The 144,179-nt window shown below is 37.6% G+C and overlaps 1 long non-coding RNA gene across 4 annotated transcripts; it reads left to right on the top strand.

The window, feature by feature from the left end:
• The first annotated feature begins 17,753 nt into the window (after positions 1–17,753).
• On the top strand, positions 17,754–119,080 carry LOC121823967 (uncharacterized). 4 transcript variants are annotated; one of them, XR_006065644.2, is made up of 4 exons: positions 17,754–18,081; positions 85,288–85,389; positions 106,079–106,145; positions 112,256–119,080. It is a non-coding gene; the product is annotated as an uncharacterized LOC121823967 (long non-coding RNA). The 4 variants fall into 4 exon arrangements; XR_006065647.2 differs by having other exon boundaries at positions 112,269–119,080; XR_013046216.1 differs by lacking the exons at positions 106,079–106,145; positions 112,256–119,080 and adding exons at positions 88,538–88,636; positions 92,618–92,874.
• Positions 119,081–144,179: the final 25,099 nt, after the last annotated feature.

Consider the following 144,179-nt stretch of genomic DNA (forward strand, 5'->3'; position numbering starts at 1 on the left):
CTCCTGTTTAATATTGTGTTGGAAGTACAAGGGGAAAGAAAAAGAAGGAAATTAAAGGGATATGAATAGGAAATAAAAGTTAAATTATCCATGTTTACACATGAAATGTAAGACATATGTAAGAGATCCCCAAATTTGCACCAAAAACTTCTAGAAACAATCATCAATTTCAGCAAAGTGGCATGGTTAAAAAAATCAGCTCAAAAAATCTTTAGCCTTTCTATAAACAAACAACACACACTCTGAGAAAGTGTTCTACAGTAGCTCAAAGGGAAATAAAATAAAATGGAACATGCATAAGCAAGGAGGTAAAAAATCTTTACAATGAAAAGTTCAATCCCTAAAGAAAAAGATTGAAATAAGCATTTAAAAAAACAGAAAGGCATCCTATGTTTGTGGATCAGTATAATTAAATTGTGAAAACTGCCATCCTACCAAAAACAATTTATGGATTCCATACACCACATTCTTCACACAAATAGAAAGTAAAATCCTGAAATTTATATGGCTCCAGAAAAAGACCTCAGACATTCAAAGCAATCCTGAGCAAAATGAATAATACTGAAGGGATTGACCATATTTCAAGTTATATTGTTGAGCTATGGCAGTAAAAACATTGTAGTAGCACAAACCAAAACCAAACAAAAAACATGCAGACTAATTGAATAACATAGGTATACCACAGGTGAGTGCATGTAACTTTAGAACTCTAATATTTGAAGAAGAGCCAAAAACATACATTGGAAAGAAGACAGCACCTTTAACAAATAGTACTGAGAAAACTGTGTCCACATGCAGAATAAAACTGGACCTGTATTAGTCATTCTACACAGATTTCAAATGGATCAAAGACCTGATTTTAGCCCCAAAATGCTAAAACTGCTAGACGAAAATATAGACAGTACTCTACAATACATGGGTATATGAAAAATCTTTCCATTTTCATAGTAATTAAGACCAACAACTGCCATGTGGGACCTCATAAAACTAAAGAACTTCTCTGCAGCTATGAAAATAGTCAAGTGTAAATGAATGGGAGAGGATCTTTGCCAGTGATGCATCAAACAAAGGATTAATATTCAGTATATAAAAAGAACTCAAAAGGCAAAGATTCAAGAAAAATAAAAGAAGTCCCAATTGTAAAATGGGCTAGGGATCAGAACAAAGAGTTCCCATCAGCAGAATTTAAAATGACTTAACAAAATGCATGAAACAGTTTTTATCTCCTTATCAATTATGGGAAATGCAGAGTGAAACCACTTTGAGATTTCATCTCACTCCAGTCAGCATGGCTAACAAAAACAACTGACAGGAGAGGCTGTTGGTGGGGATGCTGACCTGTGCAGCTGAAAAGAAAACAAACAAAAACAAAACAAAATAAAAACTAAAAATAAACCTGCCATATGATTCAGCTCTACCACTTCTTGGCATATGCCCAAAGACTTGACATCCTAGTTTACAAAGACTTGCTGAGCAACGATTGTCGCCACCCTATTCACAATAGCCAGGGGATGGAAATTACATGGCCTTCAACAAATGACTGAAAATGTGGTACATATACACAAGGGGATACTTTTCTGCAGTAAAGAAAATTTGCAGGTAAATGGATGAACCGACCACAGGTCATGAGTGAGGTAACTTGGTTCCAGAAAGACAAATGCTGCACTGTCTTATCTGAGAGAGATTTGGCACTAAACCTTCAGACTGATTAGATAGAGTAACTGCATAAACCAGGGAAGTGTAACAGGACCATTGTCGAGCAGGGGTACTTGAGAGAGGAATGACAGTATGTAGGCTATAATGATGGGGAAATTGAAAGTCAGGGAGAGGGCTCCCTCTGAGAAAAAGGACTGATATCAATATAGAAAGAAAACTAGAGAGAAGACAAAAATAACACCAAAGTCATGTGATAAAACCTCAGGTGTCATTTTATTTTTTTATACACCTCAATTATATGCAATACACATTAGTGCACACACACACACACACACACACACACACACACATATTAAACACATCCTGCTTTGATAAGATTCTTCACAAGAACAGTAAACTAACAAAAGCACCTTTAGCATGTATGGGAAACCTCTTTCTGAGTGCTTTTTCAGAATAGTCATGGTGACAAGGGCAATTGCTGTTATCCTTGGATGCCTTTCAGAGGTTAAAGGTAATATCCTATTGCTGAAGACACCACATACCTTGTACAGAGGACTTGAATTATTTGAACTGTAGGCAACCTACAATCTCCTTCCTGTGGTCTAGCCTTCATAGTATCAGAAAGGACTATGCAAACTGCCTAGGGAGGGAAACAGTTAATTGTCCCTCGCCTATGAAACTGTGAACTGCGACAATGTCCAATATGGCAGGGATTCATAAGGGTGCAATAAGTGGCATTCAGTGTTGGTGGTCACCACAGCTGTCTCGTTAGACTTAAGGCCCACTCAGCCCCAGGGGAATAGTGCCTGGGACTAGAAAAGTAGTCAACTCCCTAGGGCTAGTGAGGTCATAGATTTTAGAAGAGAATGTATTACCACCAGTTTGCTAGACAAGCCTAATTCCTAACTGCATTCTGCATCTTACCTTTGTAGCCATAAATAAGTATCCCTGTCATCCCTATCAATAAGCTGCTCTTTACAACATAAGAAATTTACTGAAAACCATATTTGGACACAGTGTAGGTAGGGATCAACAGATCAGGGGAAGCACAGTCCCAAGGGATACATTGACTTCACAGCTACTATGCCTATACCTTAGGGAACATTGCAGAAGAGGAGGTGGGAAGCTTTAACACCAGGAAATCTGCTGTGAGACTGTCTCTCCTAGGACAGGCTTGTAACTGGAGTTTTCTCCACTCCCACCCAGGCCTGCAGCTACTCAGACCCAAGTAAACACACAGATGCATATATTATTTAAACTGTTTGGCCTAATGGCTCAGGCTTCTTGCTATCTAGTTCTTATATCTTAAATTAACCCATTTCCATTCATCTATAAGTTGCCACATGGCTTGTGGTTTACCATTACTTTACACCTTACTTCTCATGGCAGCGGCTGCTGGCAATGTCTCCTGACTCAGCCTTCCTGTTCCCAGAAATTTCCTCTCTGCTTGTCCCACCTGTACTATATTTCCTGCCTGGCTACTGGAAAATCAGCATTTTATTTATCAAACAAATAAGAGCAATACATTCACAGCATCCCCAGCACTTCCCCCTTTTCTTTTTTTTTTCAAAAGCAAAGGTTTTAACTTTAACACAGTAAAATTACATATAACAAAACAATTATCAGGCGAGAATCACAGTTACAATATCTAGTATATTTATAATATATAGTCCATTTGTATTTGGCAAAATTAAAGAAAATATCCTATCTATCTTATATTTGTGAGTCTAAGGTTTCATATCTAGCTCATGTTTTTATCATAACTAAGGAAATTATAACTATCTAGTCTTAAAATACATCAAAGTCCTCAGAGGATATAATATTACCTGAGAAATTGGAGAAGGATGAAAGCAACTTTCAGAAGTCTTGTGAGAGTAGACAGAGACAGCCGGCAGCCCGGACAGTCATCCAAAGTTTCTCTGTAAAGTTGGGGCATCTGTATTTTTTAATTATCCATTACAATCTAAATGAGTTACATAAACATAATGCCTCAAACAAGAGTGAAAATATATATACAGTATAACAAAATCAACTCTAAATTTGTATCAATAAACTAAAATCCATAGCAATGTAAAACATTTCTAAAAAAGTTGTTGCTCTTTAAAAGTAGGTTCACTAATCTACCCTTTCATCCTATCATATCTATATCCCCCTTTTCTTGTTTAGAAAGAGATTATATTTATAGTTAACCTGCTTGAAATCAAAATATTGTTTTTTCTCTGTCCCGCACCAGAGGGCTCTTCTGATATAGGACAGAAGAATCTCTCAACCTTTTCCTTTAGCAAATATGCTTGGTTTTAGAGAAGGAGTGAGCCAATTCCATCTCCACAGCCACCTTGGTATATTTAGGAATTTGGGCGTAGCTTCTCATACTACTTCCTGCTGGATGAGTGCACTGTATTCTTATGGGGACATAAAGAAAATTTTAGGATTATGGAGTAGTCTATGAGGCTGTATTGTCTGAGCCAGTTGCCTTGAAACCATTCTGGATGTTGGATCATCTGGGCCATGTTGTCATTGGAGACCTTTCAGGGGGTCTTGGCTGATAAAATCTGATGTATCTTAATCTGGAACAAATCCATAGCCTCTGGCTTTCTGTGGAAACAAAAGCAGAGTCTCCTTTCCAAAGCAACATATCCTTATATCCAAATTTTGAAGTCAAAATACCTTTAAAATATACATATTGGTTGAACTGAGCACCCTTTACAATCAAATGTCTTTCTGCAGTTAAAAATATCAAAGGCGCCAGGCGGTGGTGGCACAGGCCTTTAATCCCAGCACTCAGGAGGCAGAGCCAGGCAGATCTTTGTGAGTTCAAAGCCAGCCTGGGCTACAGAGTGAGATCCAGGAAAGGCGCAAAGCTACACAGAGAAACCCTGTCTCGAAAATCAAAAACAAAACAAAACAAAACAAAAAAAATGAAAGACAACACAATCCAGATTTTCTGTATAATATCCATTTTTACATGGCTTATTTTTTATATTGTTTTTACTTTTTCTTTAAAGACTTTATAAATTTTTACACACACTGTAAACTATTCTATCTGAATCTGTCTTATTGTGAACCTATTGCTTTAAAACTGCAGCATGACTAAGGCAGCTTTGGCTGCTGGCTCTGCCCAATTCAGCTTTTCAACATGGTGGTGGTATATTTAACACCAGCTCTGGATCTGGAAGCCATGTGTACATCAACTCTCAGAAGCAGTGGGTCTATGCTTCTATCAAAGCTGTGTGTAGCCCAGAAACTCTTTTTTTCTGAACTATCAAAGGCTAAATCCACCATACAGCATAATGTGCAGCTTGCAGATGCCCCGTTCCTGCTGCAGGTCAAGCTCGCATGCCGCGAACCCACCGTACAGTAGCTGAAGCATGCAGGCTGCTGTTAACTTGACAGAGACAACTAGGAAGCTGCTTTTAGCTCCGTTTTAGAACCTTTTTTTAAATGCTTTTTTAGGTTTTAGGTGGAAAATGTTGCCCCACATTTTGGAGTCATTTGTAGACCAATTTCTAAACAGTCTTCTTAAATAAGAAACACAGAGCCAAATACCGAGGTAAATAGCCAAAGAGATCAGAGAGTCATGACTACCTTATCTTACCACCTGGCCACCTTCACTTCTCCAGAGAGAGTTTCTTCCTGCCTGACTTGTGGTTTTTTTTTTTGGTTTTCGAGACAGGGCTTCTCTGTGTAGCTTTGTGCCTTTCCTGGAACTCACTTGGTAGCCCAGGCTGGCCTCAAACCCAGAGATCCGCCTGCCTCTGCCTCCCGAGTGCTGGGATTAAAGGCGTGTGCCACCACCGCCCGGCCTGACTTGTGTTTTTATTGACTTTCTGTTCTGCCTTCTAATTGACTCTAAACCCACTACAGGACTTCCTTGTCACTGTCTGTCTATACCGACCTCCAGGTTCTGTGGTTGGTACTAGGATTAAAGGCTCCTCTCACCACTCTTGGTTGTGTCCTTGAGCACATAGAGACTCTGCCTGCCATGTGATCAGATTAAGGGCATGGGCTACTACCACCTGACTGCTGTTCCTGGCTTGCTATGACCTCTGATCTTCAGGCAGATGTTATTTGCTAACATACAAATAAAATCACATTTCAGCACAAATAAAATATCACCATACAGCCTGCATAAAGAAGACCCAAACAATGACAATGTCAGCAGACATGCTAACATGGAAAAGGGAAAATTTCACATGGCTCCAACACTAGACAAATAATACCAGGCTACTAATAACTGCTACAAGAAAGAGAATTAGCGTTTCCAGCAAGGGGCCCTCTAATTAGTTATCCAATATGAAATGGTCAGACTTGAAACCATATAAAGACAAACAACAAAAACGAGAATCAAAGGGTTTATTTACGTGTGTGTGTGTGTGTGTACTACAATACTTAATAATAAAAAAAAGTCTATCAATCTGAACAGGAGTTAGTCTACATGGAAAAGGATAGAGGAAGAGTACTTGGGAGGCATTGGGGAGAAAAAAGGGAAGGAGGAAGTGTTGCAATTATTTTTAATTTTAGTGTATTAAAATAATAACAATAAAAATGAAAATAAAATCATAAAAAATTTTAAACTGCACTGCAATGTTTGATCCAATCTAGGAAATCTAGAAAATAGCAAGTAACACACACTAGCTCACTACCATATTGTACTTTGCACAGTGATAACAAAGTCTGCTATCATTTGTTGTTTCTGACAGATAAAGTACAATTATTCCTAACTTCAAATATTTTATTATACATCTGGTATGCTTTAAATATTTTAATATACAGCAAGTATTTTAATATATACCATGTTTATATATAATTCTCTTTCTCTTTAGACAAAAAAATGAAATAACATTTTATAATGCAAACTACACCATACCATTTGTTCATTGTTTCTGTTTCCTTTTGTTTTGTTTTTTGCAGAAGAGGTTATTGAGTTGAACTGCATGAATATGCTGGGATTGGCAGTAACTAAAGCAGAACCTGTGGCCTCATGACAGTTTTAAAATGTACACAAATGCACAGTAGCTGGTTGAATCTGTGACCTTACATGAATAGTTAGCATATTTTGTATTAGCCATTACTGACAAGTCATGAAAGACAGTCGCTTGAGCAGGTGACTTGCTCTGTCATTCCCATTGGAATGTAGGGGATTGGAGCCAGAAAGGTTACTTATGGCGCTTGTGCCTGAAACTGTAGTGATGATAGGATGTCCCTTCCTCCCATTATGTTATAAAGCCCTTTACTGACTGACTGGTCAGCTGACTTGAACACAGCTTCCTGCTAGTTGCCTTTTCAATGTTCTCTCGTGATTTTTGAGTTTCTGTACATCTTTTATTTAACTATTCCATTTCTCTTCCCAGCTACACAATATCCCAAAAGGTCTTAAAAATGGAGAATCTGAATACTTATGGAGAGTATTTTTTCTTATATATAATTTAAAAGCAGCAAAAGGTTCTTTGTGGCTTCCCAGAATGACCCGAAATTCAGACAGTATAACAACCTGATCTCCTCCCCCCAAACCCCGCCTGCTTCTGAAAGCATGCTGCACAACTCTGAACAAAGTTACCAATTGGAGATTAACCCACAAGAGGGAATTCATTCCCTTTCCAAGCCTACTTCAAGCCATTAAGATGGAGCAGTAAATGAGAGTGGACACCCTTATGTTAGCCCTGATCAGGGTGGTGTACTCATTGATAGGATGAAGATGCCTTATTTCCACATGGATTTCTGCATCTCCCAGCACAATAGTAAGTTAACTTGTTGGCACAATGTCTCCAGCTTTCAATGTTTGAAGGGATAGTTTTATGCTCCTTTCAATAATTTGAGATTACCAAGCAACTCTAGGATAGTTAGATTTAGTTTTACTTTATTTTTTAAAGATTAGCAAAAAGTATAGGTATAAAGATAGATATGTACCCATGAATGTTCATATGCTTATACACTGTCTTATACATAAGTTCACAAATGTAGACTTTTAAATAAAAGCTTAGTTGAGCACATGCTGGTGTAAGCTATCTTTTTTTTTTAAAATTTAAATTGTTTTCTTAGAGGTTACCATACGAAAAACCTAAAATGATTATAATTATATTATCAAAACATAGAGAAGTGCTCTATCTGTTTGAAAGTCCACATTAGCTTGTTTGATTTGGTATAACTTTACTATCTGAGTACTAATCATGATAAGTATCAATGAATACATTGTGAACATATGCAGTAAACCTCTTTTATATGGTAATTTAAACAGAAGGCTTACCAACATTTTGAAATGGAATAAAATCCACAGTACTTGTGTTTAAATATATGACTACAATTAAGGAAACTTTTTAAAAGTCATAAAATAGTCAATCAATTTACTCATAAATATCTGAAGAGAGTATTGTCACGTCTTCTTAGAAGTTAGGTAAAGAGGACATGATGAGGCTGTTATGTGATCAAAGGTGAGTTAAAGTTATTTGTTTTATTTAGATCACTATCAGGCCAGACAGCATCAGTTGTGCAGAATTTGTCATGAGAGAAAGTAAAACCTCAGCCAAAATGTTTTAGCAGAGTGGAGACTGGGAGTTACTAGGCCATTAGTAATACATTGACTATGTGTCTTAGTTATGGTTTCTTAGTTATGGCAATTCTTATAATGGAAGACACTTCATTGAGGCTAGCTTACTATACAGAAGTTTAGTCTGTTATCATCGTGGAGGGAAGCATGGCAGTGTGCAGGCAGGCATGGTGCTGGAGAAGGAGCTAAGAGTTCTAGATCTTGATCTTCAGACAACAGGAAGCAGTCTGTGTTCACACTAGGCATAGGTTAAGCATAAGGAAACTCAAAGTCCACTCCACAGTGACATAATTCCTCTAATAAGGCCACACCTACTCCATCAGAGTCACACTTCCTAATAGTACCACTCCATTTGGAGGTCATTTTCTTTCAAACCACCATACTGTGTATATAAACATATATGAGGAGAAGGTAGAATAAAAAGCATATTGTAGAGGGTAGATAATCATTTATGGGTTGCATTATATATTATATGCCCTTTGTGCATATTTATTCATTTATTTGTTTATTGTGCATATAGTTTATGTATGTGTGTGGTTACACATGCGTTATAGAACACATGTGGACATAAGATTACAGCCTGTGGGAGTCAGTTTTCTTCTTCCCTGGGACTAGATGGGTCTCAGGAATGGAGCACAGCTCATCAAACTTGGAAGTATGTATTTTTACCTACTGAGTAATCTCAACAACCCTATATTATTGACTTTTAGGGACTTCAAAAGAGGGGCTAAGTTATCAGAGGTATAAGTTATAGAGTTTGTGTTGATTGTGGTGAGCAGTGTTAAAAGCTAAAAAGTGAGAAGATGAGTAAAAATGCCCCTTTGTTCAAGGTCAATGCATCCGCACTAAGATGATGCCTCATTGTCCCCCATCCTCAGTCATCTGTGTTCATCCCCCCAAGGAATGAAGGCATTCTTTGTTACCAAGTCAGCATTTGCTTCCAGGTACCATTGTAGTGTGTCTGTGTCCTGGGACCTTGCAAGCATGAGTTTACTACTCTTTTTTCAAAGCCTTGATCAGTTTCCAGAAGGTCATCAAGAATCCCTTCTGCTGGCTATGACCTGTCTGTGTTTGGTACTAAAAGATGGTAGTTATTAACCCTTCATGGATTGACCACCTAGTAGTTCAGTCACTGATTACAAATTTAGCATCATAATTTAAATGGATGAGTTTGAATGAATGACATGTGAGTGATAGGGAGAGGCAGTTTTCAATGGAATGATATATGAAAAAGATTCCTACTATGCAGTGGGAAACATAAGCCTGCAAATGTAATTCAAATTAGGATTGGGGCAATGTCCTGACAGAGTCAAAGCTGTGACAGAAGGCTGTGTAGTAGAGAAAAAGAGTATAAACAAAAACTTTGGTAGAATGTAATAGTTTATTATCCAGGATATTCAATAATCATGATCATATCTATAATTTATTCAAAATTTCATGTTTAAGCTTCTTAAATCTTAACTTATATTTCCTCCAGGAACCATGTTTAAGCAGATATGATGAAGCACAAATAAAGCATTGCTCCATGAGGAGTCTCTTCCTAAACTTTGTATCTCATTCAAAAGCTGTTTAATCAGCCTTGAAATGCTCATATCTGTGGTCACTTGTGAGATAGACTTCAGCAAATTTTGCACAGTTAATCCATCTCTTGGTTTATTTTACATTAGTCCACATTAGGAGTTAGAAAAATCATTTCTGGTTACAACAGCATTCAGAATCTTCAAATCTGTCCTAGCAAAATCATCTTAGAAGTTACTAGGCCTTGGTATTATTGCAACAAAATGTAGATTCAGAAACTGTTTCAAGTATGATTTGGATTGTTTTCAAAAGTGTTGTTACTGTGCTATGGAGATACATCATAATTTCTGTGTTAAATTTAAGAGGTTTGTAGGACAGGCAAATGAAAATGGGTATCTCCTATAAGTGGTTTTCCTCAGGTGTTCTTACCACTAAAATCAGATTTTGTGAAGTCAGGAAGAAAGTACTATTTGTTAGTCATTTAAAGACAAAGCAGAGCTGGCTTCCATTTCAACAGAAAATTCAAGGTCCTCTGAAATAGTTACTATGTGGAAACCCTACTTGCTATCTCTAAAATTTTCAGAAGTCATATTTCTGCATTGGAAAATATTACATAGTATGTTTAAGGAGTGTTTAAACATGAGTACTACTGGGGTTGGATAGATGGTTCAGTAGGTAAAAGCACTTTCTGTTCAAGCATGTGACCTGAGTTCAAATTCCCAAGACCCATGTAAAAAGCTACACCCTTTATACCCTTTTGGGCTGGACTGCTTTCTTTTGGAGGGATGGAGGATCATGGGCTTGCTGACCAACAGCCTAGCTTCCGGCTTATTGGGAGACCTTGTCTCATAGGAATAAGATTGGAAATGATAGAGCAGAGCATCAGATGACCTCTTCCAGGACTCAGTGCACATGCATCTCTGTACAAACATAACATCTTTGTGTATGATAATTCATTATAACCTAACTCTTTATTTCAATGTGGTCATTAAGTAGGTACAGATTTGAAGTGTATGTTAACTGGTGGTTATCAACCTTCAATCTGTCAACATTTGCTGGCTGTAAATGGAGGTGGAGTTTCTCTGTCCCAACCTCCTGGTCCTAAATAATCACACAAAAGCTTTTGTTAATTATAAATGTTTGGCCATTGGCTCAATTTTATTACTATCTAGGTCTTGCATTTAAATTAACCCATATTCCTTATATATGCTTTGCTATATGTGGTTTTTGGCTTGTTGCCTCATTTTCTACACGTCTTACATCCTTGGCTGCTGGTTAGCATTGGCCCCAACTCGGACCTTCTTCTCATTGTATCTCCATTTGGCTTTCCTGCCCATCTTTATTCTGCCTGAATATAGGTCAAGACAACTTTATTATCAACCAATGAGAGAAACACATATTCATAACATACAGAAGGACATCCCATAGTATTTCCCCCTTTCTGTCTCATCAAAGGTTTTAACTTTAACATAGTAAAATTATATAAAACAAAAACAGTGATCAAGTAAGAATCAGTTACAATATCCAGTCTATATGTATTTAGCAAAATTAAAGAAAATGTTCTATCATCTGTCATATCTTTATAAGTCTAAAGTTTCACTCCTAATTTACCTTTTATCATGACTAACAAAAACTATAATTATAACTATCTAGTCTTCAACTCCATCAAAAACTCCAGAAAGTTATAATATTACCTGAGTAAACAAGAAGTGCTTTTCAAGAAACTTCCAAAACACGAGACATGACAGACATCTGGCTTCCTGGAAAATCATCCAAAGTTCTTCTGTAACATTGAGGCATCCATCTTCAGCCTACAAGCCTAAAGTATCTAGCAGACTTTTAAGTGAAGCAGGATATTTGAACGACTGTCCTGCCTTGTATTGGCAAAGTTCATCAGTTGTTTTCCTCTCTGTCCTGCAGAATGTCTGGCAGTTTGTTGTTTGTTTTTTGGTGAAGCAGGAACCATGAAGTGCCATCCCTCCTTGTGTTGGCAAAGTTCAGCAGTCACATTCCTATGGGTCCCGTATGTACAGTTTATACAACATACTGTCAAGCAATACAGGCAAAAGCAGTTTCTTGCCCAAATGGCTAGCCTTGCCACATTAAAAGCAAATCGTTTACTCAGATTTTGTATTGCCAGCATTCCCTCTGTTTGTGTCTTCTTCAATTTTTCTATTTCCCTTTTCAGGTCTTGGACTGTTTCCTTGATTTGTTTCATTGCTTTTTCATGATTTTCTTTCAGTGCTTTATTGTTTTCTTCCAGAACTTTATTGTTTTCTTCTACTTTATTTGTCCTTTCCTCTAGTTTTTTTATAGCATTCTTCCCATTTTTTTTGTCTTTTCCTCTATATAAGCCTCTACCTTCTTCATGATGTTATTCATAAGGCTGTTTTCTTCTGCTTCTTTCAATTTTTGATGTTCAGGTCTAGATGTTGGAGGAGGGCTAGGTTCTGGTGTTGCTGTATTGCTCTTCATTTTGTTGTATGTACTTCTGCCTTAATGTCTGCCCATCTCCTTGTGGTTCGTTCTTGGTCTTATCAGCACACTTGGTTCAGACAGAGCTGACAGATTCAGAAAATCTCTCTCTCTTGTCCTGATGGGATCTCTCTTGTCCAAATGGGAACTCCGGGGCAGGATGGGAGCTCTTGTCCAGAAGGGAAGTCGGGGGCAGGATGGAAGCTGGGGGCTGGTCTCTAAGTCTAGGGAAGTGGCTTGGGTCTAGGGCAGATGGGCATGAGGGCAGGGCGTGGAGATTGCAGGGTCTGCCAGGGGTCTTGGAGAAGGGAAGCCTTCCCGGTAGGGCTAGAAGGGAACCTGCCTGGTGGCCAGAACCTGGGGCCACGTTGGGCAGGTCTTCCCTGGAGTGGCTGGTGCCCAGGGATGGGGTCTAGGCTGAGTCCAGACACTCATCTCTTGTCCAGAAGGGAAGTCTGGGGCAGGATGGGAGCTGGGGGCCGGTCTCTAAGTCTCAGGAAGTGGCTGGGGTCTCAGGCAGATGGGTGTGGGGGCAGGGTGTGGAGATTGCAGGGCCTGCTAGGGGTCTTGGAGAAGGGAAGCCTTCCTGGTGGGGCTAGAAGGGGACCTGCCCGGTGGCCAGAACCTGGGGCCAAGTTGAGCAGGTCTTCCCCGGAGTGGCTGGTGCCCAGGGATGGGGTCTAGGCTGAGCCCGGGCATGCACCTCTGGTCCAGAAGGGAAGCCTGGGGCAGGATCCCCATAATTCTTATCTATGTTTAGCCAAGTGGTTTGGTACCTTTTCTCAGTATGACATTCTCTTCTTGCTTCCTCTGTGTCTGGCTGTTGATTCCTGACTCCACCCTTCTCCTACCCAGCCTTATTCTTCCTGGCTATCAGTCAAAATAACTTTATTATCAACCAATGAGAGAAACACACTCACAGTATACAGAAGGACATCCCACAGCAGCTGGTACTACAAATTGAAATCATTTTCAAGGCTTTTAAACTTAACGTATTTGCTCCTGTAGCGATCTGGACTGTAGCACTAGGACTGTAGTGACTTACAAGCATCTGCTAGGAGTAGAAGAGGCAGTTTTACCACTTGGTTCTAAATAAAACCATGTGGCTTTGTGGATTCATGACAGTGTTTGAGAAGTAACAACACAGAAGAGTTACTCCTGTCGTTGAAAAATACGGAAGAATATAAATACCCTCGCACCAAACACCTTGTGCTCTTTCACTAATTAATGACATGAATATTTACTGGTTCTCAGAATTCCAAGTCACAACTGGTGCAAGTACACAAGCAAGAGCATCGGCATCAGTGAGCAAAGGGGCAGTAAAATTCTCAGTAAATGTCACTTAAGTGATGTGTTTGAATAACAGTATAAACATAGAAACATGAAATGGATTAGGGAAAGGGCATTTTCTTGGAGAACAATTGCACACACAAACTTCTGGAGATATAAATGACCCAGTTTTACATAAAAATCATTGTTAGTTCTATGTACAGATTTTGTGTATAGAAAATCAGGTTTTGAGTTTATTATTAACTCAATAGATCATCACTAGCAGTGACAATCAACAAAGAAAGAAGCACATACATGCACACATATATATGTATGTACAGACACAAACACATATGAACAATGCATAAGCACACATACACACATGCACACACATGCACATGTACAAACACAAAGGAAATACAACTTTTTACTTTTTTTCATGTTCCTTATTAGTAAATAACATCCATGCTCACATTGTGATTATCTTAGGAAGCCAAATTTACATGTTCTCTGATCAATAGGCCTTTGTGTGAAGGTTTCTCAGGAGGGACTTAATGAAAATGGAAAGATGGTTATGAGTGATGGATAGAAACACAGGCTAGAAAGAAAGATCTAATGTTGAACAAAAGTATATAATGATGTACTTGTGCATTATCAGTCCATGCAGTGTAATTATCAATTTTTTCACAAATTGTGTACCTCTAGATCAGTTCTACTCTCAGCCTTGGTCAGAGAAGCTACTTTTGTGTATATGCAGGAGTTGAAGCATACTCATAACTGGTAAAGTGCTGAGGATTAGTGATGATTAGTTGTCAGTCCCAATGGATCATATATATCAACCCCCACAAAACTGAGGGAACATTGTAGAAGAGGGTATGGGAAGAATGTAAGAGCTGAGGATGAGCAGGAGAGTCTGTGCATTACATCATCATTGCACTAGTGAACTCACAGCAGCTATGATGCATTCCACAAGACCTGCGCACAATTAATCCATCAATAATTTCAGCATTGATGGGGGAAGCGTTCATGAGGCTCCATTCCTGGCTGAGGAGCTATTTGCATTTGAGGGTACTACTGAAGGGAGAGCCATTTTTATTTGAGGGTATGGCCACTGGAACATTCCCTGAGCACATGCTGGTGGCATGCACTGGAGTCAGTGTGATATAAAAAATTAAGATGGGAGGAGAAGGTAGTTTTTTTGGGAGGGAGGGTGATTTACCCAGGGTGAGTGGAAGGAGCTAGTTTAGAGTGAGTGTGATCAAGTTATATTATATACGTCTAGGAAGCTGCCAAAGAGTAAATAAATTCATTTTTAAGAAGTAGATTCCCATGTGCCCAGTTTCTATTTCCTGTATAGAGCGGTGGTGCTAAGTACTTCACTTCCTAACTAACTGCTATCTGTATGTTGGGAGTGTAAATATTAATGCTGATTTCACAACATCTGGTTGGTAAATGCATGGTTGGATATATATGTAAATAATGAGTTATGAAATGAAGCTAGTTTAAGATTAGCATGTTGTCTATGAATATAAAATGTGATGCAATTAATAATAATTAATCTACCTGGTTATTTTAGAGAAGGAAATAACTCAATTTGTTTGCATAATCAATATAGCAAACTAAGGTGTATCCAGTGATACATATCTGCAGATACAGTTTGATGACTTGTACCCCACTTAACATATGCTCTGGGTACAATAATTCAGCAAGCATTTTAGCCACAGGAGATGACTCAGTGTAGTAAATGGGCTTTGGAGTGAGGAGTGAAACAATATGTTATAACATTGTACATGCAATGAAATTTTGGCTAGTAGAAGTTACGTAATCAGAAATACCATCCAGGGCTGCAAAAGAAAAGCTCAGGTAGTAAACTGTTTCTTTTAATTTCTTTTTCATCTTTTTTTGTTTATTTATTCTTTTCTTATACAATACATTCCCAAACTCAGTTTCCCCTCCCTCCACTCCTCCCAGCATCCCCTTTCCCTCTCTCTCAGGGTCACTGCTTCTCTATTACCCTTCAGAAAGAGCATGCCTCCAAGGGATATCAACCAAGCACACCATAACAAGACATAAGATTAAGCACAAACCCTCATGTTAAGGCTGAATGAGACAACCCAGCAGGAGGGAAGGGTGCCAAGAGCAGGCAAAAGAGTCAGAGACACCCCCACTTCCACTGTTAGGAGCCCCACAAGAATGCCAGGCTACACACCACAGGGTATATGCAGAGCACCTAGGTCAGACCCATACAGAGTCTATGTTTGTTGTTTCAGTCTCTCTGACCCCTATGAGCCCTGCCGAGTTGATTCTGTGGGCCATGTTCTCTTGGTCACGTCAACACATCTGGCTCCTATAATCCTTCCCCATCTTCTACCTGGTTCCCCTGGGTCTGTCTAGTGCTCGGCCGTGGGTCTCTGCTTCTGCTCCCCTCAGCTGCTAAAGAAAGCCTCTCTGATGAAGACAGGGCTGGGCAGTGATCTATGAGTACAGCAGAACATCATTAGAAATCATTTCATTGACATTGGGGGGCAGGCAGTTGTGCTTGGTTTGGAGAAGAGAGATGGCTTATCCATTAAGGATAGGCTCACAACCAAAAATATAAGTGTGTTTTTTTTTCAACCATGATTACCTGAATTTAATCCACCCCCTGAGCTATCCAAAAAAAAAAAAAAAAAAAAAAAAAAAGTCCTAGTGAAGCATGCTTGTAATCACAGAATCACAGTGCCAAAGAGGAGCATCCCCGGGCTGTCTGCCCAGCCAGTCTAGCCTCATCGTGGTGTCCCAGGCCAGTGGGAGACAACTGTGTCTCAAAAAACAAGATAGAGACCGTGTCTGAGGAATGACACCTGCACATCCACACGCATATGTGAACCCATAAACACATGTAAATATATACACAAATATATACATATAATTCAATTTCTCGGTCATCCCATATATATTCAATGACTTCACATTTGTAAGTAAATCTCTTTCTGCTCTGGACATTTCACTGTAGACATTTCCTCCTCTTAGTCAGGCAGCACAGTGCAGCTCTGCTGTACAGAGTCTCTGTCCCTGCCTGAGCCCCTCCTAAGTTTCTCTTGTAGAAATTGATTATAAGAATATTTCTTACATTCTAAGAGACTCAACATTTGCTGGACCTCACAGCAAGGTTAATAATACACCTCGACGCCACTTAAATCTCAAGAGTGTTATCCTATTGTATGCTCAGCCTATTTGTTTAACCTGCCTTTGAAAGAATAATGCAATAGCCAACCTCATTTACCTTGGATTTCTCATGTTATACAACCTAAGCTGATATTGTTGTAATCTTAAATTATCTACTCTTCTATGACCTGACCCAAGAGAAATGCATGTTTGTTTATATGTGTAATGCTAATTATTTTATTTAAACTGCAAATATGAATTAAAAACAGTGTTATAAAGCAAAGATATGCTAAAGATATCGGATACAACATTGATAGAGTTTGATAAGTCTGTTTGCAGTGATGTTTGCAATGCTGTTTGTTGTCTGGATCATTTAGGGTCAGTTGGAGTCAATGACTTTATCACTTGTGAAACTCTATTAAAGACTCCTGTAAATCATCCCTCACTCCTTCCCCAGGTGATAAAAGAGAGCAAAGCCTTTTGTTAGGGACAGACACAGAAAGACAGCAACAGACAGATTTTCAAGACAGCCTTCAGGCTTGTACTGATTTAGACTCATACCAGAAAGACGGGGCTGACTGCAAACACAGGGAGAGCAAAGCAGAGACTCCAGATCTGTGCCAGCTCTTGGTCAGGTGACACCAAGCTTTGGTTTTTGTGCTTAATGCAACACGGACACATTGTTGATGACTCTGATTTTTTATTAATGCTTTTATACCATGGTCTGGAATATGTGAGGCCTTGTGAATAATTTACAATACATTAAATCTACATAGTTGGTGTGTGTGTGTGTGTGTGTGTGTGTGTGTGTGTGTGTGTGTGTGTGTGTACTTGTCCTCAGGGGCTAAGAAATTGGATCCTCCTAGAGCTGGAGTTACAGTGGTTGTAACCCACCCAATATTGATACTGGGAACCAAAATCTGGTCCTCTGCAACAGAGCATTAACCACTGAGCTATCTCTCCTGTGACTCTGCCCCATCCCCCCTTAACATGGGTTCTGAGGCTTGAACCTAGTCCTTTGTGTGTGTGAGGCAAGCACTTTACGAACTGTGCTATCTCCTCAGTTCTGTTTATTTACCCTTTGAAATGGGGTTTTGTGTAACCCAGGCTGTTCTTTAACTTGCTATGTAGCCCACAATGACTTTTGAACTTCTGATACTCTTGTGTCTGCTTTTCCGGAGCTGGGATTGCAGTGTGTGCCACCGTGCTTAATTATCAAGTGCTGGGTCGTGAACCCGGGACCTCAAGCGTGACAGAGAAGCACCCTACACCTGAGCTGCATCCCCAGCCCTGTGCTAACATTGTCAATTGCATAGTTCAGCGGCAGCATATGACACTGTGTGGCTATCACTGCCATCATCTCCTGAATGCTTCATCTTCCAAACTGAAAGTCTACATGGATTGAGCACTCGGCCCGTGTTCCTCGCCAGGTGGTTCGCATCCTACTGTCTCTGTGAACTAGACTACCGCAGGTACCTCATATCAGTTGTTTTGGCAAGTTGTTCCCGAGTGATGAATTTTTTTCTTTCCTGTCCTTGGGCTGTTCCTCAGTCTCTGCCCCTGTCCTTTGAATCACACAGGCTCTGTGTTCAAAGTCTGTAAAGAAGCTCACACTTTCTCTTTGCTTTTCTAGGTTAACTATACCCTGCAACTATCGATCAATTTAGGCAGAAGGATGTTTGGTTCAAGGTGTGACTGGCTGAGAACTAAAAATACTCTACAGAGAGCCTACTCACTACCTCTGTCATGTTCCTATTTATTCACCTTAACAGGAATATCTGTCTGTCTCTGAGACTTAAAAGGGAAGTAGACCCGTAACCTCTCCAGCACACAGAGACACATACCAAATGTCCTAGATTATCCTTCTCTACAAAATTGAAAGAAAAAAATAACCAAAACTGAAACTTAGGCCAGTACTCTCAAATTTCTCATTCTCATTTCAGAAATGTATGAGATGGTGCATAAAAGATTCAGAGTTTGGGAAATGGAAGGACCTGAAGTGACAGAGTGCGTCCTGCTTGCACAAGGCTGATCAGTTGTAAGATCTGCTTACAGAAGCCATTTGCTAGCATTATTGCTAAACCAGCTTCCAAATAATCCACATTTGGCATAAGCTTGAGTACAAACTAAGAGAGATGACAAATATCAAGTCACATGTACAGTTATAGAGTTCACAAAAAGATCTTCGTTATTTGTGTGTCTCTACATGCTGTGAGTATAGTAGTCCTGAGGAGAGATAGGTAAAGAGGAAGAAAATAGGGAGTGAGCAAGACAGGGAGAAGACAGGGAGGCATTGGAGCGATGTGGATGGTGACATGTGTAGTACGGGCTTGTCTATACCAGGCTGCATGTGGACTCCATTTCTCCCCTCTGCATACTGTTATAAACACTACTGTCACATGTTTTAAAAAAGGATTATAAAATCTAAAATTATTATTACTGTTATGTGTTATTTCACAGAGTGCTAAAACAGAGGGCACCAAAGCCTCTCTTAATTCCAAATGTATATGCCCTACTACACTCCTCTAATCTCCTAGTGTTGTTCCTGGTTCCACAGGAACCTAGAAAACTTGAACAGCCATTGAATGAAGGGTATTTCTACTCAATAATGAAATGGTTTCCTAGTCTAGCTGTTGAGTTGTTCCCCTATGAAGCTGGCTTTGGATAAAGACAGGGGAAAATGAAATTATGCATGCATCAACAATCTATTTTAGAAGTGGAAAATGGATGTTAATAAAATTTTGATGATAAACTAGGTATACATTGGAATATCAAATTCTATAGATTGAGTTATAGAACTAAGACTAAATATATCTAGAAGGTACCCTATAATCATCAATCATATTACAATCAATTGTACTCAGTGTAAGAAATATAAAATATAACACCAGCAGCCTTGTGTTTCTTCTGTGTCTCCATCTAGTGTACTGAATATTTGAGCATCATTCTTGCTGATCTTTATTCATGTGGACATCACTAATATCATTATCCTAAGATATTTCCACTTTTTCCTGTAGGTGATAATAATAAGGCTCATGAGAAATTAAACACAGATAATTAGCAAATATGTTATATTCATGAATTAAAATAATTTTGATGTACTCTAGCTTGATTTATCTCTTCAGAATTACATTTTTAACTTGTATAATTCAAAAACATCAATTATACCAAAGACAATAAGATCTTAAATGCATTCTAGTCAAAATTGTGTTTCTTCTTTCAAATAACTCATTTGTAGTGACTCAGAAGTATGTTATAGAATTAATGGTGCACAATTTACATATGTATTTGTTAAACAAATTTGTGTAGTAGAAATGCTACCTTGTAATGGGAGTATGAAAAGTAAACTCATAGTTGTCTTCCAAATGAAACCTCCTTGGGGTTGCATTTCAAAGGGCTTTATTTGTTTTAATTGTTGCTCATTAAGGTATGCTTAATCTACAAGAAACTGAATTAATTTAAAGTCATTTTGCCTGTATGTGGATGTGTGGCATGCCATCATCTGTGTGTATGTGTTCACAGATGTATAAGTAGACATGTGTGGAAGACAGAGAGGTTGATACTGGGTGTCCTCTTCCATAACTTCTCACCTTGTATATTGAGACAAGTTCTCCAGCTGAACCTGGTGCTTCCTGTTTTGGTTAGTCTGGCAGGCCAATGTGCTTGAGAATTCCCTGTGCCTGTTCGCTACGTGTTGGGATTATATGTTTATTATCACACTTTCTCAGTTTTCAAGTGGATTCTGGGGATCTCAACTCTATCTTCACACTTGCAAAGCAAACATTTATACTCTCCTCCCCAGTCTTCTATACATATTTAATTTCTATCATCTGATGACTTGAGATAAGTGTTTGAACCCACAGACCCATTAGTTCAGTCTATGCCATAAAAATCCATCATTTCTCTAATTTTTCTTTTGTTCTCTTGTAAAATGTTATTCGTCATTAATATTTTGTGATGTAAGTATTCAGAATAAAATTAACATAAGATATGTATCCTAGCAACCCTTTAAATACACAGTACAGCACACTTACCTGTAAGTACCAGTGTGCACAGTGGATCTCTGGGATTTACTTGTCTTGCATACCTGAAACTTTCCACCATTTGACTTAAACCTCTCCACTCGCCATACTAAGCTCCCACAAGCCAGCCTTCTGTTTTAGTCTTATGGCTTGACTATTTTATATCTTTGTGGTGTCATCTAGTACTTCTATATCTGACTTACTTCAGTTAGCACAATGTCCTCCGGATATATACATGTTGCTGCAGATAACAAGATGTCCTTCTTCACAAGGCTGTAGATAATCCTACTGCATGTGTGTAGCAACTCTTCATTTCTGTTTATTCACTGATAGACATTTGAGCTGGTTCCATATCTCTGCACCTGTGTACAATGTTGCAGTGTACCCTGAAGTGTGGATATCTTCAAATCTTGACTTCAATTCCTTCAGATACATATCCAGCAGTGGAACTTCTTGGTTTTATGATAATTATACTTTTAATTTTTGGAGCTCCCCAATACTGTTCTTGTCTGAATGGCAGTATTACTTTAAGTTTTAATCAAGTGATTCTAAGGATTTCCTTCTTCCCATCATACATATTTATAGATTTCCTCATGTTAACAGGTGTGAGATAATTACTCATTTAAAGTTACAATATCTTCCCCATACCTAAAGCAGAAACCCACCTACATTGTGTTTTCCTCTGTGTCATTTGTGTTATATATTGTTTATATTATTATTTATTTGTCTATTCATTTTTATGTGCATTTATGAGAAAATGAGGCTATATAATTCACATATTTCCAAAGAGAAGCTATCCCAGAAGAGTTAGTTTCCATCAAAATAAAGAATAAAAGACAAGGAGGAACATTGGCATAGTAGTAGATTCAAATACATGTAGATATGAAATTCTGGGAATAGTCATTCTTAAAGGATACCCCAAATAGCTATCTAGTGTAATGGAGTCCACTTGAACCTTATAACTTTGAATAGAAAGTATAATCATTTTAGATTTTGCTCATGTTTTTTTTTTTTCCTTTTCAGTAAGAAATAAAAATTACTGGGCCGGGAGTTGGTGGCGCACGCCTTTAATCCCAGCACTCAGGAGGCAGAGGCAGGCGGATCTCTGTGAGTTCGAGGCCAGCCTGGGCTACCAAGTGAGTTCCAGGAAAGGCACAAAGCTACACAGAAAAACCCTGTCTCAAAAAACCAAAAAAAAAAAAAATTACCAAGCCAATTTTTGTGTATATATTATGCAAAATATATACATATATACAAAATATGTACATATATTGAAAATTCCATCCATGTATAACGTGTGTCCTAGCCATGTCCACTCTGTGCTCTCTCCTTCCAACCCTTGCCCTAGCACACTACCATCATGGCTCTCTTCCAATCTCATGTCTGCCTTTTTCATTTAATTATTATATTTTACAAACTCACTGTATGCAGTTAGTTCTGTCAATATGTCCATAAGATCATTACATTAGTTTGATGTCATTTCATCGTCTATCCCATCATTCACTAATGTGTATTAATTGCATGTAGCTAAATTAAAACCAACTGTTTTGCACTCCTGTATATGTTTACTATCTGTATTACCACAATACGTCACACCCAATAGAAACCTCTGCATCATTCATATACTATACAGGTCTCCAACAAGGTCACTGTTAAATTTATAGTCCCTAATCTGTCACTAAAATGAGAGCTCTGTCTTCATACCACTGTTCTTTGTAGTAGCTCAAGTCTTGAACCAAACAGTATTTGCCACTTAACTTGATGGACTTCATTTTCTCTTTGACATCTTACAAATATTGTGTCCATGATGTCAGAAATATCTTAATCTATAGTCATTTCAGCATAATTAATGTCATTGGGACTGGAGAGGAGAGAGCACAAATATCATGTCATTTGTTTTAATGTTGGAAGGCAACCTTTAAAAATTAGTTCAAGATTTTCTCTTCAGTGACAGAGAAACACAAGAATCATGCCATTGACTTTGATAGGAGTATGGAAGATAATTCAGTTGACAATGGTGGCTTTTCACCATATCTTTGGACACTGGTGTAAATACAAGGAGTGTTGGGGCCCAGTGTTGAGATCCAGCCCCGACCTATCGAATGGTCCCTTGAAGCAAGGAGTGAGCAATTGAGAAATGCTAGATAGAAAATATAGAAGTAGACAAAGAAAAAGAGAGAGACACAGGATATCTTTGGAGGGCCCTGGGTCAATACCCAGCAGCCTCAAGTTTATTTCTAATGGGCTTTTTATATACTAGCAAAGGGATAGGCAAAAAACCTCCCCCATTCTTTTTTGAATATTTTATTATTAAGAGATTTTCTATTCATTTTACATACCAACCACAAACTCCTCCCCCAACCCACCCACCCCCCATTCCCACCTCCTCCAGGGCAAGATCTCCCATAGGGAGTCAGCAGAGCCTCATACATTCAGTTGAGGCAAGTCCAAGCCCCTCCTCCCTGCACCAAGGCTGCGCAAAGTGTCCCACCATAGGCACCAGCTCCAAAAACCTGGCTCATGCACCAGGGGCAGGTCTTGATCCCACTGCCTGGGGACCCCCTAAACAGTTCAAGCTAAATAACTGTCTCACCTATCCAGAGGGCCTAGACCAGTACCAGGGGGGCTCCTCAGCTATTAAGACCTCCCCCTTTCAAGATCAAAGCATAACTTACAACCAAAGGTAGACCCTTCAAAACACCTGGTAATCATGCCCCATGACAAAGCGTCTTGTGATTAGGCCTTGAAGTATAAAACACCTGGTATTCATGCTTTTGCACCCTATTATGCAGCCTTGGAGAGCAACATAATCTCTGACTCTCTGACCTTGAGTAAAACCACAAGTTGGAATCTTTGTGGGCTCCCACAAAGGGGGAGTGTAGATGTAACCAATCGTATTATTAAAATAAGAAACACAGAGCCAAGGTAAAAGAGAAAAGCCGAGAGGTCAGAGCTCAGAGATAAAATCTTACCTCCTGCAGTGCTCCTAGCTTCCCCGAGAGAGGGAGGTACTTCCTGTGTCCCTGTTTAAATAATCTTTCTGTTCTGCCTTCTCATTGGTTGTAAACCCAACCACATGACTGCCTCATCACTGCCTGTAAGTACCGCCCTCCAGGTCTTAAAGGCGTATGTCTCCAATACTGGCTGTATCCCTGAACACACAGAAATCTACCTAGCTCTTCTAACCACCACGCTCTTACTATGGCTCTAATAGCTCTGACCCCAGGGCAACTTTATTTATTAACATAAAATTAAAATAACATTTCAGTACAAATAAAATATCACCACATTTCCCCTTTTCTATTTTAATAAAAAGAAAAAAGGCAAAAGGTTATAACTAACAAAAGAAAAACTATATACAAAAGTACAATAACTATATACAATATATACAAGTAACAAATACCTAAACGATGTCTAGTCCATTTGTATTTGACAAATCAGAGAAAATAATTCCCTTATCTATCCTATTTTAGTAAGTCCAAAATGTATCTAATTCACTTTCTATCCTAATTAATCTTCAACTATAACTAACTAATCTTCAACTCCCTCAGAGACCCAAGAAGGAAATAATATTAGCTAACAAAAATAAAAACAGGAAGTGCACAAAAGCAACTTCCAAAAATTTTGTGAGTTGACAGAAACAGCCAGCTGCCTGGACAGTCACCTGAAGTTTCTCCACAGTGTTGGGGCATCATCTTCAGCCTATAGGCTTATGGTATCTGACAGACTCATTTGTGAAGTAGATTGTACACAAGGTCAACAGTTCAACCTCCATTTGGGTGAGAGCAGTCCATGTACCAGAAACACCTGAATTCCACTAGTGTCATGTCATGATTCAGGATTTTAAATTCTGGAAATTGTTGATGGTTTTTGAATTCAGCTGTCCATTCTTCTTGGCTGTGTATATATGGCTTCATCTAAGCATGCCCTTCTCCACATCCCTCTATTAAATGCCAGTCTACTATTGAGAGGCGTGAGCTTTCAGTTGCTGTTCCATTGCACAACAGAAGCCATCGGCCCACTGCCTGTTCAGCTGCCTTCAAAGAAAAGGGCACTGTACCTTTTCCAGATTGTGAAGGCCACTTCAGGGATGGTGCCATATTGTCCTGGCCTCAGAAGATGCCTTTTGATAAAGCCATAACCACACTTGTTTTGGCAGGAATTGGTAGTCCTTTGTTTCGTGTTCTGTCTGTCCATTTTTTCTGTTGATTTGAGGATACTTTGTTGTCCAGTGGCTAACTTTTGCCACAATGAAAATTAACTCCATATGCAGTTTCTTCAATGCCCATATTTTCTCTGAAGTAAATTGGTAATGCCAGGAGCCGACATGTCTCAAAAAAGAAAAATTTCTAAGTTATTAAAACATTTTAAATGCCATATTCTGTAGATCTCTGAAGGGTTTGAAGATGACCTGTCTAAAATACATCTGCTCAATTTTTAAAACATATCTAATATGACTACAATTTCTATTGTAATGTCTAACTACTAACTTTCATTTCTTTATATCCTAATAGTTGGTAATAATGTAAAGTATTTAAAACTAGTAATTGTCTTTTTCTTTTCTTTCTTTCTTTTTTTTTTTTTAAACAAGAACCTTAAATCTAATCTCCTTTGCTATGCTTTTTTCCTAACTCTTGACAACTTGTAACCTACCCCCCTAAATAATGAAAATTATCCCAGACCCAAAACCCATTAAAAGAACCAAAAAACCACCTGCCCCACACCACTTCTTTGGCAATGTGGGTGTCATATTCTTAAAATTGCTTCCTGCTGGGTATGGGCGAAGTTATCTTTATCCTGAAAGAAAAATTTAGGTTAATTGTCAAATTCTAGGAAAGGTAACTATATCCTTCATTATTATCCAGTCTGTGTAGAAAGCCAAAGTTCAGGGTTTATCTCAAGTCCTTATTCAAGTAGTCTTTGAGACTGGATCATCTCAGCTAGTCATCTCAAAATTGCTCTGAGCACCTTGTAGTTCAAAGCTGATCTGTAGATGATGTTTGTCAGTTCAGTGATATTATTATTGTCCACGTGGAATTGTTGTTGTTGTTGTTGTTGTGGGGCCCCATCTTCTTTCCGGAGACTTCAGTTGATGTTAGGCCTGGCCGTGATTTCCTGCAGAAAACTGATAAGAGACTCGAACACAAAGACATATATATGCAGCTAACTGAAGCCTTTTTTCTAGAATTAGTTAGTACTCTATATGACCATTCATATCTTAACAAAGTTTAAAATGTATATATATATTAATCTTGTAAATTTTGATATAAAATTTATACTTTAAGAAAAGTTTAAAGAATCAGAATAGAATCAAAGAGTTGAGATTAGTAATAGAATAGTCCCTTAATTAATTTGGCTTTTGTCCTGTCCCATAGCAGAAAATGGCTCTTTCTGGCATGATACAGGGAGTTTGCATTTTCCTTTTAACAACATGCTTGAGTTTGAAGAAGGAGAGAGCCATTCTCCAACTCCAAAGTCAGCTTTAAATTTTAATTGAACTGGGACTATTAGAAAACCAATAGTGTTAAATCTTTAGAGAAAAGCAGAAACAAACATTTAAGAAGACATAAAATTTTTTAGATAATATATACCCATATGCCATATACTCCCATATACTCTGTTTCCTGGGATAGATGATTTGTCCCTTTTCTTCAGTTGTCTCATTTGTCTTGTGTCCTTCAGATTCCTTAACCTTCATTCTCCTAAAAGACAAAAACAAAAACCTTCCCCCAAGACTAATTTTGGGGATGTTCCTTTTTGGCAAGTTATTATCTGATTAAATGAAAAGACATGTGTTACAGGTACAAGTTAGTTTAAATTGGATGTTCATGCTGGTTGATGAACTATCACCTCCTCTAATTAAGAGGTTTCTCTTGTTCAAATCGAACCTTTATCAATTTTGATGGTACCCACAGCTTATCTTCTCCTGTAGAAACAAAAGCAAAACCTCGTCCCCAACGTAATACATACCCTGGCTTCCATTCTGAGGTCAGCACATCCTTAAAGTATATAGGTTGATTTAATTCTGTAGTTTTTTCTATTACCCAATGTCTCTCTGCAGCTGTTGTTCCTTTCTCATTGGCATTCAGAAAATTCAAAGTTAATAGAGCATTATGCAGTCTATTTCTGGGGGTTTTTGTTACTCCTTTCTGTTTATTTAGCATATCCTTTAGAGTTCTGTTTGACCTTTCTATAACTGCTTGACCTGTAGGATTATGTGGTATACCTGTAATATGCTTTATATTGTAATAAGCAAAAAACTGTTTCATTTTAACAGAGACATATGATGGAGCATTGTCAGTTTTGATTTGTGCAGGTATACCCATGATGGCCATAACTTCTAGCAAATGAGTGATTACAGAATCAGCTTTTTCAGAACTCAGAGCAGTTGCCCATTGAAATCCTGAATAAGTATCGATAGTGTGGTGTACATATTTCAGTTTTCCAAATTCTGCAAAGTGAAACACATCCATCTGCCAGATTTCATTTCTCTGAGTACCCTTTGGGTTACATCCTGCTGGTAATGGCGTTTGATTATAGAAGGAACAAGTAGGACATTTCTTTACTATTTCTTTGGCTTGTTGCCAGGTTATGGAAAAATCCTTTTTTAAACCTTTACTATTGACATGATGTTTTTTATGAAATTCTGAGGCCTCCAGCACATTTCCTACCAATAATTTATCAATCTCATCATTGCCTTGTGCTAAAGGGCCTGGCAAACCAGTATGAGATCGGATGTGAGTTATATATAAAGGATGACTCCTTTTCCTGATTGTATCTTGTAATTGAATAAATAGTGAAGTTAATTCTGAAGCATCAGGGATAAATTCTGCAGTCTCAATATGTAATACCACTCTTTCAGCATACTGAGAGTCAGTTACTATGTTGAGAGGTTCTGAAAAATCCATTAATACCAACAGAATAGCATACAATTCTGATTTTTGCACTGAATTATAAGGACTTTGTACCACTTTACTTAAATTTTCTGATTTGTAACCTGCCTTTCCTTGTTTATTGGCATCTGTATAAAATGTACGAACTCCAGATATGGGTTTTTGCCGTACAATTCGAGGCAAGATCCAATCAGCTCTCTTTATAAAATCAATTCTGTTGCTTTTGGGATATTTGCTGTTAATTTCTCCCAAAAAATTACTGCAAGCTCTTTGCCAAGGTTCACTTTCTGTCCATAATTTTTCAATGTCCTCCTTAGTTAAAGGTACGACAATTTCTGCTGGGTCTATTCCTGCTAATTGACGAAGTCTCAATTTTCCTTTCCAAATCAAGTCAGAGATTTTTTCCCCGTAAGTTTTTAATTTTTTATTTGGTTTATTTGGTAAAAATATCCATTCCAATATAATATCTTCCCTCTGCATTAATATTCCAGTAGGGGAATGCCTAGAAGGTAAAATAACCAAAATGCAATCCAGCTTTGGATCAATACGATCCACGTGCCCTTCATGTACTTTCTTTTCTACCAAGGCCAATTCTTTCTCAGCTTCAGGTGATAATTCTCTTGGACTATTTAAGTCCTTGTCACCTTCTAAGGTTTTGAACAAATTAGTCAGTTCATCATTTTTTACCCCAACAATAGTTCGTAGATGAGAAATATCTCCAAATAATCTTTGAAAGTCATTAAGAGTCTGTAGTCTATCTCTCCTAATTTGCACCTTTTGGGGTCTAATTTTTTGTAGCTCTATTTTATATCCTAAATAATTAATAGAATCTCCTCTTTGTATTTTTTCAGGAGCAATTTGTAATCCCCAGCAAGGCAAAATTTTCTTTACTTCTTCAAACATTCTTTCTAAAGTATCTGCATTTGAGTCAGCTAGTAAAATATCATCCATATAATGATAAATTATAGATTTAGGAAATTTTTTACGTATCACTTCCAATGGCTGTTGTACAAAATATTGGCACAGAGTTGGGCTATTTAACATTCCCTGTGGGAGGACCCTCCATTGAAATCTTTTAACCGGTTGAGAATTATTATAAGTAGGCACTGTGAAAGCAAATCTTTCTCTGTCTTTTTCTTGTAAGGGTATTGAAAAGAAACAGTCTTTTAAATCAATAACTATGAGAGGCCATCCTTTTGGTAACAGAGTAGGCAAAGGAATTCCAGATTGTAGAGTGCCCATTGGCTGAATTACTTTGTTAATTGCTCTAAGGTCTGTTACCATTCTCCATTTACCAGATTTCTTTTTAATAACAAATACAGGAGAATTCCAAGGGCTGGTTGACTGTTCAATATGCTGAGCATTTAGCTGTTCTTCTACCAGCTCTTCTAAAGCCTGGAGTTTTTCTGTTGTTAAAGGCCATTGCTGAACCCATACAGGCTTGTCTGTTAACCATTTTAAAGGTAGAGCTGTTGGTATTTTTGGAGGATTATCAGTTGTTGTGCCCTGTTCCTGTATAATATGGATGGCTGGTGACCACTCAAAATAATGCCTTCTAATATTTCTCTCAGAAACATGTGCTAGTTTATGATTTGTTTCTGAGATTGGAGGGATTTTAATCTGAGTATTCCATTGTTGCAACAAGTCTCGACCCCACAGGTTCATAGCTATGTTAGCGACATATGGTTTTAATTTTCCTCTCTGTCCTTCTGGACCTATACATTCCAGCCATCTTGCACTCTGTTTCACTCCAGATAATGTCCCAATTCCTAACAGTTGAACGTTTACCTCCTGAAGAGTCCAAGCTGGATGCCAAAATTCTGGTGCAATTATGGTAATGTCCGCACCTGTGTCTACCAGACCAGACAACAAAACACCATTTATTTTTATCGTTAATTTTGGTCTCTGTTCATTAATAGAAGTTTGCCAAAAAATTTTCTTTATGTTTTCTCCTGAATTTTCTATTCTCTCTGTTTCATCATCCTGACCAGCATGATTTATTCCAATAGTCATTTGGTTATTTAATCGCTCAGAGCAGGGATTTCCTCTACAGCTGCAGGAAAGGTTTGAACTGGTTTTGCTATGGGGGCCTGCATGAGGCCCCTCCGGGAGTTTCCCGAAAACTGAGGCAAAGGATTACCCTGTCTGTCCTTTGTTGATCTACATTCGTTGGTCCAGTGTTTTCCCTTACCACACCTTCTGCATACTCCAGAAGGAAGGGGCCTTCTGTTGCCATTGTTCCTTGAAGAAACATTGCTTCTAGGAATGACCTGTTTACAGTCCCTTTTAAAATGTCCTTGCTGTCCACACCCAAAACATCTAACACTCCTCAAACCTTTTGAAATTACTTCTCCTACCCACGTATCATGCTCATCAACCTCAACATTAATTGTTTCTCTAATCCAATCTTCCAAAGGTGCAGATCTTGCCCTTAACGGCCTGATTATTCTTTTGCATGCTGCATTCGCATTCTCAAATGCCAAAGCTTCAATTATTGCCTTACTAGCTTCTGATCCTGAGACCATTCTGTTTACTGCTGAAGCCAGTCTTTCTAAAAAATCTGTGAAAGATTCTTTTGGGCCTTGCATAACCTTTGTGAATGACTCTGGTTTTTTTCCTGGTTCATCAACTCTGTCCCATGCATTCAAGGCTGCCATTCGACATAAAATTACGGTTTGAACATCATATAAACATTGTGTTTGTATTGAAGCATATTGGCCTTCTCCAATAAGCTGATCCTGACAAACTTGTATTCCTTTATCCCTCCATTGTGTTTCTATGTTTCTAGCTTCCTCCTTAAGCCACGTTAGAAATTGAATTCTCTGGCTGGGTTCCAGAACAGCTTGTGCAAGGTCCCGCCAGTCCTGTGGTATAATCCTATTATATGTTGACCAAGAGTTTAACATTTGCTTTACATATGGGGAATGCATGCCATAAGATACTATTGCCTCCTTAAACCTTTTAAAATCCATCAGTTCAATTGGAGCCCAGATATTTTGTGTAGCCATTTGATCAGGCATCTGCTGTACGGTTACAGGATAAATTAAGGATGACTGTGTGAAAACAGGCTTTCTTTCTGTAACCTTATGATCCAAACTTGAACAAACTTCACTGTTAAAATTAACAGGTTTTTCTAAAGCTGTTATCCTGGCACTTAAATCGACTATCTTTTTAAATAGTAAAATGAGAATAAGCATGGTGATTAACTGCATAATTCCCATAATACTAATCTTTTCATATAGTTGTTCCATTGTCAGACTGCCTAAAATTTCAAACAAAACCCAATTTTCTTCCAATGTACACAGGAAACCCATTTTTTTTTAAATGTGGAAAAAAATTTGTCTTTTAAATAGTTTCCTTTATGACTTACCAAATCTGCGTAGAACAGTAGAAATCCGAGCGAATTTCAAAACAGCCACCTAGAGTCCTAGGTGTGAATCCAGAGAGAGAGAGAGAGAGAGAGAGAGAGAGAGAGAGAGAGAGAGAGAGAGAGAGAGAGACAGAAACAGAGAGACAGAGAGAAAGCAAGAGAGAAAGCGAAAGCGAAAGCGAAAGTGAAAGTGAAAGCGAAGGGGTAGCCGGCTAAAGCTTAAAGCCAGCCACTTGTTCCCTCTGAGCCGAGTCAAGGCTTGGCTTTACAGGCAGGGGCCCTGTTTAGCAGGGCAGGCCTGAGCTGTTTGTAGCACTGGCTTTAAGCAAGCAGCTCACAGTCCAGCCTGAGCCCAAGCAGACCTGGGCTGGGGCTAGGGAGCCGGCTGCTCCGGCTAAGGAGCCAGCCCCAAGCAGTTTTTAATGGATTCTTGTCACGTTGGGCGCCAGATGTAGATGTAACCAATCGTATTATTAAATAAGAAACACAGAGCCAAGGTAAAAGAGAAAAGCCGAGAGGTCAGAGCTCAGAGATAAAATCTTACCTCCTGCAGTGCTCCTAGCTTCCCCGAGAGAGGGAGGTACTTCCTGTGTCCCTGTTTAAATAATCTTTCTGTTCTGCCTTCTCATTGGTTGTAAACCCAACCACATGACTGCCTCATCACTGCCTGTAAGTACCGCCCTCCAGGTCTTAAAGGCGTATGTCTCCAATACTGGCTGTATCCCTGAACACACAGAAATCTACCTAGCTCTTCTAACCACCACGCTCTTACTATGGCTCTAATAGCTCTGACCCCAGGGCAACTTTATTTATTAACATAAAATTAAAATAACATTTCAGTACAAATAAAATATCACCACAGGGGAGTATAGTCAAGCCTAGAGATATAAATACCATTTGCATAAAAATTGCATATGTGAACTTGATGAGAATGTTTGCAAAAGATGAACAAGTAGACTTTAGTATGCACTTGCATCAGGCTTTGCTTTCCCTCAAATTTAGACATCACTTCTATCACTTATCTTTCAGTATGATCTTACTGTATAGAGAAGACTCCAACGGTATATTACAATACACAACTGCTCTCTGGTACATTAAGACACAACTATTCCCAAGCTTAATGGAAAAACACATATAATGTTTTCTCTAGAGCAGTATTTTAGTATTTGTTTTTATGTATCTTTTCCCAAGTAGAGAAGTTGACAATTTTTCAACTTTTCTCAGTATATTGTTTGCACTTATGGTGAGTCTGCTTACCAAATGATGATGTAAGACCTGTTGAAATAGTCCTCACTCATTAATAGATTAATCACATAAGTAAAACTGTTGATGTTAAACTGTTTTGATGTACCATGTTATCATGGTATACAGACACAGAAAAATATGGTTTAATTTAATATAGATTTTATTATATGAGATTTTATTCATGTTTTAAAATGTTTATTGGAGTGTTATCTCAATTGACTTTGGAAATTTTAATATTAAATATTATTGATTTTAATATTAAAACTATAATATTAAAATTATTTAATCACTCTTCTCTGATTTTTTTTACCTTATTAAAGGATAAGTGTAAATATTACCCCTCTAGAAATTTGAGTAAGCATACTTGTAAAACCATCAGATGATCTGGTTCTCATTACTAATTTTTCACAGATATTCTACTTAAAATTTTGTTCACAAGATTCTTAAAATGTTGTTTTATTATATTTTTGAATTTATTAAAATACTTTTATTAATTTGTATTCTATTTAGAGTCATTCCCCTATTAGTTCTATATTGACTTCTGTGTAATCTGTCTCTTTAGCTTTGTTGTATATTATTGCCTCTCATCATTTTCTTTATTGTTTGATATTTCTTTTATCTAGTTTATCAATTATGTGTTAATATGTTTGCTACTTACCTGGGACTTCTAGGATACTGACTGATATGTGATAAGTGCTCACTGAATGTTAGGTAAGACAGTTATTAGTGTTCTTTCATTCTGTATCCAACTTTTGAACAACCAACATGAAATTTGGTAGGCATAATTCATGACCAGGAACAGAGAAAACATGACAAATTTATATGCTGTGCATCTAACAATGATAACCCAATGTTCTAACCTCTATAGGTTTGGTGTTAACTATGGACATCAGTTTCAGTCATTGTTTTTTCTTGTAAGCAATGTTGAATCATTACTTTATTAAGTCTAATGAAGACAAAAATTTGAACTAAAACAATTTGACTCAATATTCAAAAGATCTGAGAAGAGATTTGCTCTTTCTACCTCATTACACAGGCAGAATTTTTATCTGTTTTCTCCATTAAAATAATCCAAGTGCTTGGAAGTTCACTTGGCACAAGGATTTTGAAAAGATGTTTGTGGAGCAAACACAAATCTCTATGCTATGCATTCATGGTAATTACCTCCAAATCTATAACAACTTTTGACATTAATTTGAGTATTTCATATTTAGCTATTTTTTCCTGAATTGAACAGTATTATTGATGGCGTAGAAGCACATTAATATCAACTTGCTTTATTTTAACAACCACTCAGCTCTGTGGAACATGCTCCTATAATTTATTCTCCAAAGCTTACCACTTCTTCAGCATTTGACTACTTACAAAGGACATGTGTATTTTTTTATGTTACATTTTCCTAATATATTCAATGTTATGTAAAAACTTAAATATATGTAATAATATCTGTATCAATTACCCTAGATGTTAGCAATTCTAGACACAAGGATGTAAGCATTTTACAGGGTTATATGCATTGTGATGTTTATTTTTCTAACAGCCAGGTGTCAGGCATGCATCTTTCCCTCTTATACTGTGATGGTTAAAAACACACCCACACCTGGGCTTACTGCCTTGCTCCAGACTTTAGTTTCTGAGGTGGTGCTTATGATCATGATGTTCAATCTCAGTCTCAGTTTTCTTATTTCAAAGTGAAGATGATAATGGTGTTCTACTGAGTGCTATGAGAAGTGATATATGAATCCATATACATTACAGAAAGTGTTAAGAACATGGTATGGTATTGTATGGCAAGGCTGAGTTTACTTAGTGAAGGTAAATTTAAATCCATGAGGTAATAACAATCACCATCCATTTTCCATCTTACTATGTACTTCCTGATAATCAGGCCCTTGGGGGTTTGCTATATTGATGGAACATCATTAGTTTCTCTTATGCTCCATTCTACCTTGTTGCCTGGCTGTTTAATTTGATTTGATTAAGTATTCAAATGATCCAAGAAGAGTCTCTGTTCTTTCCACCTCATCACACAGGCAGTATCTTTATCTATTTTGTTCATTAAAATAATCCAAGTAATTGGAAGTTTGCCTGGTATGAGGATTTTAAGCAAATGTTTGTTAAGTAAACATGAATTTACATATTAAGCATCGTCCTCTAATTCCAAAGATACTATTTTAGTCTAATAAAAAGCAAGGAAGTAAATGACCATTTATAAAACAAACTCATCTATTCTAGACTGATTCCCGACATCGTGGAGCTTGCATGCAAACCTGCTCTTTCAGATACAAATTCTGGCTCTAAACCAGTCCACTCTTGGCATCAGTATCTTCCAACCCCTAGGGGTACCTCCGTCTCAGCTGCTGCTCTTGTTTATTTCTCCCTTTCTGTTTATTTTAATTACCTTGGCTGCTCCTGCATTTGCCAGAAGAAGAGTATGAGAGACAATGCAAAGAACATTATGCAACACATGAGGTCAAAAAACGACTTGGTGCATGAAGATCATTTAAAAAAATCAACCTGAAAAGCTGGGTTTGTGCTCTGAATCAAAGAGGTTAAAACTCTAAATATTTTAAATGGCCTTTAGCTTTCAATGAAATTATTATCTTTCAAAGTTAGGAGGCAATGGGCATTCTCCAAAGACAAACGATGTAGAAGAATGTACTGAAGGCAAGAAGACATGCTTCTTAAAAGCCAAAGTTTTTATTTTAATCAAAACAATACATGCACAAGAAGAATGTATGGAAAACTACAGACTATGCTTTAATCAAATGAATACTTACAAAGACAATGGTCTTCTTACCCAGTTCTCTTTATTTCATTTTCCTTGAGAGGTTGAACCTTTTTGTTATTCTGTTTCTAAATTCTTTTGGTTGTTATTGCATAAACACATAATGATACATATACTCATCAATTATTTTAGCATGGCAATTCTTAACGAATCTGTTGCTGATCAGCTGTGAAAGATGAACATTTATCTCCTTTGACCTTTCCACTTCCTTCTATTTTTTGGTCATTTATATTGATTTACTCTTTTGTTTTCATTTTATTGAAAATATGATTTTCTAATAAAATATATTCTGGTTATGGTTTTTCCTTCCTCTAGTAATTCCAGTTCCTCCCACCTCCCCTCCCATCTGGATTTACTTCCTTTCTCTCATTAGAAAACAAATAGGCTTCTAAGGGATAATAGTTCAATGTAATAAGATGATTCAAAAATTAACCCATTGAAATTAGACAAAACCAACAGAAGGAAAGGGCCAAAGAGAAGGCACAAGAAACAGAGACTCACTTACTCACACACTCAGGAGTCCATAAACACACTAAGCTGAAATTTATAATGTGTACACAGAGGACCGGCTGCAGACCCTCTGTGGGCCCTGTACTTGCTGCTTCAGTCTCTGAGTTCATATGAGCTTTGCTCTGGTTGATTTGAAGGACTATATATATATATATATATATATATATATATATATATATATATATATATACTTGTAGATTTATTTATTTATTTATTAAGAAATTTTCTACTCACTCCTCATGCTATCCACAGACCTCCCTTCCTTTCTCCCACTCCCCAGCCTTCTTTCCCAAGCCACCCTGCATCCCCACATCCCCCAAATCGAGGTCTCCCATGGGGATTCAGCAGAGCCCAGAACACTGAGCCTAGGCAGGTCCAAGTCCCTTCCCACTGCACCTAGGCTGTGCAAGGTGTTGCACCACAGGCACTGGATTCCCAGAAGCCTGCCCATGCACCAGGGACAATCCCGATCCCCCTGCCTGGGTGCCCCCCAAACAGTTCAAGCCAAACAACCTTCTTCCGTGTCCAGAGGGTCTAGTCCAGTCCCACAGGGGCTCCACATCCACCAGTCCACAGCTCATGGGCTTCCACAAGTGTGGCCGGTCATCTCTGCATGTCCTCCCATAATGATCTCGACATCCTTCACCTGCAGTATCTCTCCTCTCTCTCATCAATTGGATTCCTGGAGCTCAGCCTGGTGCCTGGCCATGGATCTCTGTATCTGCCTCCATCAGTCACTGGACAAAGGCTCTATGATGACAGCTAAGTTATTTGCTAGGCTGGTCACCAGAGTAGACCAGTCCAGGCACCCTCTGGACCACTGCCAGCAGACCAAGGTGAGGTCAGCCTTGTGGATTCCTGAGAGCCTCCCCAGCACTCTGCCTCTTCCTATTCCATGATGTCCTTTCCTCATCTATCATGGTATCTTCCTCGCTGCCCTCCCACTCTGTCCCTGTTCCAGCTTGACCCTCCCATTTCCCTAGGTTCTCATCCCCCACTCCTCGCTCTCTGCCACCCGCCCACACCTAGTCCACTCATGTGGATCTCATCCACTTCTCCTTCACAGGGTCATCCATGTGTCCCTCCTAGGGTCTTTTCCTGTTAGCTAGCCTCTCTGGAGTTGTGGGTTGCAGTCTGGCCATCCCTTCCCTCACATCTAGTATCCACTTATGAGTGAGTACACACTATGTTTGTCCTTCTGAGTCTGGGTTACCTCACTCAAGATGATATTTTCTAGATCCATCCATTTGCCTGCAAATTTCATGATATCATTGTTTTTACTGCTGAGTAGTACTCCATTGCGTATATGTGCCACATTTTCTTTATCTGTTCTTCAGTTGAGGGGCATTTAGGTTGTTTCCAGGTTCTTGGTATTACGAATAATGCTGCTATGAACATTGAGCATGTGACCTTATTTTCTTGATGTCCCTCCATCCCCTCTGGCTCTAACGTTCTTTCTGCCCCCCTTCCTGCAGGGTTCTCCTGAATGCTGAGGGGTAGGGAATAGAGGAACACAACCTATTTAAAGCTATATGTTCTGTTCTCTGCTTAATGTCTGTCTGTGGCTCTCTGTTCTCATCTGCTTCAGGAGAAAGCTTCTCTGATGATGGCTGAGCAAGGCACTGCTACATCAGTATAGAAATGTCATTAAGAGTCATTTTATTGCACTTTTATTGTTAGTTTGTTTTAGAACCATAGTATTTGTTAAATTGTTTACCTTTTAATTTAAGCTTTTACTTAATCCTGTTTTAACTTGTGGGGTCACATTAATAATCTCTTGAATTCTCACTGCATACAATAAAGGTGTTTTTCCTTCTACTTCCTCACATCTTTGCTCTCCCTGTCTCCTTCTCCCTTCTCCTCTCCTCTTCCTTCCCTTTTCCTTTCTACTGTTCACCTTTAGCCGTTTGTAGAGGGTCTGTGCACATTTTTAAGGTAGAGGAGGTTTAAATTCCAAATATTTTGGTCTTCACTTCACCTTTACATACATGTCAAATGTTTTAAGATGGTCTACAATAGCTGAGAACACTTTTCCAGTTGGACTGTCATATGGTGGCAGTTTTCAGGCATACTTCTCTCCCTCTCACACTGACACAGGCCTGAGGTGAGTTCTGAGATCCTGCTATGCAAAGAAGCAACCATTATTACTGCTGATTCTTCAGAATAGGGTACACACAGTGCCATCTCCACTCTGATCTATGAACTCCAAGTTTTCATATAACAGTTCTTGCACAAACAAGCTAATTTATCTCTCTTCTTTGTAGGGTATTACTAATTTTATCTGTTATTATTTGTCTATTTACACTTATAATTCCTTAGTATGATATTGGAGGCTGTACTTCTGAACTACAGTGAATGAAGAAATTCCTATTCTTTACTCCTCCACTGACATTCTGTGATGTTTCTAAAACATCCAGTCCCCACTTTTCTGTTGCTTCATTTGCTTAACAATAGCCTAAGCTTTCTGAAGGGAGTGTGAGGACACCCCTCTTCTTTTTTTTACAAAACTAGCTACCTAATTTATGTTAATTAAGTTTACATTTATTTGTAGTTCATTCTCTCTCTGTCTCTTAGTTTTAGCTGTTTCTTTCTGTATTTCCTCCCTCAGCCTTCTCCTCCCTCCATGTAATCATCCACTGCCTCTTGTTCTTATAATCCTTCCTCCTCTTCCCAGATGATTCCTAAGCCTGAGGAGGGGGATGAAATGCAACATGAATTTCCTTTGGGGCCTGGGAACTCAGGAGCCTCTTATTTGGTACATTTTGACCAGTTGTGTTAATCGCCATCTGCTATTAAAAAATTCTTGATTATGGTTGAGTGATGCATTAATCTATGTGTATTATATGCTTTGAAGACATCTAATAATTTAATTTAGAACATTTAATAATGTCAGCTTAGCAGAATAATATTAGCAGGTTCTCTCCTATGGCCTGTGTCCTACCTACTTGTGGATTCTTGGCCCTATTAATAATGCAGTCGTGGGGCCCATCTTATGGAACAGGATTTGTATCTAGTAAGAATGTGGTTGGTTATTCCCATACTGGTTGTGCCACACTATTGCATTAGTGGGCTGTGTTCTGCCAGGCTGGTCTTGTTGTACCTCCAAGGTTCACAACTGGATAAAACTAACAATTATCTTTCTCCCTTAATAATTTGTTATAACACCTTACAGCATTATGCAAGCTAGCCAGTGAAAATGAAGCTTCCATGTCAACACTAGCTTACTGTCTTTTTATTCTGTGACTAAAGTATGTGGTGTCTTCAGCAATAGATTCTTATTACCAAAGTTCTAGAGGATAAAGAGGAAGAATTGCAAAGATCCATGATGTTGGATGTTGGGGAGGGGTGTGTTTTATGCAACCCTCCTACCAACACCTCCAAAAGAACTAAGAGATTATTGCCACTGGGCTTTTCATGTGACAGGGAATAATGTCTTAGAGAAACATGTCACCCTCTCTGTTACACACACACACACATACACACACACACACACACACACATACACACACACATACACATACACCACACACACATACACACATACACACACACATACACACACACCACACACACATACACACACACCACATACACATACACACACACCACACACACACACACATACACACACACACATACACACACACACACACACACACACACACACACACACACACACGGAAGTTTCTATGGTAACAGGTTTCCATTGTGGATTTTTCAAAGGTTTTTGGTGATAATTATCCATTATTCCTCACCCCCTTCTTTTTTTATCAGTTGAGTTTTTCTCTCTTCTCTCGAAACCCTTCCTGTGGGTCTTTAGTGTTTTCCTAATGTCTGTTGGTATATCAGTGTAAACACAGGTATCTAAAGGAGCACCCACTATGAAAGAGAGAATGCAACATTTATCTTTCTCAGAATAACTATTTCCACCTCTATCAATTTTTCTGCAAATTGTATAATTCCATTTATCTTCACAGCTGAATGATATTTCGTCATGCACATCTACCAGAGTTTATTATTCCTACATCAGCTGGTGGACATCTTGGCTGCTTCCATTTCCTGACTATTGTTAACAGAGCAGCAACAAACATGAATGAACATGTATCTCTAGTAGGATATAGTTTGGGGGATATATGCCCAAGAGAAGTGATAGGGAGAGACAATACAGAACAATTAGAACAAAGGGAATGGGGGATGGGGAATGGTCTTTATTAAAACATATTATATGCACATAAGAAATTCTCAAACAGTAAAATGTACATTTAATGCATATAAATTAGGTTATTTATGTAGTGAACACTAGATAATTGTTAACTCCCTTTGCCTTGGATTTTATCTACTTGATTTGTCTTGTGGCTAGCCTGGGTGATACTGAGTGAATCATGGATGGCATCCCACCGGTGTAAGGATTAGGTACCTTTCATTGAGGCGATCTTGATTGTCCTTATTTTGTTTATTATTATTTGCATTTATTCTCTGAGTTTGTTGTTGGAAATTAAGTGGACTTACACCCAGGCACTCTAAATGTCATAAGTTATGAAATACTTGAATTATGCATGGATAGAGACAAATGAAACCTGCTCTCTCATTTCAATGTGCTGGTGGCTTCTGGCTCCGCAGCTGATGTCTGACTAGCAGAGTTCGGGAACTGAAGATGCCATCAGAAGTTAAAGTACTCGTGCTAATGCAGCAAACTGTGTAATCCTCCACTTCATTAAGCATCTATTAAAACATCTGATCTCCTGTGAAGCTTTTCCTTAGGGGTGATTTATGCTTCAATTTCTGATAGAGCCCATGAGCTCTCTTTTTTTTTTTTGGTATGTGTCATAGCTGGCTAGCTCCCAAGTCAGGTTTCTTACATACAGGGCAACTCTAGCAAACAAATAAAGGATCTTCTACTGATCACCCAGTGCTTCAAAGGACATATGAAAGGTGGAATACGTTTAGCTTATTCTACATCATTTTCTTTTTAAAGATATAAATATTTAAAACCATGGTATTTTATTTGCTCATCCTCTGTGTCTAAAAGCACACATTTAAATTTTGGATGACCTTGTAAATTTCACACATGCCAGTATCATGTCTGGTTTTTTTTAGTGCTTTTATCAAGTATACAGTGAGGATGGAATCCATGTTCATAATTGCAAAACACTCAGTATATTTGTCATACTGAAATAATTATAATATTCTTATTACACTCAATAGTTAGGCTTGATAAGCATCTAAATCATAGAGTATTATAATCCTCTATTGTTATTACTGAGATCAATTTAAAGAAAGTCATCCATTGATTTGCTTCAAACTCTGCTTTTAGTGCCTCCAACTAGTCTTTGGAAATGTAAAAGTAATTAGCAAAACCACTAAACTTAAGGAAATATAGTGCAAAAAAGAAAGAATAGAACTTAAAACTGTATACCATAAAATAATTGAGAGATCAGTGTTAAAATATGTAAAGAGATGTTGTGTTTTTAATTGTCATTTCAGTATTACTGAATAATATTCAATATTATTCTGTCTTAGTTGAGTCATTACAATCCAACTGACATTCTCAAATGTCACTTAGGTATGCTAGTCACTTATTGATTTAGTGAATTACTTTTATAGTACTGAGTGTAGAACTTTGCCCTTAGGGGCACAGTGTAGTCTAGGGCCCTGGTATATGCTACATCCCTAGCTCATTTTGAAGTTTTTATTTTGAGACAGGGTCTTTCTAAAGTTTCTACTCTGACCTTCACAGGATAGGCCAGGATAACCTTGAATTCACAAGTTATCACAAGCTCACATTGTAACCCATGCTGACCTTGAATTTGCTATTTAGTCATGTCAGCTTTATGAATAGCTGAGAATACAGGGCCTGTGTCACTATGCCTGGTTCTTTAATTTTATTGTGATAATTTTTACAGTTTTCTTTCTTCAACTTGTACAGTATTTCTTCACTGACTGTTGACTAAGGTAGAGTTAATGTACAAAAATTTACCTTTGAGATGTTAAAACTGGTTCTTATTTCTGTCCTCTATTCTCTTCATGTGTAATCTATACCTCTAGATTCCTATTTTTTATTTCTATATTTTTTGAGTCATGGTGTTTGTATAAACTTATGTGTGATAATTTATTTATGGGTACAGTGTTTAATAATGATCTTATAGCACTTCTATCTCGTATAACAATCTTTTCTCTGTCTCCAGACCTTTCATTCAATTTCAGCAGCTTGACAGCTATTCAAAGATCATTGTAGACAATGGTTGTTACTACACTGTGCAATGAGAAGCTAGAAGTTGTTTCTCTTATGATGAGTTTTATTCTTTGGAATTTCTTTAGACAGGTGATGCTTTGCCCAAGAACACATATTCACTGACACTTCAGAGATTATCAACATTGCTTGTTAATGCTTCTCGCCAAATAGGTTCAGATTCATGCCTCTTTAGTAATATCTTATTTTTCTCCTGTATTACCACATTATGGTATGTATTACCCCGATCATTTCTTTTTTGAGACTCTGTCTTCCAAACCCACATGAATCCTGTGAGGAGAAATGGTTTTCTGTCTTGGTCAGCATTGTATTTTTATTTCTTGCAAAGTGTATGTCACATAACTGGCCTTATAACTAAGAGCATAATATCTACTATACACAAAAGCATTGCTAAATAACTGGTATGCATTTGAGTCTTTTAATATTCAGAGAATACACTCTCATCCATAGTGTGGATAATGATATGATATTTTCTACGTTTAATAATTAGTTCAGAATCCCAAGACTTGCAGTATCATAGTCAGACCTGAAGGCTTCTTATATTGGAATGAAATCAACAAAGGTATATGTTAAAAATACAGTAAAAATGAGAGTACTGTGTTCAACTTTGCTTTGTACCATTTAGCTTATGAAGTGTCATAGGTTCTTGTCATACTTCTTCCGGCTGTTTCTAGACCAGGCAATTTATAAGGCAGCAAATATTAATGATGATTTTTAATATTAAACAGATACTGATACAAATATAACTAAAGTTAAAAGTTAAAATATTTCTCTGAGGTAGAATAACTTTGCGCAGCTTTCAGCTATATATGTTTTTATTAATAGCAAATGGAAATCATTGTCTTTTGAACTAATCTTTCTGAGTCCATAGCCCCAAAGGGGTGAAGATTGATAGGTATAGAGATTGACTAACTAAGCTTGCTTTAAATGCTTTAAACTTACTTTAAAAGAAGAACATTACCTCATGTTGTATCATTGTTGCTCTGCTAAGCAGGGTATCATCCTGTCAACCACCAGGTTTCTCTATTTAATTATAAGTTCCTCTCTTTGTAAGGATATATAATATTAGGTGAATACTGCTCACTGTGTATGGCTGGTCAGCTGCAGCCATTTGGAACATTGAGAAATAACTCTTCCATAGAGTCTATAGGTGGAGATAACACGATATGTTTCTATTTTACCTCTGTCTATTTCTTTTCCTTTTGACCACATTTTACCTGACTTACATTTGGTCACTTTACATTTTCTCCCATGTTAGTTTTATTCCTTTTTAAATTTTTTTTTTTTTTTTTTTTTTTTTTTTTTTGGTTTTTTGAGACAGGGTTTCTCTGTGTAGCTTTGCGCCTTTCCTGGGACTCACTTGGTAGTCCAGGCTGGCCTCGAACTCACAGAGATCCACCTGGCTCTGCCTCCTGAGTGCTGGGATTAAAGGCGAGCACCACCACCGCCCGGCTTAAAATTTTTTAATTGGAAATATTCTTCTTTCATGCAGTATATCCTGACCACAGTTTCCCTTCCCTCCATTTCTCCCAGCTGCTCCCACGTTCCCTCTCCCCTGATGCATTCCTCTTCCTCTTCAGAAAAGTGCGAGCCTCCAAGGGTGACAGCCAAACAGGAAAAAAAAAAAAAAAAAAAAAAAAAAAAAAAAAAAAAAAAAAAAAAAAAAAAAAAAAAAAAAACAAGATGTAATAAAACAAGGCCAAAGCGCTCATTTCAAGGCAGTACAGTAGGAGGAAAAGAGTTTCAATGTCAGGCAAAGGGGTCAGAGATACACACGCTCCTACTGCCAGACGTCCCACAAAAATACCAAGCTAACTGCAGAGGACCTGGTGCAGACCCGTGTGGCCCTGTGCTGGCTACTTCAGTCTCTGTAAACCGTATGAGCCCTGCTTGGTTGTGTGGGCCATGTTTTCCTGGTATCCTCCATGCCCTTTGACTCCTGCACTCCTTCCTGACCACCTTCCACAGGGTTTCCGGATCTCCTTGACGACTCCCACAAGGTATGTGCCACCATCGCCCCAGCATATCTTGTAGGTAGGACACATTGTAGTTCAAGAGGTTTGTGGCTGGTAACTGTGTTGGTGTCTGGGTTTCTCTTTCTGTGTCATACAGAGTACCTTTTCCAAAGAGACTAGGTTATAGGGGTGAAGGCTGCATATAGGCTCCAGCTTACCCTCTCTGGGTTCAAGGAGTTGTATGGATGCTGTCCTCCACAATGGGGTCCAGCTGTGAGTTTTCAGGGAGCTACCTTCTGTCCTAGCGTCAGTGTGGGCTGTTTAGGGATCTTCAGAGAACCCCCTTGGCCAACAGTTCAACTTAGTACAACCCAGTCTCACCACTAGATGCTTTGCCTGGCTACAAAAGATGGCCAATTCAGACTGCATGTCCTCCATTACTAGGAGTCCTCACTAGAGTCTCCCTCATGGACTCCAGGAGGTTTCCACCACACTAGGCTTCCACACTGCCCCTCCCTGTGCTCCCCAATTCCAGCTGCCTCTCCCACTACCCTTGCCCCCACCCCACATTTGATTCCTCAAGCTCCTTTCACACCTTCCTAAGTTCACCAGTAAAATCGATTCTATTTTCCCTTCCCAGGGAGATGCATATGTCCCACCTAGAGCCCTCCTCTTTACTCAATCTCTCTGCATCTGTGGCTTGTAGCTTGATTATCATTTACTTAACAGCTAATTTCCATTTATAAGTGATAAAATTTGTATTTCTGGGTCTCAATTATCTCACTCAGGGTATTTTCCTAGTTGCATCCATTTGCCTAAAAATTTCTTGATGTCATTCTTTTTTAGTAGCCAAGTAATACTCCACTGTGTGAATATACTACATTTTCTTTGTCCATTCTTCAGTTGAGGGACATCTATATTGTTTCCAGTTTCTGGCTATTATAAATAAAGCTGCAATGAATGCAGTTGAGTAAGTGTCCTTGTGGTAGGATGGAACATCCTTTGGGTACATGCCCGAGGGTGATATACCTAAGTCCTGAGATAGACTGAGTCTCAGTTTTCTGACGAACTACCATATTGATTTCCATAGTGACTTTACAAGTTTGCACTCCCACCAGCAATGGAAGAATGTTCCCCTTAATCCACATCCTCACCAACAAGAGCTGTCACTTGTGTTAGAATGGCTAAGATCAATAATATATATGTTATATCCTTTTAAACATCCTGCTAAGAGAATATGAGGATAGTAACATAAGCAAAGCTTTTTATTAGGTTCAAGTTACACAAAGTTATATAGAGCAGAGCTGTTTACATGCTTTCTTCAGACGTTTATCTCTTATCTTTTCTGTGTCCCACAATGAATGACAATGACCTCAAAGTCATGGAGAAAACATGGAAATGGCACATTCATTGTAATTTCTAGTGTCTTTACATGATTGCTTTTTAGTCTAATCTTTGTGACTATCATAACCTGCTGTATATTTTTACTAAGGGTTTACTCAGACAGATAATGGTCTTTGTTAAAACAGTCAAGGGTATCTGCTACAGTAAGCAGTAAACATCTGCACTCCGAGGCTGTCTGCTTGGCTTTTCTAGTATTAAATACTGACATGATGGTTTGTTTCAGAAAGATTTATTCAGTGTGTTCTCTCCTAGGTGAAGCTAATAAGGAACTGTAAGGGTGAAAAGAAAACCATGAGATTTATGGCAGTATCTATCCTGTTTTGTTGTTTGTTTGTTTTTTTCAAATTAGACACAAACTAGAATAATTTGGGAAGGAAACTTCACCTGAGAAAATGCCTCCATAAGATTTGCCTATTGGCAAGTATGTTGGGCACTTTATTTTAATGATCAATGGTTGATGTTTGCGTATTCCAGCCCACTGTGGATGGTGGTACTCTTGGGTGGATGAGCCTGGGGGGTATAAAAGAGCAACCTGATCAAGCTCTGGGGAGCAATCCAGTATACATTATCTGTTTATGGCCTCTGCTTCAGTTCCTGCCCTGAGTTCCCACCTTGACTTTCTGTCTTGAATCTCTGTCCTGAGTCCCTGCCCTGAGTCCCTGCCCTGAGCTCCTGCCCTGAGTTCCTATCCTGAGTCCCTGCCCTTAGTTCCTATTCTGAGTCCCTGCCCTGAAATCCTATCTTGAGTTCCTGGCTTGATGTCCTGCCCTGAGTTCCTGCTGTGACTTTTCTTCTTGATGAATGACAACTGTTAGCCAAAATAACCCTTTTCTTCAATGAGTTCTTTTGGTCATGGTGTTTCATCACAGTAACAGAAACCTAATTAAAACAATTTTAGAAAAAAGCTCTGTTGGGGGCAGATCCAGCCTGATTCTGCTTCATTTCTGGAAGGATAGTGTCTTGTAGCTCAAACTATTAGTTGGTTCCCATGTATCTTCAAAAGGGACCTAACAGATATTATTTCTGGGTCTCTTAGCATAGAATAAGGGAATTCTACTCTGCCCATAGAAGTAGAGGCACATTTAAGGTATTAAAAGGAAGTGTGGGGCTGGTGAGGAGTGCAGGTAAAAGACAGGAGAAAGTGTAGAGACAAAGAAGGGGCAGGTGACACAGGGCTGAGCACCAAGGCCAGACACACAAGTCAACAAGGGGAGCTTTATAAACTTCTTCATACTTTGTTTCTTAGGAGTACATAGTCAAGCATCAACTGAAGGGCTCAAAAGAACAAGATATTTCACATACAGCAGCTTTCCACACATACAGGCAGTGATTCTAAACTCAATATCAGGCAGGTCTTTGGTCCCTCTAAAAGAGAGAGAAGAACCCTACCTTGCCTTTTCTGGCTTCCTGTTACTGACAGTCTTGTACCCTCTGTGACTTGTCATACCATCATGTGACCATTGTCATGTGGCTGCTATCTCCCTAGGTATCTCTGTCATTGCATATATTTTGTCTTAAGAGGATGTCAACCATGTTTAACTTCTGTGTGCTGTAACCCAGTGTGAATTCATCTTAACTTCATTCCCTGTACAAAGTCATAATTATAAATAGGATCTCATCTACATGCACCTAAGATTAGGATTTCAACAGATCCCTTTAGGTGACACAATTTGCCTTATATTCTGTGTCTAATCAACAGCATACAGAAATGCACAATTAATCAGGAATGTTAATGCATCCCATTGTATCTTCTGAGATTTCAGCTATATAGTGCTGGTTTCCTTGCCAAATGAAATAAAGAATCGAGTGGCTTTTATGTGAAAAATAAAAAGGTTGCCACTTGGCATTTTTGTAATTCTGATATATTTTTTCAAAGAATAGCAGAAAGTATTCAAATTTATAAGAAAAGTAAATATTGTGATAGCATTCAATTATCACAATATTCAGGTCACATAACAAGCAAAACATTGTAAAGAAAAAAAGTAAGCCAAAATAAATTCTTGGCATCATAATTTTCATGCAATGTGATGGTATTTACATATTTTTATTGAGATTTTAAATGATCAACACATTCCTGTTTACTCATCTTTCTACTAATGTATCTGTTCTGATGAACTATTTAAAACTGACTTTAGGTCATTTGTCATTTAACATTTACATAATCAAGTATCACCAAAGAACAGGAACAACTTACAGAATCACCGTAACTTTATCATATCCATGATGCATAATAATAATTAGATAACATATAATTAACACTGAAATTCATCAGTGACTCTAAAATTTTCCTTATATGTTAATTTATAAGCCCAACAGAGCTAGATCTCCTGAATTTTATATGACTGTCATGTCTTCAAATCTCCCAATATCTTGTCCTGGTCTTGCATGAATATCCCAAGGCAATCTTTGACAGAACGTTTTTCTGATTGTTTTCACATGATTGTTAGCTTTACTAAGAGAAACTTTTCTCTGCAAGAGTACAACAGATAGGCATGTTTATTTCCATTATAAAATAAGTTATCCTGGCTTATTCTATTGTGGATGGAACCAAGCATGTCATTTCTCTGCCAATCACCTGATTAATCTATCTAAAGTTAAATTTTTCTCTTCATAACTGTGATTCATGATATCACAAATGTGATATGATACTTGTAGATATAGGGATTACACTGTATGAGTAAGTATGGCATTCAGTGATAATTCTTAGTTGAATTGGGCATTAATTTCAGGGTGCTATAATTTGATTGTGCTACCTCAAGTTCATCTGTGAAAATCCTACTCTTGATGACCAGTGGTTAGATCTTGAGAGTGGGATCATGCTCAGGACCACAGTGAGCCCAAAGAGGTTCACTTACCTATTCTACTTAGTGTCAAAGAGTGAGTACTAGGAAATGGAACCTAACCTCCCACCCAAAGCAAACAAGATACCAAATCTGTGACCAATTTGATCTTAGACTTCTCACCCTTCAGAACAATGGGCTGGCAATGTGGTTCTGTGTTCTCATAATTTTATGAACTGCTGCACATCTGCATATAGGCATTTGGCCTTTTGACTTTCTCCTTTATTCCCTTGATCTCTGACTCTCTTGATCTGTTCATCATATTATTATAGACTCATGACATCTTATAAGTTATCTACTTTTAGAATCCAGCATAAACAAACTACAGCATGAATCCCACTATTGTTTATGGGCAGAATGGGAACTAACATGTTTGCTTGCATTTTTTTAATGGTTGGAAAGTATGCAGGAAACTACTGCTTTGTAATAAGTGAAGATCATGTGAAGTGTACAGAGATAAGAAAGGAAACAGCATGGACTAAGTAAAGTGAGAGCAAACAAGGAAGGGAGATGACTCAGTTACCAGAAAAAGTCACAGCTCCTACCTACCAAACCAAATGGCTTTGAGAGGAAACAGAGGAAAACTCCTATCCCTGGTCATCAAATCTGCCTCTATATTCACAATGCAGATCCACCTGGAAGTTCACCTTCCAAAAGGTCCATAAAAATCAGTTTCAGCCTAATGTTTACCTGTGAATCTCTGCATCAGAAGAGAGGGAGGAGGGATTGTAGGAGCCAGAGGGGTCAGGAGCATCATAAGAAAACCCACAGAATCAACTAACCTGGGCTCAAAGGAACTCACAGAGTCTGAACCAACAACCAGGAAGCCTGCATCGCCTGACCTAAGCCCTCTACAGATGTGTGACAGTTGTGTAGCTTGTTCTTCTTGCTGGACTCCTAGCAGTGGGAGCAGGGAATGACCCTAATGCTTTAGCTGCCTCTCAGGAACCTGTTCTTCATACAGGGTTGCCTCACCCAGTCTTAATACACGGGGAGGTGCTTAGTCTTACCACAACTTGATATGGCGTTCTTTGATGTTACTCATGGGAGGGCTGCCTCTTTATGAACAGAAACAGGAGGAGTGGATATAAGGGATGGTAGCTGAGGGGACTTAGGGGGAGGGAATGGAGAGAAAGAAGTGGAAACTGTGGTCAGGATAAAACAAATAAATAAACAAATTAATTAATTGATTAATTGATAGAAGTCAGGTTGGCGCTTAGACTTGACTGTGCAGAAAACACAGACTGTGGACTGGAACGAGTGAAGAATGACTCTTACCAAAGACAAAGAGTTCCTATAGAAACAACAAAAAGCAACAGAAGACGACAGCCTAAATTAGGAATAATTTTCATACTGAAATTAACATCACCTGATGGTATATTTATAAACTCTACCTTCTGTTTTAACATGAACTGAGACAAGAAAAATACAGTGAAAATACTGGCATATTATGTATGTATATATGTATTATATTCAGGAATACTAGCAAATTTGAGAAATGCCATATAATTTCAAGAATTTATGGAAAATTATGTTTCAAAATTTTGAAAATTGCTTTGGGGATGTGGTTCAGTTGTTAGAATGTTTTCTTGGCATGCAGGAAGCCCTGGAGTGGATCTCTTTAACAGTATATAACAGGCATGGGAGTAGAATCCTGTAGTCCTGGTACTTGGAAGTTTGGGATGGGAGGATCATAAGTTCAAATACTTGGTAAAATCATGAGTTGGAGGCTAGGCTGGGATAATTTCATGAGACCATGTTTCTGAAAAGAAAAAGAGAAAATAAAACTGAAAAAAATTCTTTTTCAATTCCTTAAGTATTGCTTACTACGTACGTACATTCAGTCATCAGTATGTTGTGTAAACTATCTACTGAGACACTGTTGTTATCCCCATTTTGTAGAAGATGCTGAGATGTAATTAAAACAAATTTTATTACTAGTAAACATTAGGGTTTGAGTGAAATACAGATCTGCTTTCTTCAAATAACTAAAGGGGACGAGTTTCTCATGGAGATGTGTAGCATCACTTAAAATCATTGGAGGCGTGTAATGATGGACCCATGGCCAGCTGGACAATGCAGTGTAAATGATCAGTTTTCACCAGCTCTGAGCATTCGTCACCCTGTGAAGCACGACTTCAACTCTTGCTTATTTTCTGTCCTTTGCTCACTAACAGAGATTGTTGAAACTCATATCCTATTATGGAAAAGCTTTGTCCTGGCGCTTTTGTAAATGGATCCTTTGATTGATATAATTAAGAGGAGGGAATGCACATGGGAGACACAGATGATCTACTTCAGCCTGCTACCATCATATGGCAACTTTATTATTATTTTTTTTTTGGTGAGGAAAAATTTAGCAATTATAAAACTTGAATATGCAATTACTAGGTGTCACAGGCCTTGTAGCTGTTCACAGGGCCCTTTTCAAATGTAAATATAGCATGCATGTATCTCCACACAATGGACTTTTCATCTGCCATTGGAAATGAGGAACTGAATAAGCTCTGCTGTGTGCTGAGGAATAAAGAAAGGGGCGCCTGCTCTTTACAATGTGGTGACAGGAAATGTTTCTGTGGAAGGTGAATGACATGATTCCTGCAAAACACCTTTCATGTTTGTGTTTCCCACCTGTCTGCTATCAGAGTGCAAAGCCAACAGAAAATGTCAGCCTCTTGTTCCTATTGAAACCCACCACCTTAGTTCACTGGAGACCTGCTTGATGGAGGGTTTAATGTCTTGTGCTTCCTGTAAGGAATGACAACAGGCTGGAACATTTAGTGTGCACTTCTTGCTCTGCATAAGTAATGAAGATATCATGGTAAAGAGATGAATGGTGTGACCTTTGGGGAGTTCTTTCTTTCAATTCATGACAGTAACTTTAAATTTCTTTTCTGGTTATCATCTATGGCTTGGTTCAATAGGCAGTGAATAAAGGAAAGGAATATACACGAGAATATACTTATCTCCCTGGCAATTGTGGGCACCAGCTTCCTTGCAGACATATTTGAGCAACAGGCCATATGCTTCCCAGGACAGCTATGAATATAGTACAATACAAAATCATAAACTTATTCAAAGCACTATGTTTTCTTGGTGATTTTTTGCTTGTTTTTATACTTTGTGATTCTCAAATATGAACTTTGTAGCTAACAAAGTTGCGTAATGATATTTCACTCATTCAAAAGTTCTGAGAATATTAGGAAACCGACCTTGCAGCTTATCTTCAAGGTTCACCCTTTCATTCACCCACTGAAAGGACGTCCTTTCCACAGGCAGGCCCAGGTATCCAGTCTGGCTTGTCAGCCAACAGAGGACCATAAAAAATATACAAGGGCCATTCTGAGATGAGTGTCTAAGATAAATTATATTTTCTGCTTCTTTCATGGACATCTTGCTAATGTGGGTAACAAGGAAGTACCCAAATGTGTGAGCATGGTCATGCTGAGAAGGCCAGAGTCACCACCTAGGGGAACCCTTAAGAGGTAACATGCTGATGCTCTGGAAGTTCAGACATTTTAGACAAAGCTTAAAAAAGAACACTTGCATAAATTAATATACATACTTGACTGATACAATAAATAAACTTACATAGGCCAGAGAACTCAGGCATTTAACAAATGTTATACTAATTTGGTGGGACAGCAAATATGCATAAATATACATACATGTACAATCCCCCTGCCTCCCCCCATGTACACACACACACACACACACACACACACACACACACACACACACTCATATAGTTGGTGAGGTTAACGTTTAAATCACTACACTAAGAAAAATACTTTACCCTCCATAATGTAGGTGGGCCTCATTCAGTTTGGTCAGGGCCTTAATGAACGCAACAACTAGCCAAACAGTTGACTGCTGGGGTGGGGGTGGGGGTGGGGGACAATTCCACCAGCCATTCCTTCACACGGAAAAGCCCCTGACTGCCAGCCTGCCAGGCTGTGCTGCAGATTTTGCACTTACTAGTCTTGACACCTAATTTTGTCACACATCCTTCCCTTGACACCTGTTATTACCTTACCTCAAACATAACCTGAAGCTGTCTTCCCTGTGAATGCGGAAAAACAAAGACACCACTCACTGCCGTTCCCAGCCTGCTGCTACAATACAATCCCAGGGAGAATAGGCAGCCAGCACTGGTCACACTCATCACAGCAGAAACCCCACAATAGGGAGGAGTGGCTGGGAGGCTGCCCTTTGTACTACCCAGTGGAAGCCTAGCAGGTGGAGGAAACTGAGTCCTTCATCTATTTCCCAGCTTGTGTGTGGAACTGGAGCTGCAGGTTGGAAGAGTCAAGTCGAGAAAATCAGAAAGAGTCGTCCCTGCCGCACACCTGATTGCTAGATCAGAACAGTTTTCTATCACTGACCCTGCTTGCAGCCCCTGCAGCAGAGAGTTCCCCCAGATGGAAGGACAGGTGACACAGTAGCAAGACCTTTATGTGTCACAAAGAGAGAGAACTTCACAGGAGCCTCTCTGGGTCTGTAAGGTGTCCTGTGAGGCCTAACACAGGAAGTGTCTACTAGTTAGTACCCAGCTACCTTTTATGCATGTGTATGCACTTACATCTGTGAGGAAATTTAATTTATAGATGAGGCAAGGTGAGGGATTAACAATACCTTAGCTGGTAATAAAATAGAAAAATTTCAGGAAAATAATGTTATAAAAGTTAAGTTACTATTACTTTTTTTTTTAGTTGAGAGGAAACACTCATGGCAAGCAACATACTTGTCAAATCAAACTCCTATTAGAAATAGATACTGGAAAGTATATTTGACCTAAAAAAAATGCTCCTCATAAAAACATTGTAAAAATATCTCTTTTCCATTAAGCTTAGATGTAGCTATTTCTAAATTGTTTCCAGATATCTTAAAAAATTTTATTGAGAAAAATTAAAGCTTGTGGGGGAAAATGCAATTTCATATACTTAACCATATTTAAATGTACTTAACAATTAATTACAGTTAATTGGTAACACATTGTTGATGGCTGTGTCACTGATACACAATACACTAGCTAAATACAAAAATGAAAAAATAATAAAACTGAATGTCTCACTTATATTAATCCTAATAGAATATATATCCACTTCCACTGCCCCTTGCAGCATAGTATCCTCAAACATACTCATGCCACGAAGTTCAAGAATTTGCAAAATAAGTCTGCCTCTGAAACCCTCCTTAAACATCCCACCCTGCCCATTTCCATCCCCCCCAGACCTTCTGTCTTCCAGGGAACATACAGCCACCACACTTGGTGGGCACTCAGCAGATTACCTGTGTCTTCCCTCCCCTCGCCATTCTCATCTCCTTAAGATACTTCCTGACCTGCCATTACCACCACCCCAGCTGCTCCTCCTGGGACATGTCTCCACTTGTGATGCTGACCCCATGTTCCTCCAAGATCTGCCTCCACTGCTCTCCTTGGAGCCGGAGCCAGAGCCCTATTTAAAACACTTCCCTGGTCAATCCCCTTCCCCTACCTGCTGGCCTACCCATCCCTACTCAGCATATCTGGGATTGCTTGGAATCTGAACCCAAAAATTCAACAAGAAATTCAAATCTGGACAAACTAGAGCCATTCTTAGCTAGGACTTCAAGGGCTATAATAAAATACCAGGAAAAAAATCACTGTGGAGGCAAAAGTGTTTATTTCAACATGTGCATCCTGATAACAGTCCCAAATAAAGAAAAGTCAGAACAAGACCTCAGGGCTAGAACCTGGAGATAGTAACTAATGCAGATACCATGGAGGAATGTTGCTTACTGTCTTGCTCTTTCTAGCTTGCTCAGAATATTTCATATGCCAGCACCACTACCTGCCCAGGGGTGATACCACCCATGGTTAGTTGGGTCCTTAAACATCAGTCATCAAGAAAAAGTATATCAGCTTGACCATAGGCTGATCTGGTAGGGACAATTTTATCATAGGATATTTCCTCCTCTCAAATGACGCTAGCTTGTTCTAAGTTGACATAAAACTGCCTAGCACAAGAGTAGAGTATGAGTACCCAAATCCAGAGAGGCTCCAAGACTGAAAACCACCAATCATTATTGAACTGGTCCACAACTGATAGATTGAAGTAGTAGATATCAATGAACCAAACACAGACCCAACAGAGGCTATCATAGATTTCCACACCAAGAAGCACCACCAACATTGTAACTACAGATGCACAGATGTCATCGCAAGAACACAAGCATGAACAACCATCACCATATGCCCCTTTGAGAAACCAGCACCCTACTGCAATATTCCCTGAGAAAAACAATTTGCTGAAACTTGAGACATGGGACTTCAAAATAGCAATTATGAATATATTCCCAGACCATAAAGAGAATGACTAAATGACTCAATGAAAATCATAAAAACACAGTTGAATAAAAATAGTAAAATCAATGTAATATATGCAAATAGAATTTAATAAAGAAATATAATCACTCAAGAAAAGCCAAGCAGATAAAACTCAAAGTGAAAAGCTCAGGTAGTCAAACAACAAGGTCAGAGGAAAGCCTCACCATCAGAATGAATAAAGTAGAGGAGAGAATTCGGATCTTTAAGACAAAGCAGAAGTAATAGATAACTAATTCAAGGAAAAATTTAAATCCAAAATAACCATGTCACAAAATATCCAGGAAATCTTAAACACTAGGGAAAAACTAAACCTCTATGTAAAAAAGGTATGGAGGAAAGAATAAAAACCCAGGGTTAAGGCAACAGAAAATATTTTAAACAAATCATAGAATAAAATTTTCCACATCTGAAGAAAAAGATACCTATAAAGGTGCAAGAGGCTTGGAGAACACCAAATGCACAAGACCAATAAAGAAACTCCCTGTGACACATAATAATCAAAACACTAAATGTACAGAGAAACCAATGAGTATCAAAAGCTGCCAGGGAATAAGACCAAGTCATGTATAAAGGAAAGTCCATTACAATAAGACCTGGTTTTTCCATGCAGGTTAGGAGAGTCAGGAAAGCCTAGAAAGTTGTTCTCTAAGCTCTGAACAAACACAGATGCTAGACCGGGATACTATATCCAGCAAAACTATCATTCATAATCAAAGGTGAATGCAAAATCATTTCCTGACAAAAATAAGCTAAAGAAATTTAAGTCCACTAGTCTAGCACTACAGTGAACACTGAAAGGAAAACTTTAGTTTGAAAAGATGGTTAAGTACAACCCAGAGGATACAAGAAATAAATAATCCCAGTTGACTAAAAGAGGTCGAAGGAGAAAACAGAATGACAGGAATAGATACTATTCAATAATAGCTTTCGATGTTAATGGTCTCAATTCCAAAATAAGAAGACACAGAGTGACATTGGATCAGAACACCAAATGAATTTTTCTGCTGCCCCTCAGAAATACACCTCACCATCAAGGACAGATATTATCTTAGGGTAAAAGGATGAAAAAAGGTATTTCAAGCAAACAGAACCAAGAAGTAAGCAGGTGCAGCAATTTTAGTAACTGGCAAAATAGATTTTAAACTAAAATTGATAAGAAGAGATAGGGAAGGACAATATATATTCATCAAAGGAAAAACCTAGCAAGAGGATATGGTAAATTTAAAGATTTTTATGCCAAATGAAAGGACATTCAATTTCATAAATGAAACAATGTGACATATAAAATCACATATTGATTTTTAATATGTGCTGGTGAATGACTTCAATAAACCATTCTGACCAAAGTACAGATAATCCAGATGAAACCTAAACAGAAAAGCTATGTAAGTAAAGAGATTCATAAGGCAGAGGGACCTAACAGACATTTACAGAACATTCCCTTCAAACCCTGAAGAATACACTTTTTTCTTTTTTCACAGAAGCTCATGGAAGTTTCTCCAAAATTGACAACATAGTAGGATAAAAAGAAAGTTTTAACAGACAGAAGAAAATTAAAGTAACATCCTACATCCTTTCTGACCACCTTGTCTTAAGCTTGGATACTGATAAAAACTAGAAACAATAGAAAGTAAAAAGAAAAAAAAATCATGGAAGCCAAACAACTCACTACCGAATGAAAACAGTGTCAAGACATAAATCAAAAAGGAAATTAAAAGATTTTTAGAATGGAATAAAATGAAAACACAACATATCAAATCTATGGACCACAACGATGGGTGTACTAAGAGCTTAGTTCATAGCACTAAGTGCCTACATCAAAAATTGGAGAGATTCCATATAAGAACAGCAATAACACATTTGAACGCTTTATTAAAAAGGAAAAAAAGAACATCTAAGAAGAGTAGATGAATGTAAATAATCAAACTCATAACTAAACTTAATGAAATGAAAAAAAGAACAACATGGTGGATGATTTTTTTTAATGTGTTCTTGGATTCAGTTTGCCAGTATTTTATTGAGTATTTTTGCATCAATGTTCATGAGGGAGACGGGTCTGTAATTCTCTTTCTTTATTTCATCTTTTTGTGGTTTGGGCATCAGGGTAACTGTAGCCCCATAGAAAGAGTTTGGTAATGTTCCTTCTGTTTCTCTTGTGTGGAACAATTGGATGAGTACTGGTATTAGCTCTTCTTTGAAATTCTGGTAGAATTCTGCACTGAAATCATCCACCTCTGGGGAGGAGGGATGAGAGGGAGATCTGTGATTGGTATGTAAAATGAATTAAAAATTAAAAAAAATAAAAGAAAATAAGAACAAACAAAAATTGGAAAGAATTAATGAAGAGTTGATTCTTTAGAAGAAATAAAGATTGATAAACCTTCAGTCAAATTAATCAAAAGAAAGAGAGGAAGGAGCAATAATAATAAAATTAAATATGGAAAAAGAAAATTAAAGCAGAGAGTGGAAATTCAAAGAATCATAAGGACATACTTTGTAAAGTAACATTCTACCAATCTGGAAAACCTAAAATAAATGGATGAATTTCTTGATATGTAGGACCTGCCACAGTTAAATCAAACTGAAATTAACAATTAAAGAGATCCATAACAATTAATGAAATAGAAATATTAAAAAACAATGTGCTAATCAATAAAACTTCTGACCAGATGGATTCAGTATAGAATTATTCCAGAATCACAAATAAGATCTACTACCAATACTCCTAAATTTATTCTGCAAAAAGAAACTGAAGGAACATTTCCATTTCTTTTTACAAAGCCCATATTACACTGAGACCAAAATCACACAGACAGAACAGCAACAAAGGAAATTATATGTCAATGTCACTATGAACATGGATGTAAATGTTCTCCAGGAAAATATTTACAAACTGAATACAAGAGCACATCTAGAAGATTATCCACCATGTTCAAGGTGGTAACAAAGTTCCTGGAGGAGAAAGGTAATTATCAATCTTAACCATCTATGAACCCTGCAAATTGTGACAATAACATGCCTGCAGGATATGTCCACACTACAATGGTGGCACTTTTGTTATTGGAGTAACCAACTACTTTTTGTTTGAACTTAAGATCCACTTCATGAGATGAAACCCATACTTGGTATAGTTAATGTTTCTAAACTTGAGAAAAGATAGTTCATGTACAGTAAGGGAAAGCCTGCTATTATTATTATTCTAACAGAACAATTAATAAAATGACTCCTTAGAACATGTTGACATAACCATAGATCAGTGCATATCTTAACCCTCACCAGAGAAGCTTCTCCTTACAGAAGATGATAACACAGAGACCAAGAACTGGAGAATGTGCAGAGGATGAGAGACTTTGGAGTACTTATCCCTCTGCTGAAGCTTTTGGGAACTTCATAGAAGAGGGTTCAGAAAGATAATAAGAGCCAGAAGTGATGAAAAACACCAAGGGAACATCAGTTTCCAGTCACAACAGGGCAGAAGCACAAGTCAAAGAGACAAATTCCCAGCACAAAAGAAGAGAAATTGGCACAAGTTGCACCCCTAGCCAAGTGGCCATTCACAAATGAGAGCTTCTGTTAGAAGGGATATCAGTTTTCTTCACTTGCATGACATGGAGTATATCAAGCCCACTCCAGAACACGCCTCATAATCAGGAGTAGCTGGACAACATAAATCTGACTCTACTTTGTTTTTAAATTTCTTCTTTTGGTTTATGTGTTGTTATGAGAGAGAAATAAGATGAAGTTGCATGGGTAGGGAGATGGGGAGGCTCTGGATCAAATAGGATAGAAATATACTGCATGAAATTCTCAAAGAATAAATGTAAAAAAGAATTTGCATGAATCGGTCGTGAAAATCTGATGCTCATACACTGTTATCAATGACTTCTGAACCACAGACACATCACTAGCTCAGTGTTTTGCAGTTCCTCCATGTGTAACTCATGCAGCAACCAGTTTCTTGGAGCTGGAAGGTTTTCTCCAGTCCCACCCAGCCATGCAGTCCCAGAGTTGCTCATAAAAGAATCACTCAGAAGCTTATGTTAATTATAACTGCTCGGCCATTAGCTCAGGCTTATTACTGACTAGCTCTTACACTTAAATTAACTCATAATTCTTATCTATGTTTAGCCACACGGTACCTTTTCTCAGTTCTTCCTTGTCATTTTGCTTCCTCTGTGTCCGGCTGGCAACTCCTGACTGTAGCAGGAATCTTAAAAGTTCTTATTAATAAAATCAAACCTGAAGCCAGTTATTGGGGTGAAGTGCTGGAAGATCAGAGAGACAGAACAAGCCACAGCTAACCTCACCTGGCCAACTTCTCAGCGGGTTTTGTTTCCTCAGATTGGAAGCTTCTGTGTCCTCATCCCAATGGCTCTCAGCTGAATTGCTGCTCAAAAGCCTGAAGCTTAACCAGCTAAAAGCTTAATCAGTCAAATGCTTCTAGTTTCTAGTCCTCACACCGCCTTATATACCTTCTGCTTTCTACCACCACTCCCTGGGATTAAAGGCTCGCTTTCTGGGATTAAAGGTGTGTGTCACCATGCCTGGCCATTTCCAATGTGGCCTTGAACTCACAGAGATCTAGAGGGATTTCTACCTTTGGCGTGCTAGGGTTAGAGGTGTGAGTGCCACCATTTTCTAGCCTTTGTATCTAGTGGCTGTTCTGTCTCTGACCCCAGATAAATTTATTAGGGTGCACAATATTTTGGGAAACACAATACCACCACACCTGACCCCACTCTTCCTCTTCCCAGCATTCTCCTTGGATTTTTTGTGTGCCTCTAAGCTGCCTTGCCAGAGGCCAGAACAGTCTTATTTATTAGCCAATGGGAGCAACACATATTCACAGCATATAGAAAGGCATCCCACAGCAGCCTGTGGTTCATGTGTAAGGAAATTTCTCAAGAACATGTTTGGTGGCTAGGACTTAGGGAGTTATTATTGCCTTCTGATTCATAGCTGGAGGCCCGTTAGTGACTTCTTTAAACCATCCCAGACAGCAAGTGTAAAAATCCTATCATCAAGCAGTATTCTTTCTCCATACAGAGAAATTGAGTTCAGTGTTGTTACTGAAATTCTTAAGGATTCTATACCAAGCCATTTTATTTTAAGGTAAGATGAATCTGACTGCTTTACAACTCTAGTTCTCTGATATCTGAATTCTAATTTATATCACCTTCTAAACTGGGGAGTGGGTTAATTCAGGAACCCATGAACTTGTTAGCTTGCTGTCCAGTAATATAAACTACCTTCTACAAGGTGGCTGAGGCATGTACCATGTATCCATGACTCCCTGAGTATAATTCAACCAGGAAATTGTTTGCTAGTGGCAGAGAGAGTTAGAAGCTTCCCTCTACTTGCCATCACCAGATTTTTCTGCTGTACTACCACAACACCTCTGAAGTTACAGCCCAGCATTAGGTGTTTCAAAAAGAATTTTAACTCAACGATTATAATATATGGAAAGGGTATTTTGAAAGGTTAGTTGTTTTTACCTTGGATGGCTAACTTCTCCAGCAAGCTTTGGGAGAATGGACAAACACTGCACTTCAGAAATATTCCAGTAAAAAGCATATCATGTTAAACAACAATGTTGTTTACCTTACTTCCAGAAGAAATAAAAACAAACAAGCAAACAAAAATAGGCAAAGGAGTTAGACTTGCTGCACAAAATCCCTTTCATGGATTTTGGTGTGTTTTAGAAAGATTAATGGATATGTTCTTCATCAAAGTCATGTGTATTCCACAATTATTAGGATGCAGATTCCTGTCTAGCATGTCTGTTCTCCTCCTGTGTCTGTCACATCCTGGCATTATAATAACGTCTCTAGACTACATTAGTCCAGCAAGATCTGATTCTTGTGAGTAAGGTTGACCATACACACTTTTCTCTCATGTATTTCCTTCATAATTCTCATTGAAAGGCCAAATAACTTTCTATTTTCTATGTTTCCATTCTTTATTTTCAACAGTGATGTTTTTTTTCTTAAAATCTCATGTTTTCATAGTTATATCCACCATGAGATCTATATATGTGAGAAAGTGTGATATTTCTGATCTGGAATATTTCACTTAATACAATAATTTCTAGCTGTATCTGCACACTTGTGAAAGTCCTGACTTCATTTTTCCTTAAAGCCAAATAAAATTCTGTTATGTGTCATGTATATTTAAGATATTTTCTTTCTCATCTAACAGCTGATGGGCATTGCTGAATGAGAAATGCTTCTATTCATGGAACACTTGCTCTCCAGGTGGTGCTGTCTGGGGACATGGAACACCCTTACTGGAGGAAGAAAGCCCCTGGGGTCAGGGTTTGAAAGTTCATAGCCTGGCCCCACTTTCTGGTTGCTTCTTTGCTTCTTCTTTGCAGGTGAAATGAGATCTCTCAGCTTCCTACTCCTGCCATGGCACCTGCTGCTCACTGCCGTCCCTCCCAACCATGGTGTACTCTCATCCCTCTGGAACTGTAGGTCAAATATTTTCTTCTGTAAGTTGCACTGGCCATGGTGTTGGATCAGAGCAGCAGAAAAGTACCCAAGGCAACAGATAGGCTACTTCCATTTCGGAACAGTTGTGTATAGTGTACCACTAAACACAGGTGTGCAAATATCTGCCTTTTCTGTAAATGCAGAGTCTTCAAGTTATATTCTTAGGGGCAGTGTTGCTGTAGCTGACTGTAATCATGTTTCCATAACATTTTAATAGATTTCTTATTCTTCTTCCAGAGCTTTCATCTAAAAACACTTTCCCGAGGAATATTTATCTTTCAATACTATTTTTGTGACAATGTCTCTGTGTTTGTCTTGCCTTTATTTTTTATTTTCCTCATTTATCTTCTGTATAATTCCGAAAGACGACTTTTACACATCATACAGAATTGGAAAAATTATCCACTTGAAATCAAATGATCAAGAATGAACAGTCCATTCTGAGCCCAGATATGTATAACTTAAGAAAAAGTGATATTTAAAAAAAATACTGTCATTAAAATTCAAGTAACAGAAACTTTAAGCCTAATAAAATGAAATGTGCATCATTGTTATTCATATGTTTTATTAAAAATAAATACTAGTAAAAGCTTTTGAGCCTGACTTCTAGAGAGTCGTTTAATTGAGAAGAGGTAGAAACAATCCTTCTCAGGAGAGTGGAGTATGCATTTAGAGCTGGGAGCCACACAGTGTTGTATAACTGCACACCGAATCACGCACTGACCTTGAGACATGGAAGCTGCTTTGTCCTCCCAGATCCTTTACATGGGGCCTGCTGTTCATTCAACCTCCTCTTCTTCCTTCCTACCATCCTCCTCTCAGCCTCTTTTCCTTAAATGGGGGAAACCACTGTGGCATCAGTCAGTGCACCTGTATGTTGATCCACATTGTAGAACTTCCATATGTGGAATCAATAGTCACAGGCATAGAGAAGCCTGTGAGGAATTCAAGGAGAGATGAATGGCATACTTAAGAAGCTCAGGACATGGCTTTGAGGCTGTTAGGCTTTTCTTCAGGCTGCTTTTGTAAACAGCAGTTTTCGGCTCTTACTCTTTTGTTACCACACAATGGTAACAGGAGAGCGGCTCTGGTATCAGGACGCTCCTGTCACTCCTGTTCTCTGCTCCAGCCTGTATAGACCATTATACACATAGATTATAATAAACCTCCAATTGAATTCTTTGACTAAATGTTTTATTTTCATTTTATTAAAGTATTTCAAGGTAATCTGAAATATATGTTCTAATATATTAGAAATAAAATATTTTAAGATTATATATATACATATATTTATATACATATATACATACATACATATATATACTTGCCAAGTATAAAGAGCAAGTAAAACTGATATTTTGAGTATAAGTCTCACAATTCTCTTATGTATTCATTGATAATAAGTGAAGTACATCAAAAGCGCCAAAGCCAAAAGAAGTGGTCCATCTCATTGGAGCAGGAAGGAATTTGAAAAGTAGAAATGTAAATGGAAACTAATATTTATTACCACTACAGAGAGAGCAAACATTGAATCATTGGGTGTTTAGGAAATATAGAATTAGGTTCCCACAAGCCTCTGGCTACTTTTTCAACACTGAATCAACATGGAACCTTGCTCCCTTGTACGTTTCCTTTTAAAAATACAGCATCTAACGTATGTTATTGATTTATTACCATGGCCCTCTTGGGTAACATTGCTATGTATAACTTGGGTCAAGAGAAGGTTGATAACATGTCAGGAAGCATCCTGGAGCCCTCCAATGCTTTAGAACACTGGACAGGGTTTATTCAGAATGTGTGGGTGTTGTTTTAACTATGAAATCACTTAAACATAGTAAATAAAGGTAGAAATTCACAAGTAGATACCTCACAGGAAGGGCAATTACTATGCTGCATACAGCAAGAGAGCCGAATGGGAAGGCATAGCCTTGGTTCTCTTCAGGTAAAATATACACGTCAGGCCATGGGAGATCTGGAAAGTGGCTTAAAAATCACTTGGGCTTACAACTAAATTTTGTGGAGAAGGAAAATCACAGGTATTGGATCCAGAAATTAAGAACAGCTGTATTGTTGATGAAATTAAAACACAGTTCTCCTATGTGAAACTTTATCTATGATATAAACTACTTCCTGGTTGCTGGAAACTGGATTATGTAGGTGAGACAGCCCATAGAACTACCCAGAAAACATGCTAAAGTTTAGTAGAAATGTGGCAATGGACTTGGAAATATCAGAAAAATTCTAAAGCATTGTGTTATTGTTATTGATACACACCATAGAACCATTATCAGCCATGGATTGTAGAGTACATCAGTCAGATTTCCATGCTAGAACATACTTCTCCAATTAGATTTCCCCACAGAGTCTTCAGTCGCAGGACAAACCCACTGTGTTTTCTCATCTCCCATGCCTCACCTTTTATATTAATCCGTACTGTTGAATTGCATCCAAGTTCCTACTACAAAGACAAACCTTACTGAAAATCATGCAAGCACATGTGTCTAATACACGTTCCTGACTTAAGTGATCACAACACAAGCTTTTAACAGAGTGGAATCTGAGATGGGGATGAGAGAATCTACAGTTGAAACTGCAACTTTACTCATGATTTGGAAGCAAAGTTGGGCCAAATTTAAACGGAATGAAGAAACCCAGAGACTCTCACCCAACATGTGAGGTTTATTATTTACGACACAGTGGTGCTCTTCAAATTGAAGTTGTATAATCGTTCAAAAGGCATCACCTAGCAACATTTTTTTAACTCTTGCTTAGTCATAGGAGTCATCACTCTATTTTCATTAGCATAAATAGTAAGTTTAGATCAGGAAAAAAAATAATTTCAGATTATGTTTTTATTATGGATATAGATCAAAGATCAATGATAAGAAAACAGTTTCACCATCTAAACTCTTTGTAGAAAAATTTCTTCCTTTTTACTATTGATTTATGACTAAATGGTAATAAACTTCGTCCCAGCAGCACAGGCTGTGGCATCCTTACTGACGTGAAGCAGTTTGTTTCCTGTTCTGTAGAAGGTGATTTGCCAACAGAAAAGATGCTGAATAGGCATTGCTGTGTCTTTGTTTCATTTCTCCTACTTATCTTTCAAATCACAAATCCGCAAGCAAGACCACAGTAGTGACTTGAAATGACTCATTTCTTTCTAGTCATGTTGGTTACAGATGTGAAAATGTGTTTGCTAGTTCTTGAAAGTTTTAATGAGCTGTGAATGCTGATCACACACAAGCAATGCAAAATTACTATTCTCTGTTACCTCAGTGAGGATATTCAGTACTTATAAATATAATGTTTGCTCACCAATGAACTCAGAGAGCACGACACAGACAGCAGCGTTTAAGGCCTTGCAATCCTGCTGTAAGACCAGCTGGCAGCCACTTTGCCACAGAAATGAAAACAGAGATATTGCAACCCTTGTACTAAATGGTAGGGTGAGCCTCGGGGAGCAAAGAATTTTTTGTTTGTACAAGAAAATTGCTTGGTAGTGACAGAAATTCATTTCAAACCTTTCAGGAAGTGTTGTCTGATTTCCCCAGAGATCACTCCAGGGTCACTAGAGGAGGGGGAAAACAAACCTGGCCCTCCTATTCTTGCTGGAAGGAAAGAAAATTAATATAGAGGAATTTGAGCTGTATCCATTTCACTCAGGAAAACAAGCACTTACTGGTAGAAGTACATGTTTTGAGATCCTTTCATCTCTACCCACTTCCTTTGACCAGTTCTGTTCCAAATGTTAGCAAATATCAATCCTGGCCTATCATACCAGAAATGTATCTACTTGCTCTTCTTATAACATAAACTTGTATTTGATTCATCAACAACATCAGTATTATTTTACCTAACTACAAGAGTAGCTAGAAACTGAGTAAATGGCCAAACACTTTCTGGTATAATTTTTTGAGCTTTTGATATGAGCTAATAAACAGCTATATATAAATTTTATGGTTGCTTAAAGAAGCTGTGGTATTTAAAATCTGTTACTAAGGGCATTTACAGTTGACCACTGGATGGGTAACATTTCACAGTGGCTATCAAAAAGCATTTAAAAAAAAAACCCTCACAAATAAAGGTTTTAATGCTTTAATCTAGAAATTGTATTGGTAGCTATTAATTCTTAGAATATGTATCATAATAGTGTTTTGTGTATATGGGTGTATTTGTATGTGTATAGGCACACATGTATGTACTTATGCATGTGTGTGCACCTGCTTGTAGAGGGCAGAAGTTGTGGTCTAGTGTTATTTCCACTCTCTGCTTTATATATTAAGGTGGGGTCTTTGAAAATGAACACAGAGCTCACTTATTCGGGTATTCCAGCTACCCATATTGCTCTAATTATTCTGAGTCTCTGCTTTTCACCCTACATTCTTTTCCCAGGGAACACATGAAGTTTTACCATGCCCATTCTGTATTTCCATGGGTGCTGGGGATCCAAACTTCACTGTTCGTGCTTGCATGGAAAGCATTTATTCATTTCATAATTACCATGAAAGCCAGTCCTTGGGGAGGGATTCAGGTCAATTCAAGTTCAGTGGGCTCTGAGCCCCTTGTCTAAAAGGAATGGCATCTTCAATAGGGACTTAGTGTCCTCTAGGGGGCAACCAAGGAAAATACCCTGTGGTATTTTGGGAGTCTCTTTGACAAGTTTGATCAACCTCAGAAGCAGACTTCTCATGCCTGCTGTTGGGGGTTTTGTTAGATGGTTTTTTGGCTCTTGAAGGCATTATTGTCAGTCCTGATGAGGAAAGTAAGTGTAAACTATATCTGCGCATTTACACATAGATGTACTGTATTGTAGTTTTCTTTAGAGAGTTAATAATACAATTTCTTATGATTTTTTCAGACACTATTTTACTATTTTGCTGCTATTCTGTCCTCTCTTCTTCCGTATTTATATCCCTCTCCTTTCCTAATTAGAAAATCCTCTCTGTTTTCTCCCCGTTTCTCCAAACAGATGATTTATACACTTATATTCCATTCTCTATTGATCCTCCATCCCCAACACCAGGAATGGTCTGGTTCCTTTTTTTACTTTCTGATGTTTGCAGTTACTCTAAGATATGTACTCATATCTGAAGATTTGGAGCTAAAAAACTCCTCATGAATGAAAACATGTGATGTTGGTCTTTATGAGTCTGGGGTACCTCACTCAATATGCTCATAATTCCATTCTTTTACATGAGGACTAGCTTTCATGGTAGCAGAAGACACTGCAAAAGATTCCAAAGGAAAGAAGCAACTAATAGTCTTACCCAGCTATGATTACTATAAACAATGACAATGACCAGCATGCCACAATCACCCTAAGAGTACAGTAGTGGCATGTATACCTTGGTAGTAACCAACAACTCTCCAACTGGACTTAAGATCTGCTCAATAGGAGAGATTTCATGTGTAGTACTGGAAACTTAGATATCTACTCAGGGCTAGTGAAGTCATAAGTCTTGGAGAAAAACTCAAAACCACCAACTTTAATAAACTAGTGTAATACATTCTAAATATTTGTCCTTATACCCACAGATAAGTAGAGTCCTTATCCCTTAGGAAGGGAACTTGTATTTTCAACAGATGAAGATAATTCCATAAAATTACAACCAATCAAACTACAGACATTGGGATCCTAGTCTCAGTGGATATATCCACAAACCCTCTCACATTTAAGGTTCTGGGAACATTTTGAAAGAAAGGAAGGAAAGATGGTAAGAGAGCCAGGGGATCAGGGAGTTTGTTATAAGATTGTGTCTGTTAGTACTGCCAAAATCTATATCCAAAATGTTTTACCAACATGATTGCATAAATATAAGGTGAACAAAGATAATAACAATAGGCATGCTAAAGTGGACCAGGAAAGTCCATGAGGCATCAAGCCTACAGAAAAAATTACAGGTACTTAAGGAATGCTGAGAGCTGGAGAAAAATAGACTTTCCCATGGAGAACATATAAAATGCTTATCTGAAACCAAGTGGTCAGTCCTGAAAAATATAGCAAGTAGCATTATATAGACTCAATAGGTTATATTTAAGTATTTGGGAGTATATATTTATATGTATGTATATACACACATGTATATGTAACAATGAAAAAGAGGTGAGAGATTTGAAAAAGAGCAAGAAAAATGTATGTAGGAGGGATTGAAGGGAGAAGAGAAATGATATAATTATGTTATAATCTCAAAAATAAAAGAAAAATTTAAAACATTTAAAACTCAAATTTTCTAAAGAGACTATTAAAATATTAACCCCTTCAAAATGTAAAATAAAAGTAAAATCAGCAGTGGTCCTGGTGTTGCATGCCTGTAAAACTAATTATTGGGGAAACTGGGGCCAGGGGATTTGGACTTCAAGAACTGTCTTGGTTATAAAACAAATTCTGCCCGAGAAACCTTATGAGACACCCCTATCGCTAAATAAAAAGTGGGACGAAGACCCCGTGAATGTAGCTCACTGGTGTGTAGTACTTGTCTAGGACATATGATATTCCAGGTTCAATCCTCAGTATAACAAAAATAAGCAATAAATAAATATTTATATTAAAAGATTAAAATCAAAGAGATACTTGAATGCTTAATAAACTATAACCAGCAAGTAAAGTACAACATTTTAAAAAAGAAATTTTACACATCTATTAACAGTTATGGAGCAGCCCAGTTTCCCTGGTCATCTACCTCCTGTGGCCTATAGACAAGAGCACTACATCCTAACCACTCAGCCCCCATGTCCTCTGTCCACTCATTTCCTGGGGCTGATTAGTATAGAGTTTGTCCTTGAATCCCCTGCTTACATTTCCATAGTTCTTCCAGTTCTGAGCATTGACAAATAAGCAGTCCCTACACCCAAACCCTGGGCTCAAAACCATCTAACTGCAAATGTACAAATTTCAGAGTAAAAAGACACAAACAACACAAAAATCCAAAACAAGTCATTCCTTTCAGAAATTACTAATTCCATAATAATGAATACCAATGAGAATAACTCAACTTTCAGACAAAAACTTTAAAAGAATCATAATAAATCTGGTTAAACAACTCCAACACCAAGAAGATAAATGAAATAAGGAAGTCAATGTAAGTTATAAAAATAGAATTCAATAAAGAGATAGAATAAGTGAAGAAAAGACAATTGTGTTCTTGGATTCAATTTGCAAGTATTTTATTGAGAATTTTTCCTATATGTTCATAAGGGATATTGGCCTACATTTTTTGGGGGGATTGGGTCTTTGTGTGATTTAGATATCAGGGCAACAGTGGCCTCATGAAAAGAATTAGGTTATCTTCCTTCAGTTTTTATTTTGCAGAATAATTTGAGGAGTATTGGAGTTAATTCTTCTTTGAAGGTCTAGTGGTATTCTACACTGACTCCAAATGGTGCTGAGCTAATTTTGGTTGGGAGATTTGTAACTACTGTTTCTATTTCACTGAAATTCTTGAGTTAACTATTTAAATTCCTGATTTGATTTTGATTTTACTTTGAAGGTCATATATATATCAAGAAATGTATCCATTTATTTTATGTTTTCCAGGTTGGTGGAGGTTTTTTTGTTTGTTTGTTTGTTTTTTGTTTTGTTTTTGTTTTTTATTCCAAGACAGAGTTTCTCTGTGTAGCTTTGCGCCTTTCCTGGATCTCAGTCTGAAGACCAGGCTGGCCTCGAACTCACAGAGATCCACCTGCCTCTGCCTCTTAAGTGCTAGGATTAAAGGAATGCACCACCACCGCCTGGTAGATTTCACAGTTTTAACTGTGTCCTTATGAGCCTGGATTTCTTTAGTGTCTGTTGTAGTCCTTTTCATCTCTAATTTCATTAATTTGTATCTTCTCTCTGTGTCTTTATTTTTAGGTAATTTGACTAAGGGTTTGTCAATCTTGTTGAATTTCTCAAAGAGCCAACTTTTTGTTGCCTTGATTCTTTGTATTGTATTTTGATTCTATTTAATTGATTTCAGGCCTTAGTTTGAATTTTTTCTTGCCACCTACCCTTTTGAAGTGTTTCTTCTTCTTCTCCTCCTCCTCTTTCCTTCTCCTCCTCTTCCTCCTCCTCTTTCCTTCTCCTTCTCCTCTTCCTCCTCCCTTCTTCTTCTAGAATTTTATGGCCTGCCCATAAGTTACTAATATTAGTTCTCTCCAGTTTTTTAATGTAAGCACTTAGTGCTGTGAACTTGCCTCTTAGACCCTCTTTTATTTTGTCCCAGAGGTTTCAGTATGTTGGTGTTTTTTTTTAATTTAATTAATTAGCACCATCCACTATGTAAATACACTGAAGAAAAAATATGAGCTACTTATTAGATGAATAAAGAGGCTTTGACAAAATCCAACATCTCTTTATGCTAAAAGTAATTGAAATACTAGAGATACAAGGAACTAGCTCAATGAAATAAAGGAAATTTACAGGAAATTCACAGACAGCATCAAACTTAATGGAGAGTTAACTAAAAGCATTACCACTAAAATCAGGGACGTGAGTCTTTCCATACCTATTCAATATACTTGAAGCCTAGCTAGAGTAATAAGACAACTGAAGGAGATCAAGGGGATACAAATAGAAAAAGGAGAAATCAAAGTAACCTTATTTGAAAACAATATGACAGTATACATAAAGGATTGTAAAGACATCACCAGGAAATTTCTACAGCCTCAAAGGTCCTTCTTGTTAGTTCTCCTTCCTTGTGTCCTCTCCATTACCCTCACTTCCATTCCTCCCTCTTCATCTAATTCTTCCAGTCCAGTCTCTCCATAATATTTGGAAAGATATGCTTACCCATCACTTCTTATACATAACTCCCATGGTTAAATGGATTGTAACACACATATTGAAGACTTGAAAGCTAACATCTAGGAGGAAACACACAATATTATTCTTTTCAGGTGTGAATTACTTCCCTCAGAATGATTTTTTTCCCAGCTCAATCCATTTGCCTCAGCATTTCATAATATGTTTTGTTGAAAACTTTTGGGTAAATGTACCACATTTTCATTATCCATTCATCAATTGATTGATATATAAGTTCTTTCCAATTTCTGGCAATTATAGATATATCAGCAATGGCCATGAATGAGCAAGTATCTCTGTCATAGGATTGAGAATCCCTCAGATATGACCAAGAGTAGTAGAACTGAATCAGTTGGTAGATTAATTTTCAACGTTTTGAGTAATGGCCACTCTAAAGGGTCATGCAGAAAACCTGCTACTGTAGAAGTTTCATATGGGAAAAAATCTAAATGGAATCACCACATAATAGTGGTGATAGTTCCCCAACTAGATATTTTATGCCACTTAATAAAATCTTTAGTGTCAGAAATGGTATGTCTTTTGGCCAAAGGGGATTCCATGGAAACCTCAGCAACTCCAGCTACTGCCATGCCTGTTAGTGGCTCTCCACAAACTGTAAATTGTAAGGCCCTATTGCTGATGACTATACATATGTCATCAAATACAGAGAAGTTGAGCTGGTACCTAACTGGAGACTTCACCCTTACTGACTTGTGTTTGTAGCACCAAAAATGAATACTACCAGGGGAGAAAGATAATCCAGCTACAAACCTGCTACCCACAGTGGTGACCTTCATGCAAAGTATACTGGTGCAATATTGGCACAAATGTGGGGAGTAACCAACCACTCTCTGATTGGACATAAGTCTAACACTATGAGATGGAACACACGGTCAACACTGCTAGATTGTCAAAGGATCGGAGACTGGATAGGCCATGGGACTAGGGAAAACCAAATACAATTGTATGATAAAGGAACATTATAATAAAATGACTGCTAATGACATTTTTGCTATAGCAATAGATCAATTTCTTACTCAGCAATCATCCGATATGCTTCTTTTTGCAGTAGTTATGTTAGTACACAGAGACCCAAATCAGAAAAATATGAAAAGAGTTAGAGATTTTAGATTTTAGAGCTCTTAGATGCTGTCTTCTGAAACTTTAGATTCACAAATATAGGATAGATGATAAAATGTTTTTTTTATTTTGCCAAATGCAATTAGACTAGATATTGTAACTGTAATTCTTGCTTGATAATTGTTATATATAATTTTACTACATTAAAGCTAAAACCATCCTTTTTGATTAGATAGAAAAGGAAAGGTGCTGGGGGATGTCCTTCTGTACTCTATAAATAGCTGTTATTCCCATAAATAAGCTGCTTTGGCCTATGGCAAGGCAGCTTAGAGAGGCAGGTGGGAAATCCAAGGAGAGGGACAAGAAAGTGAAAGGTGGAGTCTGGAGAGATGCCGCCAGCCTGCTGCCCAAGGAGCAACATGCCAGCAAACCAGTATAGCCATGGAAAATGTGGCAAAATATAGATGAATAGAAATGGGTTAATTTAAGATAGAAGAGCTAGCTAGCAAGAGACATACATAGACTGTACAGTTTGTAAGTAATATTAAGCCTCTGAATGATTATTTTTATAAGTGGTTGTGAGTCTGTGGGGCCGGGTGGGACCACAGAAAACTTTCGACTATAGTCTTCCCTCAAAGTTCAGGGATCTATGAGGAAATGGAGGTCAAAAGATTATAAGAGCTAGAGGTGATGGATGACTCTAAAGAGACAGTGTCTCCCAGACACAACAGTACAGATGTACATATTACTTCACAGAGAACATGGCAGCATGCAAAATATCTGCACAGATTAAACCAGACAAGGCTCCAGCAAGAGATGTACAAATGATAGCAACTTCCATGCTTAAAGAGAAAGCCATTTGTAATAGATACCTGCTGCTGGCAAAGGAAAAAAAATGTTTTCTACAGTGGATTCTCACTAAATATATTAACCACATTTTAGGGATGTCCCATGCCCAGGAGTATTCTGTCAGCAAAACAAATTCACTGGTATTATTGCAGACTATTTGTAATGAATTCCTTTTTAGCATGCTTTTTTGTCTTATTGATATTTTGCTTTTATATTTTGTTTCCCATTTTTGTGTTTTTTTTTTCTTTTGTGTGTATGTGTTTCTTGTTAATTTTTGTTGTTGTTTGATTTAAAAGAGAGAATGAGAGAATGGTCTTGGAGTTGGACAATTGGTAAGTATAGGGGAGGAGTTAGTGGAAGGGGATCACGTGATCAGAATATTCCATATGAGAAAGTGTTTTCATTTATTTAAAAGGCATGAAAGGGTTGGAAGAATGTTCTAGAAACCATGGAAGAGCTATAAGAGAAATAGTAGATAGTGAATATGATATATATATATTATAATATTGTATATGTTTGTATAAAATTGACTATAATAAGGAAAAAATAGAAAAAAAGAAAGAAAAAGCCAACTGAAAAGTTGCTAGAAATGGAACACTCAAAAAGTCAATCACGTCAATGAAATATCTCACTAATACAGTAATTTATATAGAAAACAGAGTATTGAAGCCAGAAGAAAATGGAAAAGAATTATATTTCTCAGCAAAAGCCAATAATAAATCCATAAAAGTCCATGAATTAGACATGGGGGTGTTCAGAGACACAATAAAAACACATAAAATTCAGATTATGGCCATAGAGGTACATAAATATCATAATACAAGCTTAGAATATATACTCAGTAAAATCATAAAATTTTCACACCATGAGAAAAATGCTGCCCGTCTATGTTCAGAAAGCCAGGGAAGTGGAAGTGAGAAAAAAATCTCATTTAGGTTTTGTAGCATTGAAACACATTTTATCAGAAATGTAAACTTGAATTTAAAAATTGTTCCAAGGATAAAAATATTAATTCATGACTATAGTAACAAACTTTCATTTTTGTTAGTTTCTGTGTTGTATGTCTCATTTGATAAGGTATAAGCATTAGGCTATTTTAATTTTGAAGTTCAGAAAGGTCATTATTGAAATAATTGAAATAATTCAGTAAGTTCTGATGAACATATTTAAACAGAATGAGACATTAAATTAACATTTTAAATTGTTTAAGTAATATTTGTTCCTATTCTCAGATCATGATTCACAGCTGTTTAAAAAGATCTAGTCATCTAAGTTTAAACTCTTCCCTTAAATTGCTATGTACAACCAGTAATTTGTCATCTTTTAATTTACTTTCTTGAGTCACACTGCCCAGATCCACATGGTTCCTTCAGATAAGTCACTCCAAATAAAATCATCCAAGTATTGGACAACCTTGTTATATACTCAGGAACAATAAAGTGTGTGTTTAATTGGAGTGTATCATGACTTAGATGAGAACACAGAAGGTACAAAAGCAAGTAATTCTTATATAATGAAAACTACTGTTAAATATAGAATGATGGACGAAGGACTAGATACAACTCAGGCTTGCAGCCAGTAATGAATAGATAACTTGTAAAGGGTCACACAGAGATGCCAAAAGAGAGAAATATGCTTTCATATATATATGTTTTATGTGGAAGATAAGCACCATCTCCACAGCAGTTGTGTGTTGTACAGTAGTTAACAAGTCATTAACCCTAGGCAGCCGTGAAACAGCAAGGCCAATGTTCCATGGGATAATCTGCTCAAAGTCATACAAGTTGTCATGTGACACTGTGTGCATGCATCGTTCATCTGGAACCTAATCCAGAAGTAAACATTACAGAAACTTGGGATATTGGATGAAAATCTATAAGAATGTGGCTTTGAACTTAAGTATATCATGAAGGTCAAAATAGAGAGACTTCGAGATTATATATTTTGCTATTTGATTATGACACATTGATCTTAAATTTGTTTTGGATTTAATACAAGCAGTTGTACAATAAGTAAAATTTTTACATATGTTTGCACCGGTTGAATTTTTGGATTGCTAATGAACTTACATATAGCCATGTGTTATAGTCACATAGAAGTTATATGCTTAAGGGATAGAAACAATAGATTAGGCCAGCTAAAATTAAATCTGTGTTAGGTTAGATACATATGCACACATACTACTATAATGAGTCTATGTATTTATAATTTTGGATAATAAAATACAACAAATTTTCTCAAAATTAACTTATGCTTGTTAGATTTCTATTGCTGCGATAAAACATCACAATCAAAAGCAACTTAAGGGGAAATGGGTTTACTTCATCTTACGGTTCCAGACAACAGTCCATCACTGAGGGAAGTCAGGGCAAGAACTCAGGCAGGGGAGGATCCTGGAAGTAGGACTTCAGCAGAAGCCACAGAGGAATGCTGCTGACTAGCTTGAACCTCATGGTTTCCTGCACAAACCAGGCTCCTTCTCCAGGACTGTGACTACCCTCAGTGAGCTGGGCCCTTCTACACCAATCACTTATTAAGAAGGTAATAAGACTTAGCTACACAGACTTAGCTACAGGCCTATTTTAAGGAGACATTTTCTAATTTCATCTCCCCACCTCCATATATGGTATGTGTATACAGCATTATAGCATTGTATATACTAAATTTATATACTAAAAGCAGACACATATATGGTATCTTTCTTACACACACACACACATACACATGCACACACCCATGCACATGACTCTTTAATCCAGCTTCATCTTTGTATACACAAACACCGTAAGTGATATTATCATGGAAAATTATTCATCTATACGTGTAGTTAAAGTACATAGAAAACAGGCAACACTGTGCCAAATTTTTGGCAAAGTCAGTGTTCTGTTCAGTAATCTTCATCCACATGCTGAATTCTGCATGCTGTATCATTAGTATTCTTTTGAACTGACATTTAAAAAGCTAGTAAATAGTATTAATATACAACATAAAACTATATTTTTGATGAACACCAGTGCATCGATGACAACTAAAATTGCGTATCATTTTTTCTTCTGTGTGCTGATTGTTTGCTCAGTGTTGTAGTACACCTAACATACCATGGTTCATGAGAATTGAGATTCATGTTTAACAAATTATCTAAAGCTAAGCACTATGCTTTCTTGAGATCATCTAATCGGTTGTTGAGAATGACCAAATCTTATGAGCAAATACAAAAGCTTAATAAGTGAAAAATAATAATATGCATTTTCTTCTACATTAGTTCTGACACATTTATATGTATGTTATAGAAGATATAGATCTGAAATTAAATACTATTTATCAAGTTGCCAAGAACAGTTACTGTCTACACAGGTGGCTACTCACTCTAATCTAGATCATTCCCTCTGCCCTGTGTACATTCTGTAAACTCACATGCTGGAGTTCAATTTCTTATGTCTTTAAACTGACTACATTCTTTAATGTAAGAATCTAAAACTGACTTGAAATCAAGGCTCCCCACAAATGTTCTTATGAATTATGTTGTAGAGAGTTGTGCTCCATTTAAAACAAGACATGTTAATTGTACCTTCACCTGCAGTTCCTCTTTTGAGTCCTGCTTCATTGAAGGCCTCCAGTCATCAGGAAGAGAAGCAGGGATGAATGTACTGGTTCCTTTGGTAAAAGAGAACTTCATCTCCAGGGAGCCTTCAGGGTCAAAGGTCAAGGGTTATAACTTCAGGTTGTCAAGGTATGGATTAGTGTGTTTGCGGGTAGGCCTTCCATACAGAGAACTACCCACAGGCATGTTTGTACACAGGACTTGAAGATTTGTTGGTTTGGCAGCGTGAATCTCTTTATGCAAGTCCTGACAAGATAAGATCCTTGACTAGCCATGGGTCTTTTCAGTAAGCAAGTTCTCATCCTCATAGAGTTTCTGTTCTTTTGGAGGTTTAAGGGCCTTTATGTGGAAGTGGCTATGCAATATTTTTAGAAGTAAAGAAAAAACCAGTCATTAAGGATAGTATAGTATAAAAAGAAAAAGGAGGAATACTGGGACAGGAAGTTTCAAGCACATAATTGAGTGATAGAGATGGAGAAATCAGGACCAGGAGAAGGCCTAATTAAAATAAATTGTGCATGCAGAAGTTACTTGGGAACATTCAATCTTGCAGTACAATGTAATAGTTTAGTTTCTTGTGATAAATACCGTGACCAAAAGCAACTTGAGGAGGAAAACGTTATTTCACCTTATAGTTTACTGTCCCTCATGAAGGGAAGCCAGAACAGTAGGTGAAGGCAGGAAGCTGGAGGCAGAAAGTAAAGCAGAGACGGGAGAAATAATTATAATGGATTCGTTTTTCAAGGTTTGCTTATCTTGGTTTATTATTCAAATCAGGACCATATGCCTAAGCATGGGACTGCCCAGAATGGACTGGGCTCTTCTACATCAACCATTAATCTAGAAAATGCTGTAAAGACATGCCCATAGGCCAACATAATGGAAGTAATGTTTGAGTTGAGGTTCTCTATTCCTATTGACCCTAATTAGAGTCAAATAGTCAAAAACTAACCAGCACAAATGATGTGTGAAACACAAACACTTTTGTTAAACCATAAATGTTCCTTTCTTATTTTTTCCCAAGTTAATACCAGAATATAAATTACAACTTTAACAAAGTCTCACAGCACTCAAAAACATCCCATAACAAAAAGTTCAGTATCTCTTTAAATATTCAAAGTGTCATGACCATAGGATCCTGTAAAACTTTAAAAAAAAGGAGTTAATTTTTTTTATTTCAAAAGGGAAATACCTTTCACAATTAAGCAAATCCAAGGTTTAGTTCTATAGCTGTAAAATCTCTATCAAGGCCTGCACCCTTTGTTTTTCTCACAACAGACTTATCTTCCAAGCTCCCACAATAGTTCATTAAGCTGTGAGTACTTCCAGACCTTCAAACAATCTTGTCTATCACAGCAATACTCCATAGTCTTGGACCCAACTTTCCTGCTGCTATTATAAAACAGAGACTGAAAACAACTTGGGGAGGAAAGAGTTCATTTTAGCTTACAACCCATTATCCAGGTAAGGTAGGATAGGCAGGAATCTGGAGGCAAGGCCTAAAGCAGAAATCACGGAGGAATGCAGCTTACTAATTTTCCCCCATGGCTTGATTAGCGTGGTTTCAATCCAGGACCATGTACCTAAGTATGGAATTACCAAGAATGAATGAACCCTCCCACATTAATCATTAATAAAAAACATATTCACAGGCCATATTATGAAGACAAACACATATAGAAATGAGTGCTATCCAAGTATATAAATCATCCAAATTAAGAAATTACAAAGCTTTATACAGAATAGACTATAAGTATTAATAAAGACCAAGTAAGGGTAGAACACCAGAAGGAAACTAGACCTTAATACTTGTCATATATCAAGACCAGAAAGATGGCTCAGTGTTTGAGAACACCAGCTGCTTTTTGGAAAGTTTTTGGTACAATTCCCAGCACCCACATAGTAGTTTATAACCATCTATGATTCCAGTTCCAGGGAATCTATTTCTTCACTCCACAGTCACAAGACAACAAAGGATAAACACCACACAAGTCAAACATCTATATATAAAAAAAGGTGGAGTAGATCAAGGTGGAAATAAAATAGAGATTCCATGAAATGCCATAAGCTCTGCCCAAACCCTACCAGACAACAGGTTTGATGGACTTGCTTTGTGTTCAGGTAGCCATGATTCTAAATTCTTCTGTATTTTCTCTCTAAATTTCTCTGATGTGACGCATTATTAAGATTCTGTGACTATGGTGTGCTCTGTTGCTGCACTAAGTCAAATAAACTTAGTTTTGCTTGATTAATGTGTTTTTCAGAAGCCTTGTGGAAGTCAAGGTTTGACAGAAAGCATTCTATCTGAAATTACATTAAGGCATTTTAATAGATGAGCATTATCTGAACCCTGGCTTCTGTGTTTTCAGTGAATATGCAAGAAGGAGATTGGTATGGTAAATATTTCTCTAATTGTGTACAAGATCAGTAACTCCAATCCCTTTTTGTCAAGAAATCAAACACCACATCGGTCACAGCATTGCAGAACAAAGTCAATGGTGCTAGGTCCCCACTGTGAAAATCCATAGGATCTGATGCACGTGCTTTACCAATCGATAGTTCACAGATACAGGATTTCTAACCTCTTTACATATTTCTAGGGAATTGCTTCAATATTTTCAAATAGCATTTTTATAAACTGAAAAGCAAATAAAAATTTAATATGTTACGTATTATAATATATTGCAGCTGAAAATGAGCTGAATTTCAGGCTTCTCAAATGTATATTCTTGAGTGGTCACTAAGATTTAAGGCCCAGGTACGTTTTTGTTCTCAGAGAATGAAATTAGTCTGTACTGACAGAAATAAGAAAACAAGAAATAACACGTTTCTGCCTTTTACACACTTTCTGCTTCACAGTGAAGGAATTCAGAATGGTAATATAACATATGGCACCTCATTATTATTACATCTTTTCCTGGTTTCTTTAAATCCCTTACTTTTTTTCATATATGTTTTATTTTTCTCCTCTCTACTCCTAACAGGAGAAAAACTGTTTGCAGTGTACAAGTATGAGTAGCTTCAGGATTAATCTTTTCATGGGGCATGTATAAGGTTCTTTATTTACTTTATCTCCTATCCATTCATTCAAACACACATCCATGTATCCAAAACCTGCCTACCTATGCATCCAACCACCTATCCATTTATATTTTTGGTTGTGAGCCTAGCCTTTAATGGCTGAGCCGTCTCTCCAGCCCTCACCTATTCATTTATAGATCCATCAATCTCCTCACTATCTATAGACCCCACTGTATCTATCCATGTATCAATCCATCCAACCTACCAATCACCATCTATACATTAAATTCATTTATACATTCACCAAGCATCCATCTCTTCATCCATTCATTTACCAGTCCATCTATCCATCCATCCATCCCTTTGTTCATCCATCCACCCATCCACACACTACTTGCTCCAAATATTTATCCATCCACCCATCTATGCTTTTATCCCATCTTAAATCATCCAGTACATATGCGTCTTTATTAAGCACAAGTTTAAATATTATTAAGATTAGTAAATAGATGCCGGGCGGTGGTGGCGCACGCCTTTAATCCCAGCACTCGGGAGGCAGAGCCAGGCGAATCTCTGTGAGTTCGAGGCCAGCCTGGGCTACCAAGTGAGTTCCAGGAAAGGCGCAAAGCTACACAGAGAAACCCTGTCTCGAAAAACCAAAAAAAAAAAAAAAAAAAAAAAAAAGATTAGTAAATAGATACTTTTCAATATTTGATCTTCCAAGTGACAATAAAAATATTATTTAACCTCAATTAAGAGGAAAAGAGAGAATATACTCCTACCACTAATCCAATTTTTATTATTAAAACCAGACATTTCACTCTAGTAAGCAAATACAGCTGTTTTCCTCTTTCACTGTTTTTGCCACGAGAAATGAAATGGTGATCTGGTCTCTGTGGGTTAATCATGATTGAAAGAAGCTTATGGTTTTAAATCAATTTTAACATTTTCCATACAGATTACATTTCTTAAAGATTGTGCATATTATATTTATCAATATTCCATGTCACACTTCCCAAGTATTGAAATAAGTTTTAAATTTGTACCATCAATATTCAGTGTCCTTTCACCATGCCATAGAATTCTGTATAGGCAAAAGGTTATGAAACTAGATTCTTGGTATTATAGATAGTAGTACAGATATTATGCAATGGCCCAAAAATATTTTTGCACTTCAATCAGTGTGTGAATATAGGCTAAAAATCTTCCTAGATACAAAATCATCCAACAGATTTGTTATGCAATTTTAAAATGATGTATAATTATCAGGAATGTCCCTAAAGTATTTTGAAATTTCCTACTTAGAGCATATGTAAATATATTTTAGAAATGTTTCTAGTCAGGAACACAGCCTATGATTTTAATATGAATTTGAAAATAATGAATGGTATTTTAGTACTTTGAAATGAGAGCCAAAAGGCAACAGTATTTCTCCTAATGTAAAAATTTCCAAATTTAAAAAGAAATTACTTTTGTTAATTTCTGTTTATTCATTTCAGTACTTTTATTTTTATTTTTTCTGAGATCTTTAAAATTAAACTCTACAAACTATTTGTCTCATATTTGTTAACGTTTCATAGGTCCTTTTTATATTTTGTTAATTTTGCAATTTTTCTCTATGAGATTCCCTTGTATGATCTCATCTGTAGCAAAGAAGTGTCTCTGATAAGTGGTGAGGGTGATATTCATCTGTGGGCAGAAGGATACATTTTAGAGTACATCTAAGAATTATGCTTAATTAGAATACATTTAGGGATTATGCTTAAGTAGTCGTAGCATTAGTTTTTCCTATAAGACTATGACCATAGCATCCCTGGGTAGATGGATATGTTTCCAGGAATAGTCATCATTTCCATTCTGTTGAGTGGACCTTAAGTTCAATTACACAACTGTTGTTTACAACTAAGATATGAGTACCAGTGTTGCACCTTTAGGGATTTTTGTCATGCTGGTGTCTGTTGTAGTTCATAGGCATCACAGCTAGTCAAGACTTTTTCTTTCTTTCTTCCCTTGGCAGGTTGCATAGAATCTTCTGTTACCATGAAAGATAGGCTGCAGGAAGAAAGCTCTCAGGTCAGATTCAGGTTGAACACCTTGAGTCCTGTGTCTGAAGAACATGGTGTTTCAGCAACAGGGATTTACCTTGAAATTCTGAGAGGCAGCCAAAGGCAACAACAATAGCCTATATTGTTTTTTGAGTCTCTCTGACTAGCATGACCAACAATTCAAAAGGTTTCCCATGTTTTATCTACAGTTCTTGTGGAAAGTATGAGGGGCTCTCTACAAAGCAGCATAACTTTAAATAAGGTGATTATGTGATTTTAGATAAATAGAAAATAATGTCATTGCTTAAGTCTTTTTCAAATACCTATAGACTTATTCGTCTCTTAACCACTTTTAATTACATTTTATAGCTTGAATCTTCATTCTTCCACAGAAAGCACACACTCTGTGGTCTAGTCCCTATCATTTATTTCATTTACTCACTGCTGCTTTTTTTCAGAGTTGGTAAATTTTTAAGAAGTAGAAAATAATGAAATGTATTTGAGAATCCTTCTCTGTCTTTTTTGTTCTGGACTGCATGAAGCTTTTCTCCACAGTATACTCTAAGCCATGATGTCACCCAAAAGCAACAAACCCCAATTAACCATGAGCTAAAACCTCCAAAATCAACATTTTTTTCTGTATCCATTTGACTTATCCTGGAAATTTCTGTTAACAATAAAAAGCTGACTAGCAAAACAGCACATTTTCTTTTATCAAAGTTATTATTTTCCTATACTGATTATAAGTATCACTCAAACTCTAAAATACCTTAATGTAACAGGTGATTATTTCTAATACTGAGTACTTTGGTCTCTCCACATTTATTCCATTCCCTGGGAGCTCCCTTCTGTATGACTTTGGCCCCTGCATCTTTGAACTTGAGTGGACCTTGTATCCATTGTGTCTATTATACTGTGGCAGATGAGATGCTAAGTGTTAGGTGTGAGTCAGTAGGAAATGTAGGGCTTTTGCCACAGCTTTCTCCTTTTAGCTTGTTTTCCTGAACCTACAAGTCCAGATACCCCAAAATATTAATGGAGAAGAAATATGGGGAGATAAAAAACAAGAGATACTACAAAAGGCCCAGACACTGAATATAAGCAATATAAGTCTTCCATCATGGGAAACCGTCAGGTCACAGGCTGACAGTGCTCCATGCTTCCCACTAAGAGTTGGAGAGAGATCCAGTTATTCCAGAACTATTTGTTGAAAATGCTTTCTATTTTCCATTGTACAGTTTTGGCTTCTTTGTCAAAATTCAGGTGCTCATAGGTGTGCAGATTATTGTTAGGGTCTTTAATTAGATTCCATTGGTCCACATGTCAGTTTTTAGGCCAATATCAAGCTGTTTTTATTACTATAGCTCTATAGTAGAGCTTTAGGTCTGGGATGTTGATGCCTCCAGAAGTTACTTTATTATACAGGATTATTTCAGCTGTTCTGTATTTTTTTGTTTTGCCATATGAAATTGAGTATTATTCTTTCAATGTCTGTGAAGAATTGTGTTGGGATTTGGATGGCAATTGTATCGAATCTGTATATTGCTTTTGGTAAGATTGCCATTTTTACTATGTCAATCCTACCTATCCATGAGCATGGGAGGTCTCTCCATATTCTGACATCTTCTTCAATTTCGTTCTTCAAAGACTTAAAGTTCTTGTCATACAGATCTTTAACTTTCTTAGAGTTACCCCAAGGTCTTTCATATTATTTGTGGCTGTTGTAAAGGGTGATGCTTCTCTGATTTCTTTCGTGGCCCATTTATCATTTGTATATAGAAGAGATGCTGATTATTTTTTTTTTAGTTAATCTTGTATCCCACCATACTACTGTTTATCAGCTGTAGGAGTTCCCTGGTAGAATTTTTAGGATCACTTATGTATATTATCATATCAGTTGCAAATAGTGAAAGTTTGACTTCCTCTTTTCTAACTTGTATCCCCCTTGATCTCCTTTTGTTGTCTTATTGCTCTAGCTAGACCTTCGAGTACTATATTGAATAGCTATGTCGAGAGTGAACAGCCTTGTCTTGTTCTTGATTTTAGTGGAATCGCTTTGAGTTTCTCTCCATTTAATTTGATGTTGGCTGTCAGTTTGCTGTAAATTGCTTTATTATCCATGTAGAAGATTGCAAATGAATTCATATCTATTGCCATGCACAAAATTCAAGTCCAAGTAGATCAAAGACCTCAATATAAATCCAGTCACACTGAACATGATAGAAAAGAAAGTAATAAGTAGCCTTGCACACACTGGCATAGGAGACCACTTCCTAAATATAACACTAGTAGCACAGACACTGAGAGCAACAATTAAGAAATGGGAATTCCTGAAACTGAGAAGCTTCTGTAAGGCAAAGGACATGGTAAATAAGACAAAATGATAGCATGCAGAATGGGAAAAGATCTTCACCAACCCCACATCTGACAGAGGGCTGATCTATAAAATATATAAAGAACTCAAGAAGCTAGACATCAAAATACCAAACAATCAAAAATATAAAAATAAAAATAAAATAAAAAATGGGCTACAGAGCCAAAAAAGTATTCTCAACAGAAGAATCTCAAATGGCCAAAAGACATTTAAGGAATTACTCAACTTCCTTAGTCATCTGGGACATGCAAATCAAAACGACTCTGAGATACCATCTTATACCTGTCAGAATGGCTAAGATTAAAAACACTGATGACAGTTTATGTTGGAGAGGAGGTGGAGCAAGAGAAACACTCATCCACTGTTGGTGGAAGTGCAAACTTGTACAGCCACTTTGGAAATCAGTATGGGTGGTTAATTAGAAAATTGAGAATCAATCTACCTCAAGACCCAATTTTACCACTCTTGGGCATATACCCAAGGAATGCTAAATCATACCACAAGGACACTTGCTCGACTATGTTCATAGCAGCATTATCTATAATAGTCAGAACCTGGAAACAACCTAGATGCCCCTCAACCAAAGAATGGATAAAGAAATGTGGTACATTTACATAATGGAGTACTGCTCAGCAGGAAAAAACAATGACATCATGAAATTTGCAGGCAAATGGATGGAGCTAGAAATATCATCCTGGGTAAGGTAACCCAGACTCCAAAAGACAAACGTGATATGTGCTCACTCATAAGTGGATACTAGATGTAAAGCAAAGGATAACCAGAGTACAACCCACAGCTCCAGAGAACCTAGGTAACAAGGAGGATCCTAAGAGGGACACATGGATTATCCTGGGAAGGGGAAATAGATGAGATCTCCTGAGGAGACTGGGGGTGAGGGTGGAGGAATGATAACAGAGAGGAAAGGATGGGAGATAACAACATAAGGGAATGGGATGGTTGAGCTAGAACAGAGACAGAGTGGGAGAGCAATGAAAGAAATATCTTGATAGAGGGAGATATCATGGGGGTAGGGAGAAACCTGGTGCTAGGGAAGTTCCCAGGAATCTGCAAGGATGACCCCAGTTAAGACTACTAGCAACAGTGGAGAGGGTGCCTGAACTGGCCTACCCAGGTAATCAGATTGGTGATTACTCTGTCATCACAGAGCCTTCATCCAGTAACTGGAAGCAGGTGCAGCGATCCCCAGCCAAGCACCAGGCCAACTGAACTTCAGGAGTCCAGTGGAAGACAGGGAAGGATTCTATGAGCAAGGGGTATCAAGGTCATGATGGGTAAATCTATAGAGACAACCAAACCAAGCTAATGGGGACTCATGAACTTCAAACCAACAGCTGTAGAGCCTGCATGGGACTGGATGAGGCCCTCTGCATAAGTGAGACAGTTGTGTAGCTTTGTCTATTTAAGGGGTCTTTGGTAGTGGGATCAGGATCTATCCCTGGTACATGAGCTGGTTTTTGGAATCCATTGGCTATGGTGGGACACCTTGCACAGCCTTGATGCAAGGGGGAAGGGCTTGGACCTGCCTCAACTGAATGTACCAGGATTTGCTGACTTCCCATGGGAGGCCTTACCTTTTTGGAGGTGGGGATGAGGGAGGGGAAAGGCTGGGGGGTGGAGGAGGAATGAGAGGGGGACCTTGGGTTGGTATGTAAATTGCATAAAAAACTTCTTAATAAGGAAAAAAAAGAGTTGGGGAGAGAAACTGCCTTCTGAGCTCTGTCCTACATACAAGGCTTTTTTCTTAGACATGGAAGTGATATGTTCAGTCGTAACAAATGTGCAATTCTTATTGATCATTCATTGACTCAGCTGTAATTTATAGATCTGTGTTTTATTTCCTTATAGATATCAACTTTTTAAAATCACATTTTAAAGAGGAAATGTAGAAACATTTGATATATTATTTAAAATATCTTTTATGTATGTATATATATATATATATAGTCATTATTTTTTCTTCCACATAAGCTAATTAAATTAATATTCTCTAAGAAAGCCAAAGTTAACAAGAGACTTGAGATAATATTCATGTTAAAGTAACACAGGGGTAATTTTACTATCTATATATTACATCTGAGATCAAGATGTGCTTTAAATATGTTTTCAATTAATTTTAATTGAAATGAAAGGTTTGAAATATTTTTCATGTCAGATATGAAAACACAGATTCAGAACTGAAAATAATAATCCTTAATACATATGGTCATTACTATAGGCCTTTGACTTTTATTCTCCCTTCTTGAGGCAACATATCTTTTCTACTATGGTAAATTCGCGTTTTAAATGATGAATTCACTTCTACAATTACATTTTGCTAATTAATTTTATAATTAATCTGATTATATTCTCTTTTCATTCATAATGTGGGAGATTATTCTTCATAGTCTTGTAGTTATCAAAAGCATAAAAAAACATATCTTTTGTGTTCTCATTATCAATGATGTTGACTTGGTAAAAACAGGTTGTTTTTATCATATCAAAAAAAGCTGTTGATATCACATTTCCATTTCAAAAATGTGTATTTTTTCTAAAACTAGTGTCATTAACAACAATCAATGGTCTCATGAGGGCTGAAATCTGAATATATATGTGTGTGTTTGAAGTATTATCAGAGTGTGCTTGTGAGTGTGCACATGTGTGTGTGTATGAGAGAGAGAGAGAGAGAAAGAGAGAGAGAGAGAGAGAGAGAGAGAGAGAGAAAGAGAGAGAGAGAGAGAGAGAGAGAAAAGTGTCTGCTTTGACTTACATGCTTTTTTCCTCACTGTAGCTATCAAATTTCCTGAGAGAGGAAGGATTGTGAGGATGGATGGCATCACAACACAGTGACTCTCACACCCGTATCCAGCAGTGAACTAATGCTACCTGTGGTGTAAGTATCACACACCTTGTCTTGTTAGATTGCTTGTGCAGTGCTCTTCTTGACCTAAATGCCCTACTTTGGGGATAGTTGTTTGCTGCTTTCATGTTATTCTCTGGTTTATCCTTTAGTTTTGGTGGACTACGAGGAAAGTGGCATAATTTTAGATAATTAAAATATTTCAGTTATATGTAGGTTTATATCCAAATATGCTTGTTACATTTTACATTACACTGGGTGCTTGCAAACTCTTCCACTGAAGGTAACTCTTTAGTGGAAAAGAATAAAATTTTGTGACTTATCTGTAACGTGGTGTCTTAGGTTTTTTATGGCTGTGAAAAGACACCATGACCATGGCAACTCTTATAAAGGAAAAAATTTAACTGAGGTGGCTGGCTTAGAGTTTCAGAGGTTCAGTTCATTATCATCATAACGGGGAGCATGGTGGTGTGCAGGCAGATATGGTGCTGGAGTCATAGCTGAAAATCCTACATCTTGTAGGCAACAGGAAGTCGATTCAGACACTGGAAGGTATCCTGAGCATAGGAAACATCAAAGCCACAGTCACAGTGACACTTCCTCCACGATTATGGGGGGCCAATTACATTTCAAAATAAAACACACACATGGTGTTTTATTTTTAAATATGTGCCACTTCTATTGACTGATTTGTGAAACTCATGTCAGAGTTCAACATAATGTATGCCTTCAAAATATTTAATCAGTGACTTTTTATTTGACATTTAGAAGAATTCTACATTATTTTTAAATTGTTATCTTTTTATTGAAAAGTTCATACATGTTTATATTGAAATATAATAATAAATGCACCCATTTTCCCTTCTAACTCTTCTCAGAGTCATCCCATTATGACTTCCTCCTCAATTCTTGTCTCTTATTTAAAATAATTCTATGAGTGCCATTAGTGCTGACCATTTGTGAATGGATACAGAGCCATCCACTGGATAATGGAATTCTACCAGCAGCTACATCCTCACAAAAGAGGCTATTCATTTTCTGGGATAAAATCCAAGTAATTAAAGTACTTGGATTGTGGATGTTTGTGGTGGCTACATGTTAGTTCAGAACATCTGCAACATTTTGCGCTTACACATGATGATGATGATGTGTTATGTGGAACATGTGCATCTGTGTAAGCACAAGCATGCACGTGGAGGTCAGAGGACAACTTCTGTGTTCTATGTGTACTATGTGTTCTGGGTTTCAAACTCTGATCATCAGGCTTGCACAGCAAACATGTTTACTCACTGTGAGATGGGGAGAAAGATAAATGGAAGAGTCTACTATCCAAAGAGTTATTGCTTTCTGTAATGGGAAGACCCAAGTCATCCTTGGTAATGTGCAAAATAATTTTATTCCCTGGATCATTTTACATGGATTCTTGTAAGGCTCAATTTTGGAGGTTTTCAAAAATATATTCCTGATACTTGTCTTTTGTCATATTTGAAAATATATTTTTGACACTAGGATGGTTTCTATTTTGAACAGTCCAATGTGTAGTCTTTGCAAATTTTCTTTTTTTTTATATGGGAATGTGCATTTTTTTTCTTGTATATTTTTCATGGTGAAGCTAATCATGTCTTTCAGTCTGAATATTATTTGGCCATAAGAATGAAAGCTAGCTCATTTTTCCATTCACCTTCTGGAGGACAGCCTTGACTTAAATTTAGCTCAGTAAGACAATATCATTTTCAAAACACAGTTTTAAAAACATTTTATTATTTACGTACGGGTATATGTCTATGCTCTGTGTGCATATCTGGTGACAGCTGGCACCAGAAGAGAACTTTCCATCCCCAGAACTTGACTGATAGATGGTTGCCAGCTACCACGTGGATACTGAGAATTTAACCCAGATCCTCTGGAAGAGCAAGCAGCCAGTGCTCTTAACCTCTGAGCCATTTCTCTAGCCCTCAAGACAAAATTTAATAATCTTAATATCCATAATCGCTTTACTGCTTCAGCTATAGGTTTTGTATTCAAAACCCAATGAATCCATAATACTAAGATCATATCTCTGTTATGTAATCAGAGAAGTTTTTGTGAGTGCATTTTGTATTTAGACTTTGTAACCCATTCTTGACAATCTTTTTATTTATATATTTAGAGCATACAGCCTTATTTCAACTGTTGACGTATTTGAGTTATTATTAGACATATTATTCCCATTTTCTGCTGTTGATCCAACTATTTTTGTTTGTTTGTTTCCTGAACCTTGGGTTTCTTGAACCTGGGGTTTCTTGAACCTGGAGTTGCTTTGAATATTTTGTAAATTTTCAGTCTCCCACTTAGTGAATCAACTGTCTTCTTTAAATCACTTTTACATTAATCCTCACTGAAGTCACATAATACATCTTGGCCAATCAATACCTCCCTGGTTTCTGCTCATTTCCTGACATCCTCTTACTCCAAGCCATGGTGCTGAAGTGGACAGAATCTTGGGCCTCTCCATTATTCTTACTGTGCTATGGAGGCAGAGTAGAGGTTGACCCTTGTCTGCTTAGTTGGCCTTCCACAGCTGCAACACCATGGTGGAATGAAACATTCCTGAAAAGGGTCTTTTGTAAGAAGGAACACATGTGTCACAGCTTTTTCTGTTGCTTGATATCCCAAGCTGCCTCTTTCACCCTTTGACTCTGTAGGTAGAGACTTATGACTTCTTTTTAAAACAAAACAACACAAAACAAAACAAAAACAAACAACCCCCCCCCCCGGAATTCCTGAATTGCCTGACTCCGGGGGGGGGGGGGGAGGGGGAAGCACTAAAGAGATCACTACTGTTAGGTCTCTGTTCACTCATTAACTAGTTTAGTAGAGAACTGAGTATAGGGAGGAGAGTTCCTTGCTCACAAGTGGGAAGAAAGCTGTGTTATTTAAATAGCGATCCCTTTTTGTGATGATAAGATCTGAGTCAAACTTGTTAACACCCAGGTGTATTTATTATTCCCTGGAGCATCCATGCATGCTGATACTATCAGTAACAACTATTGCCCTTCCTTTTCTTCAATCTCTAACACAATCTCTACTTCATATAAACAGATAGAGCAGTGTTTACAATATGCACAAAGTTAAATTCGGTTGTGATATAGAAATGATATTACCCCTGCCTTAATTATCCCATTTTTGTTTTCTGTTACAGATAATGAATAGTCAAGAGTTTGAGTTAGTTACTATATCTTTTCTATCACTGTGGCCCAAAGATACTTTCCTGAAATACATAACTGTTTTAATTATTAAGGTATGTTGTAAAAAGAAATCCTCTTTTAATTACCATCATACAATTAGGAAAATATGTCCATGTTACAAGGCAATGCAAGTTATTCAATTCTAAGTGTATAATATAAAAGACACATCGCTTAAGCCATATCAAATTTCAGAGATTTTTTAAGAGACAAATCTGAGTGTCTATCCTGATAATGTCTGTCTTTATTAGCCTTGCTGCTGTATCTTGTAAGCCTTAGAAGCCTGGATGAATGTCATGTAAGAAATCTGAGGGTTTGCATGAATGGAGATATCCCCTCTGATAGAATGCCACTGATTTTGGAAACAAACATTAAAAAATGTGTGCTTATCTGTCAGCATTATGCATTTTTGATTGATGACTGTATTAGGATGTCAATGTATATGAAATATCTCTAGATGGGAAGTTGGCATGTGAATTGAAATCAGATTCACAGGTGAGTCTGTAAAGGCAGCAGGACTCTAACACCATATACGCTGTCGTGTCTTTCTACCAATTTTTTCAAAGAGCATTGGCTACTCTACAGTCCTTAGCATGAATCATGAAAACCATATTGATATCCATTTATTATTTTCACCCATGTTAATGCAGAATAGCTTCAGCCTTGAAAATCACCCATGGACTATGTAACCTTTTCTGTTCTTAAAGCATCCTCTCTTCATGTTTCATTTACAATGGTGTTTTCTGTGTGGATAAATGCAGACTTCATTACTCACATTCCCAAAAGTTGGCTGATTGATGCAGAGATCTAGGGAACTATTCAGTACTCATGTTTAACTCATGCTCCATCTGGACAGAGCTTTCCGTTCTCAGTCTCCTAATATTCTTGATACAAACCACTGTGCTTTGAGAAAACAGGCCTTCATCTCACTCTGCAACTTCCCTGGTACCATTTTCTGAGGTAAATGGCCCTTTTCAATTTTATACTTCCCTGCTTCACGTCTCTAATGACTGTATTTGTGCAGGTGTTGAGGAAGGCTGCATTTTGGAGTCTAATTTCTTACCACTTTTCTCAAATGCTGGGTTGGTGACAAGATCATCCAAATGTCCCTCTGACAAGTATGTCATTCATACAAGACTAAAAGTTCACATTGTCTGCAGTACTATTACCCCAGCACATCTTGCAGGCAGGACAAATTGTAGGTTGAAGGTTTTGCAACTGGGTTGATGTCCCAATCCCACCACTGGAAGCCTTTCCTGGTTACCAAAGATTGCAGATTCAGGCTCAGCAATCCCCATTACTAGGATTCTTTGCTAGGGTCACTCTCATAGATTCCAGGGAGTTTCCACTGCACTAGATTTCCATATCACTCCCCAGTATTCCCCAGTTTACAATTGTCTCTCCCATTACTCTCTCCCTCCATCCCTCTTCCCCTGTTCTCACCCCACCCCACCTGATCAGTCGAAGGGTTGTAGGAGCTAGAGAGGTAGAGGATACCACAAAGACACAGCCCTCAGAATCAACCAAGCAAGGCTCATAGAGGCTCATAGAAACTGAAGCAATAATCATAGAGCCTGCATGGGTCTGAGCTAGGTCCTCGTGTGTGTGTGTGTGTGTGTGTGTGTGTGTGTGTGTGTGTGTGTGTGTGTGTGTAGTGTAGCCTGGTGTTCCTGTGAGACTCCCAACTGTGGGAGTGTGTATGTGTGTGTGTGGTATCTCTGACTCTTGCCTGATCTTGGGACCCTTTTTCTCCTACTGGGTCACATCATCCAGCCTTAATGTGAAAGTGTGTTCCTAGTCTTATTATAATTTGTTATACCTGTGTTCAGTTGATATCTCTGAGACGCCTGCTCTTTTCTGAAGGGAAACAGGAGGAATGGCTCGAGGGGAGAAGGGAAGATGAGGGTAGGCTAGGAGGAGTGGAGGGAGGGCAAACTGTGGTAAGGATGTAACGAATGAGAGAAGAATAGATAGATAGATGATAGATAGATAGATAGATAGATAGATAGATAGATAGATAGATAGATAGATAGATTGATTGATAGATAGATGATAGAAGACAGAGATAGATAGATAGATAGATAGATGATAGATAGATAGATAGATAGATAGATAGATAGATAGATAGATAGATAGATGAATAAAAAGAAAGAAAAGTCAGCTCTCAGGGAAACAAAAGTTCACATGGTTCTGCTTCAGTTGGTATCTTCATCATAGTTATTTATTTATATTTTTAATTTTTTAAAATTTTATAATTTAATTTGATTTTATATATCAGATACAGATTCCCTTGTCCATCATAGTCTTATAGCAAGCATTTCTAGTTTCCCAACGTTCCAGTCTCACTGCTTTGTTCACTGTTGCTATATTCTCAGCCTCCATATTTCCCTGCTGTCCCTGCTGAGTGCTTAGGCTAAGTACTTCCCATTGTCACTGCAGTGCTCAGCCCTAGTGTGTCACTCTATCAGTCACAGAGCTCCCCTTCAGCAGCCCCTGCTGTTACTCTGCAGAGGGCTTAGGCTCAGGGTCTCACTCACAGGAGGGCTCAGTCTTGGAGCATTCTTTGTTCTCACTCTGCCAAGTGCTCAGTCTCAGTACTTTCTTGCTCTCTCTCACTCTGCACAGTGTTTAATCTCAGTACTTCCTTTGTCCTCATTCTGTAGGGTGCTCAGTCTCAGTGTTTCCCATGCTGCCTCTCTGCTGAGTGCTCTGTCTCAGTACTTCCTCACCAAGTTCTGCTGTGACCACTCTTCAGTTCTTCAGAATACTGACAATATTTTTATCTTCGTATTTTCCACATTATATTTAATTTCATAAGTTCTAAATTTGTGTGTGATTACGGTATAGAAACAAGAATTTATGTTCCATATTATGTAAGATTAGTTGTTTCCAAGTCTCTATTCCTGGAAACCTTATTTTGTACTCAACTTTCAAACAAAGAGTATATTGAACGTGATTTTCTCTCATTTTATTCTGGCATTAAAAATATCTACTTCTGCCTCATTCTGACCTTTCTTGTTATCTGCTTTCACACATATATAAGCTTTTTTGTGTATATATATCTATGTATGCACCTATCTATCTTTCTGTCTATCATTTATCTTTCTATTGTCTATCATTCATTCTACCATATATTTATCTACTTATATATATTTATCATCAATTTTCTACCATCAATTTATTCTTATCTATACATTCGTCTATCATCTATTGCATTGTATAGATGATACAATACTATCTATTACCTATGTTCCTATTTATATATCTAATTATCAATCAATCATCTGTTCACTTTATATTCTCTCACCTACTCATGACTATTCCACCTACAGTTCTTTTCCAGCCACTATTTTCTGACCATGTCTGTTGATTTTATTCCTTCCATTCTCTTAGCAATCCATTTAGGTGTAATCTTCCAGGTTAAGGACCACACTACAGTCTCCAGCTGTGATGTATTTTAAAACACTTGTGTGCATGCATGCATGCATGCTCTATGGATCCTATGACTATAGGAATTCATATGAAAATACTTTCTATTTTTTGTTTGTTTGTTTGTTTGTTTTGGTTTTTCGAGACCGGGTTTCTCTGTGTAGCTTTGTGCCTTTCCTGGAACTGGCTTTGTAGATCAGGCTGGCCTAGAACTCACAGAGATCCGCCTGATTCTGCCTCCCTAGTGTTGGGATTAAAGGCGTGCACCACCATTGCCCAGCTGAAAATACTTTCATCTTCAGAATCTAACAGGGACTTTAGTTATCTGAATGTGCATTCGTGAAGCATACAAGAAAGCATTTAATTCCCCCAAAATAATACAGTGTAGATCCACATATTGAGCATATTCAATGAACCTGTGAAGGTAAAAATAAATAAAGAAGCAAATAAATAAACACAGATGTGTCATGCTTTGATTATAAAATATCCTTGCAAAGTTCTGGTTCTGAAGGCTTGACTCCCAGCTGACAGTACCATTGTGTCATTACAATATTAACTACATTAACTAACATATTAATTATGTAATAGCATAAGCTTATACTTGATAGGAAATTAAGGTGCAGAAGCAAGAAGAAGTAAGTCACTGGAGACAGGCCTTTAGAAGGCACGCTGGCTCTTTGCTTCCTGGACATCATGAGAGAAGCAACTTTCTTCTACTTGCCCTTCTGCCTTGATGTTTCTCCACTGCCACAGATGGGAAGGTAAATGGAGCCAGCTGACCACGACACTGCAAACTGAAATAAATCTTTCTTCATTTAAATTAGTTCTGTTCAGATAGCTTGTCAGCAACAAAAAATATAGCTAACAGAGGATGCTTTGAAATAGAATAGATTTGGCTGCACAAGCTTACAAATTGCTGGTGTTAGATGTCAGCAGTGTTCTAAGCATATGTTCGTCCTTGATATTTTTGCTGTGACCCAGCTATTTGTATTTTGACAGTTTTATGCCCTGGAAAAGCATGTTTCTGTCTTTCATTCTCAAAATTGGTTATAATTATGTTATCTTGTATATTTACCCATTGGCTCTTGGCTTTTGCTGACTTTTTGTGTGGTTACAGAAAACATTCCTTTCCTAAATATACTCACAGTATTTCATTTATATGTGGGATAATTTTTCCATGTTTTCTCATTCTCCTTTAAGGGCAAAAGGAACAGCAACCATTGTCTGTCACTCTATCTTCAGAACCCAGCTGGTAGTAGTTTATTCTTTAAAGATAAAATCTTTGTGTCTGTATGTGTGATATGTATAAATACATATGTATGATATGTGTACATGTCTGCTTATATGTGTGTGTAAATATGGAAGTGCATGTTCTACAGTGTGCATGTGGAGGTCAGAAGACTTGCGTGACAGTGTGTTTGAGGTGCAATGTCTTTTACTGATTACTGTGTGTATTCCAGGCTAGTTGCTGTGCAAACTTCTGTTAATTCTCTTATCTCTGTCTCCCATCTCACCTCAGGATCCTTTTGCTTAAGGACACACATTACCACATGTGACTTTATGGTGGTGTCTGGAATCCAACTAAGCAATTCCCCTAGCTCTGCAGAACGTTCCTCATGGACAGACATTTGAGTGGGTCAATACAAAGTCTTTTAAGGCACTATGTTGTGGTGACAAAACATGTAATGAGCAACTGGTATGTCCTTATTACTGTACATGTCACCTGTCTATCTATCTATCTATCTATCTATCTATCTATCTATCTATCTATCTATCTATCTATCTATCTATCTATCCATCCTATATCTGTCATCTATCTTTCTACCTATCACATATATATCTATATATCATCTCTCTATTATATATCGTGTATCTATTATCTATCTTTCTATCTTCTGTCTATATTATCTACCTATCGTCTATGTATTTATCTGTGTATCATCTATCAAACCTATATATCTAGCTACAGGATGGCCATAATGGGCTTTGAGACTAGAGCAAAGCTCAGGGTTTTCAGAAGTCAGCACAGCATGAAAACTGAAAGTTTGTAAGTGCATAACGGGAGATTTTTGAGAGTGAGATAAGCAGCTGCTGGAGAAGTGACTGCTGTTGCGATTCAGGCTGCTGTTTGTCACAGGTTGATGAGTAAGGCTGCACAGTTGTAAACATGAAATGACAGGACACATGTCCAGATAGCTAAGAGGAGGAGGATGACTAAATTACGATTACAATTGGTTACATGAACACTGAGGCCAAGCTGAGGTGGAGCACCTGAATGTTCTGCCAGTAAGTCCTTTGGTACACACAGGGAATGATCAGACTCAGGTAAGAGTGTACACTGTTTCTGTGGTCTGCTGTAGCTGGTAAGTTTCAGGGAAGGTTTCTTGATAGTCCCAATTTATGCTAACAAATGGGTAGGGTTGAACGTTTTCTGATAACAGAGATAAGTCATTTAGCAGTTTGTTCTGTACAGAGGGTACAAAACAGATTGTGCCATTCACCTGTCCACCCAGGTGCACAGTCATCTTGATTTCTTAAACTGTAGTCAAAAGCTGACTGTAAAAATGAGTATCTCCTGGCAAGGCACAGCCTGAAAACAATTACTGTTTGTACCACATGGGATAACCAACGTGAGGGCAGAATGAACTCAGAATACGCACATGAAAACATGCTTTATTCTCTTGAAGATAAGCTTTATTTCCCAGGCACCAAATGATCACTGGCAGCAATTGCGATTTTATATCTTTCTCATTTCACAGCTAGTAGTGCATAAAGAAAGCACTGCTTACTAATGAGCAGTTAAGGAACTTTCTGATGACATCTTCCTAAATCTATGATACTGTTTTATTTTTACCCTGATTCAATCAACCGAGATGACTGAGCTCAACTTTGAGACGATGACCATTTCTGTGGTTATGGTGGAAGGGCTTAAGGGATGTGTCTTGATCCAAGTGGTTTCTTTCCTGATTTTAAAGTGTGAGTTAGCAACAAGTTAGTTACCCTCCAAGAGGTGAGTAAGACCCTGGCACATCGAGTGATTCTCTCTGCTTCTGTGAGTCTTCGGAGGGTTCTCATTTAAAAATATCTTTTTTTTTCTTCCTCAGAAGCAATAAGATTCAGCCACAACTTTCATTTAAGATCTTTAAACCCAGTGCCAGAATTTGCAGCAGTTATCAACTTGAAACACAATGGATTCATTGCTTTTCTATGTGCATTTTTCTTAAGCATTGACAAATGTGCACATTCCTTTAAAAAAAACAACTGGAGATATTAGTATATGCTATTGATTGCTTCTAATGCCCCCAAACTAAACTATTCCTACAAAATAGGAGCAAAATCCATGATAAAGTGAGCTATAAGATGTCTGTAACTTTGGGGATGGGCTGGGGAGTGGGGATGGAAAGAGAGAGAAAGAGAGATCAAGATTAACATATGAAAGAAACCAGTTGATAAAGGAACCTGGAAGCCTTCTCTGCCTAGCCAGTGTAACAATCTGGGCATGCAAAGGAAATGCCCAGAGCACACAAATGTGAGGAGAACCAAGTGTTTGATAAATAAGGGTTCATGAGACTTGTGGAACTGGGTATTTGAGCTAAGGCCTTTCCTTAGGATAGTACTTCACTCCTGTTCTTAGGGGTGTCTCTCCTTAGTAAATAGTCTTCACTTGTTGAGGTGAGAACTACACATGTATTATTGATATAATTCTTTATTCTGATACCCGAGAATCTGGAAATGTCAGCAGGTGTTCTCTGAACTCAGATCTGCATCTATACTGTAGCTGCTGCACTTGGTTAATTCATTTTGAGTATAACAAAGAGAAAAAGTCTGGATGACATTATGTGTTGCTTAGCTGATTGGGTAGTGTTGATGACAGATTACCCAGTGTTCTTGGGGACAGCAGTTAGGCAGTAACATGAGGCAGAGGATGATGTAAACTACCATAACATCAAAGGAACATAGCGTTGTTGAATTTCGTCAGTGCTGTGTGCCTGCCTGTGTGGTTAATTTTTCAGTACTGCTACAAAATACTTGACATAAATAAAGTGGAAAATATTATTATGGCTTACAGTCTCAGAGGCTCCCTCATGGCAGAAAGGGCATGGCAGAACAGAGCCACACATGCATGACAGGCGGGAAGCAAGAGAAGAAAACGCTAGTACTCACTGGTTGTCCAGACTTTCTCCTTTCTATTCAGTCTGTGAGTTGCTGTTGGCCCCATTCAGGATAGACCTTCCTCCCTCAGTGAGTTTTCTTTGAGTTGTATTACAGATGGGCCCAGATAGGGGCCTCAACTTAAGCTATTCTAATTCCAGTGAAATCAGCAGTGCAGATTAACCATCACAGTAATTGTTAGTAAAGAGGCTGACGAAAATAAGAGTTAATTTTTACTGAATGTTTAATATAGTGTATTAGTAATGGGGGACTCTATCTTGGAATTATGAGCTAAGTAAACCTTTTATTCTCAAATTACTTTTGTTTGGGCATCTTATCTCAGTGATGGAAATGAAATTGAAACACAATGTAAATAATTTCTAGTTATTTATTGACTATATGTAGAAACTTCTTAGCAACTTATTCTCATATTAATTATAGTTTTACTTTGAAAATTATGAGACATTTTTGTTAATATGACAAATACAATTGTACCATCTATAAAATGGATCAATAACATTATTTAACATCATTTTTTTCTTGAGGATTAAATAAAATTATATATATATATATATATAGACATTAAGAAAAATGTACATGCTCTATTTGCTAAGATACTATTTAAATATTTTTACAAATATGTATAGTAATAATACATATTTTATATGCATATTTCATTGTATCCATAATTACAGTTTAAACTTTTTCACATGGAAATTCTTTTCAGATAATAAGGACAAATCCTAACTTGCTTGAGTGTAGCTACTTATTTGGTTTGTAAATGAACCAATGACCCTATGCAAATATTAAATTCTGATATATGGGAATACTAAACAAACCTCATACCATTTAAGATGCTCGAATCAGTGAGGTCATAGCTAAAATAAAAATGATATATCTTATTATCTGTGCGAATAAACTGTTTTGTGTATATTTATTAAATAATATAAATCCTTTTTCCTGCAAATGGCTTTTAAAGATGTTTCTAACATACTTCCTCATAAATCAAATGCAACTTCATCCATGAATGCCAAGAAATAAATAATGCCAGTGCATTATCTCAGGACACAATGTTTCTGAAGGGTCCTTCAAAGTGATAAATTTGGAAAACATGACTAGTAATTAAGTTAAAATGAGCAAAATGGGGAATTCTCATGTATTTCATAGCACGAATTATTTTGTAAGACCTTGAAGTATTTCTGGTGCTGTCCCCAAAACTTGGAGAGTCACTTCCTGTGATGTGCTTATTGTCTCTGAACTAAGAGTGATTTTTTTTTTTCCTTCTTCCCTTCTGACTTCTCTATCAACACTCATCTTTCCTCATATTAACTGACAGGTCTTAGCATTCTGCTGAAGTGGACCATCTTAACACAAATCATTTCCAATACAATTGGTACTCATAAAAATTTTCTGTGTCCTGTTAAGAGGCAAGCAAGCATCTTAAAAACCATGATATTGCCAGGCGGTGGTGGCGCACTCCTTTAATCCCAGCACTCGCGAGGCAGAGGCAGGTAGATCTCTGTGAGTTCGAGGACAGCCTGGGCTACCAAGTGAGTTCCAGGAAAGACGCAAAGCTACACAGAGAAACCCTGTCTCAAAAAACCAAAAAACCAAAAAAAAAAAAAAAAAACCATGATATTATATGCATACATGTACATATATGTACAATGTACATATGTACAATTACTTTACATACACACACACACATACACACACATATATATTTTCCCTTGTGCTTATGTGTACCACATGTGTACATTTTCCAGGAGAAGCTAGAGGGAATCCAAAATCATGAACTGAAGTTACAAGCAGTTTTGAGTCACCTGGTGTGTATGGTTTTTCAGGAAGATGGGAAGTGATCTACCTCAAGATCCAGCTCTACCAAACTTGGGCATATACTCAAAAAGATGCTTCATCAGACCACAAAGACACTTTCTCAACCATGTTGCTGTTCTAATCATCATATTAAAAAATATGCCTCAACAGAGGAATGAATAAAGCAAATGAGGTACATTTACACAATGGATCATTACTTAGTTGTTAGAAAAATTACATCAAGATATTTTCAGGTAAATGGATAGAACTAGAAAAATATCCCGAGTGAGGTATCCCATACTCAGGAAGACAAATATGGTTTGTACTCACTTATATGGAGATATTAGCTATGATGACTGATAACTAAGCCATAATCCACAGAACCATAGAGGGTGTGTATAGAGTAATGAACTCGAGGGAACAGATAGATCTCATTAAGAAGAGGAAACAGAATACCCAGCTATGGATATATGGAGAAGGGCTGGAATAGAAAGTTCAATGGGGAATGGGGAGAGGAGAAGGGATTATAGGGTGGAATACAGGGAGAGACAGCTAAAGTGAGGAGACATTTGAGGGGTAGTATGGACACCTAATATAGTAGAAACTTTACACATACATGTATATGATGTATACGTATGTGTATCTATGTATGATGATCTAATAGAAATCACCAAATAATGCAGGAGACCAAGTCCCAACTGGACATCTCTTGTCACCAAACAAAGTGTTCAGTCCAGGGATTCGGTTACATTTAATTGAGTTTTTGGCTAAAGATGTCACATGAGAATTCTCAAACAACTCAGACTCTTGCCGAAGCTATAAGTTTCTTTCCACAAATTGACAGTAAGACTTCATTGCTAAAGATAACACCTGTACAACTCATTAAAAATGGAGATGTAAAGTCAGTGCCTACATAAAGCCTTCACACCTATATTCCAGCATGTATGGTACAGGAGAAACTCTCCACAATCTCAAAAGAGAAATATAAATACCAAGTCAGTCAAAAAGCCTTTTTATACAATAATGTACTACCTACAAAATATGCTAGGGTAATGGTGGCTGATGGCTGAGAGCCACTCTTATCTTTGGGTATAAGGATAGGTATTTAAAATGCAGTTAGAAAGAATATTGATGTATACAAATTACTAAACAGTCTTATTAAATGGAAAAAAACAGAGCCAGATGTCAGGGTTAAAACCTGAGAGATTAGAGGAATATGAAAAGCCACAAGTTAACCTTACCTTACCAACCCTCAGCTTCCAAAGAGAGACCTACTTCCTGTATACTCATGCCTATATGCCTTTCTGTTTTGCTATCTTATTTGCTCTCTCTGTACAGCTACATCACTTCCTCTTCCTGCCCAGCTCTGTCATTTCCTGTCTTTCTGTGAAGACCTCCAGACCTTTATGGTTAACTAGGGTTGGAATTTAAGGTGTGTGCCATCACACCTAGCTCTGTTCCCAGTATGGCCTTGAATTCACAGAGATCCAGACAGATCCCTGCCTCCCGAATGATACGATTAAAGGCATGTGCTACTATTGCCTGACTTTTATGTTTAATACAGTGGCTGGCTTTTCCCTCTGATCCTCACATAAACCTTATTGGGTTGCACAAATAAAATATCACCACATATTGATTCAGGATAATGGCAGCAGACCTTGCTCTTTTAGTGCCTAAGACTTCTCCAGCTGTGGGCCATTGGATATGTTACATTAGACACCTGTGGTTACCTCTAAAATGAAATTACCACTATTGCACCATTGTGAATATCTTGCCATCCCAGTCATTGTTGTGTAGGTGGGCTTTATCTCTGGGTAGAACCACTGCTTACTCCCCGTCCTTGGTGGCATGCATAGATAGCCTTCTGATAATTTGAGAGTCATTCCTCTGGGATGATTTTATGTCAATGTCAGCTTAAATCCTGAATGAACCATGTTCAAACTGCTTGGCATGTTTAGGAAATGATGTCTTACCCTCGATCTGCAACGAAACCTAGGGCAATGACAACGCCCAGACTCTTAGGGGAAAAGTTTACATTCTTCTCACTAAAAACTGCAATGGAGGTTTCCCAAACATGCACTGGGAATTTTATTAGATAGTGCATGGATGTCGGGCGGTGGTGGCACACACCTTTAATCACAGCACACGGGAGGCAGAGGCAGGCGGATCTCTGTGAGTTTGAGGCCAGCCTAGAATACAGAGTGAGTTCCAGGAAAAGCGCAAAGCTACACAGAGAAACCCTGTCTCAGAAAAAAAAAAAAAAAGATGGTGCATGGCTAAGTAAAGAAGGGAACATGTGTACACACCCATGCATATGTGCATGCATTTTAGTGTGTGTTTCTAAGTAAGGTCATAAAATAATGTTTATTTATGACTTTTAAAACTATCATTAGATTCATCTTCTCGTTTCCCGTGTACTAGCTTTTCCCACTCTCTAGCTCAAGCCCTACCTTACTTTTTCCCCCCGCTATAATACTTGTCTCCAAATTCACCCTCTATCTTTTACCCCAGTCCTCACGGTCCCTTTCTACTTCCCTGTCTTCCTTGGATACTATTTCAATTTATAAATTCAAACCCGAAGATTCAGAGATACACAAATACAGATCATGTGCCATTTTTTCTTTCTGCATCTGGATTTCCTAACTTATTGTCATGGTTTCCAATTATATATACTTTCCTGATAATTTCACACTTTTCCTTTCTTTAGAACTGAGTAGTATTTTGATGGGTGCATAGACCACATTTTCATTATTCATTTCATGAGTTGGTGGATTTTTTTATAGCTATTGTGAATAAATTGGCAATGAACATGGCTGACCAAGTGTCTCTATGGTGAGATTTTGAGTCAGTGCGTATGCCAAGGAGTGTAATTATTTAGTCACATGGTAGATAGGTTGCTAGTTTTAAAAGAATTCTTCACACTGAATTTCATAGTGGCTGTACCATTTCATAATCTCACTAGCAATGAATAGTTGTTTTCATCTCACAGCCTTGTTATCAACATTTGTTGTTAGATGTTTTCTTGGTCTTGGCCATTCTGGCTGTGGTAAGGGGAAATCTTAAAGTAATTTTATGGTGCACTGCTCTATTGCTAAGGATTTAAGAACAGTTTTGAGAATATATTTGTTAATAACTTTTATTCCTTCTCTTGAGAACTCTCTGTTCAGATACATAATCGGTTTTAACTGGGTCAATTATTTATAGACCCTTCATACTTTGGGTTGTGTATTCCTAATAGTAAGTCTCAATGGAATGTAGATGTGACAGAGACTGTCCTCCACTGTACTGGCTCCCATTTCACTTGATTGAGTTTTCCCTTTACAGTACTGAAGTACTTTAATCTTACTGGGCTCCATTTGCCACTTAATTGTTGCACTTAATACCTGAGCAAATGTAGTCATATCCCAAAAGTCCTTCTCTGGACCCATTTCTTACCATGCTGCATATGTTTTCTTCTAAAATATTCCAACATTCAAATTTCAAATTGAGGTCTCTGATCTGTTTGGAATTGAATTTTGTGTAGAATGTTAGGTGTACTGGGTGGTTCTGTGTGTCAACCTGACACAGCGAGAGTCATCCGAGAGGAAGGAGCCTCAGTTGAGGAAAGGCCTCCATGAGATCCAGCTGTAAAGCAGTATCTCATTTAGTGATCAATGTGGGGAGGGCCCATCCCATTGTGGGAGGCTCATCTCTGAGCTGCTGGTCCTGGCTCTATAAGAAGGTGGGCTGAGCAAGCTATGGGAAACAAACCAGTAATCATCTCCCCTCCATGGCCTCTGCATCAGCTCCTGCCTCCAGGATCCTGCGCTGTTTGAGTTCCTGTCCTGACTTCCTTCAATGATGAACAACAACACTGAAGTGTAAGCCAAATAAACTCTTTTTTTCCTAACTTGCTTTTTGGTCATGGTGTTTTATCACAGCAATATAAACCTTAACTAAGACAATACAGGTCTAATTTGATTCTTCTGCATATGGGCATCCTGTTTTCTCAGCACCGTTTGTTGAAGATGCCATCTTTTTCCAGCGTGCATTTTTGGAATTTTTGTCCAATATCCGATAGCTATAATTGCATACTCTCATGTTTGGGCATTTTATTTTGTTCCATTGATCGGCATGCCTGTTTTTGTGCCAGTACCATGCTGGTTTTACTTCTACAGCCGTGCCATGTAGCTTGAAATCTGGCCTGGTAAAGGTTCTGGCATTATTTTTTTGGATCAGGATTACTTTAATCATTTGGGATCTTCTGTGCTTCTATATTGTTATAGTTACTTTCCTATTGCTGTAATAAAACACCATCATCCAAAGCAACATGGTTTGAAAGGGTTTCTTTCATCTTATAACTCCACGTCACACTCTATCACTGAGGGACATCATGGCAGAAATTCAAACAAGGCAGTAACCTGGAGGCAGGAGCTGAAGGAGGGACCGTAGAAGGGTGCTTCTTCCTGGCTTGTTCCCCATGGCCTGCTTAACCTGCCTTCTTACTACTTTACTATGTTTCAAGTCTACATATATCAATTTTAGGAAATTTTTTATGCTTATAAAAAGTGTTATGGGGGTTTTGATTAGGATTGCTTTGATTCCATAAACTGCCCTTGGTGATATGGACATTTTCACTATATTGATTGTACCTATCCATGAGCACAATTCTATCTACTAGTGTCTTCCTGAGTTGCTTCCTCCAGAGATTTAAAGTTTTCAGCATGAAGATCTTTCACTTCCTTGGTTTGGTTTATACCTAGATATTGGATTGCTTGTTTCAGCTGCTGTGGGGTGCTTCCATGAGTTCTTTATCAGCATTGCTCTTATTATATAGGAAGGCTAATCATTTTTGTGTATTTATTTCGCATGCTGCCACATTGCTGAATATGTTGGTCATTTCTAAAGCCTTTTGATGAAATTTTGGGAACTCTTAAGTATATTATATCATTTGTAAAATCATTTAACTTCTATTTGTATGTCTTTAATTTCCTTCTTTTGTCTTTTTGCTCTTGCTAGTGCTTCAAACATTATATTAAAAAACAGTGAAAATAGCAGACAATCTGTCATGCTCTTTATTTTAATGAAATTACTATGGACCTTTCTCCATTTAGGATGATATTGTCTGTGAGTTTATCATATTATACCCTCCATCATGTTGAAGTATATTCTCTCTAGTCCTGTTCCATCCAGGATTTTTATCATGAAGGCATGTTGAATGTTGTCAATAGTTGTTCCTGTGCTGACTAAGATAGTTTATGTATATTTCCTTGTTCTTGAGAGTTATAATGATAGAACTTATGAGCTTAAAATGGAAATGAAGAGAATGATCTGAGTTTACTCCTATGGAGTGAAATGTTATAGGTTTGGTCACTAATAACAGCAGATCCTGGGAGACCCAGCTTGGGTATGGAAGAGGAAATTGTCATTGTCAGAAGATAGACAACTAGCAATAAGTTGAATGGATGAGTTTGGAATATAGAGGTGATATCTACACTGTTTTTAGGTAGATGATTCTCACACACAGTTTATAGGTCTGTTTGTTCTTATAAGGTGAGAATAGTCCTATCTCTGTAGATTTATTTTTGCTTTATCTGGTAGCTTGAATTCTTAGTTCACTTGTGCTACTAGAACAGCAATGATATGGAAATGAATGGAGAGTGTTCTTCAGCTAGATTTAATCTGCCATAAAGGTGTGGAAAACACAGCAGAACTGCAGATAGAGGGATTCTCCATTTCAGAATAAAAAACAAATTATACACACACACACACACACACACACACACACACACACCACACGTGCATGTTTGGCTTGTTTAGGAAGGCTGGTAGTTCTTAAGCTTCGAAGAAAAATGGTTATTTCCAAAAGTCAGGTGACTGTATAGACCCACAAGGCAGTTCAGGTAAAGATTACATTAGGTTACTTCCCTGACCATTTCATATTTCAATATTTCATATTATTTCTCACACTCTTCAAATGTGGCTCCTTCTACAAATAAGTTCCTCCTCACATTTTGTGTAATGTAGAACCTAATTTGGCAGAAAAATTTATTAAGAAACATTCCTGATAAGGTTTTGTTTGTTTGCATCAAATGGACCTGATGAGGACTGTATCAGAGCACCATGCTCCCGTCTGTACCTGTCGAGGGGTCAGTGTCCGCAAAGGTATAATTCTCCAGGGAACAGTTTCCCACTACATCCCTCCAAAGTTAATGGAACCCACTGAACTATACATTGTGATTTTTTTAAAGAAGAGAAAGATGAAACATTAGGCTTTTCTTTGTAGACTTCAAATCAAGTCACATTAAATTATTAGCTTTATTATTTGCATTAGGTCATTTAAACCAAATTAACTAAACATTTAATAATTCTATATTTTGTATAAATTTTATTTATATGTGTATGTGCAAATCTGTGTGAGTATACGCCAAGGGTGTGTGGCTGTTCATGGAAGCCTGAAGAGGTTGGCAGATCCCATGGTGCTATAGTTACAGGTAGTTCTGAACCATTTGACATGGGTTCTAGTAACCAAACAGGTCCTTTGTAAGAGCAGAACATGTTCTTAACCTCTGAGACATTTTTTCATACCCTAAGTTTTATTTATTATAAGTTTTATGACTAAAAGCATAACTTGGAAACCAATAAAACCAAAGTGTTATAATGTGAATATAGTAAAATAGTTAGGAAATATAACTTCATACACACACACACACACACATACACACATATAATAAGCTTATTTTGAAAACATCTTTTTCTTAATGAAAAGTAGATTTTTTTAAGTACTGTAGACATTTTTTAGTTAAACATGAAGAATCATCCATGGTTACTACTATTCTCATATACTTAATAAGAGGTATTTTTATTTTCAAAAATTAAGGAGAAATAAAGCAACTATATATTAGCTCAGACACATAGTTTACTATGTACTATAAGTTACCCAGACAGTCATAATTTATCTTTATCCATCATGTTTAGAATTTTGATAAATTTACTAATGTGCCTCAATACTAAATTGTCCATTTTACTTTGTATCCCAAATATGGGACTGGTACTATGATAAAACAAAAATAGTTCTTGGATGCTGCAAGCCTCCCTGTTCCTTTGAAACACTGTTGAGTCTTTGGGTTAAACTTGACTGCCTGTTCTAGGTGCTTTCTTCTGGAACTTTAAAGCTCGAAGGGACCTATATTACTTTCTCTCAGACCACCTAGAAATAGATGTTCTTCATACTTCCACACATCCAAAGCTTTGTATGAAATTTCCCACACCCAAAGACAGATTCAAACCATCCAGACTAGACGGAAGTCCATATAATATCATTTCTCAGTTTTCCTCTTGTGAAATATGAGTAACCACTGGCAAAGTGCCAGACTTACTAATTACAGTAACTTGACACAAATGCACTGATTAGAAGAGTTCAGGGAACTTCAGAAATGATGATGGCAGGCTATTCTGAGTACTCCTCTGAGATCAGAGAGCAGTGACTACAGCACCTTGACTCAAGTCGTTTATTCATATAAGTTGCCTAATTCTCTGAGATCCTAGGAATTCTGAAACCAGGATAATACGTTTCATGTTTAGTCTTAGCTCAACTTTCCTTCCGTCAAATTCTGAAGGTGGATTCATATTTTAGGGTCTTGATTACTGGGGCTGGAGTAGCTATGTCTCCCTTTTGGGAAAATGGTTTTACTGAAAGATCTGCCTAGCTTTAACTTTTATTCTTTTATTTCCATTTGCTTTCCGTGCTGCCTTGGCCTTTAGTTGTCTGAGCCCGTCAGAGAAGTTTCTTCAAAGTGTAGTGGATGTGGATGCAGCAATCTCTCTCTCTTCCACCTGTGCAAAGAGCTCTGACTTCTGAAGGTCACCTTCAATTGGCCTCCTGATGGAAGCTTGGTTTGAGGCTTCGTTTTCTTCTCTGCACCACCGGGAGCTGCTTCATTAGTTTCCAGCATCGAGGATAGGTCACTTCTCAGTAGATGGTGATTGCTCCTTATTCCTTTTCTGGAAATGAGTCTTTTGCATGAATCTTCTCATCAGCAATGACTGTTACATGCACATTTGCTTCCTGGTCCTACAGTCCAAGTAACTACGTCCTTTCATTTTTTATCTTATGTATATAGGACTCCAACACAAACTGTCTAAGTCAGGATACTAAGAATTAGACGAGCTCCATAAGGGAACCTTGATGTAAGTACCACAGTTCTTATTAGAAACACATGAAAGGTGTCATACTTTATGTATGGGAGTGTTCCTTTATCTTTTCCTGTCTGCATAACTCTCTGACTTTTATTCTTTCTACTTTTGGACTTGGATAAATGTTGATTCCATTCAGGTGATGGGTCTAGCCTCTGTAAAAGAAGGAAAGTGAGAAGCATGGTTCTTAAATTCAAGAACTTTGAACATTTTCTAATATATGAAGATATAGTTTTGTTTACATTTAAAAGTCCATTCACAATTTATACTATAGGAGAATACTTAGGTAGATAAAATGATTTGAGTTTTGTATAAAATCAACTCTGTGTTTTGTTCTCTGTTCCATAATTACATAGAAATCATGTTAATGAAACATGAAAGACCTAGTTTTACTTTTAATAATTTAGGACTATTAAAATTCATAATGTATTTGTGTGGATGCAGCAAATTGATTTTGTTTGACAAATTATTCAAGATTATAAAACTTAAAAAATATAATTAATCAAATTTTACTTTAACTATCACCTCAAAGGTTTGATAATAAAAATTTTATAACCATAGTCTAAAGAACAAAATGAACTGAATTAAATTATATTGTAGTTTAAAAATTAAAATTAAATTGTAATCTTAAATTTTCTATTCACCTTATAATATAACCTAACATTAAAATGACTAATAAAATATTATATATTGAATAGAATTCAATAAGGGAAAGGTAAGAATATTGCCAATTACAGCTCAGCATGATAGAACCGCATCATTGGACAATCTGTGATTACAGGTAAAGGCATGCATGCATGTTGTTTATAAATTTTAATATTGCTAAAGTAATTTAAAATGAATGATCATAGATGTTGGAGAGAGACTGATCAGTGACTAAGTGTCTGTGCTGCTGCCTCAGAAGATGGTAGTCCAGTTCCCAGCACCAGGGCAGGTGATCACAACAGCCTTTAACTCCAGCTCCAGGTTGTCCAACACCATCTTCTGGGCTCCTGATTACACCCATATGTAGAGAGGGACGGATACATAAATAATAGCTACATTAAACTTTTTTAAAATGCATACTCACAGAAGACTATTTGCTAGACATCTGTTTTTAAGCCTTTTAGCTCTCATCTGTCATTATAAAACAAAGGAAAAATACTTTGTTTAAAGCTTCTAAAACTATAAATGGTTAAAACAACATTAGATTAACATCGTATTATAAATATTGATACAAGAAAATCAATATGACTGATTTTTAAAGAATATTTTAAAAGTAGTAAATTCAGTGAAACTCACATTTATATGCTTTGATGACAGCTAATATTCTCAATAATAGTCAGAGGTAAATTATTTTCTAGTTGAATTATTGTCCTATGTATGTATGTAGCTAAAACATTCTTCCCAAAGTATATTTAGATAAATTAAAAGTACTCTCTACTTGCCTAAGCAATAGTTGTTCCTGATAAGACTGTTGAGCAACTTTTAAAACATTGAGATTGCTGACCACAGTTCCCCTTAGACACAATTCTTAGCCCCTAGTCCAAAGGAAAGATGCTATGAACTCCACCCATGACTGTACCCTATAAGTGTCTTCCTCAAAGTCAGCTAAGGCCACACCCTACAAGTGTTGCCTCAGAACCCCACAGACATGACCTACAAGCATGTGCCATAGAGTCATCCAGAGTCTACAGCTGTGTGTCTCACAACCCACAGCTGTATCTGCAAGAGTGTGCCTGAAAGATAAGCAATTCCTGTTAGTAAATAGTAATTGACTACCTCTTCCTCCTGAGACACTATTTTCAACAATGGGATACATCTATGAAAACAAAGTTGTTTTTCTAAGGAGACAGACATTTATAGTATTTTTAGCTCACCATACAGTAAAACCGTGTGATTGCGTAGACATGCTACTTCAATCAGGTGGGAAAACACAGGTTGCCGTTGTTCCAGAAAACACAATTTAAGAGCAATGTAATGTGACTTTTCTGTTATTGGCAGATAGATTAGTTGTGAGTGTAAGACGTTTGACTTTTTCTTCCTAAAAAGATTGACCTAAAAGCTAGGTCACCTAGCAATGCTTCTGCCATATGCTGGGGTGTGACAGAGTGAGAATGCTTACAGCCCAAATTAAAATGTCTCCTCATAGACTCCCATGTGATTTTGAAATGGAGAAAAAAAATAAAAGACAAGGTCAGAGAAATGTTACTCCTTGAACAAGCTGTCAAGCAGCCTCCAAGGCAAGGTGTCCAGATGACTTCTGTATAAGGAAAGGAACTCACTTAGCTGTCAGGACAGCACTGGAATGTGCTTTCATTAAACATAACCAGGACTGATGAACAACGTCATTCTCTTTCTGCTGGGAGTAAGAATATACTTTTTCCTTGTCAGTTGTGTCCCGTTCTCTCCATAACACCAAATTCATAACATGGAATTCAAGAGTTTACATATTACAATTTTAAAAGTCACATATGATTTAACTGAGTAGCAGAGGCATTATGCTCTCATAATGGCAGATAAATTAGTCCAAGAAGTTCTTGATAAAAAGCACCTTGGAGCCAGTAAGCCGGCCAAGTAGGTAAAGATGCTTGCTTCCAAGCATAAAAAAACTAAATTTGATCCCTTAAACATACATGGCAGAAGCATGGAAATGATTCTTGCAAATTGTCCTCCAAACTCTGCCCCCTAAAATTAAATAAGTAAATGAATAAATGAAATGTAATTAGTTTTTAAAAATAAAGTACCTCAATTTGTAAATATATTTCTTTGCTTGTATAAATGCCTGCTACAAGGCCACAGTTTGAGAAGAGAAGTGTTAATATAATCCTTTTTTCTCACTAGTTTTAAAGATTGTGGACAGAGAGTTTGAGTATTTGCCTCAAACATAAAATTTAATTTGTTTGGTGTTTTGTTTTACTCGTTTGTTTTGAAAAAAAGTCTTGCTACATAATCCAGGACAGCCTTGAACTCAGAATCCAAAATCTTCCTGCCTCAGCTTCCCGAGTGCTATGATTAAAGGCATAAACTATATACTCAGCATGCAATTAATGCCCTTAAGAAGTGATGGTTTAAAATTTCCCAAGTAAATAATCTTTTTACAGCAATCAAGGGAGATTGTGACATAAGTAAGTTACATAACTACACGGTTTGCAGACAGTGCACACCATACATAATGTGTAACACGCTGAAGAAGAGGCTATGAGAATGAAGCCCTGTGAACAAGAATAAATCCTGAACATGTTAATTCCATGACTTTGTCCCACTCATGAAGAAGCATCCCACACAGATCCTTCTTGGGGTAGTGACTCCAACATATTTGCTTTAATTGAATCACAGTTTAGGGCAACACCAGCGTATTTTACTAAATATTTTGCTAGGAACAGCTCCATGGAGAAATCTATATTTGAAGTGACATAAAAAAATAATATTGCCCCTAAGGTAATCAATATAATCTTGGTTATCTTGCACAATGACTTTTAGCATGTAATGCCATATATATCCATTAAATATTCATATTGGACGTGAACAATGTGTGTGTACATGACATAGCCTATTTCCTTTGGTCTGTGTGAATGAAAAGCACACCACCTCTCGTGTTTGCGCTTTAGTGTGTCATGTTGGAAGATCAAAGTCAAACTGTGAGATGGACATTTTCTCTTTGTTTCCTATTAGTATATTTCTCTTCCTTCTCTGTAGTGGTACACTGTTGTTTTTATTTGCTCACTTTTGTTTGTATATTAGGAGTATAAATATTTTAGAATTTGCTGACTGGCCCCAAGGTGTTTTTTAATAAGAACTTCTTGGACTAACTCATTACATAAAACTTATATGAAATTATGTAAAAATTTATATAATTTTATAATTATATAAAATATAAATATTTTAGAATTTAGATGACCAAAGAATTATCATACACTCATTTGAATCATGCCACAGATTTACACATGGATGTAGAATGGAAGAAAAAGAGCCTGATTGACCTGGACCACAACCTCACAGGCAGTAATGATGGTAGTGAGAGCTGGGGACTGACTCAGCAGGCCTCATTTTGTGACATCCTTGTTCTAATAGAAGGGCACAAGTCAGAGGCACTGTCACTCATCATATATTCAGTCTATACCACACTGACTAAACCCAAAACTTGTTCAGTTCTATTCATTCAAGTGTTTGAAACTTGATTTTAAAATTTACAAGGTAGAGACACCGTTCTGCATGGCATTCCTAGTAGTTTGTGGCTAGATGCCGAAGCTCTTGCACAGGAGAGAAGTTTTTAAAATTACATGCTTCCACAAAGCTGATCAGCTTGGAATACAGATATCCTAGTATTTGCCATGCAGTGCTCTGGCCACACAATGAAATCTATATATCCTGGGAAATAATTTTGGTGTCTGCTTTATTACCATTAGGTAGTTTATTTTAACATGTCTTTTAAAGCACAAAAATATCAAGACAGAAGGAATAATCTAGGAAAAAACAAACCAGGAAGAAACTTTTAAAGATTAAATACTAACGAAGATGAAAAGATTCTGTAGCAATATCTAGCAATGGGTGTAATCGGATATTGATTATTACTGCAAAACTGCATAGTAATATCATACAAAATTTAAATTATACAGAATGATAAAAGTCACTCTGTGTTAGTTCACATTCTATAAAAGAGAATTGATTATTTTTTCATCAAAGAAGAAAATGTACAACAAAGAAAGGGCATTTGCCTTTCGATTGTTGGCTTTGATGAAGCCTGTGGCACTTGCCTCAACAGAGAGGGATGGAGGTCATTCCTAGAGTGTATGCAGTCATGAAGGCTAGCACTCATACAGAGAGAGCCAAGGGTAATTGTGTTTCTGTTCATGATAGATATTTGTTACTAGATAGATCTATAAGGTCAATTTACAACCATAGGTTCAATCCCAAACATGAGAGTAATTAAAAAAAAAAACTAATCTGTTTACAAATCTGATACTTTAATCAACTAGTTGTTTCCTCTCCAGAAATTATAGAGGAAACAGTTGTACCTTTCAAGACAAATAAGTAAACAAAGATATCAGAGACAGTACCTGGAAGAGCAAACACTAAATTTAGTTTGTCCTAGATTTTCTTTTAAATATTGAGTAATGCTGAAATGCCAAACATCAAAGAACCTCCATGATAGCCCCGGGACTAAGATGATTCAGGGAACCAAACTTCAAATGCTAGAAATTGGTACTTTTGTCCTTCCTGCCTCTTCTGCTCACTGCACAAGAGCCCAGGATGTTTCCTATGAGGCAGGTCACACCAGAGCAGAGGAGAGTTACATAGAAGCTCAGGAACTAGGTGTGCAAAGAGTCTGCTCACCTGCATAGGCTTTATGAAAAGGGTCCATTGTGTATTGCAAGTGAGATATCAAATAAATTGGCAGTATAAGTATTAACTTATAAAGATAAATAAGCATTTATTTCAGATTCTCCATTGCAGATTATTAGCTGTATTATCGATTTACATGCAAGTTCCAGAGGAGTCTTAGCTGCTTTGATGGCACTGGGAGGTTATGCAAAGATTGGTGTCAGTTTGGTGAGAGCTGAAATCCCTGGACTTTCTTTGGTAGTCATTCTTTCTACAGAGGCCCACTGAGAGAGCAACTTGCATGGTACTAGTAATTGAGTTTGGATGCTCCCATGTGAACTGAGAGTCTCGAGCCTCATCTCCAAGCTTGGAACCACCATGGAAGACATTTGAAGTCTCTTGTCATTCAGAAGGGCACGGAGGTTTTCGACAAGGCTCTCTCCTCCACACTTCCCTCTTTAGTTCGCCATGGCTGCAGCCTTCCTCGAGATCTCAGTAACTCACCAATCACCTGTTTGTTTAACTGAGTGTTCTGCTCCAGGGGCCAATAAATGTTCATTAAGTATTCCTAAGCATCACTAGGCAAGAATCCATTTCGGCACAAAAATGGGCCAAGAAGGAATCCAGTCCTCTATTTAGGTCAGTTTTCTCTTTGTTTTTGTTTTAAGGTAAGTTACACAGAAAGTATTTAAGAAAGGCCATGGAATTTCAAACTTTTACACATGACAGGATTATTTTAAAATAATAAATAGGAATACATATTATTTTCAAAGGTCCTGAGTGACAAATTTTGATTTTAGGTATTTCTCCTAGAATTGCCGGCAAGAAATAATTTTGATGCTGAGGACTAATATAACTCTTCAAGGAAGTGATGTGTCAATCTAAGGCTACAGACTTTGGTCTTCAAGCTGATTCTTAGCTACAATTTTCCAGCTGTCACAGACCTACCTGGAGGTTGACTGAAGAGCTTCATTTTTCTGTCTGTCCATCTTGAGTTTTATCAGTGGAGGGAGGAAAAGGCAGTGCCTATATTTCAACCATCTCTCCAAACGCGGGTGTCTCTGGAATTAATCACAAAGAAGAAAACTTCTCTCTGAAATCTGATTTGTAACGGTTTTTCCTGATACATTTGACAAGAAGGGAGAATATGTCATCATGGTCCAGGGAAGTTGTCTATCTGTAATAGATAACAATTCTAGTCCGTATCACCATCACCCACTCTGAGCACTACAAAGTACCAGGCCCTACAAAAATATCCTGGATGAGGATTGTTGGGGGAAAAAAGTTCTAGAATTTGTGCATTTATCAGGGTCTTTGCATGCAATTCTAGTGACTGACTAGATTTATGAGTATATGGCATAGAATCAACACTAAAAATCCTGCTCAGACATTGTCTGCTAGTTCATATATAACAGAAAATAGTCTCATTTTAAGAGAGAAGAAAATTAAATGCATCATGTTCAAATAATAGTTTTATTAGCCTTATTCATGTTACATAGACAGCAACATTTTAAACAACACCTTATTAGTAAGTACATACAAAACAAGAGTGTAGGCCAATGAGCTAGCTCAGCAGATAAATGTAATTACAGCCAAGACTAGGTTTGAGTTCAATTCACACAGTGAAAGTAGAAATCTAACTCCCACAAGTTGTCCTCTGATTTCCACACCAAGCTGCAGCATACCATCCCCAAAACATATAAAATAAATAAAACCCATGTAATAAAAAAAGAAATTCAGAGTAGCATTTTATTAAGTACGTACTGCAAGTAAATGTTGTTATGACATTGTGTGTGTGTGTGTGTGTTTGAGCACAATGTACATGCATATATATATACATATATATATGTATATATATAATTTATGTACCTTTGTAGTGAGTCAGTTTGCAGTAAATTATGGTCTTTAAAAGCAGGAATGCATATGTATATACATGCACATAAATGTATGTAACAACAATTTACAAAAAGAACATGAATTGGAAAGAGCAAGGAGGGGTAAATGGAAGGGTTTGAAGGAGGAAAGAGAAAAGAGAAATTATGTAATTAAATTTAATCTCAAAAACTTAAAAGAAATAATTAACAAAATGGTAAGGGAACAAAAACCAGAAGCACATAAACATATAAAAACCCTGAATGACTTGTCATTAGACTAATTATATGCAACAAACAATGAGCTATAATGAGCCTTTAGACTTGCTTTATTTTTACTATGCACTTGATTTAAAATAGCAAAGAAACAAAATAGATCTATTTTATTGTCATTTACTTAAACTTTTAGAATTCAGTCAGCCACATAGTCTTCTTTAATGTCTCTGTCTCCCTGAGTTTCCACTGAAACCTTAGTCTGTGCAGAATCCTCACAGGGAATGAGGATGTAGAGGCACACAGCATGAGCAGTGCCTGCAGCTCAGAACTTACATTCTCCAAGGACATCGTCAATGATACATCCCATGACCATCGACTATGGAGAGGGGTGAGTTCTTCAGAGAGACTTGGGGCGGAGTGACAGTTTCATTAGATGTCAAAAAAAAGTGACAAGAAGGGAACTTTGTAAATCTCAGTTGTGAGATGCCCTCATGCACACTGGGAGCTACTGTGAGTACTGTGAGATCTGTGGAAGAGAATGGATCCCAGGGACAAGGAAGAGCAGAGAGCATGTGTGGGTGGGTGATATAGAACAAGGTTGAGAACAGTCTCACAGGCAAGAACAAATCAGAGGGAGGGTGCACATCGAAGCCAAGAGCTGCAGTGAGAAATGAGCACATAGTGTGACAGGAAGCTGCAGAAGGTAGAGACAGGCAATTACGTCATGTGCAGGGATTCCAGAAATGACCATCCCAATTATTTCATGAACGATACAGAGGGGGATCAAAAGTTTCCATAGGAGAATAATTACAGAAATACCTCTCTGGCCCAGCAGAGGTTGCAGCTTTCACCCAAGCAATGGCAGGAAAAGAAGAATGATGAGAACTTGATGACAGGTTTAAGAGGTCAGGTGACCAAACTGAATAAAACTGATGAGGGCATGAGAGGGGCAAAGTACAACTAAGCCTTTGGGTTTATGTGGATCTGTGTCAGACAGCCACAAAATATGTATAGGTTTTGAAGATATTTCAATTCGGGCCTGGAGAGATGCGTCAGCAGTTTAAGAGCACCCACTGTTCTTGCACAGGGCCCAAGATCAGTTGCTAGTTCCCACATTTGTTAACTAACAATTGCCCATAGCACTGGCTTCAGAGGATCCCATCCTTCTGATCTCTGTGAGCACCTGCCATCACATACACAAACCAACACAGAAACACATAGGTAAAAAAAAATAGATCTTAAAAACATATGCTTCTTTGATATTTATTCCTGACATAAGATGTGTTTATTTAAATATACCTTATGTGTTGAAATAGTGGTGGACATGTTGAAGTTATATCAAGGAAATGCAAAAGTCCTCCTGTTTTTTATTGAATTCACCTTCAAGGAATCTTTATAAGATTTTTAGTGCAATAAGAAAAGCCTCAGAAATGTATCAAAGATAATTATCATGCAAATGTGTCTTCCCAGGCTTCAAGTTCTTCCACTGTTTTGAGCAAATAACTTGTTGACTAATGATAATGTGTTCACAGATGTCTCTCAGTTAAGACTGAAATTTAGCTTTGGAACCTCTAAAATGGAAAATGCTGTTGTCTTTAAAATATATTTTTATATGTGCATTTTCAAACTGACAGGTACTTAGGGGAGAATGAAGGGACTAACTGGTAATTTACTGAGTGTGAGGATCATTTATCTCTGTGAGTAATGAGGGCCTGCGGTCCAGGGTGTGGGTGGGAATGTTCCACACCACACAATGGTAATGATAGCTCATCAGGTGGGGTGGTGGGATGGCTCTGTGCCTTTTTGGAGCCTAAGCCACAGTGGCACTTTGCTAAAAGGTTACCATGTATATACATGAGAAGGATGCAGCAGCCTCACATTAATTAAAATGTTGTGTGTTAAAATAAGTGCTGGGCATTCCCAGTGGATATTTTAAGAGAGTATAAGTGACTATTATGCACAAATGCTTTTAGAAAAATCACTTCCTCCTTGCTTAAGGCATGAGGAGACTGTGGCTTTCTTGTTCTTAAAAGTATTTCCCACAAGTATTTCAGGATCATCCTATAAACAGGAACCACTGGAATCATCCTGTTTTGAGATCCTGACACTATAAATCTTTCTATCTTTATATCACAAAATGAATATAATATGTGTTTAAAGAGACAAGCTATGAGAACAATGGAATATCATGCACAATAATTTTAACATATTTTAACTTTATGTTAAGCTAATCTTACATTCAGGTATACATGTGTATTATGAAAGGAATAGATAAAAATCCTCCTAAAATGCTTAAGATAGTGTATGTTAATACTTTGTCACTGGTGCTGTGACTGACACTTCTCAGTGGTACACGGCATGCAAACTTTGTGGCCTCATGAAATATCATTTGTAATTCTTGCTCCTCTATTTTCTTAGACTCAGTAATTATAAAAAGACATAATAAACTTACTGATGAATTTTACAAAAACCCTGTATAAGTCCTGAGGTACTTAGGGGAAAAAAAGTGCTATTTTGGATAAACAGCGAAAGCTTATATTTTCAAGGAAAGAACTTATATTATTGTATTTAATAATTCTTCATAGCTTAGAAAATTATACACATATGTATGAAGCACAATACAATAAAATTATATAGGCATGCATTATGGAATAACTAAATTAAAACAACCTACTTATCCTTGACCTCACAATTTTATCTTAATTTGTTAGGACTATGAGTATCATATACTTGCTAGATTATTTTCAAATATACAGTATGTTATTTGCTACAAATAAAATGTCCTGAATGAGAGCTCTGAAATGTGTTCTCCCTATCTAACTGAAACTGTGGATATGCCGTGATGTGTTCTCCCTGTCTAACTGAAGCAGTGGGTATGCTGGAATGTGTTCTCCCTGTCTCACTGAAGCTGTGGATATGCTGTGATGTGTTCTGCCTGTCTCACTGAAGCTCTGGATATGTTGTGATGTGGTCTGCCTGTCTCACTGAAGCTCTGGATTTGTTGGAATGTGTTCTCCCTGTCTCACTGAAGCTGTGGATATGCTGTGATGTGTTCTGCCTGTCTCACTGAAGCAGTGGGTATGCTTGAATGTGTTCTCCCTGTCTAACTGAAGCTATGGATATGCTTGAATTAACTTTTTCAGGCCCCAACAACAAGCATGTTGTTCTTTGTTTGTGGTCTAGGAATTTTTAGATTCCACAGGTAAGATGGATCATACAGCATGTGTTTTGTCTATACTTGGTTTATGTGATTTATTACAATTTCCTCCTGCCCCAACCATGTTGAACCAAATGGCAGGATTAGTCATTCAACTCCCAATCGTGTGTATTTATCATGCATTCTTTTACCATTCAAGATATTCTACCTTAGGTTGCCTACTGTGAACAATGCTGCAAAGATGATGGAAGCCCTGAACTGAACACCTTCAGCTTCACAAAGCAACAGAGAAGATGCAATCTACAGACTAAAAGAGAGTATTCACAAAACTTATATACAAGGAACTCAATTCAGTATATATACATATATAAAGTAACAATTCATTGTAAAACTGGACAAAAGACGTCATAGATTTCTCCATAGAAGATACATACATGGCCAAAATATGAATGAGAAAGTGCTCACTGCATCAACCATCACTGGAATGCAAATCAACACCACCATAAGTGTCACCACGTGCCTGGTAGAAGGGCTGCTGTCAAATAGATGAAAACATAATGAATGATACTTGAGGATATGGAGTAGAAAAGTGAACCCTTGCAGGCTGTTGGGGATGTGGTTAATATAGTCACATTGGGCCACAGTAGAAAAGTTTCTGAAAAAAAAATCAAAACTAGAGATGCTATATGATTCAACATTCGTATTACTGGGTATATTACAAGATGAAATCATTATGTAAGACATATTCATTTTCTTGATGAATAATTTACCTCAAGGAAATGCCTTACTTGGTCTTTTTATTTGGGAAGATGAAGCCTGTGGCTGGCATGTGTAAATTATCTTTCATTCAGTGCTATGCTGTTACTATACAACAACAGAACTGTGTGTGCACTGTATCTTTAGCTATTCTATAAAGAAAAGCTGGAGAGAACTTAAAAACTCTTATATACTGAGACATTGGAAAGACTACAGCTGGATATTCCAAAGACAATCCAGGCAAGTAATTTTTCAACCACCAAGGATGACCAAGTGACTTTTGTAGGTCTGTCGTGAATCCTTAAATTTTTAATGAAATTTTAGAAATCTTTTAAGTTTCCACAAAAAGTTGAGTGGAAAGTACAGATTTTTTTTCATGGAAAATGCAGATTTTTTCCTTCATCTGCTCACATTTGTCCCCATTTCTCTCATTCAACACTGCATGCCAGCGTAGAATAGCTGGAATAATTAATGAGCCATCATTGACACGTGATTACTGCTGACTTGTGGATTTTTCATTGTAGGATCCACAGGAAAACTTACAGTCTCTTAAAGGATGATTTAACAACCTTAAAAATTATCTTTGCTAAATATATTAATCAATCTAGCTCTCTAAATCACTGAAATCACATCAGGAGGACTTACGGAGAAAATATAAACATGTATTACTAAGCGCAGGGACCCAGCTGAAAAGGTCACCATACTGTATTATTCTACTTATAATGATATTCTAGAATGGGCAAAACTACGTGGTTATCATAAATGCTGTCAGATGCAAGTGGTTAAAAGAGAGGGAAGAATTCATAGATTTAGCAAAGAGGAAACTTATTTCATTATCTTGATATTCATTTTTTGATGTTTTTTTATTTTCATTTCAAAAAAATTAATTAAAATACGATTGTGTCATTCCCTTTTGTTTCCTTCCTCCAATCCCCCCCCATGCTACCTCCTTCTCCCTCTCACATGGATGGTCAATTTTTTCATTATCATTGTTACACACACACACACAGAGAGAGAGAGAGAGAGAGAGAGAGAGAGAGAGAGAGAGAGAGAGAGAGAGAGAGAGATGCATTAAAATATAAATACAACCTGCTGAATCTGATTAGTGTTGCTTATACATCTATGATTTCAGGACTGACCACTGTTTTTAGATAATCAGTTAGGATGCTCATCTCTGGGGAAGACTGATTCACCCTCTCTCAGCAATCCTTAATCTTATCCTGTAGTTCTCTACATGTATGGCTCCAGGAGATTTTTATTCCCTTCAACATTTTATTTATGTATTCAACTTTAAAGGACACCTTGCTGACGTCCAAGCTCAGCAGTTGTCTGTAATGCAATGAAAAACATCCACATTCAGGTTTTTATGTGGATATAAATTTTCAATTAATTTGGGTAAACACTGAAGAGTACAATTGCTGTACACAATAAGCTAAGAGTCTGTTTAAGTTTATAAACAAAACAAGACAAAACTACCAAGTTATATTCTAACATAAATGTGCCATTTTGCATCCACAAATCAGCCTAGCATTCACATTGAACTCTCTTCTCTACATTCACTGTAAAACAGCTCCTATCAATTTAATCATCAAAGGACACTGACCCTTCTTTACGGGTTTGCCCCAACCATTGTAGGTGGCAATATGGGAATGGAGCAATTTCCAGGGATCACAGCCATGCAGAAAGGAGCTGGTGACCACAGCAGACAAAACAAAAATCTAGTGGCTCACTGAAGGAGAGCAACTGGGAACCAAGATAAACACAAACGCCTTGGGCATCCTTCGTGATCCTGCAAAGAGGTGATTTTCATATCCTCATATGCTTTTTGTGAACTCAAATAAACTTTGTGACATTTGAAACAGCTAGAAAGGGCTTTGTGATTTTTCTTTATTTTTAATTAAAGTTTTATTCTTTTCTACTAATAGGACCCTGAGCAACTAACTCAGGAGCTTATAAACCTCATAGTCTATTGAAGTTTCTCAAATGTCCAAGCATTGCATCTCCCTGGTGCTTCATTGGTCGGGATCCAGCAAAGGTCATTCCTCCTAGGAAAACTTCACACCCACAATGACAAAGGCAGAAACACTCACAATCAAAGCCGATGTGGATCATGCCAAACCAATTGCAGATAATGCCTTGGCATGCGAGAGTGTGCCTGAGAGAGGGTGTGCCTCCATAAACCCTCCAACACATGAAATCTACCACCAGTGAAGGGTGTTCCGTGCTTAGCCCCTAAAGGTCTACACAGGCACTAGCTGTTCAGCTCCAAAGAAAATGCAAAGAACTGGAAGCAGAAGCCTAAGCCTGGCAGATCAGGGAGCTCACGTCTACCAGGTCTCCTCCCTGTTCCTACAGGAGTGTGGCTGTGATAATGCAGGACCCAGACTCACAAAGCAGCTAAATGAAGGCTTTACAAAACTTCTCAGTTACCTGGTCACGTCAGAAAATAGCTTTATTATAATCTGGTCTCCAAGAGATGCTCTTCCTCTGGGTTTCCATCCTTTATGAATGGTTTCCCAGGGATTTTTGCGATGTCATTAGTCCTCTGGTCCTCAACACAGCTCACTTTTAATGCTTTATCTGTTTTTGTTTGTTTGTTTGTTTGTTTTGTTTTTCCCTTGTACTTAATTTGTGGTTATTTGGAAACAACTTATTAAACTTTGAATTAAATAATGAACAGAGAAGCAACCATCAGACAGGATATTTTTTCAGAACTTTCCTATTTATTCAGTATTATAAACATGAGCTATAAAAATGAACATTTTAGTTTTGTTTTAGCCTAGAAGCCTTAAGGCAAGAATGAAATGCAATTTCTCAGGTTTCAAATGTATTCATCATGTCATCCTTACTTAGTTTGTGGGATAAAGAAGAGACTGTGAAAGATTTTTTTAGTCCAAAGAGAGGAAAGGTATGTTTAACCTGAAGACGATATTGCAAGTAAGTAGTGATGGATGTATTTTGACTTTATATTTTATAACTTATTCTTTGGAGCATTATATACAGTAACTGACCCCTCATCCAACTCCCCTTTGTCCTCCCCACTCCCTTCAAACACCTCACACCAACATGGAAAGCAACAGGAAATCAATGGCTGTTGGAAGACAATCATGAGTTGTATTGATTTTCTATAATAATAGCCAGATTATTTTAAACTCCAAATTTTTGTTTGTATTTTTACTATATGTCACATAATAAATTATTTCAATATCTTGAACATAATATCCTTCCTCATTAACTACCTGGTAACATACATCCTATGTTCTCTTAGAGTTTATAACATTTATTCCTGTAGTTGTTTCATCCACATACCTAGGTTAAATTTTTTAGATAAAAGTTTTATACTACCTTGGAAAAGGTATTTATTTTTTTCCTTCGTAAGTCTCAAATAAGGCAATTGATTTTCTTCTAAGTGATAGATCAAGGCTTTTCTGATTGTTTATTTAAAGCTTACTTGTGTTATGGGTCTCGTGGGATAATGCAGCCAATGAAAATGGGATTTTAATACCATATTTCTGAATAATAAACCACACAATCTGAAAGAAAGAGGCATAAACAATTTGAATATATCAGTAACTTGTAAAATTTGAAGTGAGGTTTCCAGACCTTTAAATAGAAATGAATGTTTGAGATTTTACTTCTCTCCCAAAGTGCAGCAATTCTTGTAGATGCTGAGAGAGGCTGACACTGGCTTTGCATCTCTGCAAGAGCGGCACATTTCAGAGCATTTGTCACCGGGTCCTTTGCTCAGCCCCACGGTGACAGCTTTAAGCCAAACTGTGTTTGCTGTGGCAGCGTTGTGTCCTATGCTTAGAAAAAAACAGTCTCCTGAAAGTTTATACTGTGGTTTTGTTCACATGCAGCACATTGTCTAATAAGAACCAGAATTCAGAATGAACTTAATTCTAGCTACAAAGAACCCTGTAGCAGTCAAGGAGTTTATTTCCCCTTGGCAAAATATTGACCATGCAATCTTTCTTCTGTTGTCATCCACGCTAACACTACAACCAGGAGAGTTAATACTGTCATCCTGACAGGGTCACAAATTAACTGGGAAACTTGCCTCTGATAATATTTGTCTGGGATTTCATAGATTAGATAATTAAAGTTAGTAAATCTCTCTTAGTGTGTAACATCCTATGGACTGGGATTGTGAAGTAAGCAAAGCAGAGGAAGGCCCTGAACTCTAACAAGCACATCTCCCTCTGCTTCCTGACTGAGGGTGTTATGTGATGAACTGCTTCAAGTTGCGGCCGGCTCATAAGGGATTTGACCCAGGAACTGTTGGCCAAAATAAATCCTCCTTTTGAAAAGTTGCTTTTACTAGGTATTTTATGAGAGTAACAGGAAAAGTAGCTAATACAGTTATCATAGTCAGCGTTTCCTTCATAGACAGTGTTCTGAAATCACAGCCGAACATGGACATCCACAGATGGGATTAGGAATATAGGTTAAGAAAAAGTGTATTCACCATCGAGGGAGGTCTGGATTTAGTGGTGCTGTTTACTGTTGTACCCATAGTGCCTGATCAGTGTGTTGGTAAGGGTGTTTCTTTGGGAATAACTTCGTCAGTTGTAACATTTGGTCCACACTGGTATAGACTAGTCCATGAATGTATAGTTTGTCTCACACAGTCACATGTGGAACTTATGACCTTGGTAGCCATTGCCTGGGGGAGGGATTAAATTCATGGGGTTCATGCATTTCAGAAGCTAATACAATTTCATGTGTCATCAATTATCCTCTCAATCTATAGGGAAAAGGCACATATGGACAGGCTTGAGAATCTTCTGTTTTTCTTTAACATGCTTCAAGAGTAAGAGGCCAAAAGTGGCTTTTAAACATGAGTCTCACTTGATATATACATCTCAGTTTATTTATTTGGGTTATTTATTTAACAAAATCCTAATGTTAGAAACTTTGGGTCTCATGCAAGCATATATTTAAATAGGAGTTATTTGGTTGTTTATTCTAAAAATACACCAGAAGTCTAAAATTCTTTAGGAGATATTTTAAAAGCTAAGAATTGGCTTGGCAGTGGTGGCGCATGTCTTTAATCCCAGCACTTGGGAGGCAGAGGCAGGCAGATCTCTGTGAGTTCAAGGCTAACCTGAGCTACAGAGTGAGTTCCAGGAAAGGCACAAAGCTACACGGAGAAACCCTGTCTCAAAAAAACAAACCAAAACAAAAAACAAAAAAAAACCCTAAGAATTATTTTATTTAATTATGTTTTCCACTTCTTTAATGCTTCTCAGATCCTCTTCATACTCTTACCTATCCAGCTTCTCTCTCTCTCTCTCTCTCTCTCTCTCTCTCTCTCTCTCTCTCTCTCTCTCACACACACACACACACACACACACACACACACACACACACACTTTTTCCTCAAACACAATAAAAATCAAATTAACAGAACTCATTCAGACAAAAAAAATCAAGATGGAAAGCTCACAAAACAACACCAAAAACCCTAAAACCACAAGGCCTGCCCTTGAGTGGTTAACATACCTAGTGACCCTTCATTGGAGAAAACTGATTTTCTCTTTTCCTGGAGGGATTTTGTCTGCTTTGAACCTGTAAGCATTTTTACAAGAACAATCTGTTAGCAAATACACCAGAAATTTCAGTGATTGATCAATTGGATGATTTAGTGAGACAGGTTTTGCTAGATGCCAAGGATGGTCTAAAACTCAATCTTCTTGCCTCAGCCTCCTGAGTGCTAGAATTAGAGGCACAGAATATCCCACATCAGGCTCAGAAACCACTTGGATTGCTATTTCAACTCTTAACCTAAAATCTGAGTATAGTGCACAAAATAAAATAAAACAGGTTTTCATTAAGAGAAATTTCCCACCCCCCAACTATGGGCAGAGAAAGAAGGAAAAACAGACATCAAAAGATGTGTTGAGGATTGTTCTATGCTTGCCCTACTTTTTGATTATTTAAATATGTTATGAATTTGGAAAATAAATAGAAAGACACACAATTACCAGAGAATCACATTGCCTTTCTTTCTTTCTTTCTTTCTTTCTTTCTTTCTTTCTTTCTTTCTTTCTTTCTTTCTTTCTTTCTTTCTCCCTTTCTTCCTTTATTCCTTTTTTCCTTTTCTTCCTAAATTTTTTGTTTATTTATGGAAATTGGAAGAGACCTCTACAAATCACATGGGTGGTACCTTCCAGTAGGGCTGAAAGCAAGATAAATGACTGTGTCAATGTCTTTGACTCCTTTAAATTTATAGAATGCACTGGAATGAGAAGCTTGTTGGTGCAGCCTAAAAATAATTGTGTATTTAAGTAATATAAAATGATGACTATGATGAAAATCAACTTTACCTTTGAAAGAAATGTGATCTTATTTTGTTCTATTTTAATATGAAAGCCTTTGATTTTGTCCTTGCTGTTCAAACACTCATGACTGAGCTTGCCAGCATATTTAGCCCTCTTCTTGAAAGCACATGTGTTCCCTAAAAGTAGGAAAATAACTAATATATTTCTATAATAAAAATCTCACAATTAACTCAATGTATAATTTTATAGGTAAGATGATTCTGAAGATAATTTCAATGTGCCATCCTTTGCTGCATCATGACATGACAATGGTGAATTGTGACATCATAATGATTAATTGTGACATCCCAATGATGAGTTACATTATCACAATTTTCCATTGCGTTGCTACAATGCTTCATTTTGCCCTCATCAAATAGCTTAACTGTTCCATTACAATGTTCCATTTTTGACATCAAAATACAGTACCGTCACATCACAATTGAATTTGGAGTAATCTCACAATTTCAAGTAATTTCCGGCAAGAGCTGTGGAGGATTGGCAAAGGGACCAGTGGAGGTAGCAAAAAACAGCAGATGAAGATAAAGACAAATGCCTGCACACCTTCTGTACGACTCAGAGTCTCAGACACAGGAAGCTCCTCTTGGAAAGTATGATTACTGGCATGCCAAAGAAAGCTGTAGCTGGCAAGCAGGGGCTCTCAGACTGAGAATCCACCCCAGACACCTGAGTCCTACACAGAAATGTCTCTCGGCAGGAGGCAGGAAGAGCACATGGATATAAGATGCAAAAGCATTCAAACCTAAAAGATTTTACTCCACCTACAGAAAAGGTTGCAACAAACAAGCTCGGGTGTGGTAGGAACCACGTCTTTCCTAACTATGAAGAAATACTGATTGATATCACCATGTTTTCTATTTCATTTGACTTCTTTCTCTTTTCATTTAGTGTTTTGTATTTTAACTGTTTAGTTGGTTTTAATTACATCTTGCCACAATAGTCTTTTGTGAATCTCCCTTTTGGACACCATCCTGTAATATCTTACTTATTATTTTGAACAGCTTCAAGATATATATTTTCTTCTCATTCAAACTTTTCTTTATATTTTTCTCTTTTCTTCCCCACTTCTTTTAAATTCTTAATTATTAACTATTGTAGCTTTATAAAACTGTAAAATAAATTTATCCCAATGTTACCTAACTCTCCTATCTCTAAAACTTACTGGGTACATAAGCGAAATGCATTGCTATATAACCATTGTTACTGTTAATGCAGTGAGTTTACACACTGAAGAGTAGCAAGGAGAATAAGTAGGAAGACTCCCATAAAATAAAAGAAATGAAAATAGTAGTTAAAAAAAAGTAAAAAAAAAAAAAAAAAACTAAACTACACACTAAGACAAACAGACTGAGAAAATGTACTTCCTTTAAATAGTATCAAGGTATACAAAAGTCACTGAAGTTTTTCAATAAAAGTAAATAACCTGGAACAACTGGAGTTATCGACAAAGTAAAGAGGCACTCTGAGAAGGTTGGGAGACCTTAGAGAAGGAAACAGTAGAACACAGATGTTGTGAAGGGAAGGGTAGAAGATGGGGAAGGGAGATTTCTTTAGAGGGGGAGAGGGAAGGGTAATACTGAAGACAGGGGAGGGAGTATGGATCAATAATATTAAAGATGACTGAAAAAGTCATAGGGAATCATATTATTCCACGTTTACCTAAAATGGCATTTTACACACACACACACACACACACACACACACACACACACACACACACACACAATCTAACAAAATCCTCAAGACCAGGCATGAATAATGAATAACCTCGTTTCAAACTATTGGTCAGCAAAATCCAAGGAACTTCAAAACAATATAGAATATTGATTTTGCCCTTGGTTGCCTCCAAGAATTTAAAGTAAATTCCCGTTACAAAAGACACTACACATTTGGACACGGGATTTGAGGCATAGAGCTGAATTTGACCCAGAAGTCCCCTCCCTGAGGATTAGCTTTTGTAGTTCAGGAAGATGCTTTGCAGACTGCTGAGGGAGAAAATCCATCAGTTGTCTGCCCTGGCTGTGACATGACAGCTAAGAACCACAACACTGGCCAGCATGGCAAGGTGTCACTAATGGCGCAACAGTGGCACTTGTGTCTTGACACTAACCAAAAGCGCTCTAATTGAAATTAGGGACTACGGAATAGGAATTTAGGCCTTAAACTGTAAGTCCACAACTTGTTAAGCCATGGAACACAGAGGAAATCCTACTACTGCCATTTTCCTAAGCCAGTCTACTTTCTTTCTTTCTTTTTTTTTTTTTGGTTTGTTTTTTTTTTTTTTTTTTTTTTTTGAGACAGGGTTTCTCTGTGTAGCTTTGCGCCTTTTCCTGCAACTCACTTTGTAGTCCAGGCTGGCCTCGAACTCGCAGAGATCCGCCTGCCTCTGCCTCCCGAGTGCTGGGATTAAAGGCATGCGCCACCACCGCCCGGCTAGCCAGTCTATTTTCTTACTGCATTTTAATATTCTTATGCTCACAGATAATTATAGCTGTTATCCTTTATCAAAGAAACTTCATTTTGCAGCAGATAGAGACTAATACAAAGATCTACAACTGGTCACAATGCAGAGAACCATAAGGTGCCCAGCACCAGTTGATGTATCTAGAATACAAACTCTACACTCAACACTCAGAGAATATGGCAGAAAGAAAGCAGAAAAGTTTAACAGCCAGAGGATCAGGGTATCAGCTACAAGATTGTGTGTTTTTAAGATGGGGAAGCTGTACTCAAGAAATGTCAACATTATGGTTGCCTGAGCAAGAACTGAACAATAACAACACTAGTTGACATGCCAATATGGATGGCAGAAAGCTCTCAGGATCTACTACTGGACTAAGAGCTAGAGTAGTTAGTGGCTGTAGAGAAGGATTAGTCTGTCTTATTCAAGGGTAAGACCCATCATTGTTTATCCAATACCAAGTGGTTAGCCCTAAAAACATACTGTGAGCTACACTAACAGATCTCAACAGGTTGTAGTTTTATATTTATTTATATATTTATATAGCATATTGTTTGCATATGTACTTAGTATATTTACTTGCACACACACAAACATAACAAAAATAATTAAAGCAAAAAAGGTCATGAATGCAAGAAGGGTGGAGTGTAATTGGTGGGGAGTGTCTATCCTGCCAGCAACTCCCAAGTACCCAGCAGTCACTTCCAAAATTACCACACAGATTATATTAATTATAAATGCTTGACCAGTAGCTAAGTCTTATTACTAACTAGCTCTTACACATGAATTAACCCATAATTCTAATCTATATTTAGCCACATGGCTTAGTACTTTTTCTCAGTACAGCATTCTCATCTTGCTTCCTCTACATCTGACCGGTGACTCCTGACTCTACCATTCCTTTTCCCAGAATTCTTTATCTGGGAACATATCTAACATGACTATAAGTTTGCTGTTACTGATGACTATTAACATGTATTTATTAATTATATATTACATTTTTAAATGAGCAACATAAACATAATACCCCAAACAAATGTAGAAATATACATATAGTATAACAAAGTTAACTTTAAATTTGTAACAATAAACCAAAATTCATACTATTATAAAATATGAAAGATTAATAGTAGTTTTTGGATTAAAGTAGATTAAAAAATCTGCCCTTTTCCCCACTATTTCTATATCATATTTCCCTTTCTTCTTTTAGGAAGAGATTGACTATGGCCAATAATAATTTGTAAGCAATCCCCCTTTAATGAAAACAAACATTTATAGCCAATATTTTGGGAATGTGGTTGTAGTTCTCTAGACTACATCCTGTTTATTGGGGGCACTGGTAATTTTGGGGGCACCCTGAGAAAATTTAGGATTATGGATAAGTCCTGACTGGAGTATTCTGTGCGGCTAGCTCATCTCAGCCAGCAGCCTTGAAGCTGCTCTGGATGCAGAAGTCAAAGGAAACTGGAACAGAGTGTTCTGAAATGTTGGATCATCTGGGCCATCCCTTCACATATGAGATTTTTCAGGGGTTCTTTCTTGATCAAACCTGAGTTTTCTTAACCCAGAATGAATCCAGAGCCACCCATTTCCTGTGAAAAACAAAGCAGAACCTCTTTCCCAAAGTAACATATCTTCTGATTTAAATTTTGAAGTTAAGACATTTTAAAAAATATATAGGTTGGTTTAATCCAGCAGCTTTTATAATCCCATGTCTCACAGCAGTTATCATTTGTTAATTAGCCATCAAAAAATTTAAAGACAACACATTAACAAATAGTGTCCAGGTTCTCTGTGTATTTTCCATCTTTATCACTTTTTTATATTACTTTATTCCCTTTCAAAGGACTTCATTATTTTTAAAGTATATATTGCTTTTTTGTGACTGTCTATACCTTCTCTTTTCTCTCCTAAGCCTATGTATATTTTTAAAGACACTGTGAACTGTTTAGAATATTTACTTTTTTTTCTGAATCTGTCTCTATTGAATATCTCTATCTTTTCTAACCACAAGAGTCTCTAAATTGCTAAGCTGTGTGGCTAGGACCAAAGTGGCTGGCTCTGCCCCATTCCTTGGCTTCCTGAGAGTCCAGCTTCATGGCAGAGGTACTGGTGGGAGCCATGTGTATTGTCTCAACTCTAGAGAGTTTCTAGGTCCATGCTGCCACCGAGTAGTGTGTTGACCCCCCACTCATAAAAAAACCGTATAAGTGTTTGGTAGTAGGGCCTCTTAAAACAGGTGCCCATTTTTGCCACTAATGTGGAGTCAGAAAGCCATCTCTTAAAGGATCCATGCCTGAGCTCATTGCTAGCAATCAAAGCCCACCAAACAAAAAGAAGTTATCAAGAATCTAAGTTTGACTCCATTCTTGTGTGTTTAGAATACTTTTTTAAGCTTTCTCAGGTTTTATGTAGAAATTCTTGCCAAACATTTTGGTGCCATATGCAATCAGAAGGAGTTTCTATCCCTCTGGCAATTCCCAAATACTAAGCAATCACTGTCCAAATTACCACACAGAGGCTTATATTAATTATAAATGATCATCAGGTAGCTCAGGCTTATTACTAACTAGTTCTTACACTTGAATTAACCCATAATTCTTATCTATGTTTAGCCACATGGCTTGGTACCTTTCCTCAATATGGCATTCTCATCTTGCTTCCTCTGTGTCTGGCTGGGGACTCCCTGACTCTTCCCTTCCTCTTCCCAGCATTCTTAGTTTGGTCGCCCTGCCTATACTTCCCACCTGGCTACTGGCCAATCAGTGTTTTATTAAACCAATTCAAGTGACAAATCTTTACAGTGTCATAGAGGATCATTCCACAGCAGTGGAGGAACATAGAGGAATTAGAGGAAGGAGAAGGTAGAATTTAGTATAAATTTTTTAAAAAGGGAAAAGCTCTCTTCAATATCATTAGGATCTTAGAAATATATTATAATGGTTTTGCTATTAGACTATACTATGTCATTATCAAATATTATTATATCCTGAAAAACCAAAAGGGTATAAGATGTCCATTGAGCTTGCACACATTTTCCATATTTCATCTTCAACCTGAGGAAGACATGTGAGTGGGACTTGGGTACTATAGTACAGGTTCATGTGCAAAGAAAGCCTGCCACGCCAATCTTCTCATGAGGCAGAGGAGCACAACGGAGGAAGAATGCACGTGAAATCTGAATAGATGTTGAAGAATCGCAGGCAAAGAGGGATATTTGCATGTCAAGAGTTTTTCATCAATAAATTATTAAAAGTGTTGAGCAATCAAAATGGAATTATTAATAACTGTTAATTAAAATGGATATAATTTATTACTGTAATGCTTCCCCAGGGACAAACACCAACATCTTTCACTTACTCCTGTGGTACCAACAACAAACAGAGGCACAACCCTGCCAAGTTCACCCTAGGAACCAATACGTTTATAGGCTTGCAAAATGTTGACTGAGGCCTGACAGTTGGTAGGATAGGTGTTCTTAAAACAGCCACACTGGTAGGTCTGCACCCAACATAGGTGACTCTCTCAAGTGGATATAGATTATTATTTTGCCTCCCATCGGGTAAGCAACAGCAAATGTGGAAGGTCCTGTTTATTTAACCAGTTGTGACTTTTATATACTATTGTAGCTCCCAGAAATGGATGGGAAGAAGAAAAGAAGTAATTAAAGATAGGAAAGAAATAAGTGTAGGGGGTTGTGTAGCCATTTCCCAAAACTGAGACATTCCACCCTGCGTGTAACAGGAATGCTAAATGGTCTTAATAAAAAAGACAGAGCCAGATATTGGGGTAAATGCTGAAAGATCAGAGAGACAAAGGAACAAGCCACAGTAATGTCTTACCTCTAGGACTCCTCAGCCTGAAAAGCCTCTAACCAAGAGCTTCCTCAGCCAAAAAGCTTTAGTTCCTGTCTCCTCAGCCTTATATACCTTTCTCCACCCAGCCATATCACTTCCTTCTTAGTCCTGGGATTAAAGGCATGTGTGTTCGCCCCCCCGCCAAAAAAAAGCATGAGATCTCAAATGCTGGGATTAAAGGCATGTGAATCCAAAGCATTAGGATTAAAGGTGTGTGACACCACTGCCTGACTCTATTTCTCTCCTAGACTAGTCAATCTCATGTAGTCCAGGGTGGCTTTGAACTCACAGAGATTCAGATAGATCTCTGCCTTCAGACTGCTAGGATTAAAGGCAAGTGCCACCACTGCCTGGCCTCTATGTTTAATGAAGTGGCTTGTTCTGTTCTCTAATCTTCATGCGGATTTTATTAGAGTACACAATATATCACCACATTCCATTTTTTTGTCTAAAATAATAAAAGAAGTTTATAACAAATATTAGAAAAACTGTATACAATAAGTATAATAAGTGTATACAATATATACAGTCAAGAATTGTATTAACAATGTCCAGTGAATAAACAATTGACAGATTCAGAGAAAATACTTCATTATCTATTCTGTTTTGGTGAGTCCTAAATGTTGTATCTAATTCACTTTCTATTCTAACTTGTATTTCCAACTCAAAACTATCTTTTGATGTCTTTCAAACTTATACACTTTATATCTTTTTAGTTAGATTCTGTTCTGAATTTGTTAACAAGGAACACTATAACTGTAACTACCTAAACTTCAATTCCCTCAGAGACCCAAGAAGGAAATAATATTAAACAAGTAAGCAGGAAGTGTAAATAAGTGACTTCCAAAAAAAAAAAAATGTGAGTAATGACAGAAACATCTGGCTGCCTGGACAGTCACCCAAGGTTCCTTTGCAACATTGGGGCATCCATCTTTGGCCTGCAGGCCTAGCATACCTAGCAGACTCATCTGTGAAGCAGGATTTTCTAAAGGGCTTTCCTACCTTGTTGTGGCAAGGTTCTGCAGTCCTTTCTTTTGTGACCTGCTTGTTCATTTGGACAGCATACTGCCAGCAGTTGACATAAGGGCATTTTCTTGCCTAGTGGCTAACTTTTGCCACAAACAATGTAAACTCCATAAGGAGTTTCTTCACCTGGAAGTAAGCTCCTTAACACTCAGGGCATTCTGGAGGAGGCACATCTTAAGGCTTGGAAAGTAACTCAAATGTTAAAAAGAAAAAAAGTATCAAATCCATAAGGCCCCTGTTTCTGTGAGGTTATAAAGCCAGTGAAGGTTCCTGAGGTAAGGAAACTGAGCAGTGGGACTGCATACAAGCTCCACAGACATTTCCAGGCCTCCAGGTTTCATGAGATCCATGTTGGGATGGGCTTTTAATAACACAGCTGCCTGAGTTGTCCCTGTTCCCATGGGGAATTGGGTACCTACATTCCTGTAAAAAAAACACAATAAGAGTGTGGTTCAAACCACAGACATTGAAAGTGGCCATATTTGGCCCATTATGGTTCTCTAGTTCAGGTGAGTGGGCTTTGGTCACACAGCAGAGGGTCCTGTGCTTTGGGACAATTATAAATCCTTGTTTGTGCCTCCAGCATGGGTCACAGTGGGTCTGGCCTGTAATAGACATTGTGTGAACATATACCGGGTTTTAATTAAAAGAAGACATATAAAGTTTTGGGGCAATGTGATGAAGATAAAGATTTCCCAGTCCTCATGGGTTGATATTAATAACGTAGTTATACTGTTTCACTTAGGAACTTGGTCTTCACAAATCATTAGATTTAATTGCTTTAAAAAGCTGTTAAATTTTCAGGGTCAAATACAAATTATTTGATGACAGTTCCTTTGTTGGGAGAACTGTGTCATTCATTATTTTAAGCTGCTTAGAAAAATCTGCTCAAGATATTTCTTAACATAGAAAAAAGAAGTCAAGTTTATTATTTTATTTTTGAGTCTATAATGCAATTACATTTATCCCTTCTCTGTCCACTCTCCAAACACTCCCATATAAGCTTCCCCAGTATATTTCAAATTCATGGTCACTTTTTTGACTAATTGTTATTGCATGCATGTATATAATATATTGTATATAAATAAATATTAAATATAATATATATAATATATGTTATAATGCCCTAAATATAACCTGCTCAGATCATATAAGGTTACTTGCTTGTATGTTCCCAGAGCTGACCATTTGACTGGGCAACCAATTGGTGTGTGCTTCCTCAGAGAGGGCCAATGTTCCCACTTCCCATTTTGTTTTGCTTTGTCTTGTTTTGGTCACTTGTGGTCTTTGTGTAGGGGTGGGATTACTGTCCTTCACAAGGAGGAAGCGCTAGGTTTCCATCACATAAGAGCTCTGTCCTGCTGTCCCCCTGAGGATGGCTCTTTCAAACTTAGAATCATCTTTTCTTACTGATTTCTTGTGTACCATCCATATAAATCTGTGTAAAATTTGCTCGTTACCAGGTTTTTCTTATGAAAACCTAAATGTTTCTTTTCTATTCCTTCATTCGTTGTAATAGAAAAGTGACCCCTTGAGATGGTGACAATGCCCTATATTTTTAAAGCCTCTTCTGGATGGGCCCCTGTTTCCCTGGATCCTTGTTCTCTAAGCATGGTGTGCTATTTCATTTTCCTTGTAACTCCACAGTTAACACAGATCCCCATCTTTGTCTGCACTACTCATCTCATGTAGATTTACATAACATTGTTTCTTTTTCAGGATTCTTATGCATCCAGGTTCTTAGACCCCATTCTGTCTCTGGTTTTGCCTCAGTGTTCCAGAAAGTAAGGGCACACGTGCCTAAGAGATTTGGTATTTATGTATAAAAAAAATATTCTATTAATCTTCTTGTAGATACAAAATTACTTTGTGGAATGTGTTTTTGAAAGAGAAGGAGGGAGAGAGAGAGAGAGAGAGAGAGAGAGAGAGAGAGAGAGAGAGAGAGAGAGAGAGAGAGAGAGAGAGAGAGAGAGACTACGTGTATGTGTGCCACAGGCACACACAGAGTTCAGAGAACAACCTGCAGGTTGTTGGTACTCCCCTTCCACCATGAGTGTTCCAGCAATCAGTCTCAGGTCATGACCCTAACCTGATGAGACATCTGGATGGTTCCCTGACTTCGTGGTGTAAGCACATAGGTCTTATTTCTCACTCTTGCCCATCTGCTCCCTGGCTTTCTTCCTGACTGCTTCCATTTCTTCTTCCCTGCTTTCCTTCTCTCCTTTCTAAAATGTTCTCTTTAGCCTTTGTTGTTTTAAATAGCTAGAAACAGAATTGAATTGGATTCCTTCTATGGAATGCCTTGAATTGCCTCTCTCTGGCTGGATTTTCAAAATGCAATGGAGAGTGTCATAGAGGGAACTTATTTTGGAATTCCAGAACTCATTTACATTCATATTATGTTTTGTGTCAAGGGTTTAGGAAGGTCAAACATTCTCACTGATATCATATAATAGACAGAGGTCACTTTTCTCTGCAGACAAAATTCCTTCATGATATTTATTCATGAACTGGGGAACACTCTCAACAGTAAAGTAATTCATTGTCCAAAATGTCTTTGCTGGAAAATTCAAATAGCCAGATGTTGGTTGTATAGCCTTCTACTATTCAAAATGTTCCCTAGTCAACTATGTAACAAAGAGAATTAATATACACTGTAAACATTCAGTAGATCTATAACTTTCAAATGAAGATCTACAGGAAACAAAAGTAGTTCTTTTCCTATACACACAGCTCAAAATATTTCAATCTGTGAACAATCATACCGCACTTTAAATTTTACTAGTAATTCAGGACTTTAGTCCTATGTATGTTTTGTCTTACATTTCTTCTACCATATATGAAAATGTTCCTGCATCTCAAAATTAAAAAATTAATTATGGTTATTTAATCATTAGTGATAACCAATCAAATACTTTGTCTTGCATTGTTAAGTTAAATGTTTGTCCTTCAGTAGACACCAGCAGCACCAGACAAGCTCCTGAGGCTACACTTGTGTTCACCCATATTGTGACTAATTTTAAGGAATTCCAGCAACTAATGCCACATAGAGTTGGGGCCGAAGAAGATTCAAGCCTTAAAATTGAGACATGCAATAAACCTATTTATTTTATGAAAACTGCATTCTTTTTCAACATTTTAACACAGGGACAGAGAACATTCACATTTGAAAAATATGATAAAAGTGCCCTTAGCTACATGTCTCATTAGACAAAAATATTAAGAAAATAGTCATATAAAGTTAAATACCAGAAGAAATGTATTTTGCTACCAAATGTTATTAAACAGTTGCCCATCCAAAAAAAAAAAAAGAAAAGAAAAAGAAATGGACAGATGAGCTAAGTACATAGAGCTATAGTCCTAGGCCTTTCCACACCAAAGACAAACACTTTTTTTTATGAATGTGCCATCTTGACATGGTACCACAAGTAAAATTTATTTTATGCATATTATTCAAAAGGGTAAAATTTGATGAATTTTACTATAATTATCTGTATTAAAGCACAAGAATGTTAATACTAGTTGGAAAAAGCAGTTGTCCATGTAGCTCAAACTGGCCTTGAAATCTCTGTATTATAATTTGTTCTTAGACTTGTGCCTATGCTCATGCCCCAGCCTCCAAGGTGTTAGGACTATACACTTCCTTCACCACCAGACTCAAATGCTATGCATCTTTAAAGATATTGTCAGTGATTCTGGAGGAATATCTGAGAGTTTGGTGAATATCTTTTATAAGAATGGTTGTAGGAACACACAGGCAGATAGTCTATGAGCCTGCAGGAAGTGAAAATTTTCAGAATGGTCAAAGCAGTTATTATTGAGGATAAGGAGTTGTTGATAAGCCCCTTTTATGAATAAATTATTTCCGTTTGCTATCCTTTCTCCTGTCTCCTATCTACTTATATTCAAATTTTGACATATTTTCACATATACATACTGTTTTTTTTAGATGTGGCATAGAACCTGACATTCCAAACTAAGAACAGAGTACACAGAGCATCATTTGAATTTATATTCTAAAATCATAAAAGCATATAAACTCCATTTTCTGGATAAAATATAATTGGAAGCCTTTTAAAAACTATGGTATAAGTTAAAACATTAAAGATAAAATTACTATGTATCTTGTATAGATTTCCTCATATATTTTAATTCATTTTAATTAAAATGTACTTACTGTCCTGGTTTCTGTGGTTACGTTGTGTTGCACATCACTTTCCTCTCCCCTTTCTTCTTTCTAGCACCTCCAATATCACTTATCTTCCATGTCCTTCTTACTATAAATGGTGTTTATAATATATATATATATATATATATATATATATATATATATACCAATAAGTACAATATGCTGTGTCCATTTTTGTTCTCTGTATATTTTCAGGACTGACAATTTTGTGCTAAATAACAAATTAGGGACCTCATTCATTAGAAAGTCTAATTCTCCTTCTCTCAGTAGTCATTAGTTGGCTATAGTTCTTAGTCTAGGGGTAGTACCCTATGAAAATTTCTCCCTTCCACCTTATCATGTCTGTCAATATCGTCATTGTTATGGATGTGTTTTAGTAGCCACTTCTGGGAGACAGAGCCTCACAGCAGACTTCCTGGTATTATGGCTCTTAAGCCTATCTTCCCTTTTCTGAGATGTTCTCTGAGCTATAAATGCAGGATCTGTGATGCAGATATGTCCATTGGAGTTGAAGTATCCAGGTTCTGTTGATCTCTGCATTATGTTCACTTGTTTTCTGTGATGGTCTTCATTTGCTATAAAGAGGAGATTCTTTGATGTGGGGTAAGAATTGTACTTATCCCTGGGTATAAGTTTGGGTTTTAGAATGTAGTTGTTAGTAGGTTCTTAACTAAGATCTGTAGCCACACTAGCCCTGAGTTCATGGCTACATTTCCAGTACCAGATACAATTTATCTCTTGATGAACAGGTGTTAAGCCTAGTTATACAGCTGTTGGTTACCACTGACATGTGTGGTCCTCTATTGAACCTATAAAGATATCTTGCCATGTTGGTCATTGTTATGGTTCATAGATGTCAGGCCGGGGTAAGACTATTAACTGCTCTGCTTCTTTTGATAACTTACATAATACTTTCTGGTATTATGAAAGCTAGACTGCAGGAAAAAAGGATTTTAGATTGAGTTCAGTTTAAATCACCAGAGTCCTTTGTCCTAAACATGCAATATCTTCAGCAATAGGGTCTTCCCTTCCACTTCTAAGAGGCAATCAAGAGTAACAACAATTGCTCTCTGGGAGTCATATAGAGTACTCCAAACAAGCATTCAAAAGAGGGTTTCTCATGTATGCTAAAGGTGTTTTGGTTTATTTATTGTTCTTGTGGGGAGTGTTGGAAATAGAATAAATTTGTTTAAGGAGTGTGTGTGTGTGTGTGTGTGTGTACATTTATATGTATGGCACATAATATTAGGTAGATAGGAATTCATATGATTCCTTGAGGCTTGATCAAATGACATTGGTTATTTGTATCTTCTCTTTCTCCATCTGTATTGATTTCAACTCCCCTTCCCAGAAGAAGCCCTGTCCTCATCTTTCAATTTTCCCTTTTATATCATCTGTGTACTGTTATTCCCCTCTCAAGTATCCCTGCTCCACAATGGTCCTTTTATACTTCCCTGGCTTATGTAGTTACTCTACATTATATATTCACATCTGAAGATTTGGAGCCAGGATCCTCAAATGAGAGAGAAATTGCAGCATTTGTATTTCTGGGCCTGAGTTAATCTCACTCATTGTCTTTGGTAGATTCATCCATTTACTTGCAAATTTTCTTTACTACAGGAAAGTATTCCATTGTGTATATGTACCACATTTTCATTCTGCATTCATTTGTTGAAGGACATTTACTTTTCATTTCCTAGCTATTGTGAATAGGGCAGCAATGATCATTGCTCAGCAAGGATATGTGCAGTAGGATATCAAGTCTTTGGTCATATGCTGTGGAGTGGTAAAGCTGAGTCATATAGTAGATTTATTTGTTTTTTGATGGCTTCCCATACTGATTTTCAGAGTAGCTGCATCAGTTGGCATTTCTAACAATAGTCTTCCTTGTCAGTTGTGTTGGTATTAGCCATTCTGAATGGGATGAAATAAAAACTCAAAATTCTTTTGCCTTGTGTTTCTCTAATTGCTAAGGATGATTAATACTGTCAGAAGTATTTGTTAACCATTTTTATTTCTTCTGTTTAAATCTCATTGCTTCAATACTAAGTCCATTTTTCAATTGGGTCATTTATTTCTTTGACTTGCTTTTGAGTTCTTTTTGTATACTGAATATCCTCTGATGTATCACTGGCAAAAAACTCTCTCCCACTCTGTGGATTTTATCTACACTTGATTGTTCCATTAGCTGTACAGAAGCTCTTTAGTTATGAGGTCCTACTTGTCAGTTGTTGGTTTTAATAACTAAGCAGAGTCCTAGTCAGAAAGCCTTTTCACACATCCATGTATTGTAGAATACTGTCTATATTTTCTTCTAGAAGTTTTATCATTTCAAAATTAAAATTGAAGTCTTTGATCCACTTGAATGTAACTTTTTTTTCAGGGCAACAGATGCAGGTCCAATTTTATTCTCTTGCATGTGGACATCCACTTTTTCCATTAGTATTTGTTAAGGATGATGTCTTTTATCCAATGTATGGTTTTGGCCTCTTTATCAAATATCAGATAGCTGATGTTATAATGTCCTCATGTTTGTTAAATCTATTTTATTCCATTGGTCTATATGTCTTTTATTTGGGGGGGAGGCACCACTATCATGTTATTTTATGACTATAGCCCAATAATATATCTTGAAATCTGGATGCAGTCCCTTCATTATTCATTTTTCTCTGGATTTCTTTGGCTACCCAGGGTCTTTTTCTCCTTCCATATGAATTTTAGGATTTTTTTTTTAAGTATGATGTGTGTACTTTGTGTTCCATGGCATCTGTAAATTGTTTTTGGTATAATTCTTACAGATTAATTGTACTGATCCATAAAAACGGGATGCTTTCTGGTTTTTAATGTCTTTCTCCATCTCTTTCTTCAGTGATTTGATGTTTTCATTTTAATGGTCTTTCACCTCCTTGAAGAAGCTTGTTCCAAGTTATTTTTTGCCTATTGTAAAGGAGAATGTGTTCATGAAATTTGAAAAAGTGTAGGTGGGGTTGACGGACAGTCTGTCCTTCCAGATTATAATGGGATTGTTGCAAGTTTTTCCACATCATAGAATATGATTTGTTGTGTATTTCTCATATTTAATGAATTTTACTATTTCTTTTATTTTTGATATTTTAATATAAATATACCATTCCCCCTTCTTGTAATTCCATCTAAACCCTTCTTGTTCTATTTCAAGTTCATGACCTAATTTTTATTAGTTTGTTATATATACATTATATATTCCCAGTTGTAACCTGCTCAGTCTGTATAACGTATACTTGTATGTATATTTTCAGGACTGACCATTTGGTAATGGGTACTAATCTATGTGCTTTTCCCAGAGGCAGACTATTTTTCCCACTATCAACATTCCTGAGTTGCCTGAAGTTTTTGTCTATGATTGAGGCCTCCTTGTCTTTCCCCAGCCCACTGTGGTACATCTATTTTTGCTGTCCTTGATCAGCTCACGTTTTGGCAGTTGATGAGATTTTATGGGTGTAGATTTTGACTTTACCAGGAAACACGTTCTCATAGCACTCTCTCTGATCCTCTGGTTCTTACCATTATTCAGACAATAGTCCCTGAGGGGAAGAAAACACGGCCAAAGTGCAAAGCTGTAGATCCCAGACACAATGGATATATTTATAAAATACACAAATTTTCTTATTTTGAGGTACATTTACTCCAGTCCTTCTTTCTCCATTGCTTTATCAAAAGAGCATGATGAATTATTGTCAGAGGCTTTTTTCAGCCTCTATTTAGATAATTACATGATTCATTTGTTTAAGTTCATTTATATGATTTACTAAATTTATTTAACTCAAGTACTTTGAACAATCCATGGATTTCCTGGATAAAAACAACTCAAATATTATGGATGATCTTCTTAAATGTGCCTGTATTCAGTTTCTAATATTTTCTTGAGCACTTCCTCATCCATGTTCATCAAGGCTATTGGTCAGTATCGTGTGTGTGTGTGTGTGTGTGTGTGTGTGTGTGTGTGTGTGTGTGTGTGTGTCTTTCCCTGCTTTGGGTATTAGAATCTAGCTTTAGGTAAAGCTTGGGGATGAGCTGTTTAATTTGTCCAAGCAAAGATGGCTTTCAAATCAGGGGTCTGGTGCAGGTTTGTGGGTGCAGATGTGGTATGGGGAGCCTCATCAGTCACAGGTGTCTTAAGATCAAAGCAAGTTTGGAGGCAGTGGATCTGGAGCTAGGTCTGTGGATGTAGAAATGACAATAGGTGGGAGTGAAAGATGGAAAATGGAAAGAGAGACTTACCAGGCAAGTGTGGCTGTAGACATAACCATTTTAGACTGTGTGTCAGGAGCTAGGCATGTGGGTGTGGAGATGGCCATGGGAGGGAAGGGGATGAGGAAGCAAAGAAATACCTTACCCAGCAAAGATGGGTTAGAGACTATTTCCTGGCTGTGAATCTAGAGTTGGGCTTGTGGTGTGCAGATGGAGTAGGGGAGGAGACGAACAGCGAAGGGAAGGAACAATTACTGCCACAAAGGTGGTTCATCAAAAAGTGATTTCTTCATATTCTAATAACATTGCAAAATTAGGAGAAAAGCAACACTTCATCGCACACCTTCTGGACCTGACCTCACTGCTGTTTTTATGAACTCTTTAGAGCTGTGGTTATCTGCATAAACATGCAAAATGAATCAGGGAGGGACCCAAGAGGCTCCACCCCTCTTTGAAGGACTGTTGACAGTAAATAGTTGTTGGGTAGGTGGTTTCATTTTATGTCATGATGTAGTCACTGATGAGTTGCCCCTTTTCCAGTAAAGAACATCCCACCCATCCTCAGACTATAGATGCTAATATCTAAATTTCATTGAATAATTACATGAAACTATTAAACAACTACAAAAATTTCAATTTTGTGAATAAATTTTAAAATGTGGAAAGGAGAATTTCCATTGATGTCCTTGCATTTACAAACATTCTCTTGTATGTTCTCTCTAGGGCTCATTTATTTCTGTGCCTAGACAACAACTGTGCCTAAAATGTGGGGAATAATTTCATGAGTTGAATGGGAATGCAAAAAGCAAATGTATTTTGTAATCTAAGACATCAGGCATATTAACTCTATTTTAAATACTATTTTGAAAAGTGAACATATGTGTCTTAGTTACACTTTCTATTGCTGGGAAGAGACACCATGGCCACTGTTAATATTTTGATCTGCTCTTTGAAATCCTACCCCTTGGCACAATCCTGCATCCTGACATAAAAGCCTCATTCTAAGGAAAAACTCCTCCCCTTCCTCTCTCTTCTGCTTTTCCTCCCAGAGGTGCATACCCTAGATCTCTCTTTCTCTCTCTTCTTCTCTCTTTTTCTCTCTGTCTCTCTTTCCTAGCTTTCTCTTCATCTCTCTATTATAATAAACTCTCCACATGGATGCAGCATCTGGGTTGTGAATTATTAGCTGCCACCATTGCTGCCATTCCTACATGGCATGCAATGTAGGAATGCCCAGAATGTTTCCCTGCAAGTGCAGGATACCCTCAGGGGTCCCCTTGCACAATAATTCATAACATTGACACCAATGTCACCAGGCAATCCCACTGCTTTCTCCTACCCACTGGCAGTCTGAGGAGTTCTGGGATCCTCCTGTACCACTCACCATTTTTCAGGCTGGAGCACCACAAGGGACTCTTCACCCTACCGGATTAGGAAGATCCCTCCCTTCCCTTCTGGCCATTTTCCCACAAATGAGGATTCCTCTTGCTTCACTTTCTGGTACCATGTGTCTTTTGGGCTCTAAGTTCCTCGGCTCCCTTCCATACGTGATGGCATATGGAGACAGCTTGTGCACACTCAATCCCACGGCCCATAGCCTTTGGTATGATGGTCCATTGACTATCTTGTGCCCTTCATTAGTCCTCACTGACTCTTTGGGATGCTGGAGGTCAGATTCATCTCATTTTAATGGCTGGTACCACGTGTCTTTCAGGCTCATAGCCCTTCAGCCCCCATCCCTATGTGACTACATATGGAGATGGCTTGTGTCCTCTTAATTCCATAGGCTGTCTTGTGCCATTATCATTGGCCTTTGCTGACCCTCTGGGATGCTGAAGGTCAGTCTGTTGGGCCTTATATCTCATTGTGGAAAAATGTGCCTATAGCCCCCCCAACCCACTGCCCCAGACCCATGGCTTGGGTTAATTCCCCTGTGGCTGCTCACACCATGCCACAGCCCAGGGAATTCCTGTCTCCTGCCCAGCTGCACTGATACTTCTCCATCTTTCTTTCACAAGTCTATTTCTTATGTGTGAATGGAAATGTATGATTGATATGGTCTTCTGTATTTTTTTCTCACTGACTTTTAAATGCTTCAGTTTATCTGTTCCTTATCTGCTCAGTTTATTTTTTGGGGGGAAAAAAGCCACATGAACATGTGGTCAGGCACCATATTTGATAGGGGTGACCATGTGGTCAGGTGGTACCATCTTAAGTAAGGGCAATCATGTGATCAAGCTACCATCTTAAATAAGGGCAACCACATGGTCTAGTGGCCATCTTGGCTAAGGTCACAATATGCAGGTCATATGACCTCACTGCCATCTTTACTAAGGGCTGCATGGGCGGGGTACCTGATGCTCAGGACATCTGTATGGAGGGAGTTATGGAATCACTTCCTGCTGTGCATTGTTTCTTCATTGTTTATGGACCAAGGAAAAGGTCTCTGGCCCTGCCTGGTGTCCCCAGATGCCTCTCTCAGGTTCAAGCCATCTGGATGGGACAGAAGTCTAGTGCAGGTCTCTTATTTGTTAATGCAATTCTGATACACTTTGGGTCACAAGCTCAGGATTTTAAATTTTCCTTGCCTACCTATTACCTGCTTTTCCATGATTTGGATTTCAATATTTACTGATAATACGGATTTATCTAAAACTTTTATTTTTTTCTCACTTGTCTATTCCTAAGCATGTTATTTTATCTCTCTCCTGGTCTTAGGACTCCTCCTCTTTCCGGTTACTAAGATGATGGGCCAAAAGGCTCCAAATAAACTCATAAATTTTAACTCCCATCTCTAGTCTATATTTAAGCAGTCTGGCAGAAACACTGAAGCAACAGTTGTGGACCACCACCTACAGCACTTTCCTTGCTACAGATGTCAGCAGAGATTCTTGTTTATATGATTGGACCAGCCCAGCCAAACATGATTGTTCCCTGCCTCTACAGCCAGGTCAGATGACCACATGCCTTGGTTCCCTCCTTACATTTAACTAGCCAGAGTCCTCTTGGCCACTTGTACCCTGTTTCAGCTTGAAGCAGCTATGAAAAATATATCATCCTGTGCTCCCTGTTCCCAGGACAGAGTAGAGGACTAGGTTAGGGATGGAAGTCCTGGCATGGAGTCCACCAAGAGGGTCCTTTTCCTTTTCTCAGAGTTGGGCTGCACCCTGACTCACAAGCCCCCTTTCTCCTGTTCTCATTCAGCCTTGGCATCTTTCCCTGTCACTCTTCTTTGCCTTCTCATGAGGCAGCTTAAAAAGTAACTACTTCTATATAAATAATTCAGGATTATAATCTGGCTGTACTCAAAGATCAGAACTATAGTTACAGGGCCTTAAAAATTGTAATAGATTCAGATATCACTGCCAAGAGCTTAAAGAATGTCTCTCCATACTCAAGGTCCATTCAGGCTTAAGAATGTGAACCTCCCTGTCCTTACTAACTTCATTAAGCTGTAACTTAATAACTGGGAAACCCATATATTCAGATTAAGTCATTATATAGGCTCTCAAAGTTATAAATACATCTAACAGATTTTGTTTCCCCAGTCCTTGAACACCTGTAGAGATCTGAGAATATGGCATTTAATATAAAAGCCTTTTTATGATACAGAGACATGTCAGCTCCTGGCAGCATCCTGTATCTCCACCAAAAAGACAGATGGCCACAGAAGAACTTCCACCTGGAAGCTTATGGCAAGGCTGGCCATACAGTGAAAATCTGAGATCCTGTCCAGACTATGAATAAGTGGAACAATGGAGGACCAATTGCCTCATACTACAAAGTCAAGGTACATCAGTCTCCCCAAATTTCTACTCCACAGGAAAAAAAAAATCTGTCAGCTCTTCTGGGCCTATCAGCTGAACAAGTGCTGCCTTTGGGGCTTCTGCCCCAACTCACAATGACCACAAAGAGACTTGGGATTGCTGACTAGGTAGCTGGAAAGCTGTCTCACTTCTTAAATTTATTCTTCTCAGATCGGATGATGTTTGATGACTAGGGTATTAGTTTAACAGCCTCAATACCAATTACAGACAGGTATGCCTCATTCACAGACTTCATGGTATAAGATAGATTGGCTTCAGATATAACTCCAGAGGTGCAAAGTTTTAATAATGATAAATGCAGCTTTGACAAATGTAGATGTATTTCTAAACAGTCTTATTAAATAAGAAACACAGAGCCAAATACAGGGGTAATAGCCGAAGAGATCAGAGAAATAGCAAATATCCACGACTAGCCTTAACTTACCACCATGCCATAGCTTTCCCAAAGAGAGCTTCTTCCTGTCTAAACTGCGCTTTTATTGCCTTCCTGCCTTCTCATTGGCTCTTAGCCCAGCCACATCACTTCCTCATTACTGCCTGTCTGTACAGACCTCCAGGTCTCTATGGTTGGTACTGGGATTAAAGACTCGTGTCACCATGCTTGGCTGTGTCCTTGACCACACAGAGACTCTGCCTGCCATGTGATCCGATTAAGGGCGTGTGCTACCACCACCTGACTCTGCTTATGGCTGCTATGTGACCTCTGATCTCCAGGCAAACTTTATTTATTAACATATAAATAAAATATCACATTTCAGCACAATTAAAATATCACCACATTTCCCCCTTT

This window comes from Peromyscus maniculatus, chromosome 19, assembly GCF_049852395.1.
Source record: "Peromyscus maniculatus bairdii isolate BWxNUB_F1_BW_parent chromosome 19, HU_Pman_BW_mat_3.1, whole genome shotgun sequence".
Lineage (NCBI taxonomy): Eukaryota > Metazoa > Chordata > Mammalia > Rodentia > Cricetidae > Peromyscus > Peromyscus maniculatus.